The sequence below is a fragment of the Ambystoma mexicanum genome, chromosome 3p (assembly GCF_040938575.1).
Source record: "Ambystoma mexicanum isolate Mex_15411 chromosome 3p, UKY_AmexF1_1, whole genome shotgun sequence".
NCBI classification, from domain to species: Eukaryota; Metazoa; Chordata; class Amphibia; order Caudata; family Ambystomatidae; genus Ambystoma; species Ambystoma mexicanum.
In genome coordinates, this window is record NC_090925.1 from 59,733,490 (window position 1) to 59,877,668 (window position 144,179).

A 144,179-nucleotide genomic window follows, 5' to 3' on the forward strand; every position below is an offset into this window, starting at 1 on the left:
ACTGCACACCCAGGATCACATAGGCCCCCAATCATTTCCCCACATGTGACAAATGCAGTACTGAGACGAAGAAGAGGAGATAATGTACTGCACACCCAGGGTCACAGAGGCCCCCAATCATTTCCCCACATGTGTCATGTGACAGTACTGAGACGAAGAAGAGGAGATAAAGTACTGAACACCCAGGGTCACATAGGCCCCCAATCATTTCCCCATGCATGACACATGACAGTACTGAGACGAAGAAGAGGAGATAAAGTACTGAACACCCAGGGTCACATAGGTCTCCAATCATTTTCCCACATGTGACACTTGACAGTACTGAAACGAAGAAGAGGAGATAAAGTACTGCACACCCAGGGTCACATAGGCCCCCAATCATTTCCCCACATGTGACACGTGACAGTAGTGAGACGAAGAAGAGGAGATAAAGTACTGCACACCCAGGGTCACATAGGCCCCCAATCATTTCCCCACATATGACACTTGACAGTACTGAGATGAAGAAGAGGAGATAAAGTACTGCACACCCAGGGTCACATAGGCCCCCAATCATTTCCCCACATGTGACACGTGACAGTAGTGAGACGAAGAAGAGGAGATAAAGTACTGCACACCCAGGGTCACATAGGCCCCCAATCATTTTCCCACATGTGACAGTACTGAGACAAAGAAGAGGAGATAAAATACTGCATATCCAGGGTCACATAGGCCCCCAATCATTTCCCCACATGTGACACGTGACAGTACTGAGATGAAGAAGAGGAGATAAAGTACTGCACACCCAGGGTCACATAGGCCCCAATCATTTCCCCACATGTGACACGTGACAGTACTAAGACAAAGAAGAGGAGATAAAGTACTGCACACCCAGAGTCACAGAGGCACCCAATCATTTCCCCACATGTGACATGTGACAGTACTGAGACGAAGAAGAGGAGATAAAGTACTGCACACCCAGGGTCACAGAGGCACCCAATCATTTCCCCACATGTGACATGTGACAGTACTGAGACGAAGAAGAGGAGATAAAGCTCTGCACACCCAGGGTCACATAGGCCCCCAATCATATCCCCACATGTGACACGTGACAGTACTGAGACGAAGAAGAGGAGATAAAGTACTGAACAACCAGGGTCACATAGTCCCACAATCATTTCCACACATGTGACACTTGACAGTACTGAGACGAAGACGAGGAGATAAAGTACTGCACACCCAGGTTCACATGGTACCCATCATTTCCCCACATGTGACACTTGACAGTACTGAGACGAAGAAGAGGAGATAAAGTACTGCACACCCAGGGTCACATAGCCCCCCAATCATTTCCACACATGTGACACTTGACAGTACTGAGACGAAGAGGAGATAAAGTACTGCACACCTAGGGTCATAGAGGCCCCCAATCATTTCCCCACATGTGACAGTACTGAGATGAAGAAGAGGAGATAAAGTACTGCACACCCAGGGTCACATAGGCCCCCCAATCATTTCCCCACATGTGATACTTGACAGTACTGAGACGAAGAAGAGGAGATAAAGTACTGCACACCCAGGGTCACAGACAACCCCAATCATTTCACCACATGTGACACGTGACAGTACTGAGACGAAGAAGAGGAGATAAAGTACTGCACACCCAGGGTTAGATTGGCTCATCTGCCACTTGGCCCGTGGCCGGTCTGAAATTATGTGTAGTCCCTGGAGGCCGGTTTCTGCCCCCACCTGGGCCTGTTAAAATATTTTTTTATAAACGAATATATGAGCAAAAAAATAATTTTCTTTAGACAAACAAAAAGCACCCGCAACGGCATAGTTCATCAATGCAAGGCAACACTTGTTACCTTACTTTGATGACTGATTTGCATGCATGATGTGCATCATTCACATGCTGCTGCAGCATGCATCATTCACATGCTGCTGCAGCATGCATCATTCACATGCTGCTGCAGCATGCATCATTCACATGCTGCTGCAGCATGCGGCCAACTTTGCACCAGAGCTGCAGATGAACTTAACTGGTCTGCTGTTAAATCCCAGTTACCAGTTTAATGGTATCCACTACAGAATAATTGCTCATTTAACTATAGCCGATATGATAGCTCAGTGGGTTGAGCGCTCGCTGCTGTGATGTGTTTGTGAACTGCAGGTTGCAGGTTCGAATCCTAACAAGGCCATCTCGGCCTTTCATCCTTTTGAGGTTGATAAATGAGTACCAACACAGGTTGGGTGATATTGTGTGTCTGTGTGTACTATAAAAAAAGAGCTTAAGCTTAAGTGCTATACAATAACAAATTACCATTTGGCCTTGGACGTCTGCTCGCATTCACAGTAATTTGACAATATGGATCTCTACACCCAGATATTAATGATACATATGGTGATCCGTTCTTGCATGAAACGTATATCAAATTAGTGAAACCATAACCATATTGTTCGTAGTGTACTTAGGTACAATGCTATTTGATGCCACTTTCTGTTTTGTCAAGGGGTGAAAGGTTGTCTTTCATCGCTTCCCTTGATGTCACTTTCAGGTGGGGTCAAATGACATCACTTCCGGTGATGTCATCAGAGGTCAAGGGTCTTGAGGCGAGTGGTGGGCATGTTTTCTTGGGTGTCCGGGCCTTTTTCTTGTCCCAGTCCGACCCTGTATCACACAACGCCATTTCACCACTTTAGTACTGGGATGAGGAAGATCCCTATGAAGTGTAGTGAAGGTCAGGCATGTCTTCTTTATTGTGGTCAGGCAAATCCAAATGGAAGTACACACCTGCAACCTGTTACAGGGTTACAGGTGTATAAAAGCAGACAGAATGTGAGACCAAGAGCGAGACAGGGAGACTTGTGGGATGGAGACCCACAGGAGACCCGTGTTTGGAGGAAGAAGCTGTGGTGGAATCTGTGGGGCAAATATGGAGAGGAGAGGGTGGGCAACACTTATGTTTTAAAGGCGTTCTCTTCATTGTTTATGAATCATTTTGTAGTTATGTTTCGGAGCGTACCACGAAGGCCTAGGCACCTAGGTGTATAATATCTCAGACAGAGAACTAGTAAAGCATGCCAGTTCAGAGTGCGCTCACATAATGCTCTTAAAATAAGTTGCAAATGTTTGTTCTTGCTGTTTATATTCTGTTCATGTATATTTCCCAAATAAATGCTGCATCACTGGTCAGATCAGAATTATTTCCAGATTTCTTATATTCTGTTAGGCAGTTTGCATCCACAGATGTATTTCTTAACAGTGCATGCCAATGCATTTTGGAATGTGTTCCATCTTCATGGCTAGACACCATGCATGTTAAAAAAGTATGACATTCATAAATACAGAAATATATGTAGTACATACCCCAAGGTATGCCAGGACACCGGCCCAAAGTGCAGTGTGCAGGAGCAGGAGGACCTGTGACGAGAAATGCGCAGCTGGAGCAATGGGATTGTTGGAGGGAGCGGGACGCTGGCCACGCCCTTTCTAAGGCAGTGGCACACTCAGCGGGGCAGAGAAAAGCCCCCTCAGCGGGGCTCGTACCAGTGTGCCCGCTGACCTGCAAAGCTGGAACAGAGGGCAGGAGCCACCAGGGAGCATCACCGCAGACTGGTGAGTGTCAGGAGAGGCACTCGGCAGCCGGGGGCATTCCTAGCGGGTGACGAAGCAGCAATACATTACCAAACGAAAGGAAAACTTGCAATTAAAGCTGCTGGATGCATATTGAATACCGAACCATGTGACAAATTGAAATTAAGCATACTGAACATGTATTACCTAACAAACTAAATGAAACTTAACCATTTAGCATATTGTATATCTGAGCAATACCTAGCAGAGTGAAATCTCGCAATTAAGCTTGTAGAATATCAAACTGAAGGAAGCATTATGGGCAAAACAAATGATAAAATACTACAAAAGGGAGAGTGCCCAAGTAACAACATTTAAGAAACTACATCAGTATGAAAGAGTGCCATAAATGGTGGGACAGAAGTAAGACCTCCACTATGTGAGATGTATGAACAATTGCAGTGTGGTAACATCAAATACTGGCAAAAGGTGGGTGATATACGCTGGCAGAGCATGGGGGATACCAAGGAGAAGCCAAAGAAGTGTGAATATTATACACAGAGCACAGAGGGCACAATGAAAGGAATCCTGGTTGCGTGACCTGTGGTGGGTGGACCGTGTAGTGCGACAACTGCACCTAGACCAGTGAGCCCTGAACTGCGAGAACCATAAGACATTGTGGACCAATAATAAAAAGGTGAACTGCCAATGAATGGATGAGACAGTCCAAGAACATGATCTCACTAACCTTAGGTTGTGTTAAACTTTTTGTTTGAAAGATTGAATTAACTATAACTGGCGGAGTTGAAGTCTTGGGGAAGGGAGCCTGAGATATAATACCTGTTGTCTTGGGGCAACGCTTCAAATCCATTTTCCTTTGAACTATATTGCCGGAACTTGGGGAAGTGACCCCTTAGTATTGTTTGAAACTGTATTACCTTGAGTGGAAGAAGGGTAATTCTCAGACTTTCGGTGGAACTTGCTTGAACTTGAGGAAGGGAGCTGAAGAAGCTCAGAGCTGGAAGCAGCTCAAAACATTGTGTTGGACATAGTTTCTTTGACTTTGACATCCCTAGACACAGTTTATCTGTAATTGTGAGGACAAGCATATGTTTTGGATACAAACAGACCTTTAAATTGAACTCTTTGACTCAGACTTTCCTTGGTTTCGTTCAGGTGGGGAAATCCCACCTTCGCATAGGGCAAGTTCGGCCATCCACAATGTTGACATTTAACTTAACAAATATCTTTTATTTGAATTTTAAGTCTTTTGTCTGTGTCTTACTTCATGGGGGCTTCACACCTTGTAAGTCACCTGTTTCTAGTATTGTTTTTGTTTTGTTTTGTTTCATACCTGGGCGATGTCCCACTTAGTTCACACGCTCACAAACTGGCTCACCACATGTTCTCATCTTTGTGCTATCGTACAGGCACACTTTCATGGAACTTCTATCTGTAAATGTATTCTTGTCACTTCTGATCATAATTGGCATTGCATTTCTTCAAATACATGCAGATAAAAACAGCCGATTGACCCCAGAGGACCACCTGCATACATTTCTTTTTGTGCCCAAAACTATTGTGTCAAAGTGAAAGAAATAGCACTGTCTGAGACAGACATGCACTTAGAGATTGTGCTGGATTCTGCAGAGTCCTGTCCACGCACATCCTGCCCACATTTGCCACCATGTCTAAGGTTACCTGCACTTTGGTCACAACTAAACACTCAGGGAAAATGGTGATGCTTTTATTATATTTTTCGGAGCCCTAATTCCAGATAAACAAAGAGGATGTTGTTGCTCATTTACACTGCCAACGTATTGGGTGTACAGAACATCGGACCGAACGTTTAAACTCTGACAGCAGATTTACCAATTCTGTATCCCAGCGAACCCTGGCGATCATCAACAAGCTAGAACAACAAAAGGGTGACTGTCCCACTACCTTATTCATCACAGAGATTTGAATACTGCTGACATTGATGAGCCGGGATAGCCACATGCCAAAGGTGATAAGAGAGCAGAGGAAACTGAGAACAAATCAAGGTTCAGACAGCTCCCATTGGAGGAAGAGCGAATGCTCAGAGCATTGTCTCATGAGTTGCTGGAGGAATCCATGGTGCTCAGATCCCAAGAAGGACAAAAGACAGTATTCTACCTTGGCTGATAGTGAGAGTTTGCTGAAAATATCAGCCTGTGAACCCCGATGAGATAATCTGGTGCACCCACCAGTGGGAGTCTGACAAATTGAAATTGTGATTTGACAACAGCAAACCCGGCTTTTCTGTGCTGTGCAGTGGTTCTTTTCAGTTCAAGATGCAGCAGTCATGGTAGTGCAGCGGCAAGCAGATGTTGAGGCAGTGTTGAACTGAAGAAGACTGCTGTTGGAAGTAATGCTCGAGCGAATGGATGTGGATGCCACCAGGTTCGGTTCGACCATCGAGGTTCGCTGGTGGATGGGCTGATGACGAGATGTGCATATGAGGTTTTATGCTGGACTCAAAGGATGCGGTTCAGAGAGAACACTAGGGCTAGTTTGATCATTGACTAGACTGGTGATGAAGAGGCTGTTGGTTTGCCTGGCTGTTTGAGCGTTGCATGTGCAGTGATGCGTCTTTGTTTGAGCCAAGGCAAAGACGTGCTTCAGCTGGCACAGAGTGGCAGTAAACTTGTCTGAACGTGCAGTACTGCAGTTCAAAGGCCAGTGAGTGCCAAATGCAGCTCTGGATGGTTCTGTTTGTTCAAACTGGGTCGAAGGTATTGGGATCACAGTTTGCCTCAGTTTGACAGTGAAAGTACAGAAGCTGTGAGTCCCACTCTAGGGTCTCAGGGACTTGATGAGTCTTTTTCACAGGCTCCTAAACACTGGGGAGGTTGGCTCACACATGCAGGGCTTATTAAGCATGATGATGTCCTGGGTACCAGTGGGCTGACAGAGAGGTGGGTCTTGCTGTAGCAGAAAGTCACCCCCATTCGTTCCCTGGGGATGCTTATAAGACAGAGCTTGCCTCTGCCTTGAACTACCTGGTTTCTCCTCACAACTGGAGGACATTGGAAAGGACTGCTCTCCCAACAGGGGCTAATAGAATCTTATTCAAAGGTTGAAGTCCAGCGATGATTCAAAGAATGAGTGGAAGACCCCTCCTTTTAAAGGAAAAATTGTTTTTTTCCTTCTGACATCACATCCAAAGTGCTCTGTGTTAAAAGAAGTGGAGGGGCAGGAAGGAAGAGAGGTAGAAAGAGAAAGCAAGATGGTGGAATCTTCCTCTAACTGGTCAGAGCAACCTCTGTCTACACTAACCCCGCCCGCTTCACTTTTCAATAGCATCAAAGTCCCTTTGGTGTGCAGCACCCTATTGTGAAGCAAGTCCTTTTGTGAAGGTTGTCCTATTTGATTCCTGTTCCGAGGACAGCTTCCTGTGGAGTGGTGTTACGCCCACCTGGTCTCTGCGGGGGCATTGGGGCATGGTTGGAGCCCTCCCTGGAGTTGGCTCCCTCAGGTCACCATTTTCTACCAAAGGCTGTTTTTTCGTGGGCCTGGAAGGCTGGACCTGTTCCGGCGAGAGGATGAGAGACAATGAGGCTAGCATGGTGAAATCGCAATTCCCGCCCGCCCATTCGTGCCAAAACATGGTGCGCAGAAGTTTTCCGGGCTCACCTGTTTTCCGGGCTCACCTGATAATATGTCTAGCTCTTCGTCCTGCTTTTCTTCAGCAGGGGAGCTGTGGATGGACCTAGTTACATCACCGGTCCTGATTGGGGAGGTCCAGACCAGCTGCGACCAATCCACCTTGAAGTTAAGTGTTTATAACTTTCTTATTGTCTGTGTTCTTGTAATGGTACTGATATGATATGATATGATATGATATGATATGATATGATATGATATGGCATTTGTAACGCGCCTATACACAAGTGTTTCAAGGCGCGACGAGGCAGGGAGGGGGGAACAAGGGGAAGACAGACAACGATCCTACTAGGCCAGGTGTCATTCAGACCGCGCAAGTGCAGGGATAGCGGGAAGGGAAAAGTGCAAGGGGAAGGGGAGGGGGGAAGTGCAATACAAGTAAGTAGAGTAAGTAAATAAATAGGGCCAGCTGGTGGCAAGTGCAAGGTAAGTGCAGACAAGTGCTGGGAAAGGGGAGGCTGTAGGGATACAGAGACAGTCCCTCAGTGCAGGGGTTGCCAGGGAGGCAGTGCAAGAGGAGAGTGGCTAGGCCCAGGACCGAGGTCGGTGAGAGTGGCCCAGTTGCAGATTCGGTGCAGATTCAGTCGAGAATTTAGCAGGGGAGAGGGAGAGAGAAAGCAGAAGCAAGGAGGAAGGTTTTGAGGTGCTTCCGGAACCGGAGATGGTTCTTCTCAAGTTTCAGGGAGGCAGGAAGGCTGTTCCAGAGGGAGGCCCCTGCCACGGCGAGAGATCGACCCCCAACTCGTTGCTTCTAGAAGCGGCTGACCCTGAGGGAGTTGGAGATGGATGAGCGAAGGGCTCGGGAAGGAAGATATTTAGGAAGAGAGAGTTGAAGGTATTTAGGCCCCAGGCCCCAGAAGGCCTTGTGGCCAATGCAGAGGGTTTTGAACTTAATCCTCGCAGCCACTGGGAGCCAGTGTAGAGATTTCAGTCCTGGAGAGATACGGTCCCTGGGCTTGAGGCCAAGGACAAGTCTCGCAGTTCTGTTCTGGATGAGTTGCAGGGGGCGGAGAGTGGAGGCAGGCAGATTAAGATAGAGGCTGTTACAGTAGTCCAGCTTCGAGAGAACCAGGGCTCGGGAGACAGTGAGCTTCTGGGGGAAGGAGAGGAAGGGAAGAATTCCTCTGAGGAGGTGCAGCTGCTAGTGTGACTTCTTAGAGACGTCAGATATATGAAGAGAGAAGGAGAGTGTGGAGTCGAAGATGACCCCGAGGTTTTTTGCCTTGCAGGTAGGAGCCGGAGGAGGGCCAAGCGAGGCTGGCCAGAGAGCTACAGGGAAGGAGGGAGTGGGTGTGCCGATGAGTAGAATCTCAGTCTTACTGGCATTAAGGCAGAGGTCATTGGCAGCACACCATTCCTGGATGGCAGACAGACAGTCAGAGATGAGGGAAGGAAAGGAGGAGGCCGAGGGTAGCCTGAAAATGAGCTTGGTGTCGTCCGCATAGCACTGAAAGTAAGGGCAGAGAGAGGCGATGCGGTGGGCAAGGAGTGCCAAATACTGGTTGAACAGCCAGGGAGAGAGATTAGATCCCTGGGGAACACCACAGGTGGAGAAAAAGATGTCAGAGAGGAAGGACCCAAGTTGGACCTGGGAGGGTCGATTGGAAAGGAAAGAGGTCAGCCACGCCAGAGCCTGACCAGTGATACCCAGGTCATCACGGAGACGGTTGAGCAGGATGGCATGGTTGACAGTGTCAAAGGCAGAGGAGAGATCGAGCAGAATGAGAACACACGGAGTGTTGGAGTCGAGGTTCAAGAGCAGGTCCTCACGGATGTTCAGGAGAGCAGTTTCCGTGCTTCTGGCCGCTCTGAAGCCAGATTGATGGTCATGGAGACTACCAACAGTTTCAGCATGGAGGTTTAGCTGGGAGATGGCCAGTTTCTCCAGGAGCCTGCCCAGGAAGGGAGTGATGGAGATTGGGCAATAGTTAGCCGGGCAGTAGGGGTCGGAGGAGGGTTTCATAAGAAGAGGGTGCACAAGGGAGTGCTTGAGGGGGGATGGGAAGACTCCAGAGGTGAAGGAGTGGTTGCAAAAGTCAGCCAGGGCAGGAGCCAGGGAGTCGATGTGGTCCTTGATAGTTTTGGAGGAACAGGGGTGAACCTCTTTAGACGAGACTTTCATAGATCAGACTTGTCTGGAAACCTCGTCAGCAGAAAAAAGTGGAAAGGCAGAGAAGGAGGGAGGAGGTTTGGCTGCAGAAGGGCCAGAGGAAGAGCCGGGAAGAGAGGGAGGGAGGTGATAGGAGGAGAGTGAGGACAGGATGTCCTGAGCTTTTGAAATGAAGTGAGAGGCCAGTGCAGTGCAGAGGGCCTGGGAGGGGACAGGAGAGGTAGAGACTGCAGCAGGGTTGGCAAGCTCCTTGCAGATTTTAAAGAGTTCAGCCGAGTTGTTGGATGCCGCACAGATACGGGCTTGGATAAGGGCTCTCTTTTTGGTGAGAACGGAGAGACGGTTTTGCCTTTGGAGCAGGCGGCAGGCCAGTTTATCAGAGGATGAACATGAAACACGCCATTTCCTCTCAGCCACCCTGCACTTGTGTTTTAGGGTGACGAGATCCGAGTCATACCAGGAGTTACATTTGGCTTTGGGCTTCAGGCGGATTCTCATGACAGGGGCAAGGATATCAAGAGTATCAGATATAGCAGAGTGGAGCATGGAGAGGGCTTTGTCAGGGTGGGAGTCAGCCGAAGGGGTAGGGGGGGCGAGAAAGTGGCAGCGAAAGCCTCAACTGACACGCGCTTCATGGGTCGGATGACCGAGAAGGTGGGTGGCAATGATGAGGGTGGCTTTGCCTGTGGGGTAGGGAGGGTGAGGTGGGAGGTTAGGAGAACGTGATCACTCCAGGAGAGAGGAGTGGAGAGAGGGACAGAGAGGGGAAGGTCAGAAGAGATCAGAGCATCAAGAGTCTGCCCTGCAGAATGAGTAGGCCCAGACGGGAGAATAGAGAGTGAGAGAGAGTCGCAGAGGTCACGAAAGAGTCCAGTGGGGGGACAGGAGGCATCAAGGTGGATGTTGAAGTCACCAAGAAAGAGGAGTTGAGTGGTTGAGGACAGGAGTGAGGAGGAGAAGTCCGCCCACTCAGAGTGGAAGGAGGAAATTTGACCAGGTGGCCGATAGATAGTAGCCACAGTAAGGGAATGGCTAGGAGAGAGAGAGAGTCGGCAGACAAGACATTCAAAAGAGGAGTAGGTCTGCGTAGGAGTGACAGTGGCAGGAATCCACTCAGGGAAGATAAGGGCAACACTTCCCTGACCCAAGGGATATTGTTTGTAATGATATACTGTTCTTCCTCCCCTGCAGCAACAAAGATGATGACCCAGAAGCGCGTGATGGCCAAAAGAAGCAGCTCCCGAGTTTCCACCACAGGTAGGTAAGCAGAGTTTCTGCAACTGCACCAAGTTCGTAAGTAAAGCCGCTTTAGCGAGTTAGCGCCTGTGCGGTCGCTCACCTTGTGTCTCTAACTCTCTTTGCAGGTGCGGCAGGTCGGCAATGGCTGGAGATGAAGACCTGTGTAGGGGCAGTGCCCAAAGAAGATCCCGAGTCAATAGACTGCCGAACAGGTAAGGTTGCTGGCCTGTCGTGGACTCTGGGAGGTGAGTATGACGGCAGTCGAGTCGAGAGCAGATGACGATCCTTCCGGTGACGAGGCGATCACAGGTAAGGCTTGCATGGCGACTGTAGAATGAAAGCAGATGATTGTACTACGAAGATGGTGGGATCTCAGGTAAGGCGTGCACTGTGACTGCTGAGATGGAAGCGAGTGACAAGGCTTCCGCCAATGATGCATTCCAGGTAAGATGGTCCAGGTGGCTGGAGTTGCGCAGGCTGAACCACGTAAGTTCTAAGGGTTCCGGGGACTGGAACCGCACTTGCTAAATCAGGTAAGAGTCCTCCGGTCGGCGGTAAGCGTTACGTTGTTGTCAGCAAACTAATGCGAAGCGCCAGTCTTCGGGTGGGGCCGGCTTATATAGCCTGGCCCCAGCCACTCCCTGCAGGCTCCACCTTGTGGCCCCACCTAGCTCCTCCTTCTGCCTTCTGCACGTGCCTTTCCTGTAATATTCGGGCCCGGCCCGGCCTGGCTGCACGTGCTCCTGGCATTCTGTGTGCTGGGCACACTTTGAAATGAGCTTTGTGCCATAGGCGCCAAGTCTGGGTCCATTGGGGCACTGTATGTAGTGGAGGGCTAGGCACCCGCCTAGTGACCATGACAAGTGGCTTTCTCATTGAAGAGGGTGTACCTGCCCTCACAAAGTATCTAAGTATCTAAGAGAGACAACCCCTTCTCTGCACCTCAGGGAAAATCGCAGCTCTACAGTCAGCCCCTTATCAGGCCATCACCAAGAGATCTTGGATAAAGTGGCCAAATTGTATTTGAATCAAGACCAGCTAGAATATTCAGCAGAAGATCAAGATGGTGAGGCACTCATGACTTCAAGAAAATGTGCTGCTGGTGATATGTCCTCGACAGCATTCAGAAAGGCATGTGCTCCAAATCCACAGCCAGGCTGCCCTAGGCACCAGTTCCTCTGAGTGAAGATGGGGCACCAGTTTACCTGGGACATGTCTATGAAGCCGATGTTAGATGTACATGTCTCTTTTAATGATAAGAATTCGACAGAGACCAAGCTATTGCTAACAGAGGAAATAGACTTGGAGAAACTGAAAATGAGAAATAGACCAGCTGTACCATCCTCCACAGAAGCCTCACAGTGTTTGTAGATGCGCCTCACTATCTATTCAAGTTAATAGATGAAGCCTCAGAAGTGCCACATGGACACACTTCTAACTGTATGAAAGAAGGCACCTATTGTAACTGACACTGAACTCCCAGCCAAATGTATCTATATTATGAACCCAAGCAGACAGAGTAAGTACCCTCTTCTGATAAAGGGGTTTCAATGGCCAATATCAGCACTAAGGTCATCAAAGTCTCTTCCACAAAGACCTTGTATCTCCATGTCACATGGGATCCCAGCCCTATTACATCAATCACTGTGTTCATGAAAATGACTAGGTTTACCAAAGCCTCTGAATAAGAGTGAAATGCCAACACACCATGCAGAAGACCTGACCCCCAAACGAAACATGTGTACAGTGTTGGGGAAATATTAAGCACCCCAAAATACCGACAAGGCAAACAAATGACATTACATTTATGGTATCAAATTCAGGTTGGAAACTTTCAGTAGAAACATTTTCCAAAGCAACATTATCAAATGATGTTCTTCCTCATCAAGTGCATGCCCCACATCTACTCTCAAAGTCATTCCTTTTGGGCAGATGATCAGGTGTCACAGACATTGTTCAGAAGTCTGGTCATTTATGCGAATGACAAGTAACATGTCCGGGAATTATAACGCTAGACTTGGCATCTCCTGTCGAATGGTCCAGATCTGGCATGTAATACACCCTCTTTATTACATTTCACAGATTGCCTAATTTGAAAGGTTATTATATCCTTCCCATCGTTCTAGAATTCGAGTTTATACTTTCGACCTGGAAGATGCAATGGGTGTGATTTTGCTGCCCTGATCAAGCAACAGGACAGGGCTGGGAGTAGACAATATATCTAAAGTGTGTTTGGTGGATAGAACCAAATGGCTGCCTGCCCCTGTAATAATCAATACTTTGGATTCACTGTACACCCCCTAAAACATACTCAAGAGCGTGGTAGGACAGTTAGAAACTGCAATACTGCAATACTACTTGCACGTATCCACTTTTTGGAGTGCCACAGACGGTTTCATGGGATTGGCCTTGTCACATAGTCAGACAGAGGTGGGGAAGTAGAACATCACCTCAGAAGACAAGGATGACGCTGGTGTCTGAGCTTAGTTACAAAACATGCAAAAGGCTTTAATTCAGAGGAAGAGATGACCTCTCTTGGCTAAATACAAGTTTAGGTGCAACATATGTGCAACTATGTTTTCTGGTTTTTGGGATTCATAACAACAATTGTAATTGTTAAGTATCTTAATTATTTCATTGTATTGGTTTGCTAAATTATTCAAGAAGTGTTATAGCTCACCCCAGTATGGTATTATAACAATCATGTAAATGTTTTCTGATATACGGTTCTGGTTGATTTTTTTGTTTGTACGAGCACTGTCACTTTAACAAATGTAATTTTACACAGCTGTTCCTGCCATACCGACAAAGGGTGGTGTCAATCCACACAAAATGCAGAAGGAGAGTGTTGGAGTTTCAGACATGCTTCCTGCAGGTCTCCACAGATCTTGGGTTGTAGTGTGTGTCATCCCTCCAGTGTTGGATGCACGGCTCCCTGGGTTCATCTAGGGGCTTGTTTGTGGAGTTCACCTAAACTATAATTCAGGTCCATGCAAGATACATCATTATGTCCAGACGTGCCAATTAGCAATCTTCAAACGAGCCCAGGCTGTTGAGTCTTTCAACCCAGCACAAAAAGCAATCAGATGGGTTCCAGGTCTACAGTTTACCTGTTTGACCCCGGAAGCCCAGCTGCCCTACCGTAGATCCCTGTGAAGCCCAGCTGCCCTACCGTAGATCCCTGTGAAGCCCAGCTGCCCTACCGTAGATCCCTGTGAAGCCATTCCTATGAAACTGTTTGTGCCCAAAACTGATGGGTTTCACAGAAGGAGGGAGCCCTGTACGAGACAGACCTGCTGTAAAGACTGGAGGGGGGTATCTGTACTTCTGCCCTCTATATGGTAGGGTAAAGGCACAGAACACTCCAGCCAGGCTTTCAATTTGGCAGCAACGGACGAGTAGCCAGGCTTACGCTTTCTGGAGGTGATGCAGGCTGGCTCTTAAGTACAGTGTTTCCCAAAATGCCCCACAAAAGAATGTCCACACACTCTGTTACGTGATAACACAGCTTCTGTATATGCAAAACGGTTCAGTAATATATGTACATTTAAATAATAAAACTTTGTACTTGGAAATACTTATTCAAAGAATGGCACATATATACATTCCATGTGGTACCACACAATACTTACATTCAGTAATAAATGCACTAACTGTAGACAGCTTTAAATAGGAATGTAAATTCTTAAGTGAGGTTTATCGGCATATAATAGCTAAATTGTGAACAGTGGCAGAATGCTTTCTTTATAGGGAGTAACTTATCTGGACTTTTACAGCCCAGTCCAATAATGTTCAATAACTTGTACTTTCCTTTAAAAGATTCTACAACTCCAAAGTACCTGAGAGGACAGAGGAGAACAGGATACAAGACGAATCTGGTACCCTGAGGCTAGAAGATGCTCTTCCTTGTCGCAGTACTTTTGGTGCAGTGGCAGGGGAAGATGGAATCCCCTTGGAAGAAGGAGCCACTGGGATGCTGAGTCCAGGAGAAAAATTGAACCAAAGTCTTTCTGAAGTGCAGCAGTTTTGCTCTTTGTGGTGCTCTCCTTTGGTCGACAATTTCTCAACTGTAGAAGTCCTGTGAAGATGAAACTTGCTGGTGGCTCCTTAAACTCTTGACAGATGAGAGTAAGACCCCTGGCACCCTTCGATGACTTTGGGCGGTGATGGGTGCATAGGTCACGTTTGGTGTCGGGTTTCAGATTTACAAGGCTGTCCGACTTCCGGTTCTTCAGTACTGCAGCCGTGACGTGGACCTCTGGATGTCTTCTGGCGACCTAGACTTAACCACTGGAGTGGACCTCAGACTCTCACCAAGTCTGGACCCTCGGGACATTTTCATTAGCTTCTGATGGCAGGAAACCCACCTGCAGACCATCCTTTAGACTCTTTGTTGAGGGAGAAAGTGGTCAGTGATGATGGCAAGGAACCCCATTGAAATGTTCTTATGCATTTTGGAACTTTCACAGCTCTGAGTGTCCAGCAGCTCTATACCAGTGTACCTCGTCTTCTGGGCATTAGACTGCAATGGTTTCAGCAGTCACGAAAAGCGCCCCAGGGCCTTGGGTGACACCAATGGACTTCTTCAACTTGATATGTCTAGGAACTTCTCTTCTGGACTCACTAAGACCCCTTCTCTGGAATGAAAGGCACACAGGATTGGCTTTGTACACTTCAGATGAAGAGTAGTAGGTTTCATGATGGTCCCTCGCAGCTCGGGGAGAGGCCGCCTTCGCAGGTCCTCTCTGGATCAGTCCTTGGGAGACATGACAGCCTTCGGATTACATTGAAGAAAACGCAGCAGCAGACCTCTCCTCCAGCAGGGCTTCAAGGAACAGCTTCTTCTTGCTTCAGCTTCGACTTCAGCTTCTGAACAAATTGGTCAGTGAGAGGTCCCCAGATATACACATATGTTCCCCATTCACTCTGGCTGAGCCAGGCTCCGTCAGCCAATCACACAGAAGGGCATTCATGCAGGCAGCCAATCAGGCTCACAGGTATTCATGCCATTCACTCCACCCAGACACCCATTACAAAGAATGTGGATTTGGGTAAGTATGCAGCCTTTCAGCACACTAGACTGCATTCATGTCAGTTTCAGTCAGGGCTGCCTCATTCATTGTGTCACACACACATAAACCAAACCCCCACAACACAGAATGTGAGTCCACTTCAGACTGCATTCATACAGGTCCTACCTCTAGGGTGTACCCACAATACACAGCACCTGGGAAGGCTCCAGTCAGTCTGACAGGAGGCATCTCCAGAGCCATATATGGTATTTCCACCCAACAGCCAGTATGGAGGGAAAGGGAACATAGGCATATATGGTGTTTTGTAAGGATATTTGGCGTGTTACAGCACAGAGTACAGCACTACTGCACAGGTAGCAATTTTATTTTGATGCAGCACTACCACATGGGTGTGGTGCATTGCTATATGTGTTGCCAGAGTAACATGGACATATACGTAAAGACAGGCTATTCAGTCAAAAACGATTTTTACATATAAGATGCAAATCTATTTTTACAGTTAAAAGCACACATGTGCACATTCAAAAATGCACACTATTTTTCACCTGAAATGCCTATGTTGCAAGAGACACATTTGAAAATTAATAACTAACCTTATTAATAGCTAACCTGACTAATACAACTTCATTTAACATAACCCACTAATAAAAATGTGTCTCCACTGCAGAATTAGCCCTACTCTGAAAGTGAACTTTTAAACGCACATTCATTTTTTTTCTCTGCTGCTCTGTCCACATAACTACAGGAAGCAAAGAGCTCGAAGGAACAGGAAATCAGTTTGTTACAATTTTTACTGTAGAAATGAGCCATTGTGTAGTGAGGGAGGAGATGACATGATTGATTCTGATTGGAGCAGCGTCATAGCAAGTATCATGCTAGAGGCTGTGATTCAAGTTTTGCTGGGGAAGCTTGAGGAGAGGGGGAGAACAATCGAGATCTTGCAGAGCTGGGAGAAGGACCTGTTTCCTGGCTGAAGCATTACTGCTGCAAAAGCTGAGAATTCCAGGCAATAACCCCGGTTTGAGAACGGCAGACGCTTGTTTTCACTGGGGTTAATCTTCAAGGGAGCCAAATTCAGAAAGAGAATAGCCGGAGAAAACTCATGCTGAACAGATAAGGTAATTACAGAAGTGTGGGAGCTGTGTGAAAGTGTGCGAAACTGTTCAGTCAGTGTATTCGAGGGAGTCCCAGTGCCTTATCACCATATTTAATGTTACCAATTGAATATATTCTCGCAGTTCTCTGTTCGTTTTATCACAAATAATGTTGTACCATTTCATTTATATCTGTAAAAAAAAGTTAAACTGTGTTTAAAGGAAATTTCTATAATACAAAAATATCTGAAAACAGATAGCTAGTGTGTATTATTTCTCTCTTTCATTTTGCATGGGAAAAGGTTTAAACGTGGGTAGATTTTTAAACAGTGCAATTGTCATTTTAAAGCAGATGTGTGCATGATTCTATTCAGTATGGACAGTTGTGAGTGACTGTTTGTAGCATAGCCTGTTGGTGGTACATGAGTCAACGGGAAGAGAGACTCTCTGGACATAGTTCCCTACCGTATATAAGATAGTGGAAATTACCACAAAAATACCACAATAGCCCATGGTGGCACACAACACTAACACTGAAAATGTGGTTTCCCTGAAATGTAGGCCTGAGGTCTCTCTAGTGATCAAGAACAATCTAGATAAAAAACAAGGGATGTTGGATATTGGGGCCACAAATAAACCAACCACGTAAATTATCGCGCACATTATCTAAATAGGTCTGAATTCTAAAATAATGCAATGTATTATTGTTATGTGTGATCCAATATGAATACAGAGAGTGATTATTGCTAAAGGTATTTTGGCGGTAAGAAAATACCGCACTGCCCCAAATATCCACAAAATACCCAACAGTTTCCAACCAACAGCCACTCAGGAGGAAGGGAACAGGTACGGGGATTCCCAGGACTTTGGGAAACAAGGTAAAAGGCAGTAGAAACCAAGAGGCCACAGTGGCCATCTTGCCTTTGTGTATGAATCCATTGATTCCGATGGCAGGGCCTGGGTATCCCAAAAAAGGAGAACACTCAGAGCCACTGCCAAGTCAACATGTCGCTGCCAGCAGTCCATACCCTGCTCTTTGGGTAACGCACAGGTGTTGTGCTCAAAAACACACATAAGGGGCACAAGGGTGTATTCCCACCCATGGGAGCCATAAGGGTATCCCATGGGTGTTGTACACCAAAAGATAAAATGTAGAGTTGCACTGCCAGAGTTCCAGGCTGGACCCCAGTGGCAGAAAGCATAAGGAAAACACACACAGAGAAGTGGTAAGACAAGGAGAGGCCCTGTCCCTCCATTTGGCATTTCCAGCATCACACCTGCACATGAAGATTCTTTATAGATTCATAGGCATCCTGTTCACAAAGCTCCTGCCCAAATGTGGGACCATGACCAATGTTACCTGAGCATTGGTCCAAACAAAACACACAGGGAACCTGGTAGTGCTATTATTAGATGCTTAGAATAACTCCTCCAGAATAACATTTCCTATGAGAAACTGTTGGGCGTATGGAACATAGAAATGAACCTTTAAACTCTGACAGCAGATTTACCAATTCCGCAGACCGGCAAATCCTGGAGATCTCCAGGATCTGCTGATCTGCAGTAATGGTAAGAACAAGAAGAGGCTGACTCCCGTCTAGCAGACCTAGATGCTATCTCTGTACCTTACACACAACAGAGTACCAAGTCCCGGGTCAACTCTAATGCTGGCATTGATCTATCAGATATCCACAAGCCAGAGGTGGTAAGAGCACAAAGGAAACTGAGAAAAAATTTAGGTTGAGACAATTCCAACTGGATAAAGAGTATATGCTGGGAGCACTGAGTCATGTAGCTCCCGCGGAAACACTGATGCCCAGCTCCCAATGGGGCCAAACACAGAATTCAACCTTGGCTGACAACTAGAGTTTGCTGGAAACATCAGCTTAGAATCTCCCAGGGGAGGTACCTGGAGTACTTTGCTTTGGGAGAACGTGTTTTTCAGTTGGCTATGAGACTGAAGATATTTTGGATTTGATGCAATCAAGACGTGGACCCATAATGGATATTATTCCAAAATAGATCCTCCTTGGCAGGAGATGGCTCTCGAGGAGCTGGAAAAAGACATATGAATAGCCTTGGAGAAAGCTTCTTCAGCCAAATAGTTGTCTTTAGACCCAATGGTCAGACTAATCTAGTCTAATGTTTAGCTGTTTGAAATCATACATGCTGTTTGTGGGTAGCAGGATACATACCGGACAAATCTGTACCTACAAGAAAACTCCAGATCTGAAGTTAGCCTCTCATCAGACCATTGTTACAGATGTCCTGGATAAAGTGACCAAAGTTTATTTGGGTCTTAACGGGTGGAATCATCAGTAGAAGTTCAGGCTTGGGAGCCGCTCCTGACTTCAGGGAATTGCACCACTGACAAAAGTGACCTTGACAAACCTTCTAAAGAGCATGCGCTCAGAATCCTCGTCCAGGGCATCCTAGACACGCTTTCCTCTGGAAAGTAGAAATGCTGTGCCAGCTCATCGGGCACATGTCTATGGACCTGATGAAGAATAGAAATGTCCTCCCGAAACCTAATTATTTGACAGAGGCCCAAATATCCTTAATAAATGGAATAGACTTGGAGCAACTGTAGCTGAAAAACAGTCCGGCTAGACCCTACATACAAACACCAATATGGATGATCTTCACTACTGCCTCATTGGAGGAACCCACCAAGAGCGGGCACAAATAATAAGTTTAGCCGCATTGGAAAAAATGCTGAACAAGAAAAAAATGATTTTACCCCGGAAAGTGCTATCACCAACACTTGTGTAGGTACTAACACTCAGAAGACACACAGAGAACGTACCATGGTCAGATGGAGGTGTTTTAGAGGGATACACCAGCCATAATGCCTAGCAGGTGTCAGATCTTGTGTTCGCCCATCCATGCTAAACCAAGGGTGAGATGATCAATCACCACATGGATGAAATTGCTTACCCAGCCCTGTCAAAATGGACCCAGCACAATGCGCTCTTGATTTTGTCCTCATCCATTCACAACCAAAGAGGTTGATCATTGCTAACCGTTTCATCGATTTTGACTAGTGGCTCGTTGAAGCCTAATAAATCCATCGGCAGAGACTTTGTCTTGTGTGCCTGTAAGAGTTGCAATTTCTGAGGGAATGTTGGAAGAGGTGGTAGAAGGAAAATAAAAGCCAGAAGAAATTGTCAGCCTCTCACTTTCCAGGGAACGGGTCAAGAGGGACCTACGTGGAATGGGGAGGGGTGTGTGTGACCTTGCAGTTATTGACACAGGGACCTGGGAATGGTATCCCCAGGTCCCTGAAACCAACTGCAACCCATTAAACTATCACCCACATCCAAGTCAACTACCTCTGCATTCATTCCCCCCATTAAACTCAAGCCCAGACTTAATCCAGGAAACTGAACCATGTATTAAGGAGAAGACAAGTGAAAAACCTAAACGGGTCTCAAAGCCAGGGAGGATGCTAGAGAACACATACAAAGGACAGGTTTCCCAGACCCTGATGCCAAACCAAATAGAGAAATACTGCATCTCCCAAAATGTCCCTCTCAGGGAGGGGCACAACAGAGCAGATTGGAATATGCAATTACAGATTCCATGGCAGGAAGATTTTGGGGAGGGTGCGAGAAACCCATAGAAGAGCTTCCCTCTCTTCCAAGAAGGAGGAAGTTATGGGGAAATCGCACACCCGCACATTTAATGTCTGGACTGACAGCAAAAAGCACAGCTCTCTGTGGCACAGCAATGAACTTCCTAACGCGCTCTCTGCTACGTCCTCACACTGAGGACAGAACTCAAAGGTGGAAAGCGCATATCCCCCTCACAGTTGTAAGCTCAATGTAGAGAGAGCTCTGTGCTTCCACCTTCTTAACATAAATCAATGGGAAAAATACCGACAACAAACCACATGCAAGAGAAATGATTTGTCTTCCAAACCCTAGAAAGGACTGCATAGCACACACACTGACCTGCTGGCTACAGAGGATAGGCAAATTGAACCCCTGTGGAAAGGAGCTACACAGCAGCAATCAAGGAGAGGGCAGCAGATGCAGCCAATCCACAAGGATAAATGCACAGAAGAGATACAAGATGGTGTCTGGCCACTTTACAGACTTCCCGCAATGATTCAGGGTTCCAAGGCATACCTTTGATTGAGCATTCTCAGATAGGTCACATGGCCCCTCCAGTCAGTCAGAAAGAAGCTATTGAATGCAAGCTCTGTATTTGGGCTAGGTTCTGGGATAACAGTGAAAGGGAGTACACCAGTGCAGAGTAGGCAGGTTGCAGTGTGAAAGTGCAGGAGGACTGGTGAAGACGAGTGTCTACATAACCTTGTGAGCACAGGCCTGTTTGTAAGATCTGGAGAGTAGAGGCAGATTGTAAGACCTGCAGAGAAGAGAACAAATAGAGGAGAGGAGAGACAGAGTGGAGGAGAAGAAATGACACAGAAGCAGCTTCAGTGATGTAGTGGAGGAGCAGAGAGGAGGGGACACAGGAGGAGTTGAGGAGAAAAAAGTCAGAGTGAGGAGATGGCAGAAGATTGAGGAACAGAGGTGACACAGGATGAGTGGAGCAGAGAACAGGTGGAGCCAAGGACAGGAGAGATTGTAATATGGCAGTTGGGGGGTAGAGGAGGAATGGGGGGATGGCAAGGAGATTAGACAGTAAAAGCAGTGAGGCGGAAAGGAGGACATTTCCCATGACGAGATTAAGATGACCAGCTGGAATGTAAAGCAAAAGAATTAAAGGCAGAGGCCAAGGAGAGGGCTGAGAGAGGAAAGGCAGAAGCCCTGACCAAGGAAGCGGAGGGGAGAGAAAGTATAGATGTGCATGCCACAGAAGGAGTGAAATTCCAAAACTCTGGTCAAGAAAAGGCAGAGAAGGTTAAGGCCCTGAACAAGGGAAAGGAGAAGAAAGAGGGAGACGGTTTGGATACACGCCTCACTATCCCTACCCTGACGAGGATTTCACTGCCTAAAACAAACGAAAAGAAACACTCTAACAAAAGGACTCTGTCCCTCACACTTCAACAAGCACAACTTCACAAGGAAATATAAGGCATTTTAACAGTAACAAATATAACATTCACATTCACATCACAACAACAGTTTCTCCTTCTAAACTGGGTGGATTCCCCCTTCCCAGATTCAAACAGGATTTTGTTTAACAGTTCAAAAAGAGTAAGTATTGTAAAAAAAGTTCCACTGCAGATCTCTTTTGAATCCAACTTTGATAATGCAAAGTTCCAACTTGGAAATACAAAAGTTCCAACTTGCTTCAAACAATAATTCACAAGCGTAAAACAAAGTAGTCCTCTTGTTATTTGCAACAAAATTCTTAAAAAACCTTCTGTTCAACAACTTACACACAACTCTTGCTTCAAGGATATTAATTTGTCAGGATGATTCTGCATTAATCCACAAAACACTTTAGTCGTTCTTCAACTTCTTCTGTAAGACTTTTAACCATACCACAGTACTTAAACGGCTTCCACCTGGTCTACTCATCTGCCAGACTTGTTAAGACAAAGTTCTCTGTTCTGATGTACTCTCCTGCCGAACAGGTCAAATACTACAACATTCTCTAACCTGGTGGAATCTCCTGGCAGGCCAGAGTAAAATACTACTTTTAAGTACTTCTGGGCGAGAGTAATGAGTAGAGAGAGGTAGGATTCTGCTAGAGACATGAACTAGCTATCATGCATAAATTAGATTCACAGTTAATGATTGATTTAACTGACACAATGGGCCTCATTACGACCCAGGCGTTGGACCATGGTGCTAATAGCACCATGGCCCATGCCGGTAACTTACCGACTCCGCCATGGCGGAATGGGGAATTACCACCCCATTCCGAGGTTGGCGGGGCGGTAATTCCCCATACTGCCATGGCCCTTCCCCATTCCCATTTTTGCCCCATAGGGCTCAATGGGAAAGGGGAAGGCGCTAAGTACGGTACCGCTAATTGCGGTACCGTACTTAGCACCAAGGTCCCTTTGCGGCACCCAAATTGACAAGGGGGGTCCTGGGAGTCCCTCTGCCAAACATCAGTTCAGGTTACGAGGGACTTACCCAGAGTCTTTAGCTCACTATCTTTCACAGAGAAAAAATATCCCAAACATATCAGTCTTTGTCTTGCCCTGGGGCAGTCCAACACTGAAATGCTAGGCAGTTCTTCTCTGAACAAGAGTACCAACAGCATCCCCAGACACGTGTTTCGGTCTGGTTGGACATCATCAGTAGGGAGGAGCTGTGCCTCTCTAAGAATAGTGAGCAAGGGGTCCACGTCTGAATTCCCCTAGTAACTATGGGTGAGACCCAAAGTTACTTAAACATGCAAATTGACAAGGGGGGGTCCTGGAAGTCCCTCTGCCAGACATTAGTCCTGGTTACGAGGGACTTACCCAGAGTCTTTAGCTCACTATCTTTCACAGAGAAGAAATATCCCAAACATATCAGTCTTTGTCCTGCCCTGGGGCAGTCCAGCACCGAAATGCTAGGCAATTCTCCTCTGAACAAGAGTACAAACAGCACCCCCAGACACGTGTTTCGGTCTGGTTGGACCTCATCAGTAGGGAGGAGCTGTGCCTCTCTAAGAATAGTGAGCAAGGGGTCCACGTCTGGATTCCCCTAGTAACTAAGAGTGAGACCCAAAGTTACTTAAACATGCAAATTGACAAGGGGGGTCCTGGGAGTTCCTCTGCCAGACATTAGTCCTGGTTACGAGGGACTTACCCAGAATCTTTAGCTCACTATCTTTCACAGAGAAGAAATATCCCAAACATATCAGTCTTTTTCCTGCCCTGGGGCAGTCCAGCACCGAAATGCTAGGCAATTCTCCTCTGAACAAGAGTACCAACAGCATCCCCAGACACGTGTTTCGGTCTGGTTGGACCTCATCAGTAGGGAGGAGCTGTGCCTCTCTAGGAATAGTGAGCAAGGGGTCCACGTCTGGATTCCCCTAGTAACTAAGGGTGAGTACTAGCCGTTAAGGTCGGGTCCCGCAAAGGGACCTCGTAATCTGGTGCTAAGTGTTTAACGGCGCCGTAGCCTTTTACGGCGCCGTTAAACACTTAGCGCCAGGGTCATAATGACCCACAATCTCTCCTTTTTTCCAACCTTTCATTGTTGATGACATCTATTTTTGAACGTTATTGGTATGCATGGGTATGTTACCTTTCCGTTATTTTCATGTTTATTCATGAATATTTGAACTACATTTTGAATCACATTTGGAATGACGTCTGCTTTCCTGTTTATTTATACACAAATATTGGAACAATATTTGGAATGATGAATTTTGATATAAATATAAATGTAGCTGATAGAACAGCCTTGAAGATGGTGTATAGTTACACCGAAATGCATTGGCATATGTACAAATAATAGACTTTTTGTATTATATTGTTGCCTCACTACTCACCACGTGGAAAAGATTTCTTTATACAGGAATGTGCATTAAACAGTTTGTGGATTTTTCATAAGTTTCTTAGTGAATTTATCATCATCACGTTCACTATTTATCTTATACATATTTCCCAAAGTACTATAAGGAGTCCATGAATTATTTAACTTTACAGAAGAGTATGGTTTCCCAGGATTTAAATTGACAACTTTTACCACTTACAGTGGGGCTTTCAGGTTTATAAATGTCAGTGAGTTTAGGATGGTTTTTCTGGCTCTCAAAACCTAACTGCTTGTAGTTATCTTCATCTGTATTCCAACAGTCAAAGCCCTCTCTGACAGCAAGCCATTACATATCCAGGTGTTAAGGATATTCCCTTCCTTGAGGAAGACAAATACTGTGTCTCATCCCGCAAAGTCCTCTCATTTTCCTGGGGCGTGTCTCTTCCCAGGTGATCCTCCTGGCTAACACCGCTCTCATGGTTCGGATCAGGAAATGTCTGCCTACCCCTGGCCACCTGGGAGTAGAGTTTAGGTAGTGTTTTCACGAGGACTCGGTAGGATTCCTCACAGATCCTGACCAAGGAGAGGACACAGAGAGAAAAGATTGAGGAATATGGGGAAACAAGCCAAAAGAGTCAATGGGGACTAACCCAGAGAGAACATCAGCACCACCTGTAGAAGGCCTGTACAGTATTGAGGACATCTGAACATCCTTGCCATCATGACAAAGCAAATATAACACTTTAAAATATGTCACGGTTTCTGTAGTCCTTCTTATAGGATGTAGTGTAGGTTGCAGACAAGAGAAGGCTGGGATGCAAGTTTTGGCTCAGCAGTCCTACTGGTGCAGAGTTTCCATTTTGAAAAAAAGTACTCATGCTCCAAAAATGAGCGTGCAGGTTTCCCAGAGCAGCAAAACGGCTGCCATCAGAAAAGGAAAGGGAGATCATACACAATAAAGAAGGAGCACCCTTTCTGTTTCCAGTGTGGAGGAGGAACCAAAGTCCTGAGAAAATTAAGGAGTAGAAGGGCTTGAATGCCCAGCAAAACTGAGAAAAGAATACATTATAAAAAACAAATAGCTGGAAAAATGAGGTCCGGGACGCGCGGCCGACAGAATGCTTAGATTTAATCCATCTCAATGAATCACGTTGGGGGTTAATCTACAGAACTCTACTCATAAACCAATGTGTTTTGAAAGTTGTGCTAAATACATACTGATAAGTGGCAAGAACATTATAGTCAAGCTTTCTAAATCTTTCTAATTACCACCGGTTATAGACAACATGGCAAATTTTGAATATATAATACTGTAATAATATTTGACATTTGATTCAGTGCCCTCCGAGCTAATCAGCCTTTACATATCGGTTACCAGATGCCAACAGAAAGCAGCAGAACACAAGGATGACGACCGGTCCTATGCAGGAGTATGGTAGGATGTCTGTAATCTGAGGGGAAATAAAAACACCAAACATCGTCAAAGCCAACAGTTTGCGCTTTTGTGTAATGGGATAGGCAACAGTTGCAAAATGATGTGATTACCTGGAAAATGCATAATTAATACCTATACACAAGCCAAAACTGTTGTCTTTATCAATGCTTGCATTTAACTGGACTTCAGTGCAAAAAGCAAATATAAATCAAGTGGCTGAAGACACACTAGGTTAAGGCATTCATAGTACACACGTAGCACATTTCAGCTGCAATTTGGCCATTAACACTGAACATACTACTTGGAAATAACACTGGCAGGCCAACGTTTAGTAGATCTATCCCAAAGAGTTCATAGGAGGATGTATTTTGGGCAAGGTGGGGTGGATAGTGGGCGAAATTACTATAATGTTGGTTAGTGGGTGAAATGATCATAATGATGAGCATGGCAAGGGGCAGTCAATGAGTGGATAAAAAACCAAAAACAACAAAAAGCGGTGTGCCCGTCTTCACATGTAATCTCCCTCATAGTGGTACCCCAATGCAATAGGTTTGTGTTGCTTAGGCTCTACCAAATACCCACAAATTCAAAAGGAACAAGTGATTGAAAGATGTAGGCTTTGGCCAGATTAAACATTTGTAGCTCATACGTCCTTACAAGTGTTTCCTTTGCCAAACTCATTGTGATTGAACAGCAAGGGAGGTACTTTAAAACAAAAAAGCTTCGACAAATGTTGACCCATTGAACAAAGTATATCAGTTTCTATTTAGAGATTACAGTCAAGTAGTTTTTTTAGTAAACACACAATCTAGGGTTATTAAGATGCAAGTACTTTACAATTAACATTGACAGTGTCTTTACAAGTCCTAAACATAATTTTAGAACTTTTAAACAAATATTATGAAAACGTTTAGAAATTCTATATAACCTTTAGAACATTTTGCAACTACTGCAACTCTTCAACACTCTCTAATTAGATTTAAAACCTTTAATCACAAACTCCATCATTCAAACACACCTTAGAATCATGTTAGCTAATTCCAAGTTTAAGAAAAGGAATCCTGCAACTTTAACATTTTGAAATGGGTATGGTGATACGGAGCTGACACCGGCACACAGGAGGTAAGGTTAAAGGATGTATTTACCTTGCAGCGGAGAGCAAAGGCTCCCAGCCCAAGCCCTCACATCAACTGCCTTCTGTTCCAGAACCAAGACAAAGTAAAACACAACACATCTCCCCTTGAACAGTAACACAACATACCCACCAAATAAACTCAATGAACAAAACACAGAACCCGCAAAACACAGCATGAAATACAGCTCCAAAGGAGCACAGATAAGTGCAAAGGAAATCCTTAAACTTGGCGGGAAATCTCCTGATTCTTACACCATCCGGCAGCGATGGATTGGCCCCTCAGCCAATCGGCCCGTGGCCGATACGAAATGGGCATGTTCCTGCCTGGGGGCCGGTTTCTGCCCACGCTGGGCCGGTGTGAGAAGAAAAAAAAAGCAAAAAGCACTTGCAGCACCACAGTGACTGCAGCAGGAGCCTGGAGGCTGCCTGCCGGGCTAGGCTCGGCCTGGCTGGGACCACGGCACAGTGGCGCCAGCACACACATTAACTACCTTTCAACTTTGCAGGAAGCAACACATTTGTTGCACTTCTTTGCAAAGTTCAAAGCAACTTGTTGTTGTGCCTGGGGGCCGCAAGCGCCTCCGGGCCAATAAAAATGCTGCTGCAGAGGTTGAAAGAGCAACGAAAACATGGAGAGAAGGTGACAGCAATGGGGGAGGCAGTGATTTATGTTAAGAGAGTTTCACAAAGGTGTGGGCAGATATCTCACTAGAAAGGAAGAGGGCAGGCATTAGCGAGCAGAGGCTCCCAGGAGCTTTCGCCAGTTCTCTGGTCAATGGGCCATGGCACACGCAGTAGGAGATGGAAGAACTGCTGGCCTTTGTCGGAATGGCGATGGTGATCTTTGTCGGAATGCCCCCCTCGTCCCGTTGCTTGGCATCCGGTTGGCATCAGGACCATCTGTGGCTGGAAGAAAGCAGCTCGCCAGGGTGGTGACATTGGTAGCCTGGCGCTGCTTTTTATTTTGGAGTAGACACAGCTTTCACCTGAAGAACACTGCAGCAAGTGCGGCTTTAGCAGGGAATGGCTGGGCAGCCTGGCAGCGGAGACGGAAAGATTCTAGGAGCCTGGCCGAGAGCTGAGGTAAGCATCCATTTTGGTCTATGGGCCTCATTATAAGTCAAGTGTGGCGCCGTCAACCCCATACCGCCTTATTACGAGGTCCTCTTGCAGGGCCCGCTCTGCACGTCTGGTTTTACCAGATGTGCAGAGCGGGTCCCGCGAGAGGAAGAGGGAGCAAACAACGGGCGCTCGTAATCGGCCCGTTGTTTGCTCCCACTCCCATTCCCATTCAGCCCTATTGGGGCTGAAAGGGAATGGGGAAGGTCCGGGCCCGAGTTCCTGAAGGGAGGAATTAGCGGGCCCTCCGAACTCGAATGGCCTGGTAATTCCCCATTCTGGGAACCCGGACACAATTTTGGTGGCAGCCATGCCGCCAATAGCGGTATGGCTACCGCCAAAGTCGTAATGACGGGCAATGTATTTTGCTTTTTGCAAGTTGGAGTTATAGCATGTTTTTTTTACTGCCGTTGTCTCTGTTACGATCATCACAAGACATTGCATCTCAGTGTGTCCTCAGTGACTTGACAAAATCCTTGTTCCTAAATGCACGAAAAGGCTTGTGCTCTTTACTTTATCTGCTATGCCCAGAGCACTTAATGATCAGTGTTTGAAGTCTACACATGTGTCTCTGTGTGCGCTTGCATGCTCAGGGTTCTGAACTTTGTCATACAAGCTGCAGTACAGTCGAATCCTTTGAGAGGGAAGTAGTTCAGTGGGTTAAGTGCCTGCTGCATGCATAAAGTTGGTAAATTGCAGGTTCAAATCCAAATGTGTTCACAAAGCATAACCCGAGCCTCAGACCCAGGTCAATAGCCCGAGTATCACGGAGCTGGATGCAGGAAGGATATCTGACATTTAAAGTGCTTGGAAGCTGAAAGCAGCCTGTTTCTGAATATCACTGAGGCTCATGCCTGATATCCCACTAAATGAGTCTCATGCCTGTCTGCTTTTCCTAAGCAGCGGCCTGCAATCCACACCAGTGACCTTTTGGAGCCTGGAGGCATATGCCCACTTCCCAGAGACGCCAGTGCTCCACAGCTCTTGCAAGTTTGACATTTTGTCATCGCAGCACAGAGAGAGTTAACTTTTCCTCTCTGCAGACACAGATTGGACCATTTCAGACTATGGGGGTCATTATTACCCTGGCGCTAAGGGGTTAACGGTGCTGTAAAAGGCTGCGGTGCCGTTAACCCCTTAGCGCCTTACTACGAGGTCCCTTTGCGGGACCTGACCTTAACGGCTGGTCTGGACCAGCCGTTAAAGTAGGGACCCGCAAAGGGACCTCGTGGGTAATTACGGTGGGAATGGGGAAGGGCCATGGGGAAATGGGGAAATACCGCCCCGCCAACCTTGGAATGGGGTGTATTTCCCCATTTCACCATGGCGGACACGTTACGATACCGGCACCAACCATGGTGCTAATAGCGCCATGGCTTAGCGCCGGTATAGTAATGGGGCCCTATGTATTTTGCTTTTCACAAGTTGCAGTTATAGCATGTTTTTTCTTTTTTTTCTGCCGTTGTCTCTGTCACGATCATCACAAGACATTCCATCTCAGTGTCCTCGGTCACTTGACAAAATCCTTGTGCCTAAAAGCTTGTGTACCGTGTAGAAATATTTGACCATAGCACATCAAGTGGCCATGCCACTTGATGTGCTATGGTCAAACACTGACTTCATTGTGCCACAATGAATGCTTTGTTGTAATGTGTCTATCTTTCCCATCTACCTGCCTGACATGCTATTCAGGATGTTTATTTCATGTATGAGGTAATAAGTGCTCAGATTATGGGATGTCCTGTGAGAGCGCTGCTTTCCCTATTTTGCCAACCTCTGATTCTGAAGCCTGAAAGTAGATGCATGCAGGCTCGACATGCAGCCACATATTCACCAGACCTGCAGATGAACTTAACTGGTCTGCTGTTAAATCTCAGTTACCAGTTTAATGATATCCACTACAGAATAATTGCTCATTTTACCTTAACCGATATGATAGCTCAGTCGGTTGAGTGCTTGCTGCTGCGATGTGTGTGAGATCTACAGGTGGCATGTTCGAATCCCACCAAGGCTTTCTCAGCCTACCCTCCTTCTGAGGTCAATAAACGAGTACCAACAAAGGTTGGGTGATATTGTATGCATATTTGTTCTATAAAAAGAGCTTAATCGTGCTATACAATAACATAGCATTTGGCCTTGGACGTCTGCTTGCATTCACAGTAATTTAATAATTTGGATCTATCCACACAGATATTAATTTTACATATGGTGGTCCATTCTTGTATGAAATGTATATCACACTAGTGAAATCATAACCATATTTTTCGTAGTGTACTTAGGAACAATGCTATAACCTCTCCCTAAACCTCATTCTGGTTTTCCTACTTCCCCCCTTTCCTATCTAACCATCATCACCCTAACCCTCCTTCCCTGCTGGGGTTCGGAACCCTGTATAAGCATCAACTTGCAGCAGGTCCCAAAACCGCAGTTGGGGTGGTAGGTTCATGTCACTCCTGTGCCTCAGAGCTGTGGACCTTGTCACAGAACTATATGCAAAGTTATGTTCTTTTATGAGTTGTGTTGTAATGTAACAGACACATTAACCCTCCATAATTAGCATTTTCTGTAAAGACGTGAATTGACGCAATTCATGGATGATGGTTTTGTTACGACCTTGACCCCAGACTATGGGACTCGGGCGCCATGGCCCCCGCCTCAGTACTTTAACAAGGCTAGAAAGGCCCACGTCAGCCCGTTGCGGGTGCCTTGGATGCAATCCTGGCACCGTTGGCATCAGGCTCACGTGGCAAGTATGGGTTCCAATGGACAATGGGTGAACATGGCTGCCCCCACAAGGATTGTCAGGGAACTGCAACAAGCAGTCTAGCACCAGGGCATGGTCCGCCCCAAAGGCACCTGGGATACCTACTGGGTATTTAAACCACGCCCGACCCGAGTCACGCGCTTCGCGTTGTTCTGCTTTTGCTGCGTGACGTTCACCGGGTCCTGCTCAGCATCCTGGCCTACACGGGTGAGAAACTTTAAAGAACATTGCTATCCTTACCTGTTCAGCTCCTCCATCCAGTCAGAGCCTTCGGGAACTTTTCCATCGTTCTCCTGCTACATCTCTAGGACAATAGAGGCAAGAATCAGAAGCTACTTACCAGCTCTCCTGGAAGGCCTCTGCCATTCTGAACATCACCCGCGCCGTTTGGTCCCAATACATCGCAGCTTCCAGGAATTCTCAGCGACCTGTGAAGAACAACAGCACAGGTCAGTCGACTTGAAAGGACGCTTTCAGCGCCGCATCTAGCGCATCCTTACCTTCTCGAACTCAGCCGTAAACCTCGGCTCTCTCCATCAGCCTCTGCAAGACAAGAGAAGAAGGTTATTACAACATTCATCAATATATACACTACTCAAAAAACACTAAAATACTTACCTGAAAGGTGGAGTCGCAGCTGGTCTGGACGCCAGGTTATCGCCAGTGAAGTAACTCGGCAGATCAAGCCAATAACGACGCAGCCCTGCCCAGCACAGCAGGACGGAGAGCGCAACATTCCGAGAATCAAGAACTGATTCCTGGCAGAACGAAACCCGGGGAAGGTGCAGTGAACCCAAAAGTGTCCCAGACCAGTCGAGAGGCACCCCTGTGGATAGAAGGTGAGCGTTTGAGGGCCACTTTTTTGAGGCTCAGGGTGGACTTTTTTTGGGTGTCCGGGCCTATTTCTTGTCCCAGTCCGACCCTGCCAACGGTTCTTCATCTATCACCACACTACTTCCACTAACACACTCAGAACTTCCAACTCCACCACTTCCAGCTCCACCATCTTTCACCGTACCACTTTCAACACCACTTCCACCTTCTTGACCTTGTTCTCTGCTCAACGCCAACCCTCCTTTCGACCACACTTCCCCACCATCCACAATCGCCACACTATCTCTCACTACTGCAACTCTTTTTGGACCCATAAATGTACTTTCCAAACACTTGAGACGATATCTGGGATTTCTTATAAAAACCCACTCTCCAACCACCGAATCCCATTCTTTTACTTTGGAAGTCTCATCAAATGTTCTCTTGTATTTACTCTGAGCTTCCTCCACCAATCTCATCACTACCTTGCGATCTACATTCACACTGTAAGCCAAACCCACCCAACCTGGGCATAATTTGGTCCCAGGTTGCCTTCCCTTTAACGAGATAAATGGAGACACACCCGTAACTGAATGGGGTGTAACACAATAATTTCACACCATCTCTCTCAAAGCATTACCCCATAGCAGCCCTGAAAGCAAAGCCAGTTGAATACCACCATTCAGGAACCTATTTAACAGCTCTACCAGACCATTGGCCCTGGATGATACAACGCAGTGCAAGTGTGCCTAAGCCATAACAAAAATGTCCTCATCATGTCAAAAAATGTCACTAACGCTGCCGTCAGGGCCTCTCTTAATCCTTTCCACTCCACCCACTTCGAATGATAGTCCACCAAAACCACAACAAATCTAACAACATCCCCCAAACCATGGATAGGACCCATCAAATCCACAGCCACTTTTTGCCACTGCTCTTCTGAAACTTGCACCGGACAAAGTGGTGTCTCCCTTACCACCTTAAATTTGTCACTTGCTAAACAAACATGACATTCCCTCACTTTCTTATCTGAATTGCTATCCATAGCCGGCCACCAGTAACTTTGACTTAACATCCTTTTAGTACTATTCATACCACAATGCTCTTGATGAGCAATCTCAATCAGCTTGCCCCGGATGCCCTCAGTGGGAATCACCTTGTGCCCCCTCTTGAGCCTCCCCCATTCCTCGACAAGCACAACTCATGCCTTACCTCATATAATCGATCACATTTCTTCTCTATTTCATCCTTGCAAGGCCAACCTTCCACAGTCCACTCCTTCACCTTACCCAGTACCAAGTCCCCTCTCTCAGCTACCAGCCAAGGCTCTTCACTTAAAGCCCCTTGTTCAATATTGGCCACAACCATCTCCTCTTCCTGCACCTTCTCCTCGATACCACTGCCCGCTTCCACTGCTAGTAGCGAGAGACAGTCCGCCACCACTTTTTCCTTGCCCGGGAAATAACACATTTGGAAATCATAGTTCTGCAACCCTAACATTCACTTCAAAATTCTAGGCAACCCTCTGGCCCAATTCCCTCCAGCTAACAATTGAAAGTGCATAACAGCCCAAAACATTGCTAATGCTTCTCTTTCCACCACAAAATATTTTTTTCTCCACACCCCTTAATGGTCTGGAAACAAATGCGATCACATGCTCTTCCTTTCAGAAAACCAACTGTGACAAAGACTCCCCCAGTCCCAGCAAACTAGCATCCACCATCAACTCTGTCCTCCTAACACTGAAAAATCCCACCAATGACGGTGCCTTAGTGATTCCCTCAATAATCTTCTGGAAACCTCCTCACACATCACCATCCACAAGAAGGTAGCTAGCTCCCTTCTTTAACAATTCCCTTAACAGCGTTGAAATAACCGCAAAATTATCAACAATTTATGATAGAACTCATAATGATCTTAATTGATCCTTATCGCATGGGGATGGAGCTATTTGAATACTCTCCCTAAACTCTGTTTGGGGAAAATCCCCTGAGCCGAGACCGTGTGCCCCAAATACTCAATTTCCCCAACACACATCTTAAAACTCTATCATGTTGTTCCATGTTATCGGCAAAAATTAAAATGTCATCTTGAACCCCTCCAGAGCTTTCTCTATCACCTGCTGGAAAACCGTCACAGCCGACGCCAGACCAAACGGTAATGAATGCTGTGAGGCCTTGACACCCCCTTGACGATGGCACTTGGTGATATGCTGCTGACAAATCTATGACCATGAACCAACAGAGATAGAGCTTCCGATGTGACTGGTAATGGATGCCTCTCCACCAAAATGTTCTTGTTAAGCTCCCTCAGGTCCACACACAAACAAATCTTCTAATTGCCCTTTTCCACTAGAACGACTGGGGATAACCATTCAGTGCCATGCACTCGTTCTATCACAGTCCTTTGTAGAAGACCATTTTACTCCTCGTGTATTTGCTGCTTCATATTATGGGGAACTAATCGCACCTTGTGCACCACTGGCCGAGAACTGCACTTTACTTTGATGCAATGTTCCAAGTCCTCTAACTTTCCCAGATCTTCCGAAAAACACCCTAGGGAACTCTGCGACCCATAGGTCGTCCACTTCTGCTATAGATACAGGAGTGGGTGCATTTGCTGGAATCCGAACTCCCAAATTTATCTGTTCCTCCCATCCCAATAAAGATTAACCTTTCTTTGCAACTATATTTGCCATAAACTTCCTGCCTTTATAAGCCACAAGTCCTTGACATTTTCCCAGCAATTCTATTTCACTATTCCCATACCCACAAGGCTGTACTTGAGGAGGTGACAGTTCATGAACATCCCTTGATAGAATACTCATGAAAGTGTCCTTTGACACTACGGTCCATGGAGAGGCAGAGTCCACCTTCATTGATAGCTCCGAGCCATCAATTCGAAACACATCCACCAGCCTTCTGCCCCCACAGATATTGTTGATATTTTAAAAATAAGTCGAGGTTTGGTTTCTCCAATTTGGCTCTCCTGTTCACCATGACTTGGTTTGTGCTCCACAGCACTGATGGTAGACTCCTTGCACATATGTGAAAAATGCCCCTTGTTTCATTAAAATGTTTCCTTTTTCTTTTTCGTGCACACAGTTTGTCCGCTGCCTGGCCCTCGCTTGGGAGCAGGTCTCTCTGCTCTGCACCTCTCACCTTTCAATGGCAGATATTCACCTCCTCCTCGCACCGCCGATTCCGCTGCAGTGCCTGGTGCTACTGGGTCCCTCCTTCTTGTCTGCTCGCTTGTGCGAGCAGTATCCCATCCTTGTCGCCACTGATACAGAACTGACACCGACACACAGGAGGTAAGGTTAAAGGATTTATTTAACTCGCTGCAGCCAAGCCCTCACATCAACTGCCTTGTGTTCCAGAACCAGGGTGGTTCTGGAACACAGACATAGTAAAACACAACATATGGCTTTTTCCAACTTTTCAGAAACCGTACTAAAAATGTTTCAACATATTTTTTACTTTCTCTATAATTATAAACATGCTGTGATATTATTTGACTATCTAATTACATTTGCTCTAATTGTAACTTAAATTTGATAACATAAGCACAGTAATTCATATTTAATACTGTGAACAAATATTACAAAATAACAAGAGTAGATTAATGACCGGAAGTCTGACATTGTTCATGTGACGATATATCCTGTCAGTAATTAAACACAGGGCCACATTGTATCATTGCACTATACAGTAAACTATACGCGCTGATATTGTATTTGATTTTAAGGTATTTCTTTCGCGCTTCAGCACATTGCCCTTTGTTTACATCCAGAGAGTAGGTAGCTCAGCCAAACAATGTTAATTTGAGGCATTTGATGCAGTGCTAATGATTAATTATAAAATGGATGAAAACATGCTTTTCCTATTACTTTCTTCAGTGCATCTTTCAGCTCTTTGTTCCTCAAACTATAAATGATTGGGTTTAGCAGGGGCATTAGAGTGACATACAGCACAGTAAGCAGTTTGTTGATATCTGTTGAAAATCCAGATCTTGGCCGCATGTACAAAAAAAGTGCGGTCCCATAGAAGAGGGTCACAACTATCAGGTGGGAGGAGCAAGTTGAGAAGGCCTTGCGTCGCCCTTCCGTAGATCTGATTTTCAGTATAGTCCAAATAATGAACACATAGGAGGTCAGGGTTATTGAGAAAGGAACAAACCCAAAGATGAGACTTTGAACAAACATGGCAATCTCAATGATGTACGTCGATGTGCAGGAGAGCTTGACTAACGGACCTGGATCACAAAAGAAATGATCAATGCGGTTTGATTGGCAGAAAGAGGACAGGAACACAAATGCTGGTTCAGGCAAGGTGTCCGTAAACCCAGCTGCCCAGCAGACGGCTACAAGCACCATACAGATTTTCTTGTTCATTATCACCACATAGCGCAAAGGAAAGCAAATAGCAACAAAGCGATCATAGGACATGGTGGTCAACAGATAGAACTCTACACTCACCAGGGAGAGAAAGAAATACACTTGAAGAGCGCATCCAGTTACTGATATAGTGTAGCTCTGAGTGTGAAGGATTGCCAGCATCTTAGGGATTGTGACCGACGTATAAGACATATCGATGACAGATAAATTGAGTAGAAAGAAATACATGGGTTTATGCAGTCGCTGGTCAGTGCACACCAAGATGGTGATGAGGAGATTTGCCAGCAGAGACATGAGGTATAAAACCAAGAACACAGAAAAAAGCAAACCCTGGAATTTTGGAAGGTTGTCAAAGGTCAGTATCAGGAAATATGCGGCAGAGGTTTGGTTCTCTGTTTCAAGTCCTTCTTCATTTTCCATGACCTGGAAAGGAAAGAACATTTAAAATGAACATGACATCCATGGCTGCCTCTAAAATAAGGCGCATTAGATTGGGGGAAGTTTTCTATAGGGGTTCAAATGCTTGTAGGTTATACATTAAAAAATGTGAGAAGCTGAAACATCTAACTCCGTATCAATCTCTGGTTCTCACACTGGAGGTTTGGGGACTTTTGACAAAGAATTTGAACAGGAAAGGTTCGACAAAGCGGTATGCCACCATGCAAGTTTAGGTGTTCTTGATCGAAATTATTTGACCTTTTCCAATTTGGGGGAATTGGTTTTGGGTTTGTTTGCTCAAAAATGCGGGGGGAGACCCCCCGCACATCCCCCGACTTCCCCCCTCCTTAACCTATTGCACTACCCCACCCCATATATATATTTAATTAAATTTTACCGAAGTTCCTCAGAAAAACGACCCCAAAAATGTGGTCAAATTTAAAAGGTCCTTTTTATTTCGATCACATATGCTAATACCAACACACATGCATGTGGTAATCCGTAACTAAACATGGTGAACCAGTTTTAATTTAATGTTTATAGCGTGAACCTGGCCCGTAGGCAGCGGAGCACTTTACAGAGTTCAAGAGAAGCCAGAGGCTGACGTTGAGCTTGTTTTTTTTGACAGTAACGCAGTACTGTGGGGGATTGTCAGAGTTTCAGGTCCTGGAGGAGAAAGCGATGGAAGAGCCATGTCTTTCATGATTTTATGTAAATGCGTGATGGAAGGGGCAGTATGGACCTCCAGGGCAGTTTGAGAAAACATCCAACCCCCCATACTTTGAGAGGTTCGTGATTCTTCAAAATTGTGAACTTTCAGTCATTCACACAAAAAGGTGTGAGGGCTCAACACAATAAGGACCCAGGGAGTGAGGGCAGGCTGCCTTCGGCTGGTGGGCCATAAAGCATGTCCATGTGCCCTGCCAGTGAGGCATGATAAAAAGAAATGAAAAATAACAGAAATAGAAAACATACTTTAGATGCTTGGGGGAGATGGTTTGTGTTGTGTGCTCACATTCCCAGTGACCTACCACTATTAAAATGTCACTGAATGTTTGAAGGGGTGACTCATGAATTTTCATGGGTCATTGCTTGAGCAAATTCGAAGAAACTATCCTTAACAGAAAGTTCTTACAGGGTTTTCCATTGACGGAGGCCTTATTTTTGTTCTTGGCTAGAGTGCCACAAAGAGTTAACAAGCAAGGAATGTGGTACGCAAAGGACAGTGCATGCAATTTTGTATGTTCCTGTCAAGTGTGCATGCCTTCACATCCCCTTTCAAGTTACTGTTGCTAGAATCCCTCAAATAATCAATCGCAGGCAGAATCCAAAGGTGAGTGAAGTCACCTGCGCAGCCGAACAGGGCAGGGACACAGTCTGCGCACACAGAAGAATGTTGGAGGCGAGCCCACATTGGCTGGGCCTAGAAGTCAGCAGAGAGGCCAGGGATCATGCAGGCTGAGAGTCTACGGGCAGGCAAGCAGCAGCAGGTCATGAGCAGGAGCACAGGTAGCCAGGCAGAGGCACACATGGAAGCTGAAATCATGCTCCCTTTCTAAGCTTCCATGACACAGAGCATTCGCATACTTGCTTTTCAGAGGTGGTGGCAAGAAGGCTGTCAGCCCATAGCTGCCTTCTCGCCACTATTGGCCTGGATTCGGCATCATTTCTCGAATATTCTCTGTGTCTCTGGAAAGAGCACAATCTCTGGGATTCAAGGGTGGAATTTTGGTACACTGCAGCCTTTGCTTGCCATGCAACAAGCATGGTTATAAGAGGGTTCCTCTGATATACAATTACCAGACAATTCTTCATCAGCAAACCCTTGCAAAGACATTTTAAAATGCCTCCTTATAAGACAGCACAAAATTATTATCGGAGCAGTTGTGCAATGAAGACAGAAATCAACAATCATTAACAGAATATAAAAAAATCACAATAACAACAGTGTTTGAACTGTACACTGTTCATGTGAAGTCGACGACACAACAGTGTTTCGGCCTAAAACAGCTGTAAAGTGCAGCTAGGTGAGCAGGCCTTCATCAGGACGTGTGGTGAAATGATAGTCCCGGGGTCTCTATCTATGAAGAAACAAATGGAGTACAGTGAGTGGGAGAGGACCTCAAAGTAAAATGATGATTCAGAAAGCTCCATATGCTATAAGATATACAAACAAGCTCTCCCCAGGGGAAAACTTGTATCTTACCAAGGGTTAATCCATAGCCAAGGTAAGACCGGTCCATACTGAATACAGGAACCGAACAGCCATTTTGCTGTGCTGTAGAAAACCAATGAGTGCCTGTGGACTCTGGAAGGACACATAGGACACTGTCAGAGTGCCATCCGGGTTGTAAAGTGTTGAAAAATGTCTGTTTACATAAGGTGCAACGCTTACCTCGAGTGTCATTTGCGTGATGCTGGAGAAATGGAATCAATCAGCATAGGTTTAATTACTTAATCCCGGTTCAGTCTGGGAGTTTATTTCAGAAGCAGCAAATAATAATAATAATAATAATAATAATAATAATAATAATAATAATAATAATAATAATAATAACCTCTGCTGTCTCACCTGAATTTCTATAACTCAAACAGGGATATAAATGCTTCCACCTATTTGTAGGATTTCACACAGTTGGGTGCTGGGAGCCTCTCATACACTGGTGTCAGTAGCGTGCCCCCGACCCTAATGTATGAAAGGGTGCTGCCAGCACATAATTATAATTCTAATTGGTTATTTGTAAAACGCTTAATACCTAGAGGTTTCTAAGCGTGGACCCAGGTATCGAACCTGTGTTTCTCTGCATCGTCTTGCTTCCAAGGGGAGCGCGTTGCCCCTGGCAACATGGTAACATGTTTCACCCAGACAAGCAGCACTGAATTTCAATTACCCTGAGGTATGTTACACTGCCTCTGGGCTATCTTTTCAGGGGTGTGTGCTGAATTTGCGACTCAGCACACACTCCTGAAAATGTACAGGGCACTTTTGAGGATGAGGTGATCTCTATATTCTCAAAAATGGGGCATGTAACAATAGCGCCATTAAAGAGTTCCAATTTGTAAAAATGTTCTCCAATGGATAATTTCCTTTGGGATCCATCTCTTTATCCCACGCCATTTCCAGCACCACACTGAAGACATGGATACTTGCTGCGCCATTCCCTTGCCATCCTTCTTGGTCTAGGGCTCTTGTGCTTCCCGGTTGCCTGAACTCGAAGGGAAGAAGATCCCCACATGTCCACCTTCCCCTTTTTTTAAGGGGATCCCTCCTTCACAACTTACTCTCTGCCCATTGTCCTTCCATTGAACGTCGCTCCTCCCTGCCCCTTCCAGCCCGCGGTGAGAAACCTGAGGGTGTTTCCCAAGTTGACCTCGGAAAACCCTTATTCAGGCGGCCAGGGGAGGGCTGGCACTCTCATTTTCCAACCTGGGGGTGGACAAGCGAGGGAGTATTACCTGGATAAGGGGTACCCGGGGTTATGCTCAGGGGAATGCTCCAGGTGAGACGCGGTATGTTACCTGGGGAGAATATGAGGAGAGTGAGATCCCTGAGACCACATCTGCCCGCCTTCTTCCCATTGAATCTCACTTACCCAAATCCACCGACCCCTCTGTATATAACCTGTTCCCTAGGAGATCAAACCCCGTCACATTCAGAAACCGGCTCTCCCAAAACTGTTCTAGTGCTGTGCCGTACCCACATACACCTGGTCATTCTTTCCCACTCCCCTTTGGTCATATTTCCTGCACTCCCCTTCTGTTCAGACAAAACACTACAATTCCCACAATTCCCCCTGTTCACTTAATACTAATAATCCCAGTCATTTCTGTTTTTCCCACATACCCTACCAATTCTGTCCCCCTGATTGTCATCTTCCGAACACCCACTCTGCCATGACAGAACACTACCATCACCACAAGCCCCTATGTTCTGTAATTCATCCAGGTCATTCTCGTCCATTTCACAAACCTTCTCCATCATATCCCTTAGGATATTCAAATTCTATAACTTTCCCTCTTTTCCAACATAAACTCCTTTCCACAACAGACTTGTGATGTTAAACCTGTGTGCCTGACATGTCCTAAACCTGGCGTCAGGCAAAGTCAGGCAATTAACCTAAACCACACGCACCTGATGGCCCTTCCTTGTCCCCACAGGTATAAAAGGTGGAGCAAGAGAACGCAGTACGAACAAGGTGAGCATGGCAGACAGCACGGCGAGATGGCTACCACGCGGCAGTTCAAGAGATGGAAAAAGGTGGCAGGAATCGAGAGGGTGGCGAGGAGAGGAGTGACCTTGCCCTTTTACTCCCAGATCCGCAGAACCTTCAATGAAGAGAGCCTAAAACCGCGAACAATAGCACAAGTGTCCTGCAGCAGATGTCAAAAGTACACGGGGCAAGCCTATGGCGAAAGGCAGCAGCAAGGGAAGCTCCCATGCCCGTGGTACAGGCTTTGACTCCAAAGAAGCCAACAGCCAAGTGGTTCATCATAACCGGTAAGTAGAGGGGAGAACCAATAAGAACCGGGCTGTGATGAGTGAGAATTGCAAAGTGTCAAGTTTAAAACCAGAGCTAATGAACTTTGAATGAACCGTTAAAATTGTGAAGGGGAGACCAATTGAAGAGGGAAAGCAGCACCACGTGGTTGGCAACTCGAGAGACTCTGGTCGAGCCCCATATGAGAGAAACTACAAGTACCAGAAGGCCATGGAAGGGCTGGCAAATTAGGTCGAATTGGTCAGACAGAGGGTCAAGCAAAATACCTGTACAATCGAAAGACTTTGATCTACAAGCAGTGTGAGGAAAAGGGAAGCAAATCCCACAGTGAAAGTGAACATTGAGAAACCAAGGGAAAAGAAATCCTGCAAAAGAGAAGAGGAGTCCGAGCCCGACCGAGGGAGACCCAGGGGTGAAGCAGTCACCTGAAGTTGATTGATTAAGGAACTGTGATACATCATGAAATACGATACATAAAGGGTCAGCACCCAGAAGAGGGAGACCAAGGGGTGAAACCATCACCCAATCAGCCCCAGAAGAGGGGGTCCCGGGGTGACCCTGTCACCCAGTGAATATTTGGAACAAACATTCATTTGGGTAAAGGAACTTTTGTTTTTTTAATACAACAGGCCCGGAACGCAAAAGACTTTCACAGGAAACGAGACTTGGCCATCAGTGGTCCTAAGAACTAACATTGGAACTGTCGTCTCGTGCGAAAGAAACCCGAGACTGTACTGTGCTAAAAGCTCCCATCTTGCCCTGTGTCCAAAATGTGGGGAAGGGAGACCCAGGCTACCACATCCTGACATATTATTAGAAACCACTTCTTTCATTTCTTGAGAACTATCCCACACCCCTTTTTGTATTAGTTGTAAGGTTTGACAATAGGTTTCTTAGTATAGGCCATTTTGTTTTGATAGAACACTACTAGGACTGCCTTATTTTCATTTGATGGTCGACGCTTGCTCCCATCTTAGATTTAGGTTTAGATTAGGCATTTTTCCAACCTGCATAGAGGATTTCATTGTTCATTAAACACCCTTGAACTGTGATCACTTGTGTCTGTCTTACTTCTTGGCAACATGAGTTTCTCACACCGCTCCCTGTCCACTTCCTTCACCTTGCTATTCCATCCCTGCACCTTCCCCACCCCAAGCTCATGCTGCGGTATGCACTGCCATCAGCGGCATGATAATGACCCTCGCGGCACAGCTGGTGAGGTCAATATAATGGCAAAGTGGTTAAGACAGTAAACACTCCTTTTAAATATTCAGTGAACTGTGCACCTCACCACACCGAAGACGTTTCCGACTTTTGCCAGGGCTCACACTTGCTGTCTGTGCTGGCTTTCTCAATGCAGCAGTAAAAACAGATAACACCGGCACACACATAAATTACACTCTATCAATTGTATGGTAACATGTTTTTACTTTTGCTATTTCACCCAGACAAGCAGCATGGAATTTCAATTTCCCTGAGGTATGTTACACATTGTATTTGTTTTTTAATTGTGTCACTAAGTTGTTGCTACCTTAACATTTAAAAATCATTCCAAATTTTTTATATGAACTTCTTTTCTTTCATCCAAGAAGCACACTATGTGCCACTGGCATTATTGTTGTAATTTGCAGTATTATTTCATTTTTTTCGTTTTGTTTTTATATGTGCACCATGCCATCAAAGACTGTGTTGGGGTACCTTCAATTTTAGTTTATAAAGTAAGGTGATAGGGTCCATTAAGTCTAGAGGAGCTGGCATACAGAGGGCCAAAAGGGTAATTCCCCCATTCCGAGCTTCTCCATCAGGACCCCTTAAATTTGAGAGGAGAAGGGAAATAGCAGAGTTCTCCAGACACAGGCAGCACGCGACCGCAGATCACAATAGTGGTCATGGTACACCACCAGTCAACAAAGCTCTAAGATGTGATTGTGTATCACTTGATATCTTAAAGTCAAGAGATATAACATCTCTCTTAAAGAGGAGCATTATAAGTCATATGTTTGATATCGAGAGTGGCCAAAGGAAAAGCCAGTTGAAAAAAAAAAGACTTTTGTAAATATGCAACGTCCTCAACGTGTGCGCAAGTACATGTTCAGCTTTTTCAGGAAAGCCTGGAAAAAAAACCTATTCAACTACATTCCAATGTACTGTGCTCCACTGTAACCAAGGACCACACCATTATGATTATATGATGTTCCATCTCTGGTGCTCCAATATAACCAAGGAACACATCAGTATGTCAATATACTTAACCAAGTAATGATTTTCCTTACCATGTACAAGTAAATCTTCTGTAAGAGCGCCATGATGCCTCAGGGCCGCTGTGCGCTTTATACATTTAAATAAATAAATGAATGCTCTTTTTGCAAACTATTATACCCATGATAGTGACACAGTGATCACATGCTTTTAGGCCGTGATAGCAACACTTTGATCTCATTCTTTTTGTGGTCTGAAATTGTATTTAGGGTAGACATAGTTTTGCCACATTTTTAGGGAGTTATCAGGCTGTCTGTTGCATAGTAAAAATGCATATTAAAACACATGTGTAGCAAGGTATTTCTTTTTATTCTTTTCATCACACCTCATTTTGAATATGTACATTGAGCTTTGAATATGTAGGCTGAGCTTTATGAAGAATAGTTGTTAGATGTAGTAATGAGCAAGAGTGCTGCCATGCTAGAGTAGGCCGTTGTCACAGGCTACAGATATTGCCATTTTTAGTGTGCTAGCTAGGCTGTATTTCTGAGCTATGGTTATTTAATTGGAGTTTATCTCTGCTGATTGGCAGAAAGCACCAAGCAGCCACAGTCACGGTGGAAAGAGATTCAGCTAATTGTTACGAGGGAGAAAGTCCTCAGCGGTCTGAAATGAGATTCAAGAGAGAAGGTGCTTTCCCAGACGAGAGACGAATGAATACATACTGGTTGTGAATGACTCTGTGAAATATGCAAGAAGGCCCAGACAGCAGCATTGTCAAAATGGAGAACTAGGATGTGAACAAAACGGGTTAGGATGAAATTACCGAAGTAGAAAAGTCCTACCACCAAAAGTCTGACCCCCATTTATACGCATATGTATATGTGGGGGGGTAAAGTTAATAAAAATGTAGTGGTGTAAGGTGGGGGGGATGTGGGGGTTGTCCCCCCACATATATATATATATATATATATGTGGAAAAAATGGTGAAAAATAAATAAATAAACAGACTTTTGGTTGTCAGACTTTTCAACTCAGTAATTTCACACAGATCCAGCAAAACACCCCCATTGAAAGTCAAGGCACACGTTCCAGTGGTAAAACAAAATTAATTTCCAGGAGCAGGGCCTCAGTTACTTTTTGTTTCTAGGATTGGCAACATGTATCGAGATGTGAGTTGCCGAGTGAGCAGGTGCGAGGGGTGGAAAGCTAAGAGGGCCAATTGTGGGGAAGGGATTGTGGTGTTCCATGGGATGCAACAAAGTTTTGGCCTCGCTCATTTCCACTCATTGTATGATTAATCTGTCTCGGTGGGATGCTACAGCCTGAGCCTGAGCCCGAGCCTGAGTTGTCTCAGGTGTCGCTGTCCAATTAGGGTTTAGCTTTGTTATCAATTGCACCATGAAGAGTGTGAACCAATTAAAATGTTAAATTTTGTGCTGACTATGAAATTATGTGATTTCTGAAGGGTGGTATTTTGATGAGAAAGAAAACTTACAATTACATTGTTTAATGTATACTGTTCTGTAGGGGCTCAATGACGAGGGGCCAATGGAAATGTTAGAATTAAAGCTAATGTTACTTTTGTAGAACATGTTAATTTTGCGTTTTGTTGCTTTAAATATTGTAGCCCCGAGAGGGCGTATCGAGATGGTCCTCAGTTCAATTCCACAGAGCTGTCTGATACACCTGGCTGCATTTTACAAATAAAAACCTGTTTTTCTTGCAATTTGAGCACTCTATTTTCGATTCCTTTTGCAGTCCTTTTGGATTACTTTGGGGTACTTTTGCAACCTTTACACTTTGTATGACACTCAGAGTTTATTCCAAATCTGTATGCACATGATGAAAAGATGAAAAATCTACTATGTTGGAATTAAAATCTGTCAATGAAAGCATACAACAAACCTGTTGTTACCATGGTTGATGTTTAGTATATGTGTTATTCCAGGTCAACATTGATGAAAATGTATGTTTTACTCTGTGTAAATGTATGCTATGTGTACGTAAATGCATGGATATTAGTTGAGTTAGTCTTGTAATTTTAAGTTTTTATTATCTTGACTTGGTAGACAATATGGTTTATAATAATTGAATCGATTAGTACAATAATATGATACCCGCTCTATAGTTAAGGTGAAAACATTGTAAATAGTCTTTTCTAACAATTCTATTCCTAGTAAAATGTTTGGCACACCCTCTCATCGCCCCAAACCTCACTAACCTCCTACAACTGGACATTTTGGGTAAATATTTGTTAAACTATGAAAAGTTATTAAGAAAACAAAAAAAAAAGTTTTAGGACTACTCTCATTCATTCTCCAATGGAGAAAAAGTGCAATTTGTGGGAAGCTGTAGTGCAAAAGCTGCTGAATGGATTTGGACCAAATAAGAAACAACTTGACCACAGTGTTGGCTTAATTTCCTACACTGGTTTGGGGTAAATCTGTCTAGTAGATTTAAAAGTATTCAATGTTGAAGGGGGTGCCTTCTTCCAAAAACATTTCTATATCGCCTGTGGTGCAAGGCTTTTCAGAAATGAAAATGCCATTTCTTTTTTGCTCGATGTGACCGTTTGCCGCGATAATACAAGGGAAGCCAATAACAAAAAGTGCAATGACATCAAGCTAGAGGTGGGGTGGGGGAAAGAGAAGACCGATGTTGGGGAGTTGAGGATGGTGTGGGAAGTCAATTATGGGTAGAACATTTTCGGCTTATCAGGGTAATACCGGGGGAATCTCACAAGATGACCATGGCAATGCCACCAGTCGCGTTCGGAAACAAAATTGCGTGTCATGAAACATAGAGTGATAGGGTGGTAATTGGGGAGTAGGGCACATGGAGAACACCTGTAAGGATGGGGAAGGTTTTTTTCATTTTTGAGCAAACGGCCCAGGCTAGTGGCGCCCAAAGAAACGCATTGGTTTAACATGTACAGTGGTCATGTACGAAGCTATTAGTGCAACATGTACAGTGGCTGGGGCCAAAGACCATGGCCAATGGGCCCTGAAGAAACTATAGGATAACTACACTTTTGGACATCACTGAAAAAACCTTGTTTAATGAGACATTAAAGTGAATATTTAAATAAAAAAACATGTGAAATCCCTCATTCCCTTCGAAAGAAAGTACACCTTAACTATGTGCCCCCTGTTGTGCAGCATATGACAACAGGGATGACAATACAGATGACATGACATTACTGTGACATCATGGGTGACATCAATAATTACATCATACATTACATCCCAGGTGACATCAATAATCACACATGACTTCACTGATGACATCACTGTAATAATGTGCAAACATTATTATAATGAACAATACTATGTAAGCATTTATGTACATGGAAAGATCATTATTTTTAAATGCAAATGCATATTTTTAAAACTATTTATACTATTTAAAAAAATATGTCAAACATAGGAACGAAATCAACAAGTAATGCTGTAACAATCAAAGCAATAACCATGAAAAAATAACTAAAACAGGAAAAAGAAACAACCTTACAACAGTATGACATCAGTAAATGCCTATTTACAATCAACCCTATGTAAGATAAGCAACACAATAATGAAAACTCATACAGATACAAAAAGACAGTAAGACAAACCTCCAGCACACACAGACACCCACCACTCTGACATACGTAGCCCAACTAATACATAATTTAAAAAATAAATAATTAAAAATAGTAGAAATACAATTGCATATGTACTTCTAAATGTACTGAAGTGGTAAAACTAACTGAATTATTTTGTACACTAAGCAACCTTTCAATATTTACAATGCATACTTTGAGAAAAAAGACATTAACATGTATTCTCTTTCTTTTGTGATCATTGAAAATATGAATGTGTACAGTTACTGGTTGCAGAATACTTCATGTTTATCACGTGTTTACTTCTATATATTCTTATTTGTATTTGGACTAGATTTACTGACTAAATTATATTGGAAATACCCGAAATGCATTTCTTTTAATCAGGTACTTTCTCTGCATTGAAAGATTGTAATTGCTTACTAATATATTACTTTCAAATCATTTGTATGATATTACATATTTTTTTATTTTAAATGCTATAACTTATGTATTGTTAAGAATGGGCAAACGTTCAACCTTAATGGTGACTGGGGCATGGAAGGGCATAAAGAAAGAATTAAGAACTTGTAGATTATGTAAGAGTCCAACAGAGCTGGAAACCAATAGACATATATTAAATTTGTGCCATGTACTTATCCTGTGGTATATTAATAGCATGGGGACGTTTTTACACAAATTAGAAAGCATTACAATATACGCGTTTTGGCAATGGAGTTTAGCTGGAACTAACACATCTTTGACTCTGGCTATTATTAACTTGTAGTACAGAATCAAGAAGATTCTGGTAGAAAAAGAATGAGAGGTACTTAGAACTCGTTTTTTGTACAGGGGAAACTCGATTGATAAGCCCATTGATATAATTAGGCGATAAATAGGTTCATGCTTGACGTGTGATTAGCTGAACTGTGGATGATGTTAATGATTCATTTACAATCTAAATGACTGATATTAGTATTAGGATTGTATTCACATGCTAATTGCTAGTCCTTAGGTATGTCTGTGAATACTAGATGATAATTTCTTACTTGGATGCTATTGGACTACTATGATTGACATTTTATAATTTTGAAAGCTGGATTACGCATTATCTAGTCTGATGTAGCTGTGAATTTTGTACTCCATCTTTTTAAATTACATGTGATTTGTTGTAAGGTGTGAAACGATTGTATAAGCTAAAACACTCTAAATAAAAATACATTTAAAACAGTGATAAATACTACAAATGGATGCGCCACACATAATCATATGATTAATTTTATTTTGGTGCGTTGCTCCATCTCATAGTGTTATTATTGTTAAGTGTAATAAAATAAAATACGCATGGAAAAAGGTGAAGAAAATCTTAAACCTTTTTCAGGTATGTTACTGTTTTGTTTTTTTTAATTTTATTATTTAAAGCACAGACATCGCTTGGGAGCAGCAGAGCACTGTACAGAGTGTGGGTAGCCTGCATTTGGGCTGGCATCTTTTAACAGTAGCGAAGTACTGTGAGGTCTGTGCGGCGGTATGTGCATCCATTGGGATTAGTACCTGGTCAGATGTTGTTGAAAGAGCCATGTTTTGAGAGATTTGCGAAATTGGAGAATTGTGGGGGAATTCCGAGCCGACACTGGGATAGAGTTGCAGATAGTGGGTGCACGACAAGAGAAGGATTCTTTGCAGTTCCTTTCTTTGCGGATGAGTTGTGATTTAAGCCAGTTGGCTGCACAAGGAGTGAGGGCCACCAGATATGTGGAGTTTAGCAGCCAGTTATGCTAGTGTGCGATGCTTTGTAGATGATACATGCAGTCTTGAATAGTACCCTGGCTTGGAAAGGAAGCCAGTGTAGTTCTCGTAGAATGGGTGTAATTCAGCCAAATGTCCATGATCCTGTAATAAGACATGCTGCAGTGTGGTGCACTTTTTAGGGGAGCCAAGTGAGCAGCTGGGAGCCCTGTCAGGAGTGCATTTCCCCCATTGATGTGCGAGACCACAGAGTTGTGGATCAAATCCTTCTAGGTGCATATCATTGAGACATTGTGGACAAGTAATTTTTTAGCGGGCAACCAATGAAGACAAATTCAGTCGTGGATGGGTTAGTTTTAGGTAGGCAGGACTGGATGATGGCTAGGTAATCGCTGAGACAAATGATGTCCTGTGTGCAATTTACTCTCATGTACAACTGAGTATCATCTGCATATTGGTGGATGGCTATATTGGCATCATTGGGGAGAGTGTCCAGAGGCTCCAAGTAGGGTTTAAAAAGGATTGATGAGAGGATTGAGCCTTGGTGGACTCCACAAGAGACCTAGAGTCAGTTAGAAAGCAACAAGTTCATCTGGACAGCCTAATGTGTGTCTGAGAGGTAATAGGTAAACCAATTCAGGACAGTGCCAGAGCATCCCATCTTGTCAGCAAGGAGGGGGAGAAGAATGTGGTGGTCGACGGTGTTGAATGCAGCCGAGAGGTCAAGGAGGACGAGGAGACATGAGTCACCCGTATCCATGATTTGGAGAGCATCATCCACCACATAGATGGTGGTTGCCTCAATGCTACACTTTGGGCGGTACCCTGACTGATAGTCATTTAGTAGGTGGAGTTGTTCGTTTCTGATGAGCAGATGTGCAGCAACTACTTTTTAAAAAAAACAGGAAGTTTGTAAAGGGCCTGTACTTGGCCAGGTCGTTTGGCTCTAGGGTTCGTTTTTTCAAAAGAAGTCATATGAGACCAGCTTTGTGGGTGTCCGGGAATGATCCTTCTGTGAGGGAGGCATTGATGAAGCACTGATGATGCTGAGGAGTGCATTGAGCGCTGGGCCCATTAATTAGTTAATGATGGAGGCCCAAATTATATTGTCAGAGTAAGAAGTAGCAAAATTAACAAGGGGGTCTGGGAGTCCCTCTGCCAGACATTAGTCCTGGTTACGAGAGACTTACCTAGAGTCTTTAGCTCACTATCTTTCACAGAGAAGAAATATCCCAAACATTCTCGTAACCAGGACTAATGTCTGGCAGAGGGACTCCAAGGACCCCCCCTTTTTAATTTGCATATTTGGGTAACCTTGGGTCTCACCCTAAATTACTTGGGGAATCCAGATGTGGACTCCTTGCTCACTATTCTTAGAGAGGCACAGATCCACCCTACTGATGAGGTCCAACCAGACCGAAACACGTGTCTGGGGTTTCTCTTGGTGCTCTTGTTCAGAGGAGAATTGCCTAGCATTTCGGTGCTGGACTGCCCCAGGGCAGGACAAAGACTGATATGTTTGGGATATTTCTTCTCTGTGAAATATAGTGAGCTAAAGACTATGGGTAAGTCTCTCGTAACCAGGACTAATGTCTGGCAGAGGGACTCCCAGGACCCCCCTTTTTTTTTTGCAGAGTAAGAAGTAGGTCATTTTTAGTAGATCCGGGGAAAGAGAGGAGAGAATTTGGTCAGAGGGGCAGTCTGCATGCCAGGGTGCAGGGGATGCCAATGCTGTGAAAGGATGATTCGATGGTCTCTCAGGTTTTGGCTATGTTTTCAATAAAAAAAGTGTTGATTCTGTCGCATTTTTCCTGAGTTGCTGGTACCTCGGTGTCTGGTGAGTGTTTGGTACAAAGCTTTACTACTTCAAAGAGGGCTTTGTTCCTGTTAGAGGCTGCCGCAATGGTGGTGGAGTAGTAAGCAGCTTTGGCCTCTGCAATCAGAATCCTGCAGATTGCGCACTGAGTTTTGAGGTTGGTGAGGTCTCCCGAGTTATGTTTTTTGCACCACTTTCTCTAGGGCTCAGATTAAGCTTTTGTTGAAGGCTAGCTCGGGGGTGTTCCATGGGGCAGATAGTGTCGTTTTAGCCCAGCTGGATTTTAGGGGGGCATGAGTGTCTACCAGTTTTATGGTAGAGTTGGTGAATAATTCCGGGAGTCCTGAGGCATTCCCTGTGGTGGGGAAGTCTGCAAAGTTTGCTTCTAGCTCATTGACCGGGAAGATTTTGAATGATTGACGTTAAGAGAGCAGGCGTTTAGCCCGAATTTTGTGAGCCGTAGTTGAGTGGGTGAATGATAATAGGATGGCAGCATGGTTAGACCAGTCAAGTGGGATCAGGTCTACACACACAATGCAGTAGGATGATGTTGATCTGATCACTCATGTCATGTGTGATGAAATTATTGATGTCACCGGTGATGGGCAGCAGGGGGCACATAGTTAAGATGGTCTTGCTTTCATTGTGAATGTTAAGGGGTTTTGTTGCATTACACTTTCAACGTAATGTCGACTTAAACAAGGTTAAATAAAAGATAAATGTGAATGTATGTGCACGTCGTGATATTGTTTTTTAATATACTTATAAACTGTATTTTGAAATTGTGGCAGATTTTATCATTTAAAATAAATAAAAAATATATTTTTATGCATGTTGAGGATTTTTGTGTACTAAGCACATAGCTTGCTACAATTACATAATATGTCAGACATACTGTTTTAGAGAATCTTATTTGAAATATCACTCCAACCTGAGATGGTTAGAAATGTTGGGGTTGCTCTCATCCTTTTGCAATGGCCCAAAGGATGAGGCAGAAGCAAAAGAAACTTACATGAGCGAGCTTGCGGCTTATTTGAGCTGTCCACAAGACTTGGAAGCAGAGGCGCAGTAGGAGAGGGAAGGGGTTGCAGGCAGTTTTTTTTTTTTTTATTTATTTATTTGTATTTGACTCTCCTAACAAGTAGGAGAATCTTTACAAAAGGAAGAAGAATACAATCACATTACATAAAGTACCTACAAACATGGAACATTACAATATATAATCATAAAAAAGAAATAGAAAGTGACCATCCTTCAAGTAAAATTACAGACCAAGAATTCCTATGACATATTGCTAAAGGAAAAGAGAGAAAAGGAAAAAAAAGGAAATAAACGATAAAAATATCTACTCATTAAAATATCTACTCATTAAAATGGGCGTGCATCATCAATCTTATACAGATTTGCAAAGGATAGAGGAAAGGGAAAGAATAATTCATGACGTATTCATGTAACAGTCTTTTTCCAATTCTCTTGCAATTACATTACATAGTTTGGTTAGAGCAAATATGAGCGGTTTATGGTTGCCTTGCATCATTCTAGCCCAAAGGAAAGGAAGGCAATCAGTAAAGTTAATATTTACAAATTCAGTTAGTAAAATCGTTCTTTGATTCTTAAAATGGGGACAATATAAAACCAGGTGTTTTAATGTTTCAATGGTTGCGGTGCACATAGGAAATCTACAGTGAGGACTCGATGCATACAACTTATGACCAACCCATTTTACTACTCTTTTTTTGGTATGGAACAAATTAAATTTAAACCAAAGGAACAGCTTCCGAGTAGAGTTACAGGGAAAAAGCACAATGTAATCGTATCTAGGGATACGTTTGCGTGTAAATAAGTGATATTCTTTGTAAAGTTTGTATGATCTCATTCTATCGAGGGTGGTACACCAATCGAGTTCGAACAGTTTTTTTTTGGCATATCCTGGTCTGTAGTGAACATCATCCACAGTGATGTTGGCCATCTTAAGTATAGCAGCCATTTTTGTCACATAGAGAGCCATAGAGGACGTGGGCAACAAGTTAATGGTACGATTCAGCTCAACATGTAGGGAGTTCGCTATAGGATGTCCAATCTTAGCGAAATTGGTTAGAAGTCGCCATTTCCAACGAGTGGATAGAGCGACTAAACCTAATTCATGCCTCAAGATTACGTTAGGTAGGGACATCGGAAGCGACATGGCACGTTTCAGGGCAGTTCCTTGCAATTGATCCAGAATTGGGCCCATCTCACCCATACATATGTCGAGAGAGTACAGAATTACACTCTCAATTTTTAGAGTTAAAAACTCGATGAGGGGAGTTAGTGAAAACTTACAGTATTTCACATAAATTACCTTGGATTGTGAAATCAGGGGTCTGATCTTTTTATTGAGTAGGTCAGTCCACATTAAGATAGAATTTTTCTCTGTTAGATGATAACCCAAATAAATTGTTTCTGTAATGAGAGGGATGGGAGTCTGCATGATGTGCCATTGCGACTTGCCAGTTCGCTTCCGAACACCAAATTGCATTACTGCTGTTTTGGCAGGGTTAGGCGTCAAATTGTGTGCTAATGCAAATTCCTCAAATAGCCGTAGTTTGAGTTGGAGGCCTGACGTGGTGGGATCGAATAGAATAATATCATCTGCAAAGGCGAGCCATTTGAGACGGATCAAGCCAATTTTAACAGAGAAGAGATTTTTTGCATCCCAACCTTTATCGAGATCGGACAGGTATAGATTGAAAAGGGTGGCTGCGAGGTTACAGCCTTGCTTTAGGCCTACCTCTGTGCTGATAGCTTTAGTAATACGTCCCTCTGAGGTGAGCTTAATTCTATAAGAGGTGTTAGTATGTAAGGCTTTGAGCCAGTAAATAAGGACAGATGGAATTCCCATATTGGTAAGTTTGGCCCATAATAAGTTACGAATCACTGTGTCGAAGGCTGAGGACATGTCGATGAGGGCAATGTAAACAGGATTAGATGTTAATTTCTTAGCTTCTGCGATGGTAAAGGCCATAATCATGGCATTAAGCGAGGTGGACATACCTTTCCTAAAGCCAGTTTGGTATTTGCGGCAGTTAACGGTGGGGACCATGGCGGAATCAGCCTGCTAGCACGACAGGGCCACCTGGTTTCAAAATGGCAGACCTCCTTTTTATCGATTTGACCGGATGAGCCATGAGATAGTCACTGAGAAAAAAAAAACAAGTTACAGCACATAGGTTAGGCACAGAACCAAACAGGGTAAAGCAATCTCCAATACAGACATATCACTCCACTGAGATGCACCTGCTCGACCCATTATCATTACGCTCGCCCAATGACTCAAAGAATAAAAGGGGGCCAGAGTTTGGGGTGGGTGTGGGAAGTTGGCAAAGGTTGAAGGGTTTGAAGCAGGATAGCGCTTAGCAGGGGAAAGGAGTGAAGAGAAAAGAATATAAGACTTGAGAGAAAGCTCCGAAATAAGTAGGGCGAAGGAGAAGCAAGAAGGAAGGCAGTAAGACGTCTTCTGATGGAAAGATGGAGGGAAGATTAAGGAAACGATGAGTGGGAGAAGATAAAAACCAGGAGAAGGAAGGGGGAGGCAACCAGCAGGAAGAATAGGAATTGGAGGAGGAGTGTGAGAGAGTACCATCCGAGCAAGAACGAGTTAGAGTCTAAAAGCAGGTGGTGGGCAGTGAACTCCAATAATAAGGCTCAGAATTGGTCTAGCCAATATGCCCAGAGACCAGAAGGAAGGCCAAAGGATGAAGGATTTAGCCAGTGGGTCACATGTTCGGGACAAGCCTGGGTACCGTTGCTGGGATAACTAGGTCTTGGGCCAAAGACTGGCAGTTCCAAAAGCTGAGAATTAAAGAAGCAAGATGAGAGACAGACTACCTTGGAGCCAAACTCCTGATCGGATAGGATTGGCTATTCCACCAAATCCCACTAAAACACCCAATCTCACATTAGAGAATAGTAATGGTTCGTGCCACAACGCCTTTGATATGAGGCCAAAATGACAACAGCCTAAAAATCTACCTGAGAACAATGGTGAATACCTCAATGTTCATCAGTGACAAAGACACTGTCATTAAGGCGATTCCAGGAGCAGTGAACTATAAGCATCTGTTACTGACTGTGTTGCAAACTCTACTGGATCCCACCATCATGACCATAAACCTTTATTTAATTTTAGCTAAAAGTGATGATCCTGAGAGAGACTGGCACTAAGCATTAAAAAATGTAATTGCCCTTGCTAAGTGTCCTTTGCCCTCATTTTATAAAGATGTATCACATATTGATTTTCCCAATGCTTCTTCCCTCATGTGTGCATCACAATAAACCTGTTTGTAAAACCCCAAACGGCATCTCACATTCTTTGTAGATGCCTCTCACTGTGACTGTACCCATAGGGTAGACATAACATGAATCACCTTGCCAGGTGGAAATCCCAGGTGAACATATATAGGGCCCAACTCATGGAATATTTCGCGGGGGACAATCAGAACTTTGCGGGCCATTCTGCGAGCTAATCCCCTTTTGCTGTTTCATGGAATCGACTTTGCAGGACTTTTCCGGACTTGTGGACTTTGTGCAGGCCCTGCACATCTCTGTGAGTGGTCGAGTGCCATGTGCGAGACTCCTCGCAGAGTGTGAGTTGGGCCTACGCACAGACCTAAATAGGCGGCAGAACATGCAGAATGAGGACAAAAAGGGGAAAACGTGGGAGATTCTAGGAACGTCCCATGCAAAGAAATCACACGCCCACAACTGAGCACAACCATGCGTATTCATGGGTCCGATTTTGCAACGTCACGTTGGAGAAATCAGTGCGCAAAGCTCACAATCTCACCACCACCTCAAGGCATGCGTAAAGTCCTGAGCTCATTGGAATCACTGTGCACAGCTAAACCCTGATTGGGAACTTAGGGGTGCAAGCATGCAGTTGGGGTGCCGATTGGACTCAGGGGTGCATGTATGTAGAATAGCAGGGTGAAGCAAAGGTTTACAAGGATTTGCACATAGATTTACTGGGGAATTTCTTGAGTTATGAAACATTCTACGCATGTTGTCGGGCTGCTGTTTAAGTTGCGGGGGACCACACGTAGTGTCAGCAGGGCGTACCAGGGGCATTCAGGCCACTACGTGTGTATAACGTTACTTTGTAGGAAAAATACTAGGCCCTCATTACGATACTGGTGCTAAACCATGGCGCTATTAGCACCATGGTTGGTGCCGGTATCGTAACGAGTCCGCCAATGTTCAATGGGGAATTACCACCCCATTCCACGGTTGGCGGGGTGGTAATTCCCCATTGAACATTGGCCCTTCCCCATTCCCATTTTTGCCCCATAGGGCTCAATGGGACTGGGGAAGGTGCAAATTGCGGTACCATACTTAGCACCAAGGTCCCTTTGCGGGTCCCTACTTTAACGGCTGGTCTAGACCAGCCGTTCAGGTCGGATCCCGCAAAGGGACCTCGTAGTAAGGCGCTAAGTGTTTAACGGCTCCGCAGCCTTTTACGGCACCATTAAACACTTAGCGCCAGGGTCCTAATGAGGGCCTATGACTATGCAGAGCACACACAAAATCTTATGTGCGCAGGGACGCGCAAAGTAGTTCTCGGTACGCAGACTTTGCGGGATCGATGCACACTTTTCCAAGAATCGGGCCCATAGTGTTTATTACATATTTCAAATGCAGAAGATATTTTTTCAGGTTCCACCTGAAGCTTGTGCAGTGAGGCTCTAGGCAGAGATCTGAGATTTGATGGAGTCTTGTTCCCAACTAATGGCACATGATGCTGCAGGTACCTGCACCCAAATCACTTGTATCAGCACCAAAGAGTCATCAGCAAGTTTTGGACAACTGTCATTAGGCCTTTGGCTGGCTGGCAATGTGGCAAGATATTCACTTGGGCTGATCATTTTGAAATGTACATTTAAGAATATAGCTATGACGCCCCGTCCCCAGGGGTTAACACAAAATTATGCACAAAATAAATGAAGACATTAAAGGTGAGCGTTATATCACATTGTGAATGCTACTTGAAAAATTTCACTCAAATAGAGTTAACAAAATGTTACAACAATGTTTCAGCATAACGCGATACGGGGACACTCATTTATTTTCTGTTTACTATTGAAAGCAATGACGTCACACGTGACCTACGTATGACATCACTTCATTATATTGAAATTAAATTAAAATGGCAGCCTTGAAAGTCTAACATGCAGGACGCTGATTTTCGGCAGGGTGATTCCGAACAGGACACCCAAATTATTGGTGAGTTACTTCAACTTAATAGTAATTCACGATAATCAAAGCAGCCTAATTCCCTAGAGAATATTTCTATCACAAATTAGATTGTGAACCAAGGTAACAATAGTATAAACACCTAAACACTTTCCGATTTACAGTATGAAAGAATACTTTGTGACCATACTTCCCACTGCTGCCATACTATGGCTACATATGTAATTGCTATAATCCCACCCCTACTTGCTTCTCACCTACCTCACCTACCTACAGGGATTGCAATCATCCCACGATGGCCTATACACCGCTGATTTACAATTTCACAATAATCCTAAGCAGCACAGCCCCACCAACCTAAACATCATGACCACCCTCTGCTTGCACCCATGGTCATATCCATGCCCCACACCATTCCTACCGACACCGCTTAACCATCAGGCCCACCCTAGGATGCTACCTCATGCTGTACTGCCCAATGCTAGTAAGTTGCCCTCCTGGCTACCATACCACTTTGCCACCCTAATACCTCCCTGGTTTCAAGCAAGATCATCCACTTAACCCCAACCTTGAAACCCACAATGAGCCACATGACAGCTCATTGCATGTGCACTACTTCGCAGCTGCCCTAACTATGCCGGAACACCAACATATTGACATCTTTGTGCCAGCTCTCGCCCACGTCCAAGACTGTGATGGGCTCAGCTTCCCCTATAAATGTGCACCGCCCACCCAAGACACGTACCCATCAAGGCTGCCCTCCCACTAAATGCAAAATTGCCAAAGGGATTAGGTTTAAACACCTCAGATCCCACAACTACCATCGCAGCCACCAACCCACAGTGTACATAGTACACATTGCCACATCCACCCCTTCCCTCATCTCAAGTTCCCCAGAAACCACCTCTGAAGGTTCGCCACCCTCATGGACCGCCATCCCCCCTCTTACATCTCGACAACGTCTGTCCTACAAAGGAGCAACCCAGCCATGTCTGGGTGATACACGATTTGCCAGACTCAGAGCCAGAAAAGCCTGCCAGTTGCCCCTCCACCCACGAGTTATCGCCACCTACATCTGGGACCGGGACCACCAGCCTCTCAAGACCCAACTCGCGCACAAGCCTACCTCAACTGCTTCCAACTTGTGTAGCACATCAGTCATCCCTTCATCCCCTTGCCAAGCAACCCACTAACCTAAAATGTGCACTCATTGGTGTACGCTCCCTGGGAGCACATGCAATCGATGTCCATGATCTTCTACTAGAACGCCAGCTTGATATCCTAGCTACGACAGAATCATGGTTACACAACGCCTCAGGCTCACTTCTGTCCCTGGCAATCCCTCCTAACTATACTATCCTTAGGGCTGACAGCCTTAACACCATAAGAGGGGGTGTAGCCCCTATAGAAAAATCTTCCCTGCAGATTAGAGCCTCTCCCATTCCTAGCAGCCCTGGGTTAAAAATGATACTACTCAAGATCACTACTGACCCAGAAACTACTTAGAACATCCTCCTGATCTATCACCAACCCAATGGCCCTAATCACTCTGAGCTTGACATCCCTCTCCTGATCACACCACCCATGAAACCAATTACTAAATTCATCATACTAGGTGACATCAATCTCAGCTATAAGGACACCTCTGATCCTAAAGAAGCTGCCCTCGAAGATATGAATCTCACCCAACATATATATTCCCCTACACACATCAAAGATCGAATCCTAGATTGAATTCTCACAGCCAATGCTACTGTAGACATCACCTCCAATAATGAAATACCATGGTCTGATCAGTTCTTGATCCATTTCAACCTAGTCACTGCTACCCCTATCAAAGCCCAGGTGTCTGCATTGAGTCCAGTATCTGTCAGAAATACCCGTAAATTGATTCATGAGGGTCTGAGTCCAACAGTCCTGCATGCAATGAGGTCTTGCTCTTTACCCTCTAACATGAATCCTCAGGACATAGCCAACCACTACCATGCTTGTCTAAGGAGCACCTTAGACAAGCACGCCCGATCATGGTAAAAAAGCCCACACCCAATATGCTATATAACACCTGGTTCACTGATGACCTGGTGCCACTTTGCCGGAAAACATTAGACCTCAAGCACTTATGTAAAAGGCTTCGATCTCCCAGCAACTGCAATTCCCTAGCCATTGCTTCTCACATCTACAAAACCACATTTATCTCCACTCAAGCTAATTCCTACAATGTGTGTATCTCCAGCGCAGGCTCCAATATAAGTATCACAGCGGAGTTACAGACAGCTTAGAATAATATTTACAGGCATTATTCAATATAAGTACAAGCATGGAGGTATACAGGAATAAGATCAATGCAGTTACAAATAAGTATATTTGTAATTTTAGGACAAGTATGAACCAGAGGGCTGTTATCAGGCCCTACTGGGTTAGACTAAGTTGAATAGCCATGTTTTTAGTAGCTTTGTCTTCATTTTTCATATTGATAGGGAGGGTGTTCCAATGTGTGGGTGCCAGGACTGGAAAACACTTGCCCCCTGCTCTGCTACTCTTGTAGCGTGGGATGTTCAGGAGTGAATTCACGTTGGATCTCAGTATTATGTCTGCTTCTTTTTTTGTGACAGATTTGTTAAGGTAGCTGGGTGCTTTATTGTTGATACATTTTCGGGTGAGACATGACGTTTTGAATAAAATTTTAGATTTGATTGGCAGCCAGTGGACCTCTCTTCTGATCTGACAGATATGGTCCAATATTCTTAGACCAAGGGATGCGTGTAGGGCTTTATTTGGAGTTTGGCTATGTTAGCCTTGAAAGTGCCTAGTAGGAGTACATTGCAGTAGTCTACTTTGGAAAGTGTTAATGCTCGGGCTAATGTCGTGCAGTTGGCTGGAGTGAGGAATTGGCAGCTAAGGGCGATATGTTCAGCTGTGTAAGAGTGGAAGAAGCTAAGGCATTTGTGTGTTTAGTCATGGTTAGGTTGGCATCGAGGTAAACCCAGAGTGTTTTAACTTGTTTAAGGACTGGTAAGGGGGTGCCATCAATTTTAATGGAATTTTAGTCTGTGTGGAGGGCATTGATTTTGGATGGGGAGCCCACAATGAGGATCTCTTTTTTCTCATCGTTAAGACAAAGGCTATTTAGGGCAATACAGTTTTGTATGATTACGTAAGTAGTATTAATTACGATAGTGTCTTACTCGTGGTTCCCTGAAATTGGTATGAGTATTTGGGTGTCATCCGCGAAGTTGGTATAGATGACACCCATCTCATCCAATGCTCCAAATATGAGTTTGGTATAGTTGTTATAAAGAGTGGGGGAGAGGCATGACCCTTGGGGGACGCCTACTGGGACTGGAATAGGATCAGCTGCTTCTTTACCTATGCAGATTCTAGACGTGCGGTCAGCAAGGAAGGATTTGACCCAGACGGTTGCTTCTTTAGAGAAACTAAAATCATTGGCTAAGGTGGCACTAAGTTTATCATGATCGACAAGGTCAAATGCTGCCGATAGGTCTAATAGTAGCAGAATACATAATTTCCCTGCGTCTCTGATGGCATCCATCTGGATTTTGAGATCGAGAAGGGCTGTTTCAGTGCTGTGGCTGATCTGAAATCCTGATTGTCTGGCCCTAGGATCTGGTTTTGTTCTAAGTAGTCCTGAATTTTTGAATAAATTCCAGTCTGAAACAACTGTGGTGAGTTTCCTGTTCTGATAGAGATTTGATCAGATGATATAGTATGCAACACCTGTCTCTGTTCCACTGCGACTGACCAGTGTGAGAGTTAAGTACATGAAAAAATAACAAAGACAGTGGTGCGCTCCAATATGTTAATTTTGTATTTTATTTGATTATTTTGAGTTATTTTTTGAGACGTAAGTTTCAAAGACCATCTGTATTATATTCATACAGGAATAATGGTTTCCACACAATTTCTTCAATTTCAAATAAAAGTTTCAACATGTCATTTTTGAGTTAGTCATTCAAATCATAGACGCTGTCGCAAAAACAAAGAAGTCCCCTCAACAAGTGTTTCTCCATCCAATTTGGATGATTCATCAGGAGGGTTTAGAGATTTACAATTGTTGTTAGCACAAGACCTTATTTTTCAATTTTGAATTTAAGCCTATAAAAGAAAAGAAAAACGGAACAAGAAGCAATATATTAATATTCTGGAGGTCTCAATAGCCTTTTTGAATGTAAAGAATTAATGTAAAGGATTGACTCACTTGTGTTAGTAAGCTGAATATAAAAATTCTGATTTGTATATGTCCCTTCGGTCCATTAGTGTAAACCGTTAGGTTTGTCTCCCATTTCCTGTGTCTAAACCTGGTAGAGAATGTCCCACTGTTTAAAAAGAAAATATGAAGAGAAAAAAGAGAGAAAAGGTTTGTAGACACGGGTGGAAGGATTCACTGAATTACATTATAGATTGTTTAAGCCCATATGGGGTTTAAACATGACCTAGTGTTGGCCCATTATGTCTGTTTACCTGGATATTCCGCTTTCGCCTGCTTTTGCTTGTGTTCTTTGGGCCACATGGGAGATCCGATCGACGTCCTCGATTCGGATCTCTCAAAATGGCCGCTATTTATATACGTCATCACGTAATAGCGTGATGACGTCATCGCATGCTCAATCGTGCGCGCGGGTTTTTGCGTAATTAGATCACAACTTGCTGCTCACTGTCTGCATTCTAATTGGCTGATATGGGCCATGGGACGATCAAACAGACTGCTAGACAGGGTTGTATTTTTATTACGGTATGATTGTGTACTCAGAGAGTCTCTTCATGATATATGCTGATGTATGCTGAAAAGGCATAGATAGTTGGCAGTTGCAGAAAAAGGCATGCTAACCTGTACTTATTATCAATTTGTGTTACATGTGATTTCACCTCGTTTTACTCATAGTTTCATTTTCTCCTTGTTTGTTGACATACAAGATGCAGGTAAGATTACTAATTCTTATGCATTATATGTTAATGTACAAGTATTGCAAATTGCAGGTTCTTATACGTTAGGTCCCAATATTTTATAGGAAATGTCCAAGTTCAGAGTCAAAATTCAAACCACTATAACAACAGTCCAGATTGCAGATCCAATACGCTTCTCTCTGGCGCAGTCTTTTCTCTCTATTTCCACCCCTGGGTGGTGATTTAACAATTTCCAATCCAAAAAACGATATGCCTTCCAAATTGTCCTGATTGTGTTCCATGACGATATGTTTGCCTAGTCCTGAATTTGGGTGTAGGCTATTTATCTATAATTTTTAACAGAAACGGGACTGTGGTAACGGGACAGTAATTAGTGGGGTCAGATGTGTCAAAGGATTTTTTTTAATAGTGGGGCTACCCAAGCTTCTTTAATGCTTGCTGGGACTATGTTGGTGCTGAATGATGCCTTGACACATTGTGGGTGGGTGCGCAGAGTTTGACTAGGTGGGCTGGGAATTTATCACCTTTGCAGTTGGAGACTTTTAGTTGGGCTATGATGTTTGATACTTGTTCCAGGGTGACTGGCGTGAAGTGAAAGAGCAGGTTGGCACTATCAGGGGACACTTTGGTGATAGTGGTAGGACCATTTTTTCAGCTAGCAGTTTCCTTTTTTTGTTGATCTTAATTTGTAATAGGTCAATCTTAGAGGCTAGGGCACTTTGAATGGTGGTGCACCAGGCTTTACTTGAGTTGATTGGGGTGGTGTTAGGAATAGGCAATTTTTTTGTATGGCAATATTTTTGAGGGTACATTATTACATGGGATGCCCCAAATGCCTGATGACCATTGAAACTAACTCCCCATGCCCTTGGACTGACCACCACATCATCACCTTCACCATCTCTCACCACAACAAAAAAAATAACTGCGCTTATTCTACCACATCCATAACCCATAGCTCGCGTAAGCTCACTAAAGACCATATTCTACCACTGTTGCCTACACTTACATTGGAACCGACTCACATAAAGGACCCAAATCTCTTGACATAACCCTACACACCATCCTAACATCGGCAGTAGACACTGTTGCCCCCTAACCCAACAAAAGGGCAAACCTGTGAGACAACTAAACTCATGGTATACCCTTGCCCTACAAGATCCTGAGACAAAAAGTGAACAGCAGAATCATGCTGGAAAAAAAAAAACTCAGACACCGCCAACCGAGGGTTCGTCAAAGCCTCCAAAGCCTACAAACAAGCCATCATCTCTGCTAAATCCATCACTTTCACCTCCAGAATAGCCAATGTAAAATCAGACTCAAAGGAAAACTTCATCATCCTCTGAGAGCTCGAAACACCATCAACCACTCCCCCCTCATCAAGGACAGAACCTGGTGCTTAAATTTCCAAACTGCACGATCAATAAACTGGACAGAACACAAAAATAAGCCACTCTTCCACCCCAGGCAGTTTCACTTCCAGCCAGTTTCAGAACCAGAAGTTCTTGCCATCCTAAAAAGCCTTAAACTATCCAAGGGCAAAGGTGATGCATGCCCAGCCACCATCATCACAGTCTGCAACAAAGCCCTGGTACCCCTCCTCAACATCTTCATCAATGCCTCCTTTGCCACAGGTATAGTGCCCACTAGTCTCAAAGAAGCCTGGGTTCTCCCACTCCTGTAAAAAACATCACTGAACCCTACAGCCCCCAATAACTACCGGCCCAACTCCACCATACCATTCCTTCTCAAAATTGTAGCTAGAGCAGCATATCTTCAGATCCAAAACAACCTGGAAACCAACACATTCTAAGAATTAAACAATCCGGCTTCAGTCCAGGCCATGGCACAGAATCCACGCTTCTTGGCCTGAGTAATTAGATAGATGAACCCAGAGAAATGGGGAAGGCAGTCGTCCTGATCTGTCATCAGAGTTTGTCCTGGTAGATCATAAAATCATCTGACACCATCTCACCACCTCGTCCAACTTCTCCAAAGAAGCCACAGCATGGATCACCTCCTTCTTAGAGGCAAAGGTCATGAAAGTGGTTGCCGACAATGTCAATGCCCCACCAGCATGTATCCCCTGCTGGGTCCCACAAGGATCCTGCATATTACCACTCTATACAAGAACTTTACCAGAATTGATGGCACCATTATCCCCATCTGTACCTCAGTTAAAACACTAGAGGTCTACCTAGACGCCACCCCCTCTATGACCCGCCAAGTGAATGCAATGGCTTCCTCCACTGCCTACACATCTAAACTGTTTAATACTTCCCGACCCTTCGACACCCCTGGCAGCTGCCTGACCATAGCACAAGCTATCATTGGTGCATGGCTGGATTACTGCAATGTCCTATTTGCAGGAACCTCATCCCAAAACATTCTAAAGATTCTAATCATTCAAAACAATGCACTCCGAGCAGCCCTCAACATTCCCAAACAAACTCACTTTTCTGCAGCCAGAAAAGCAACCCACTGGCTGTCCATCCACTAACGGATCATCTTCAAGACCGTGGCCATCACTCATAAATGCCGGTCCAACATGGCACCCCTACCTCTCTCAGAAAATCATAAAAGCACAGTCTTCTGGACCCACAAGGTCTATGTATGCAAATTACCTCCTAGAGCCGAAAGTAAGATGTGCAAAAGCGGAAGGCTCCAGCTTCCCATCCATCACAGCCAGACAATGGAATCCCTAAAACCCACCACCCCAACACCATGAGAGGGTAACCCTCCTACTGGGCATTCCGGAAATCCTACAAAAGCTGGTTGTTTGACTATCAACCCTATCACACATTACGTCGCTGTGCACGGCCTCACCTGACCAACTGTATGTTTTATATTTATGCTGTATCACCTGCAAGTAACGGGTTCACTGTTGCAGCACCTTGATGCCTACGGGCTGCTGCGCACTATACAAATAAAATAAATAAACAACAAATATTGTCGGACATTATAAATCCAGGACAAAAAACCCATAACAGGTAGAATACAAGGTTCTGGCCACCACAAGTACTCACTCACCTCGACAATGTCCCCACTCCTTCCACACCAACAGAGTTTGGTAACCTACTGAAAAGCAAGCCATCTTGCATCCTTGGTTAAGGAACGCAGGAATCCTGATGGCTCCAAGTGGATGAGGTAGGTGTTGGTGCTAAAATACCGGCAACATGCTCGGGAACAAGTAATGGTTATTATTTTGACTTGTTATTTGAGCTTATTATTTTCAGTGTTTTTTTAATATGTGGAGGAAGGCCGAGTCTTTCCAATGCAGGCTGTACTAGAATACAGAATGCCTTCCAAGAAAAGATACTCAAGGCTAGGGATGAAATCCAAGCTCAGATCAATAGTCAACTAAATATATCAAGCAAATCACCTCTGAGACCACTTGCTTCCCCGCCTCGATTCCCGCTACCTTCTGATGATGGCCCCTCATTTAGTTTCTTGGAAGTAACTCGTTCAGACTTGTTGTCCACCTAAGGTGATATGCGCTCGACAACCGGACTTGACAACGTAATCCCCCAAAATTGATCCTGGACAATAAGGATATTTTCGCCCCCTTCCTGGCCCAATTTGTTAATGCTTCTTTTCATACCCACTTAGTGCCTGATGACATCAAAAAAATTACAATCACTCCCTGTATGAAAAAAACAGGACTACACGCCAGTGACGCAGCGAACATAAGACCCATTACAAACTGCAACTTCTTCTTTAAAATTTTAGATAAAGTAGCCACTCATCAGCGTCACACCTCTATTTAAACCATGAATATTCTACATCCGAGGCAGTCAGGTTTTCATCCCGCCCATAGTACTGAGACAGCCCTTATTGAGCTTCACGCCACATGCTGAGCATCATGGACCAGGGCAAGTCCGACCTCCTGGTTTTATTAGATCTATCGTCCGCTTTCAATTTACTGGACCACGAGCTGCTCATACACATCTTAAGGGATACCTGCCACTGCCCTGCTCTTGATTGCAAATGGATACTCTCCTTTCTGTATGGAAGTAAGTCCAGAGTCTATTGGGGGAGGCTACTCTGGCTCCCTCCCTTTCCACCTGTGGGGTACCACAAGGAGCCTGCATGTTCCCCTTATTGTTCAACCTATACATCCCATCCCTACAAATGATTGAAAAAGAGCCATGGTGTGAATGCAAAGCGTTAAACAACAAACGGATCCTTAGATATCCCGGTTACCTAGTGATTTCTGAACCCCAAGGCGCTAGTGGTAGAACGATATCCGGGACCGGTAACAGGTAGAGCAAGGCAGGCTTGAGCGTCCTAATACCCCTAGCAGCAGACTATAACCAGGACAGGACGGATCCTTAGATATCAATGTAACCCAGGGATTTCTGAACCCCAAGGTGCTAGTGGTAGAGTGATATCCGGTACCAGTAACAGGTAGAGCAAGGCAGGCTTGAGCGTCCCTATACCCCTAGCAGCAGACTATAACCAGGACAGGACGGATCCTTAGATATCCCAGTTACCTAGGGATTTCTGAACCCCAAGAGCCATGGTGTGAATGCATAGCGTTAAACAACAAACGGATCCTTAGATATCCCGGTTACCTAGTGATTTCTGAACCCCAAGGCGCAAGTGGTAGAGCGATATCCGGGACCAGTAACTGGTAGAACAAGGCAGGCTTGAGTGTCCCAATACCCCTAGCAGCTGACTATATCCAGGACAGGATGGATCCTTAGATATCACGGTTACCCAGAGATTTCTGAACCCCAAGGCGCTAGTGGTAGAGTGCTATCCGGGACCAGTAACAGGTAGAGCAAGGCAGGCTTGAGCTTCCCAATACCCCTAGAATCTGACTATATTCAGGACAGGATGGATCCTTAGATATCCCGGTTACCTAGGGATTTCTGAACCCCAAGCCGCTAGTGGTAGAGTGATATTCGGAAGCAGTAACAGGTAGAGCAAGGCAACCTTGAGCGTCCTAATACCTCTAGCAGCAGACTATATCCAGGACAGGACAGATGCATAGATATCCCGGTTACCTAGGGAGTTCTGAACGCCAAGGCGCTAGTGGTAGTGTGATATCCAGGACCAGTCACAGGTAGAGCAAGGCAGGCTTGAGCGTCCTAATACCCCTACCAGCTGACTATATCCAGGACAGTATGGATCCTTAGATATCCCGGTTACCTAGGAATTTCTGAACCCCAAGTCGCTAGTGGTAGAGCGATATACGGGACCAGTAACAGGTAGAGCAAGGCAGGCTTGAGCGTCCTAATACTTCTAGAAGCTGACTATATCCAGGACAGGACGGATCCTCAGATATCATTGTTACCCAGGGATTTCCGAACCCCAAGATCCTAGTGGTAGAGCGATATCCAGGACCGGTAACAGGTAGAACAAGGCAGTCTTGAGCATCCTAATACCCCTAGCAGAGGACTACATCCAGGACAGGATGGATCCTTAGATATCCTGATTACCTAGGGATTTCTGAACCCCAAGGTGCTAGTGGTAGAGCGATATCCCGGACCAGTAACAGGTAGAGCATGGCTGGCTTGAGCGTCCTAACATCCCTAGCAGAGGACTACATCCAGGACAGGACGAATCCTTAGATTTCAATTTTACCCAGGGATTTCTGAACCCCAAGGCGCTAGTGGTAGAGCGATATCCGGGACCAGGAACAGGTAGAACAAGGCAGGCGTGAGCGTCCTAATACCCCTAGCAGCAGACTATATCCAGGACAGGACGGATCCTTAGATATCCCAGTTACCTAGGGATTTCTGAACCCCAAGGCGCTAGTGGTAGAGCGATATCCGGGACCAGTAACAGGTAGAGCAAGGCAGTCTTGAGCCTCCTAATACCCCTAGCAGAGGACTACATCCAGGACAGGACGGATCCTCAGATATCCTGGTTACCTAGGGATTTCTGAACCCCAAGGCGCAGGTGGTAGAGCGAAATTCCGGGACCGGTGACAAGTAGAGCAAGGCAGGCTTGAGCGTCCTAATACGCCTAGCAGCGGACTATATCTCGGACAGGACGGATCCTTAGATATCAATGTTACCCAGGGATTTCTGAACCCCAAGGTGCTAGTGGTAGAGCGATATCCGGGACCAGTAACATGTAGAGCAAGGCCGGCTTGAGCATCCTAATACCCCTAGCAGCGGACTACATCCAGGCCAGGACAGATCCTTAGATATCTGGGTTACCTCAGGAGTTCTGAACCCCAGGGCACTAGTGGTAGAGCGATATCTCGGACCAGTAACAGGTAGAGCAAGGCAGGCTTGAGCGTCCCAATACCCTTAGCGGCAGACTATATCCAGGACAGGACGGATAATGATGATCATTTAAAATCAGATTGTATTTTTTTCTAGTTGTTCTGGTGAATTTGGAAATGTATAATTAGTTGCTTAAAATTGCAAATCTGAAAGGTTTTATATGAAACTGTATCACAATACATAACACCTAAAACAATTGAAAAAATCCTTAAGAAATACAAATGGTGGCAAGAAATCAGCGACAATGCCCAATGAACCACTTGATATTTTTGAGGGTCTTTATTTTATGGACATATGTACTTGTATGTGATGTGAAAGAGGCAATTGGAAGTTGGAAACATGTGCCTGGCAAAGAGGCTACAAAGCACACATTGAATGAATGGAAAGTGGGATATCTTTGTCATAAAGCCGCACGCCTCTAATCATGCCTGCTTGCAGTTTGGGGCTTGGTGGGGGGGTGGAAGGGTGGTAATGTCACTGTGGACTCCTTTTAGGGGTCGTAGATGCGCGTGAGCTTGGGGGCGCCCTCTGATTGAGTGGGGTCTTTCGAATGTTCCCTGGACCGGATTAAAGGGCAGACACAGCCTCAAGACATTGAGTGAAATCCACACCCCACACATTCACCACTAGACTTCAACACTGCTCCTTTGGGGGGGGAAAGGATGTGTTTACATCTTAAACATTCTTCTGACCCTTTTAACTCCGGTCATGACCGGATCTCTCATCTCTCCAAATTATGCAAAGCTAGTTATCAAAAACAGTTGCGAATGGGCAATTTTTTAAAGCAAATCCCCTACCAACCTGTAGGTGAAATCGATGTCCATACCTCAAAGATAGCGCTTGTATGATCTTCAGAAGTCTGTGGGAGCAGCATTGAGACCACACTGTATTTAAGCCATTATTGGCCCTCGAGCACCACACCTCCTCATACAAAAAAGTTACAAACTCACGTGGGAGTTTCCTCCTAAGGGATTATCCCTGCCTGAACTAGTCAACTTTTACTCATTAACCGGACACTAAGTTGTGCTTGTAACTTGAACAAATCCCTTTGTTGCACTCTGCCTTAAACTTTTCACGAAATATGCACTTAGTTTTCTAACACCACAAATGGTTCAGTTGATTTGCACTGGTGGCTGCCTTTCGGTCCTCGGAAACAGATGACCTCGGTTTTAATCTCAGCTTCTGGTATGTTATCAACAAATCGTGTGATCCTGGGCAAATAATGTTATTGTCATGTGACCCAAAATATAAGTATGGTTCATGTAAATGTGTTGAAAACATTTATTTTACAAATTGCATGCTCCCATCCCATGCCCTATTGCATTCTGGTTTCTTTAGTGCAATCCCAACTTTAGGGTGGCAAACATGTGACCCTTCAGAGTTTTAGGACTGTAACACGCATGACCCCTCACCCTTACCATTCTGGTTGGGGCTTACATGATTCGTACTTGAAAGCATGTGGATGGCCACAGCAATCAAAATGCTCTTGTTCCAGTAATTGCTCTCTGTGAGGTGATCTCCTGCTCTGCAAAGGGCTGCATTCTATTAAGCAGCAATGAGACACATTCAATGCAATCAATTGGCAAGGTATCACGTACAGGAAATGCCTGTCAGGGTAGCCTCCTTTACACTGTTACATTGTAATCTAAGGGCCTGATTCATATAACTGTTGGACCCATATGCAGGCAAACTTACTTTTTGTTGTGTCTGGCTGTGAGTGTGGAAAAGTAAGCCCCTTCCTTCCCCATGAACGGTTACGCCACAACATTTGTTCAAGTGTTGGAAATAAAAGGCCATAGGTTTTTATTATCACAGATATCGTTATGGAGATAAACAATAAGCATATCATAATCATATAATACTTTTGGGCACCGAGTCCTGGGGTTAACCCCCAGGCCTGTGCTGCTTCTTTGTCCCACGACTTGTTGTGGCCACTGTACAGTGTCCTGTTTCTTCTTAAGTTGTTTTTCCTCCATTCTTTTTCTAGGGTGGGAGGGTTTGGAAAAGAAAAAGAGAGAGGAGGACGCGGAGTCTACAGTGAACCTCCTGGTTGTTTGGGTCTCCGTTCAGGGTCCACAAACAGTTTGTACCTACTGAGCTGCAAGCAGCTCCTTATATAAGACCCAGGGGTAGCCCCAGAGTCTTTGTTGTTCCTTTGTGGGGGCTGTGGGCCAGCCCCTGGCCAGCTTGTAGCCGACCATCTGAGAATTCCTTGAGAGGGAGAGAATTCCTTGTGATGTCCCTCCCTGGCAAACGTGCTTCCCTCACCCTTCCTGCACTTTGTAGCGCCGCGACTACATGTCTCTGTGTGTGTAGCTGGGGAGAGGGGCAAAGGCCTCCTCCTGGGGGAGGGCTGTGCTCCCCTCTGGCCTGAAAACATGGTGCACAAGTTACTCTGCCTCGCTTGGGTAGGCCCTGGCAGCGTTGCCCAGAATTGTCTGAGTGCTGAATAGTGACTTTCCGCAACATTCAGAGTGCAAAACCGCCTTTTGTCGATTCGTGGAATTGACTTTGCAGGATTTTTCCAGACTGTGCAGGTCCGTCATGTCTCTGCGTGCAGTCGAGTGCTTTACACGAGCCTCCACGCAGAGTGTGGGTAGGGCCTGGGCAAAGATTGAAATATGGGCAGAAGATGCATATTCCTCATTCTCCACGCAGAATGAGGAAGAACAAGGAATAAAGTGGCGTGTCGAGGGATGGGCTGCGCGAGGAAATCGCACACACAAAACACTGCGCAAAACCAAGCATACTCATGGATCTGACTCCGCAACATCAAGTCAGGGAAAACAGCATGCAAAGCTCCCGATCACACTGTGACATGAAAGCATGAGCAAAGTCCCAATCGCATAGGAATCACTGTGCAAAGGTAAAGACCGATCAGGAATCTCTGGGTGCGTGCACACAGTTGGGGTGCTGATCACAATTAGGGGTGCGTAATGCAGATTAGCGGGGTGCAGCCACAGTTTACGGGGGTTTCTACACAGATTTACCAGGGAATTACTTGAGTTATGGAAATTAGTACACATATTGTCGGGCTGCTGTTAATAGCTACGGGGAACCACATGCAGTGTCAATGGGATGCTGGCTTGGTTGAGGGGCACTCCATGCAGTATTACTGGGGTGCATGACTTTGTGGACGAGGAGCGTGCAAAGGTAGGTATTTGTGGCTAGATTTGCTTAGTGTGGGGGTGTGCTAGGGGGCATTCCACAGGCAACTCGATTTTCTTTGCGCAATGGGTTAGTTTGTGACTCAAAATCCATGAATACATGGAGCACGCAGAGAAAACTTTGCCCGCTCGCTTGTACAAGTCATTATGTGCGCGAGGGACTTTGCAGGATCTTTACGCAGTTTCTATACACCGGGCCCAGGCCTTTACAATGTTGGTTCATGTTGTCTATAGTGAACTTCCTGCTACACCTGTTTGGGAGGTGATTTACTTTATTGAAGGTGAGAAAAGGAAGGAAGTGGGTTTTGGGAGGAAGGAGGTGGTCGGGGGAGGAAGAAGGCGGGTTGGGGGAGGGGAGAGGCGGGTCAGGGAGGAAGGTGGTGGGTCGGGGTAGGAGGCGGGTCTTATGGAAGAGTGCCATTGCAGTGTTGCATTGCTTAACCAGCAGGAGTTAAAGTTCCCCAGATTTTGAGAGTGCTTCTGTTTTTGGTTTTATTTCCATTTCCATGACAAGCATCAAGTAGCATGGCCATAAAATGAAGCGACTTTTGAAGTTGCTGCCTTGGACGAGGTTGAGTTCTTAAATGTGTTCCAGTACTAGAAGCTCAATGGATTAAAATGGAACAGGATCCTCGTGTCTTCAAAACAGTTGCAATCCTTTGAAAACATTTCTCCTCTGCTGCTATCACGAGTGCATAGTCCACACAGGGTGAACACATTTTCACAACCAAACACCTGATGGAAAAACACTGAACATGCTTTTTTCAGTCTCCTTCGATTTAAAGGCACTCTGCACGACCTTCACTGAAGTGCTGTTAAAACAAGCATTGGCAAAGCCAACAGTTTTGGCTTGTGTACACGTATTAGACATTTGCTAGCCACTGCTATTAGATGCCCAGGTATTTGCGCCATTTTACACCTGCTACAATTAATGGCCATTTAATACTACTACGGCTGTTCCTGGCAAGTGCCTTTGCCATGCCTACACAAAAGTCCAAACGGTTGGCTGTGCCATTGCTTGTTTTATCTCACCCCCATACCTCTGCACTCCTAGCTGTAGCCCACTTGTCTTTTGCCCAGCTGCTCGTACCCTTGCCACCTGCCCCAACCTCCTGTCATGGCCGCCACCCACATAGAAAAGGAGTGTACACTTGCTTATACTTTGTGTGGTGGCCAGCTTGGTTTTTAAGGAAATCGGGATTGCACTTTGAGCACACCCCCGAAATATTAGCACCATGAAAGGAGCCCCGGCTGCTAATAGTGTTGAGCACCAGGTTGGGGGTGAGCTTGCCCGGTAAGCTGTGCCCGGTAAGGGCCCTAAACCCACACTGGGGTCCTCGCTTTGCTCGGGTCCATCAAGGCTCATCCTTGTGGGCTGTGACCAGCCAAGTCCGCCTGCCAACCCAGTGCTTAGTGCTACAATATAGAACCAAACCATGTATTAAATGTTAAGGGTATATATTGACAAGACATAATGAATTGGGTGACAAATTGAGATCTTGTCTGATTCTTGGGATGAAAGCTGGAGGACTAAGAAAAAAAGGACGTGTATTACTATACGCCAACCACCAGTGCACTCCAAGGGGAGATTGATCCCAATTCTGTCAATAAAGCACGTTAGCAGAGTCTGAAATGTACGATGCTGCCTGCAATTTTTCTATGTATCATATTTAATGCTGTTCTCTTTTCAAAGGATAGGTATGTTTAGTCCCGGGGGGTGTCAATGGGCCTCATTACGAGGTGGGCGGTAAGGGATTACCGGTACCGGTAAAGGCACTGGTACCGGTAATCCCTTACTGCCCTATTACGAGTTCCCTTTGCGGGTCCACCCTAAACGCCTGGTTTTACCAGGCGTTAAGGACGGGACCCGCAAAGGGACTTTGGTGCTAATAATGGTACCGCAATTGGCGGTACCGTTATTAGCACCTTCCCCATTCCCATTGAGCCCTATGGGGGCTCAAATGGGAATGGGGAAGGGCCCTGGTGAATGGGGAATTACTGCCCCTACAAACCTTGGAATGGGGCTGTAATAGCTCCATTCACCAGGGCGAAGTCGGTAAGGATTTGGAAGCAGCCATGGCGCTAATAGCGCCATGGTTACCTCCAAACTCCTAATGAGGCCCAATGCGTTCTCCCAGACCTGGTAATTAAGTCACTAGATGTTATTAAACATTTTGCATTTTGCAAATTCTCAATTTCAAACGTTTTCATTCACCATAATTTTTAGCCAGTGTTATCAAAGAAACAATTTAATGACATATACTTTTTTTTGGAAAGAATACCCACTGGGTTTTTACTTCAAACTCCAGACGTTTTGTATTTTCAGAAAAGAAAGAGAAGGTAACATCACACATTTTCAATTGAACCATTTGAAACAATTTACATGACAAAGGTTCGAAAGAACAGTTTCTCCACAAAAACGTATTTCACATTTCTATATGTATAACCTAAGAGTCGCCTTCACCTGGCGAACCGACAGTATAGAACACTGTTATTAATAAAGCCTTATCATCAAATAAGCTTTTTTGTAGGCTCAAAGAAATTTCCCTTGGCCTACGTTCGCACTATCCACTGTTAATTACAAAGAAAAGGAATCTTTAGGTTGAAAGTCACCAATCCCTAATAGCACCATTCATTCACTGGATTGCCGACGCGTTTCGGACTATGCAAAGGTCCATCGTCAGGGCAAAGAATGCTACTGGTTCCAAAACATAGGTGTGTCCACACCTTTAATTCCTATAGGAAAACGTAAAAAAGGGCCAGCTATTATTGCTGTTTGCCAACTAAATTCAATTGCTTCAAACAAGATAATAAATTGTGACCCACCTCGTAGTAAAACTGATGGGATCTATAACTCCATTCTTTAACCACACGCTTGTGTTGGTATGTGGCTGCGCACATTCACACTTGTGTGTGGTCCTTTCCACCTCAAACGGGCGAGCTCAAAAACCAGACTCTAAAATAGAGGCAAAAAAAGAGTGTAAAGTGATTCCAACTTCAAAGAGTTCCAAGTACTAAAGTATGTATATGCGTGGTTTCTTTGCTAACCTTGTTGTGTTAAAAAAGTATCCAAAGTGATCCACCTAACCGTCCTGGGTAAATAACCCGTGTTCAGTATTTAGAGAGATTAACCAAGTTCTATACTCTCTCAAAAGAAGGAGTGTCCTTTGAGTTAGTATCAGGAACTATAAAAGCTAGCTGCTTTAGTCGAGTGACTTCGAAGCAGTCATGCATTAGTTTCGTATCCTAATGCAAGTGTGACAATTTAGGATTACTAACTTTACGGGCTACCAGTACCAGTATAGGCGATGGAATATTGTCGCTTACCTCTTAAGGGGAGACAAAGTTAGGCTTCTGGCGCCGAGCGTGATTGTAACGGTCTGTAGTCCTGGTGTTGTTTTTACATACTGCTTAGTCAAAACGCATGCGCAAAGAGAACGACACAGTCGGTGTAATGAGACCATTGTTCCTCTGCCCATGGGTATACTGTGTTTGTAGTGTCTGCAGGATAGTCCTATTCCTAGGACGGAGACGTGTCTCCTGCGCGCATGCGTACGCACTCTATTATACTTCAATGCAGACTGTTTGTGGAACAGCTGCAGTGCTTCAATGATCTACGGGTAGTCCCTGTAGGGGTCCATAGGAAACAAAAGGTAGAAAAAAAGAGACCTTTTTCTCAGAAGTGTGCAACAGATCTGCGTGAATGAGGACACTATGCGGACTATGGTCGCACGTGTCGAAGAAGGTAGCGTATTGCCGGTAGCGTTTCACAAGCGTGATCTCTAAGTCTAATGCAGGATTTAAATAGATTTCTTACTCTTACGAGGAGGCAATAATAGTAAGTTGGGTCTCATCCCTACACGCACTATACATTGTCTACAGAGTCAACTTGTACCACTATTCATGAGGGGGATTATGTTCCATGGAGTATTGTCCGGGTGAGTGGGGATGACAATGTCTGCTGGAGTCCCCAGGTCCCCCAGATCATATTCTCCATGAAGCAAAACAAAAAATCACACTGTATATGTGATAGGATGTAAATGAACACTTTTGTCCTCTTTAGACTCAGAGGGTCATGCTACTACACCAGCCTCTCTCATATTGCCATTTTCACTTTATCGGTACCAGATACATAGTCCTGCCGTCATTAGGTTTTCAATTAACTCAGGATATGAACGACGTTCTCAGTCTAGGCCTCTATTGGCTCAATGTGCAGCCCTAGCATAGGACTCAGACATAACATATCAAATCAAGGTCCACATTAAATCAAATCAAATAAGACCCATCAGACCTGGCACATCAAATCAAAGTCCACATCCCAGATGTAAGTACCAATTAGGTCGCACTCATCATTCTATACATAGTCCTGCCGTCGTTAGGTTCCAATTACCTCAGGACATGAACGACGTTCACAGTCCCGGACATAACACATCAACTCAAGGTCTACATTAAGTCAAATGAAATATAACTCATCAGACATAACACATCAAATCAAAGTCGACATTCATGCCTCTACGGCTAAGGCAGTCAAGTAGATTGATCCACATATTCTCCCTCTGATGTAATTTTCTAACTATATCACCACCTCTAGGGCACAGTTTAACTTCTTCCAGTATAACATATTTAAGTTGTGCTACTGAGTGTCTAGCTTCTGAAAGCTGGAGGAGCCAGAACTGATGGCGGCCACCACCTGCTAAGCGATTCTAGTCTCGGGGCGATGCAGGAACTTACCCCTCCACATGTCAATTACATGGCAGGACTTGTCACTAGAAGCCAACATAGCATCCTGTCACTTTAAGGGACACTCATGACATGAAGAAGTCAACTGACCATTATCGATACCGTAGATTTCACTGAATCCAATTTCACCTATTCAGAAATCTTCAATTTCTTTTTCATCGAAATTGGTTAGGTAAATAGGTACATTTTAAAACATAGATGGGGTGGGGTAAGGGGCAAAGATAAGTTAGGGGTGAGTGGGGGAAGCAGAGGTCTCCCCCGGCATAGTAAAAAAAAACTATTCGAAGAAAAAAGAAGATTTCTCCTTTAGATGAAGGTGATTTGGTGACATCACAGCATCTGACCATGATACCCTCTGTTGGGGTAATAATCCCCAAGCCATGCATTATCCCAAAATAGTAAAAACCCTACTCACGCCAAAAGACCTTGGCACACCTACTGCAGGTTTGCAGGAGACACTAGGAAGAAGAGCATCAACCATCCCAGTAGTGGAAGGGATTTCACTCAGTAAACGGGGATAACAGGTAACCCCAGAAACATTGAAAGAGGTGTAAAACTGGCATATGTGATATGCCTAAATCCCCAACCCACTAAAGCGGGGTGAGACATTGCAAAGAGGTGGACATTTAGAGATAGCATTGGCGTGGAGCAAGTGTGAGGTAGAGGCCGATGTAGCAGAAGTTGGAAATAGAGAAGCCCACAGAGGGAGGAGGAGAAGAGAAGGTGGATCAGGAGAAGACTGATGTAGGTTGAACAGAGGAGGCCAGAAAGGGGGAGATTGAGCAGGAGATGCAAGATGGAGAGTGTAGAAAGGAGGTCAGAGAGTTTACCAGAAAATGAAAGTGAAGCTTGAGAACATCACAGGAGGCTGAAGGGAGAATGTAACCAAGGGGCCAGAAAGGGGATGCTGGAGAGAGAGAGGAACAGAAGAGGTGGAGAGGGGAAGTTAGATCAGAGAAGGAGAAGTGGAAGGGGAGGGAAAGGGTTATATCTAAGTATGAGGAGGCAACAGCATCCACATGAAAACAGGAGGCGGAGAAGAACCAGAAGCTGGGGGGAAGCATAAAGAAGAAGAAGTGGAGGGTCCTTGCCCTCGAGGGGTAGGAACAGAAAAACAGGCAAAACAAGCAGTGTACCAGCTTGAGAGAATGGAATTGAACTGGTAAGGTGGAGCACGCATGTGCTGAGGTGTCACAGTGGTGGCAAAGAAGATGACAGGCGAGTGCATGAGAGACCAGAGGCAAGGTGAGGACAGAGATACCCATTAAGAACAAGTTCATCCTGGCTCATCGAGGAGACACAAGAATTCGGGGACATGGGGTGTATTAGTTCCCGCAGACAACACACACAGTTACAATGTCAAACAGAGTCTTAATGGCCAAGCCCCTGGTGGAAGCTCTGGGGCTTGGCTGGTGACACCATGCATACCCCTTGTTGCTGCCTAAACCTAGCATGCAAGCACAGACAGGCCCTGAAACCCCAGTCAAAAGATGTTTTGAGCACCAAAGAAACCGGTATTAGAAGATTATTTAACACAAAGAAACCAGAAGATGGAGAAGAAGTGTAGGGACACTGAAGTCCCTACACTGTGAGTGGACACATATATATCTGGGCTGGAACCGTATTGAGAAACTTTGCATTTCTTCACAACGTCTCTTATGTGCCCTCACAAACCTTTCTCTTGGTATAAGGAGTGTTAACTTAAGAGACAAGAATCAAAGCACATCTAAAGGACTCTGTAGGAATTAGTTTGTTCCATGCCTTCATGAAAATGTTATGCAGGCGTGAAAAGAAACACACTGACAAGACGGAGGAAGATGCATGGAGTTCCACCGCCATGCCGTACCACAGCCCTGCCATGCTACTGCATCAAAATGGGGCACAGAAGTACATCAATGTTTAAAAGCATTACAACGTGCATATATGCCTTGATTTAACACTCCACCCCATATAATATGAGGGTGTATGTGATCACATATCCATTTGGAAAAAATAGACTTTGTCAATTATGTTGGCAAAAACAGGTTTGATCAATTTTGTTGTTCACACAGTTCTTCATTAAAAGACAATGGCACCATTATTGAGAGACTACACATTGCACCACAAGATCTCTCATTTGCCCTCAGAAACCCTCCTGCAATTTATGATTTCTACAAAATGAGACTCATAGTGTGCTAATAGATAAGAGGGATAGTGCAGTTGAAAGCCTGTTTTAATTCACCTACAGGATTCGTCCGGTTCCCAAGTGCAAGCCCAAAGCTCTGGGTGTCAGCCCGGCAAGCTCATTAAGCAATATTACCCTAGGCGGGGAGGAGGGGGGGCGTGGCATACCGAAAAACAGTGCGGATCGCTCACTGAAACCCTGCCGAAAGATTCTTATCAGGTGGCCAGAGGAAGGCAGACACTTCCTTATCCCAACACAGGGGTGGTGTACTGTGGGAGGATCACCTGGGAGGAGACAGGACCAGGGTAGTGAGGAGATTCTGTGGGACGAGACACAGCATTTTTCCTCTCACAGGAAGACTCTTCCCAATGTACCTTGAGAGGTAACGGACTATTTTTATTTGAATGTACCTAAACCTCACATTAGATCTAGGGTTTTGAACCCTACAGTTATAAAAATCTGAACAAACTCTAATTAAGGAAATATCTTTTTGGTAGCCCAAACTAAACCCCTTCCTCAATCTCAGTGGTACAACGTAAAGGAGTATGGAAATGCTGTCTTTAATAAACCATCTTCCTCTGTGACAGCTAATTCTCACAGCCCCTTTCTATCAGTCCCAGAATTACAAAAGGACTCAGTCCTGAGCAGATGGACTGGAAGTTCCTCCACAATCGCACATAGCACTTTGTTTGGAGGCAGAACTCAGTCCCGGCAGAACCAGCGGCGCGCCTCCATGTGACGGCACTGCAGGGTGCACCAGGATGTAACGGGCCTGCGACAGCACAAAGAGCTGCCGCAAAGCCTGTTTAGGCCTTTTTATGGCCTGAGTCGGCGGTTGGCGAGGGAGGCTGCCGTTACCATTTATTTTTCCCCTGTGTGTGGCGTACTGGGAGATAAGAGAAGTGCAGTACTGCCGCTGGAAATAGAGCAGACCTTCTCTTATTGGATTTATAATCAAAGACATTAGCAGGAAAAAAATGAGTTGAATAATATTAGATTTGATATTGAGGTATTGCACCATTTGAGAAATGGGAAAGGCTCGCTATCGCTACATGTTCTAAAAGAAATTTGCGCTCTGGGTATTGAAATCAGGAGAGCCAGCAGGATACAAGAAGAACCTATAAAGAAGTTGTGCCTCAAAGCTCGACGGGTGAATGTTAGATCAGCGGTGCACCATGCGGCTGATATAGATGATCTTATTGAGGAGCATAAATTGGATTTACTGTTTCTAACAGAAACATGGTTTAGGGATACATCACATGCCATGTGACCTACCCTGATACATACCAGAATGGTTCTCAATTCAGGCATTGACCGCACAAGGAAAATAGGGAGAGGAATTGCCATCATCTATAGATCACATACAAAAGTCTCACATTTTGAAACCTTGCAGTGGGATGTATCGGCAGAAATTGTACATGGTGTGATATCGATATCACCAAATAGTTTGCTTAAAACGAATCTATGTGATTACTGCGCCACCTGTAACTGCCACGACAAAAATGTTGATGCCAATTATGGCACAGAAAAGTGATCAAATAGATCACTTTACCCATGTCCCCCAACCAGCATTCCCCTACCCAAGCCCCTCACCCCACTTACCTTTGCGGCTGCACACTTCTGTGTATGCCGCTGACTCCCCGCTATCCCTGCAACGTCGGTTCCTCCCTCTTACGTGGGTCAGAGCTGATGCTGCTTTTTTTAAAACTTAAGTTTCCTCTGCTTACAACAATGGTAAGCCGGGGACACCCCCGCAACCCCTGAATCCTGTTACTGCCCCCAGGGAGAGGCCCCCAGGGAGAGGCTTGGGCGCAGTAACAGGAGTTGATAAATGTAAATGCACCAAAGGCGCCGTAACATTTACGAGGTTGACATTTTGGTGCATTTCCATTAAAACATTACTAGTTTATAGGCCCCCAGGCACTGCCAGTACATTCCGAGACGGACTGGATCAATACCTCACTAATATAGGGAGTAAATACAATGGTCCTCATTACGACCTTGGCGGAGGACCATGGTGCTATTAGCACCATGGTCCATGGCGCTAAGGTTGCAATTCCGCCATGGTGGTTGGCGGACTTACCGCCCCATTCCGACCTTGGCGGGGCGGTAAGTCCCCAATCCCCATTTACCCTTCCCCATTCCCATTTTTGCCCCATAGGGCATAATGGGAGTGGGCAAGGCGTTAATTACGCCACCGTAAATTACGGTGGCGTAATTAACTCCATGGTCCCTTAGCGCCATGGATTTTAACACCTGCTAAAAGCAGGTGTTAAATCCGCCATGGCGCTAAGGGACCTCGTACTCAGGCGGTAAGGGTCGGCGCTGTTAACGCTGGCGTAAACCCCTTACCGCCTGAGTCGTAATGAGGGCCAATGACTTATTATGTCTAGGTGATTTTAACATCTGGCAAGAGGAGAAATCAGGATCAGATGTCAAGCAACTATGGGAAATCATGCATTGGCATGATCTAACACCCCTTACTGTTTCAGCATCTCATAGCCTTGGCCACTGTTTGGACATACTTTTGGCAAGAGGGAACAGAATTATACTGAAGGAACCAGTGCCCATTTTATGGTCGGACCAACATTTGAGGTTGTTCTCCGTGGAGGGCAACAGACCCCCACAAAACCTCTTAGTGCAAATGGCCTGACATTAAGTCGCAAGCCTAAAGATCTGGAGAGAGTCCAGGGCACAGAGCTGTGGAAAGAATTGGCCTCTGGTGAGTCTGTAGGGGAATGCGAATCTCTGTTCAAACAAGGGACCCTCGTGAAGGATGCACCACTTAGAGTCAAAGTACATAAACCACGGTTTACCTCTAGGGTACTCAAATCGAAAAGAGCATGCAGGGGAATGGAACGAACGAACCGTGGAAAGTCTCAATACAGCAGATATAAAATAGCAATCTGTCAAGCTAAAGCAGACTTTCTTAGTGGCAAGAAAGATGCTGCAGCCAATCATCCACAAAAAGTTTTCCGGGTCATCTCAAATCCTATTGGGGAAAAGAGTACATATTGTGGGAAGGAGCCTTCAGTAGAACATTGAATGCATTTAACGATTTCTTCCTGAATAAGATCAGGACTATACAAGGAAATCTTGCACAGTGAAGGGAAGTAGAAGGAATGGAGACATGCAAGGATTTATATGTCGGTCCCAAGGAAGAGGGCGATGGTATCCTTTTTGCCTTTGACTCAGTCTCAGAGGAAGCCATACGCCACCACCTAGTGGCTCTAAAACCAACAAATGACCTGCTTTTTCCCCTTCCAGCAAGTGTGGTTAAAAGATTAGCATCAGATATGACACCATTCATGACACAGTTTGTAAATATGTCTTTGAGGCAGGGACTTGTCCCTGATGAACTCAAAATGTCTATCATCACGACATTGCTGAAAGAATCCAATCTAAACCCTGACAACCGTCAAAATGAAAGCCCAGTGGCAGGCCTCCCATGGCCAGGAAAAATCCTAGAAAAGGAAGTCACAGTACAAATCCAGAAATTCGTGGAGAGAGAAGGCAACCTGGACCCTTTACAATCAGTGTTCCGTCCGACATATGGCACGGAAACTGACCTGGTAGCTACAGGCAGGGGACCAAGGACAATTATCTCTCCTTGTAATGCTGGATTTATCCACAGCCTTCGATACTGTGGATCCCAACATTCTCACCGAACGACTGAGGACAGTAGGAAAGGTGTCAGGAAATGCACTAAAATGGTTTAGGTCTTTTTTGTCAACAACAAAGGGTGAAACTGGGGGTTATCTCTCTGACCCCCGCTGGCAACGCTGCAGAGTCCTGCAGGTATCATCCCTGTAACTGTTGCTTTTTAATCTTTATCTACGCCCTCTTATGGATATATTGAGACGGCATAACATCAGATTTCAGTCAAACGCAGACGACACGCAGGTGTTCATCAGATTAAATAACATTGAGGAATCCCTCTCACGTGAATAACTGCTTGAATGAAGTTGAAGACTGGATGTCTGCTAACTGGCTCCAATTTAATCCAAATAAGACGGAAGTAATCTTGTTTGGCCCAAAACAGCTAACTGATGAAACAAGGTGCTCTGAGGGGCCGGTGTTCTTGCGATCGGAATTGAAATATGCATCCAAGATCAAGAATCTGCAACCAGTGCATTCGATGCCTCGAGGCAATGCAAGGATATAGTATATCACAAGCTTAATAAACAAGTGCAAGTTCCCAAAACTAAACCAGAGAAATAGAAGGGTTTGATCAGGGGTGGGCTGGGAAGGGGACGATTTCCCCCCAGGCTGGCCAGGGATGGGGCTGGAATATGTCAAATAAAAGTGAAGAATGACAATCCTTCAAATCCAGGCAGCCGGGAAGGGACATAGTGATGGAATTCTGTGCAGATGGGACGCGGAACCCGTGTTGGTAAATGCGCCTATGCGGCCTCCACACACAGTGAGTGAGTGAGAGGGAGAAGAGTCCAGATGGTAGACAATATTCATGTACTGCACAGGCAGCACGTGGCTGCTGATGGTAAGGATGTGAATGGGATTTGCCAACCCATATGCTACCTTCCACACCTCCCAGGATTCCTTATTCCTTAGGAAGTGTCCTTATCTTGTTTCACATTGTAAGAGGATATCCACTATGTTATGGTAAATGTCTTGATCAGTGGCAAATAGTGTATTGCCATCCTGTACAGCATCCATGCATATCAGTATATAGTGGCTATAGTGATGGCTGTTTGATTGCTTGCACTGATCATTTTCTGGCTCACATGGGAAATGATCAAAGTAAGATGCTATGTTCAGGTCATGATTGTCAGTAGAATACAAAGTCATTCTGTGACAGGTTTTTTGCCAGTTTGTTAAGAACTTTTTGAATGATTTGAACAGTGAAAGCCATACACACAGAAATATATACACACATACACACCAACATACAACAGCACATAGACATATATAAGCAGCCACACCCTTACGCATATTCTTCACACAACCACAAATGCACTTCAACACATGATCACAGACAGATAGAATGAAATATAATCACTCTCTGCCCCAGTGAATTGAAGCATACAGCCACCTTCGAAAGCACATTGAAAGCCAAGTCACTCAGTGTTCTTGCATTGTGGCTGTCCACTGTCCAATACCAGCCCCAGAGCCTCAACTGCCTGCAGTCCAGCCACAGCTCCTTCCTGTGCCTTAATTTTGGGAGATGGGGGCATCTCCCTCTGCGTCAAATATTTTAACAGCTACTGCACGGAATAACCCCAGGCCCCTACCAGAAATCAAGTTTATGCTTCATGCCTAAGTAGTTTTGTACCTGGTCCAATCCTGTTTAGCAGTTTTTGCTGTGCGCTGTACAGAAATTCTGACTTTTCCTCTGAGGGGAAATGAATGGGAGTAGGCCGCAAATAGTTTTTTTTTGGTTTCTTGATAACTTTTTCATTTTGTAACAAATCCTTCCTGAAATGCCCAGTCTGGGGGTCCCTTGACATACTTTTTGTTTGCAAAATGTCAGCCAAATCCATCAGTCAAAAAGTTATTAGCAATTCAATTTTCAGTTTTCCTATGAAACTGGCTACACACCTTAACTATAGCGTGGCGACTGCTGCACTATAACACACATGCATATTTTATAAACAAGCTGCCAGCATTCCTTTTTTTTTTTTTTTTTTTTTATTACGAGTATATAATCACCAAAGTGATTTTTACAAGAAGATGAACAGGACATATAGTTGTGAATAATGAAAAAAAAAAAGAAGAAGGTAACGTAGGGTTTCAAAAGTAAAAGCGAAGGTAAAAGCAAAAATAGTAGTAGAAAAAGTAAAGATAGAAGATAAAACTGAAGAACTGGTAAACAATGAAAGCCAGGGTGGAAACACAGATGGTAAAAGTGAGGACGAAGGCAAAAAGAACAGGACAGAAGAGGATCACTCCCCACAATCTGTTTGTGTTAACCCATTCTGGGGAGGCTGTAGTGCTGCTTGTACAAAGATCTGATCCAAAATTTTTGTGACTGCTATGGTCCAGGAAGGTCTCAAGCCTCCTATTAAGCACTCCCACCAAAGATCTTCTTCCCTCAGGTAGGCATTCTTTAGATGGTGCAATATATATGGGGATCTAAATGTGTCTGTACCTGGACACAATAGCAAAAGATGACGTAATGTTTCTGGTTGGTCGGGGTCGTTACAAAAGCGGCAGGTGTTAGATGGTGAAAGACCTCTTGAATGTAGAATTTCGTTTGTAGGTAATAAATTTAACCTTGCACGAAGAAGTGTATTCCGAGTTTTTCTGTTTGGGTGTTTTATCAGAAAAGGTTGAATTACGTTCAGTTTTCTACATGTTGGAGGTAAATGGGTAGCACATTTGTACTCAGATGCCTTGTCCAATGTATTTATCCAATCCATTTCTTCAATTCGTGCTTTAGTTTTTGTTGGATTACCCATCAGTTCTTCCATCGAGCTGCCGCAATTTTCAAGTTGATGTAGGCACATAAGCTCCCATTTAGAGAGTAACGTTGAGTTGTGTAGGTTCATCTCAGCCTGAACCATCAAAAAAATTGCCGCGGAAGTAGGATCTTTGATCTTCCTGTACAGCATGACTGACGCCCTTTTGACTATTGAGTCTAGAGAGGAGAGGGAGAGTTCGCGTCTTATCAAGGCCATCGGAGTCGAGGATGGTAAGTTCAGGACTGAGCGCCAAAAAAGACTCTCCAATCTAGCCCATAGGGAATGGGGTAAATATGGCATTGCGTTGGCTCCATAAGTGATAGCTGGAATAACTTTGCCCCGGTAGAATTTAAGTAGGGGCATCAATGAGAAGCGACCATATTTTTTGTCGAGTAGTTTCGCTTGAGAAACTAGTATTTTCATTTTTTCCACAAGATGGTGTTGCATCGCTGTATTTTTCGCTGTGGAGTCAATGAGGACTCCCAGGTATTTAAATTCTGTCACTTGTTCAATTTTGTTTCCTGTCAGAAACCACAAGTTCTTCTTTTTCCTTTGGAGATTTTTTCCCAACACCATGATCTTTGTTTTCTATTTGTTTATCTCTAAGTCATTATTTACTGTGTAAGTGTTCAATGCAGACAGCTGGCGTTGTAAGCCAATTGGGGTCTGATCCAATTGGATAAGATCATCCGCGTACAAAAGTCTTGGGATCTTCTCTTTGCCTAATTCTGAAGGAAATGCTCGTAAACCAATTATGGTTTCTTTGTAGTCTCCGAAATATGAGAGGAAGAGGGCTGGTGCTAAAGGGCAGCCCTGTTTAACTCCTCTGTCAGCATTCCTTTTTTTAATTTCTCCATAAAATGAAACAATTATGAAAAAGTAAATACAGTCCATAGACATATGTCATCACATAGCAGGAAGTGTCACCCATTTCCATGGCACCCACATGCCATGTAGTTTGTTACATACCCCAATGTTTACGTGTCTTTGACAGAGTGGCGCCACTGCCTCAATTTGTCTTCCCTTCCCACAGAGCAGAGCCATTATGTCAGTTCTTCCCGGCTCTCCCTCAGAGATGAGCCTCTCCTCCAATTTGAATAGTACTCCCATAGAGAAGACCAGCTCTCAGGGCCCAGTTTGGCCCACATGCCTCCTGTTTCCTTTCTCGTTTCCAAATAGGGAAAGATGGGTCTGGGGCATGCACCACCATGCGTAATCCTAAATTGCCATATGCTCCAGCCCCACCAACTAACCTGCATCACGCAAAATGGGCAGAATATTCCTACATCCTGTGTCAGCCAGTCTCGCAGAGTTTGCCCAGATGGCACTGCAGCCAAACTGTTACCACCACCTGATATTGCTGTAACAAGAGGGTCTTGAGGTGGTTGGTGCTACTGACACTGGCTGTGGTTGGGTGGGTTGGAGGGCATTTTATGGAAGCATGTCCAGCAACATACATGATAGGCATGCCGGCCACTCTGCAGGGAACTGACAGACACTTCATCGCCAGTGCAAGAGGGTGCTGTAGTGGCACAGTCAGTAGCTGGTGACACAGTTGAATGTGGCCATTTTGAAACACTTAAAACCTTTTGACTGCATTTTGGCAAGGCCTTCCCTTATCTGTGCACAGCCTCCATCCCTGAGCATTCTTCCCCTCGGATAGGCTGGAATACTGTTACATGCATGGATTTGTGGTCACTTATATTGGTGGGGACATCTAGGTGTCCCACCTGAAAAATCTCTAGGTACCCCTGATCTACCTTTGCATCCTCTCCAATGTGCAAGGTCCATCTCCTTTTCATAAACCAACTGTTCAGGAGCACCTCTGGCCAAGTCCCATGGCTCTTTTCCTCCTCTTCCAGGACATTGCCCTGCTGTGTCTCCACCACTAGCTCACCAACATATCTAATCCACCCAACAGCATCCCACTGAAGGTTGATGGACATCTTTGGGCGAATCACCCATTTCATGGGTGAATCGTTAAAAAATGGGCAAGTGTGCATCAATATCACAGGTGAATTTACCACAAAATCATGAATATTTCAAATACTAAACAGTAATTATTTCGGTTTGATGCAATACACTTTGACTGCATGTACATCCTTTTTTTCTGCAGAGCAGCAAAAATTAAATAAGAGGTGAAATGTACTAATTTTGCATCATCAGGACACCCTCAAGTATCGCCACCTTACCTTCAAAGAGTTCCTCCTCTATGTCAGCCCCTATACTGGACCTGACCTTTCATCTTCCTGTCAGAAAGTGATGTTCATCAAACCATAGAGTGAAAGGGCATCTTTGTGATATTTGCCAGAGCAGCACATCTGTATTACCCTTAACAGATGTGTGCCAAGAGACCTTTAGGTATCGCCCAGGATTCCTGCGTCACTCAGGTGCTCTGTCTAGTGAGAGGTGGCTGCTCTTGTCACATAATGTTTTGCAAATGGCTTTCTCCACACCTGAACCCTCTTTGTTACCCTCATGTCTTCTCCCCATATACACACAAAGATAAAAGTTGCTCAAACTTGTAGGAGCTTGTGCTTCCCTGGAAGACCCTAACTATCATGGAAAATGCAAATAATCCTTTCTTTTGGAAGTCTTATTGACCTACAGAAGTGGCGAGTGAGGATCAATGTTGGTCATATACTTTGCCCATGTTTATTGCACGGGGTGGGGCCTCCTCCATTTGCACTGTAGTGCAACAGGTCTCCTCTGTGAAATTGTCCTCATATCCACTACATGGTGGAAAAGTTAGGAGAAAAAGATAAATGAAATCTATATCATGGTTCCTTTTTTCACCACATTGGTAGAAAAGAGTAATCTACACGTTTATTCCAGGTGGTCATTAGAGGCAGAATCCATAATAATGTTCATTTGTGTGGCGGAGCGGGAAGGAGGCGGACAAGTTTTGTCCTCTGCGCTCCCTATCTCCACCATAAGAATTTAGATAAATGGGATGGATCAGAAAACATAGCAGTGAACACATTTACTGCCATTTTTTCACGTCCGCTTCACCTAGAAAAAAGGCCCCCCATTATTTGGAACATAGTGCAGAAAGTTTGCTGGTCATGTCAGAGCATATGTTTTGGGGGTAATCTGTGTTCCCTTAAATATCTCAATTGTGGAAGCTGCTGGCAGGGTGGGGTGCAAATTCAGCCCCAGGATGACATGAACTGAAAGGCTAAGCGAGGCCTCCACTGCAAGATTTTAGCTGGCCAACAGAAAAGACAGATTTATTTATTTATTTGGGCATGTATAAAGCGCGCCAAACCCAGGGGCATCTGGGTGCTGGGAACCCTTGAGCCAACTCTAACCTTGACACAGCACTGAATCCTAGTGAATGCGAAAACGTTGCCCACACGAACATTACCAAAACGGAAAGGAACACAGGTGAAGGAAAGTGTGCCTTAAAACGTTAATATAGCTGCATGTGCTTGACAGGTTTGAAGACATGTGTTTCTGCAAATGACACTGATTTCATGTAAAAGGGAAAAGGCACAGTCTGACTGAGGAACCAAAGAGCATCATTTTACATTGAATCCTATGCAATACCAGGGTATGCATCTGGAGAAGGAAGGTGAAACTATGCCTTATATGAAATAGCAGAGCCAAGTCGACACATTTCATTTGAAATAAATAAACACTTTCAGACAAATTAAGTGGCAATATGTAAAATAAAAGGGTCTGACTTTTCCATGTGGACACTGGTCATGTTAAATGGAACTGCCTGCTGCGAATCACTCAGAATGAACAGCTCTGCATTTCATCATGGTTGTGGAAAAATAAATAATAGGCCTAAGAAATAGAATTACACCTGGACTAAAGGCTAAGATGCAATGCAGTGACATACATTTTTTTATTTTATTATTATTATTATTATTATTATTATTATTATTATTATTATTATTATTATTATTATTATTATTATTATTATGTTTTTTTTATTTGTATATGGTTTCAAAGAAACCATTACAAAATGTATACAAAAAAATTCAGAACAATTCATAAAAACAATACATTAACATAGCATTAAAAACCATAATCTAAATACTTAATTGCTGAATAACTTTCCAATAAGACCACATTGGCTGCCTTACCACAAATTACATGCATATATTTTGATACAACAAAGAGTTACATTTATAAACTATCAAATATGCACGTAATTTTGAGGACTGCTCCACATTTGTCACCTCAATTAAACCAAAGCACATTCAAATTTTAAAAATCGAACAACCGCCAATTGTAAATGAATTTTGTTGTCAAAAAGCATATGTTTCCACAATACATCTAAGTCTACATTTGAGGCATCTGGCACACATCGCTTAAAACATCGAAACCTCCCTTGAGACAGGGCAGGGCAATCAATTAAAAGATGTCTCAACATCTCTATAACATCTGTGCTGCTACAATGTCTACACACAATTACTGACTCAAGAGACTTAGCTCTAACTGACATGATTTCTCCAGTAGGTAGCACATTAAAACGAAATCTCATAAATTAGTTCCTCCAACCTTTCTGCGGGAATGAGTTTAAATACGGTTCTGGTGAACCCATACACTTGTAAAAGGATACCATGCGGCCATACAGCTTATATTGGGTTAATTTCTGCATTGTATAAGCTCAGTCACTATTTTGTAATAATAGCTTGACTCTTTTCGGATTAAATAGGAGAGTACTCACCAAAGCCCCCACGCTATTCAATAGGTTTTTACACATTTCTACCAATTTTTTCATGATTACTGATTTAGTGGTGCCTTGGATAAGCATACTGGACAAATCACCATACAGATTAATTCCATTGTTACTTAAAATGTTCTGAAATAACATCAGACATTTCCATTCGACAATGCTTTTTAATGATTGTAAACACAGTTCATAGCGTATGGCCACTAAAGGTATAGAGTTTGGTAGACAAAAAAACATTTTCTGCAGGATATGAGCTTCCAATTTGTTCGGCTCAATTTTACCATTTATAAATGGAAATTCCATACCGTATGTAATTTTAGGAATGGTTTTTAATTTATAATATCTTAAGAGCGGAAGACAAGAGAAGGCCCCAAATTTGCGATCATCAACTATACGCATTTGGATGATGCAGGCTTTAATTTTCATCATGTAATGATTTATGGTTAAAGTGCTATGAGGAGTATCACTTACAAGGCCAAGATAAATCATACTGTGCTTAATTTCAAGCTTCGTCTTGTCTATGAACCAGTTTCTCTGAGAATGCTTTTGAGCAAAGCACAGAACATTTGACTTAAGAGCATGAACCACTAAACAATTTTCGGTCATGTAGGCAACAAAAGCAGTTAATAAGCGCTGGAGCCCCAAAGGAGTTCTATCAAATAGAAGGTAGTCATCAGCGTAGGAGCACCAACACATTTTTTTGCCTTCGAGAGAAGGCTGAACAAATGCAGCATTCTGCAGTAATGGACCTATGTCTGCAGTATACAAATTATACAAGGTCGTAGCAAAGATACATCCCTGCCTTAATCCGTTAAAAGTTTTTATTGGGGTTGAAAGAAGGCCATCATTATTTAATCGAATCTGAACACTCGAGCCTTCAGGAAGATGTACCAATACAGCCAAAATCTCTGAAGGCATACCAAATCTAGCCAATTTGCTCCAAAGGTTTTCACGGTCCACTAGATCGAACACTAGGGACAGGTCCATACTCGCTAGATATACAGGAGAGGTGCCCTTTTTCCAACCCATCTCTTGAAGGAGTGTTATAAGAAGACCTCCCGCCATTGTGCCTATCTTTTTCCTAAAGCCAAACTGCGCTGAAGACAGAATCGAATTTTCAGATGACCATTTTTCAATTTGCTGTAGGATGAGGCTTGCAAAGATTTTAGAATCTGAATCTAAATGTGCGATAGGCCTATAATTTGAAGGAATAAATCTATCTCCCTTCTTGTATATGGGCACAATAAAAGACAAGTTCCAAGATTGTGGTATAGATTTTGTACGGCCTATGTCTTTAAATAGGATTGCCAGCGCTTTGGCCCATGTGTTTCGGGTCCCCTTTCAATAAAATATTTGATAAGCCGTTTGGTCCAGCCGCCCTAGAAGGGCTAGACAATGCAATTCTCTCCCAAATTTCAGCAATTGAGAAATCGCATTTCCATTGGACACTAGACAACGATTTTAAAGTTTGAGAACCTAATCCTCTTTTTGCATAAAGAGTAGAAATAGGTTTTACCCAGTCCCGTTCATTAATTGGATTGAGAGAACACTCTAGACTTAACACCGAAGTTCTATTAACCAAGCGCCAAAATTGACGTGCTGAATTATGTGTAAGAGCAGAGAACATTTCTTCATTATCAGCTTGGTACATCATACATTTGTGACCCCTCAACCAGTGTTTATAAAGTTGTTTCAAATGTCTCGACCCCTCTCTCTTAGCAAATGCAGAAATTTGTAAAGAGTTTAGCTTTTTTAATAATCTGCGTAGAATAATTTTAGCTTGCCGGACATTTGTATCATATTTGTGAATATGCGGTTTGGTAGCATTTGTTTTATGTGGCAATTTCACAGATTTATCTATAAGCTTTTCTAAATACCGACCAAATTGATCTTGTGAAAATCTCACCCATTTTTCTTCATATGTTGTCGTGATATAATCATTGAGGAAAAAGCATGTTACATGCTTCAACATTTCCCGAATGCCAAATTATCCTGTTCTTATCTTGATTCAGAGCAAGATCCTTCGGCATAAGGGCTGGGACACCAATTCCTCTGACAACAAACAGTCCAACTCAAGCATTCCATGGTTACTCATCAACGTCATACATATTTCAAAATTTTCCACTAAATTAAATATAGCTTCAGAAGCAAAATGTAATCAATAGCAGAAACCTTATCTCCCGATGACCACGTTATATATTTTACTTCCTTCCTTAACTGCTGGTGCATTGATCTCAGACCCCAAAATTTTAAGAACATATTCCACACTTTTGAATCAAATTTCTTGTCAGATAATCGAAAGTAGGAAGCATTCCTACACGGCCTGTCTATAATTATATTTGAGGGCACTAAAAACGGACCTTCTATATCATCAATCAGAGATTTCATATTGGTGTTTAAATCTCCCATAACAAGTAGTTTCACTCCTAGATAATGCGATAAACAATTCTCGATAATTAGTTCCATTTCTTAAAAGGAGAGCATAAAGATCATACCCCGGAGTCCAATATACATTCCATAATAAAACGTGAGACAGCTGTGCATTATCTTCAATCCCCAGCAGAGTGCCCAAAGCAAATGGAGGTTCTCTATAGATTTCAATCACATGTATACCACAATTCAGCTTAATGGCTGTAAGGATGCCACCAGAAGGCCGACCCAATGAACCCTTGGTGGCTAATAGATGTACACACTCAAATCCATCAAATTGTGCTGTACTAGTCATCCAGGATTCCTGGATACAAATTATATGTTTAGACTTTAACTTGCAGCACAGCTCGAAGGAAGAAGTAAAATACGAGTTCCCTCTTGAGTTCCAGCATATTAATGAGAGAATATTCTCTGAACCTAAAACTGCTATTTGAGTGATTGGCGCTTTGAAATCGAGTCTCGTAGACTCAGCGCCAACCATCTCCAGCTTGTTTCCTGTTCCGACACATTCTCTATTGCTTTTATTTGATATGACCCCCCTGGACAGAGAGGCCTGGAAAGATCATCTATATCACAATCAACTTGTTGTTGCAGCCCATCACTAAATATTAATACATCAAAACCTCTTCTGTTGAATTTATCCAATTCGGCTAGGACTTTATGAAACACCAACTGCGAGTGAAAGACTACCCTCACATGGTCAAAGCAATGGGGTGAATAAAGTCCACCATCTTGATGTCCGCAGAGGCCAACTCGGCCAAATAGGGAATGTCATTAATGAGTGTCAGAGTTCTTTTCCTATTCAATGCCAGTTGCCTGCCACGTCAAACAGGGGGTAAAGAAGAATGCTCGGGAAATCCAGATGACAGGGTTTCCTCCATACTATATCCTTCAGATCGGTTTCCATATAATATTTCGGAGGCCTTGGATCAGCCACCCCCAACATTGCTTTAGGTAAGACAGCTGGTTCCATAGAAAGTTGGGGAGACCATGTATCAGCCACCCCCATCGTTGCGCTAGGTAAGGCAGCAGGGAGAATAGGAGGTTGGAGCTCTTCACAAGATTTAACTGTCTCAACTACTTTCCCAAATGAGAGAGAAATAGTGGAAGATTTTACAACAACATCCTCCATTACCTTCGAAATCTGCTGCTCCTTAAATGCCTCCAACTCTTCCTTATCTGTGGGCAAACTCCCAGTATCTTTTACTCTAGGAATATTGTCAAATGAGATTCGGCCCCTTAGCACTTCTTCCACCGCATTACAGATCATTTGTGCCAAATCAATATTTGACCTGTCTATGTTGCCCCCGTCCCTATCTGTAATACCTCTGAGACAGATTTCAGAGATAGGCCAGCCTCCCTTATTGGTGGGCCTAATGAACACTTCACTTGCAGAGAAGGTAAAACCACCACACTGTTCTTTCCCACTGTGTAGGTGCCCACACTATTCTGTTTTTGCTGGGCATCCCAGACTCTCTTCCATCCCTTTCCAAGTCTATTACTTCCATAGACGGAGTAGGGTTAGAAATTTCTGAGTTTAATTTAGGCTTAGGGAAAAGACCATAAATTTCTCTCTGGGGCATGATTGAATGGGGGTTTTCCACAGATTTCGTCAAGCCCTCTCGTAGAGGGATGGTAGTTATCTTCGAATTGAAGGCGATCCCATATTAATCAAAATCCGTTTATGGGTCATTACATCTGACAGAAGATTATTCGGAATAGAGTAGGCACCATTTTCGCTACTCGGGGGTGTAATCCCTTCCAAATTTACTATCTGTACTTGATCTGCTTCTTCCCTGATAAAGCTTTTCCAGGTATGCTTAGAAAATTTGTTACGTTGATTATATGCGCAAGAGGGGAAGCTTCTTTTATTATTTTTCGGTGCATTTTTCTTATTTTGAGCCAGAGTGTCCTTCTTTCCACCAAGAAAGTACTTTGTTGTTGAGGCTCAGGCTCTGACGGATTAGGAACAGGAGATGGAGAAATGAATGGGGGGACCAGAATATTAATTTCAGGAACTATGGGCTCTAGTTTATTATCAGAATTCTTATATAATAACAGGCCCAAAGCCAACAGCCACGTAGTCAGCTTTGTTGGAAGAGATTCCATAATATCAGAGCTTATTTTAGACTGACTTATTTGACGTTCGGTCAGGATCCTTAATTCTGTAAAGCCCAAAGAATGGATTTTTAATTCTTGTAATATTTGTGACAAAATCTCAGCAATATCCGTATTCTGTTCCAAATTCTGTCCCCTATTTTCCAGTTCATGTGATCTGGAGTTCTCATGATTGTGTTGAAAGAGATCCTGAAATTCAACGTCCGCCAAAAAAAAAATCAGGCGGTGTGTCTACAAAGGAAGTGGTAGGAACATTGCCTGCATTTTTCTCACGGATATTACCAAACAGGCACAAACTGGAGGCTTCATCCTGCCGACATGAAACAATACCTCCGGTAGAGAGCATAGAAGAATGCGCCATTGCCACCACATCCAAAATCATGGAATCACTTGGTTCAGGAGGTGGCATATTCATTGCCATTCATAATGTATTATTTACCGGAGTAAAGATTAAAGGTGCCGACAAAATGTCATCATATAATCTAACCCCTGGGCCTTTTGAGCTCCTCATAGCAGGACCAGTAAGGGTGGGACGGTTATAAACATATTCAAAGCTATTCCGCCACCGAGACATTATAGTGTAGATTTAAATTCAGAGCTTTTTGCCTAGTACAAATTTTTCAATGGGGACAATACTATATTTGGGTTGACTCAAGACTAGGAAGTGTATCTGGTTGTGCATTTTGGCGCAAAATAAGATCGATGTTCTTATATCCCATCGATGTTGCGCCAAAAAGATGGTCACTGGCACGCCTACGAAATAACTTGCATATACCAAAAGACCAAACCCAAAAGCAGATACCTTCGTCGCAAGCAACAATTGTTCATTTGCAAACCGAATAAGTCAAAATATTCAATAAACAGTTACTCACACCATAACACAAACCTCCTAATAATCCTGTACTAACACAGAGATAAAAAGATGAAAATAGAGGTAGGAGTAACGCCACCACCAGCCGCCTGCCCGCCAGCCCAACAGGTGTAACAAGCAGGCACTTCTGGCGGGCACTTCTGCTCGGGCGATGGCGCAAGGGTGCGTCTGCCGGATGTTTTATCGCAGAAGAGGCTCGCAGCAGGGAGGTGGCTCACAAAATTACAGAGTCCAAAAGTCCAAATCCACGGCAAATGCTCCTCAATCCGCAGTCCTCCCCAGGCATAACAGGCAAGCACTTCTGGCGGGCACTTCCACCATGTGACATACATAACAGACTTTACATGAGGAATCCATGTTACCAATTTAAAAGGTTGTTTCATTCAGAATGTACATGTGGCTTGTTTGCAGAATCCCTCGTTGGACTGCGGGACTGTGTTATCTACCCCTGACCTCAGAGACCTTTGTCAAATGCATAACAGGAACGTGGCCTGGCTGGAGGGTCACAAAGCTGGCCTGGGACTGCAAAATATAAAGAAAAATAGACTTTAATATCAAGTGTGTCTGTGTGTGGTCACTGCAGGAAGAAGAGGCAGGCCTTGTCTTTGAAGGCTGTGCTTTATTCGACTAGGTATTTATGACCCCAAGAAACTGAGCCTTAGCTTCACAAAGAGAGCACCTAATGGACTTAAATTACTGTCACATAAACATGAGTAAAACAAAAAGGTGATGGCTGGAAGGCTTTGAATTAATCATAACCACGGGCACTGCTCTGGGCAAATCTCCAGACCAAAGTTTTTCAGCCTGCTAAAGCATTACAGAAGGGGAAAGACCATATGCAAATTGGACTTGATCCCACCCCAAAAGGGGCAGTGCAGCCGAACTGCTAGGTCACATCCCTTCTGCAGGAGACCACAAGCATCCCCAGACATGTCTCAGCCTTATTTATTTATTTATTCGGATTTATTTAAAGCGCACGTCAGCCCGGGGGCATTGTGGCGCTGTTACATGAATACATACATAGTCTGGTTACAATGGAAGGAGGATGGTTGCAAAGCAATTTTCATTACAGGAAGCATTTCGTGTCGAACACTTTTCGTATCAGATGTGTGCGAGCTGAAGTGGGTGAAGGGAAGGTGGAGTTAGCTGAATAGCGTGGTTTTGAGGGATTTGCAAAAGAGATACAGAGATGGTTCTGCTCTGAGCGAGTTGGGGAGGGCATTCCAGAGCTTAGGTGCTATGTGAGGGAAGCCAATGCCGCCGGCTTTGGCTCTTTTTACAGTGGGTACTTGGAGTTGGTTGGCGTGATGACTTCTTCTGGGGCGGACGGAGGAGTTCTTGGTTATAGTTTCAGATAGGTAGGGGGGTGCTGTGTGGTTGATGCATTTGTGTGTGAGGGTGAGGGTTTTAAAGTTGATCCTTTCCTTGACTGGGAGCCAGTGGACGCGTCTTCTGGCCTGTGAGATATGGTCAGTTTTGGGAATGTGTAGTGCAGCACGGAGGGCATTGTTTTGCACTATTTGGAGCCTGTTTAGGTTTTTTGACATCAGTGAGGAGTAGCTTGGGTCCTTTTTTTCCTTCTTTAATATCCCTTTCGTGCTGCCCTGATGCTGCCAACCTTATAAACACGAGGAGGGACTGACACTCATTTTGTGGCTATTCTCCAAACTGCCGACTCTCTGTGTCTTTTTGCTTCACTAGCTGGTAAAGCAACACCCGCAGAACTGGATTCACCTCTGTAGGTCACTGTTGCATCAGGACACAATACCCCCAGTGGGGTTTTATCAGTCACACGTGCACTGGACGGTATAACATGATGACCATGAACAATGTGTGATCAGAATTCTCGGTGGGCCGAGGACTGGTGGGTAGACGAGTCTATGGCATTTTGCAGCTAAAGAACTATCTTTATGAAGACGCGTTATTCGTGCTGTTGGGCTCGAATCTTAACTGCGCAGTGTGTGTCATTAAAGTGTCTGTGTGGACACTTTTTTGCGGTAGCTGATGTCTATGAACGTCATTTAACAGCCAACGAACATCCTTACACACATGAAGACTTAATGGGTTTTGGCACCTAAATGCTGCATTTGTTTGTGCATAAATGCTCCATCCTCAACTTATTTTGAATGCCGTTGCCACTCCATCACAGAGTGATTTCCTAAATAGGGGTCTCCCCGCCCCTAGAGGGCTGTGGCACTCCAGGGTTCTGCCTCCCCGATTGGCCAGAGATTCTGAAAGCCACATAAGTGCTGCCACTGAAACATGCCTAAAGAAAGGCGGACTATAAAGCCCCCAGGGGCATCAAGCGAGTGTCTGGTGACCCACACTGGAGCCCCACAGGGACACAACGCAAGTCCTCCTCCCTCTTCTCCCCTTTGGGGTGTTCAGGCTCGCACCAGGAGTACATGCTGGAGAATACACCGCATTCGTGCAGGTAGACTTTGGGGGTGAGCAGCAGATGGCTGGCAGGGGCTGCTACTGTCCCGCTACATGGTGAACCTTTATCGGGACTTGTAGAAAGGGGGGGCAAGGCACAGGAGCCCCAAAGCCCAGACGCAGACATCCTCAGGAGCACAGAAGCTAAAAGTAAGCGCCTACTTTTAATATTGAGTGTTAATCTATTTTTAAGCATCTTTTCTTTTTTTAAGACAAGCGAAACATTGGAAGAACACACTTTGTGAACCCATTCACAAGGTTTGTCTAGGTGTAGAAGTAAAGATTGTGATGCCGGTCTACCTCACCTCCTTTGTCAGAGAGGATGACATGTGCATGACTTTGTCCCAACCCAACCAGCCCTGACATTGAACCACCCTGAAGCCAATTCCCTGCTTCTAGCTAGTAGTACACTTTGTGTCTGAACTTGCTTGCATGGCACTGGGAACCATATTGCCCATCTGAGAAAAGACAGGGTCGCACACTTCTTTAAAAGGAGAAACTGCCATCAGAATCCAGCGTTCTCTGTCAAAAAGATTGCAAATGATTGAACCAGACCATGCCCTCCTCCACAGAAAGGAGGGTGGTCATCGGCCATTTCCCTTCTACTTGGTGGTGTTAATGGAAGTTGTCTGCTTGATGTGTTGCCTCCTATGCTATGCTGACGAGTGTGATTATCGCCCCCTTCAGAGACCATCATAACCCGAAGAGAATTAAGTTGGCTCTGCTGGTACATGGTACTCTGAACAACAGGCTGTATGGCTTAGAGCAGCAAGAACATTAACCCTATGAGCTTTGCTCGGTCGCCACTGGTGATCTGTTGACCAGGGGCGTTGCTAGGGGGGGCTAAAGGGGCTATAGCCCCTGATCTTTTGGTTGTAGCCCTGGATAGAATCTCAGGAGCTACAGCCAAAAGACTAGCTAGCCCCCAGTCCCAACAGTTCAGACATCAGCTTAGCCCCAGGTCTTTTCCAGACCTAGCACCTCCCCTGCTGTTGACTATACGTACTTTCTTGCATAATGGACATTGAAGAAGTCTCCCCCACCCACGGACTGCCACAGAGGTGCGTGAGTACATAAAGCACCACATGCATACAAAGTACTCCAGCATTATGTACTCCAACATAAGAAATGCGTGCCTTGTCTCCCATAACCCTCCCCCACCTGACTCTCACCCAGGCCTAACCACGGGAGTCCATTGACTGTGCCAGCTCACATTGAAAAAAGAAATATTGCAAGAGCTGTGACAAATGAACCAGTGAACACATTGACGGCGTGTAGGGATGTGATCTCGCGAGATCCCGGCATGCGCTGTGACCTCGTGAGACGGCAATGGGCATGCACGCATCTTCCGGCGAGGAGCGTCGAGAGCAGAGAGCGACCACGGGAGGAATAGGGTGCTCCTCAGCGCTCCTGCTATATACAGGAGTGGGCCTTTCACCACATGGCTCATAAGACTTGAGACTTCAGTTGGATTGGCGAATCTATCCCCAGTAGTGAAGTCATTACTGGGCATTTGCAATTGGACTCTTACCATAGTGATCTGATGTCATTCTCCCTACTTTATTTTTGAAGCAACAATAGAGCCCTTCCATCAACACACCGAGTCGTGTCAAAAGTGCAGCCACTACACTGTGTTCATCATTTTAGAAATGCAGACATTTACACACACAGATGTGCAGGGTCACAATGACACACTGAGCCTTCAGTAAACATACCCCTGTGCGGAAACATATTGTGGATATGGAAATAATGCAGATTGTCTGGCACCACGCCTGCTCCCATTTTAGAATTCCCCTGGATCATTTCTCTCCACTCTCTCATCCTTCCCCTCCTCCTACGTCTTTCCTCATGCTGCATTTTTGTATGCATACTTTTCCAAATAGACAGCAGCACCCTGCCAGATCAGGACTGTCGGTGCTGTAAATATAACTGTCAGGGGCAGTATTTGATTTGATTTTGACAGGAGAGCAAAAATAACTGAATATAAATCACGTGTCAAAGGTTACAAGAAATGGGGTTTCTTTGTTCCCTCCTGCGCTGTGGTCATTTCTGGTTACTTTCTGGGTCTGGCTGCTGTACTTTAAAGACATTGGGACTCATCACGAGCATGGCTGTAGCAGTGCCTGTATGGCAGACATGGCTACGGCCATGCTCGCTACCGGCACTGCCTCCTGCGATTGGGCAATAACCGGCCATTACGAGATAAGTGGTTCAGTAATTGCCCATTTGCGAGAGGCAGTAATGGCGGGCTCCTCATCCCCATTCTGCCTCATAGGGCAGAATGGGGGTGGGGAGCATGGCTGCGGTGCCGGTGCAATCACGAGTTCTGCTCGCGGGTGCTGAACCGCTCGCCAGGTAAGACCTGGCGGGCTGTCAGGAACCTGCAAGCAGAACTCGTAATGTGGCGTTACCGGCACTGTTCATACCGTGGCCGCCACTGTTATAATGAGGCCCATTGTATATTCCAGACCCTGTGAACATACTACTCAATATATTTCCTTGAAATGACAGGACCGTCAGTGCGAGTCTGGCCTCTCAGATGTCTGGATACCACTGTAGCTATGGAAACATGTGTTAAGGTGCTCTGCATTTCTAGTTGAAGTGATCCTCCCTGCATCACGTGCCCTTCTGATGGCATGTTATGTTACATGCTGACCAGTGCAGCAGCATCAAAGTCGCTGATTTACAGAAGACCTTCGCAAGCACCCTCTGCACTCATAAACAGACATGGTGGCCATTCCTGCCTCTGCCCCCCAAAACACATCCTCATGGGAACTCTTTGAGCTCGCTTTAATCAAGCCTTACCATCAGGCTTTCGTTTAGAGTGCCTGCCAGTGTTTGTTTAAAGCAGCCTTCTGAGAGTTAATGACTTAATTGGAGTCATAAACACACTATTGGTACAATAAAAATGGCTTACCATCCAGCCTTCAGCCACTCCATTTATAAGCATTCTGTGCGTCCTTCACTGAAATCCTGTTTAAAAGAATCACTGGCAAAGCCAACAACATTTTGCACTTCCTACCAACAATGGGTAGTTAATACCACTACGGCTTTGCCTTAGTAGTGGCATTCCCAGGTCTGCACAACAGCCCAAAATGTTGGCATTTCTATTGAGATGGTCAAGAAGGGTCCCCATCATTACGAGGTATTCATGTTGGGCGCACCGTATTGATGACTGGGGGATGGTAGCGAACTGGGCACAATGTTGCAAATCCATATGTATCGAGTGGAGTTAATTATGGACGGGATAAGTTACTTTTAAGTGTTACAGTTGTTAAGAATGTATAAGATCTTCAAGCTCGTAGATTCTTAAAACTGCAAATTCAAACAGTAACACAATCTACACAATGGGGAGGTTTGTTAAAAAATATGGTATTTGGGACTCTTGCAAAAAGCATGTCAACTTTTAAACTGACTTCTCGGGTTTTCAGACAGCAACAACTTTAACCTTTGCGGTTAGCTGCTGCACGTGAATTTTAAGTAGCAGGGACATTCGTTCACAGAATGAAGAATGACTCTCTAAGTTAAACAGCCTTGAAATATCCAATACCAAACACAAGTAGAAAGCAGCAGAAGACAGGTATGAATGCAGGGGCTATGAAGGAGCATGGTACGATGTTGGAAATCTGTGAGCGAAACAAACATAACAAGCATTGGCAAAGCCAACAGTTTTGGCTTTAGTGTAAACATGGTATACGCATTACTGACATAACCGGCTTACCTGGCCATACAATGGCAACAGGAGGCACATGGTGTGATTATCTGGTCATATGACATCAGTGCCTGGAAAAAGCGTAATACCTATATACAAGCCACAACTGCTAGGTTTTACCAATGCTTGCTTTTAAAAGGATATCAGTGAAAAAAAAGCAAATGTTTCAAGACACACTAGGCTAAAGCAGGTTTATTACACGAGTAGCACATTTACATCTGCAATTAGGTCATTAACCCTCAACTGACTACTTAGAAATTAAACTGGCTAGCCAAGGTTTGATAGAGCTAGCTCAACAGATTTAGTGGGGCAGGGGTACTGGGTAAGGGGGGAACTTTCCATAGGAAAGGGCATACTTATGGGCTGTAAATTGGTGGGTAAAGTGTCGTAATGCATACTTAAATAACATCATAAAGTCAAAGCTGTGCGCGGGCCTCTTCACATGTGATCTTGCTCCTTATTGTACCCGTATGCAATAGTTTTGGTTTATAGGTGTGCTTAAACTCCACCTAATAAACAAAAATAAAAAAATAGAACAATTGATTGAAAAATGTAGGTTTTCATAGTTTTAAAAAAAATGTCATTTTGATTGAGCAGCTTGGGAGGTTCTCTTTAAAAAAAATAAGTTGGGCAAAGTGTTGACTCATTGAACAAAGTATGCCAATTCTTGTTTAAGGATTTCAATCGAGTAGTTTATTAGGCAAGTACAAAATCTAGTGTTATTTAGAAGATTTACGCACTTTAGCATTAACACTCCATATGTGATTGAATCCCAAGCACACTTTTAGAACTTTTAAACAAAGATCACTGACGTGTTTTTACATTCTATATCATGTTTTGACAGCAAGCTACTGCAACTTTTCAACTCTCCCTGATAACAATTGAAGCTTTAAAACAACAATTAACATTTGTATTGCTTTTTGCAACTAATTGTAACTTCTAATTCAAAGCATAAGAACAGTAATATATGTATTTATTTATTTATTTATTTATTTATTTATTTATTTATTTATTTATTTATAAGGCGTTGAAGCCTGCAGGCATCAGGGCAAACCAACATAGACACAAATGAGACGGACACAAAGCAGACAAGACACCAAGAGCTCCAGCAGGATTAAGAGCAGGAAATTCATTTATTCAAAGAGGAATGTATTCAGTTTACCACGAAAGTTGAGATGGTTTTCCTCAAGTCTCAGATTAGAAGGAAGGGAGTTCCATATTTTAGCTGCCACAACTGGAAAGGATTTTCCCAGGCCATTGGTCTGATTGGAACATAACGATCTTACTAACCCGATCTCAGAGGAGCGCTCAGATCTAATCGGGACATAGAGAAGAATCATGGATTTTAGGTAAGCAGGGGAGGTGCATAAAAACAGTTGTGTACCGATATCACTGCTTTGCAGGATATATGTGTGTGATGGGAAGCCAGTGGAGTTCCATATATCATTTGGAACAAATGTTACAATGTAACAAGAATAGATTAATCGCTCGAAGTCTGACATTGTTCAGCTCAGGATACACTATGTCAGAAAGGAAACACAAGACCACGTTGTATCACCATGTCACTGTACATTAGATGATATATGCTGATACAATGTGTCCCTTTGTTTACTTTCAGACACTATGTAGCACCACCCAAAACGTTTTACTTTGCAACATTTGCTGCTTTGTCAGAGAGTAATTCTAAAGTGGATACCCACTAAAGTCACCAAAGGAGTCCATCTGAAGACTCACAGTTGCAGTTATCTAAGGTGCCACTGATTATTTCTTCAACTTTTATTTTAATACAAAGTATTATTTTGTATTTTAATTATTTTTAGTTAATTGCAAACTTTTTTGCAAAATAAACAATTTATTCCATCATCAATTCATGATAATCCTAAAACCAATTTGATTAAGTTAAAATCAAACAAGTGAGGTCTGTATATTTTGTAATGAATTGTAGGGTCATAAAATCAGCGTCCTTTGGTTAAGGTCCAGCTACTGTCAACCATAAGGACCCACTGATGTCTTTACCGAGTACAGCTTCTAAAAAATGCACTACAGCCAATACCGGGGGGGGGGGGTCAGTTCCCAGACAACAGCAAGATACACATGTCTTATGTCTTCTATTGAAGCAAAACAAAAGATGGGTAAACCTCTACTTCGCTGACAAAGAGGAAGTAACAAATGTAGTGAACAGAGAGTGTGTCAGCGGAAACAAAATTCAAGTTAAAGTGGTGACCGGCAATGGGTTGGGGAGAGAGGGGGCCCCCGAAATTCGGAATCACAGATCAGACCATATAAACCAAACAATAATTGAAAAACATGAATATTTTATTTAAATTCCATTTGTTAAAACATACATATTAAATTTTAAATTTTGTTACGAGCTCATCTCTAAATAGCAGCAGATTGTTGTAGAATAAAGTGCATAGTGAAACAAAGTGCCAATATAAAACCAGACTGAAAATTCAGTCAGTATTAACTTCATGTTGCCAAGCTGTCTGAACCTCAAGTCGGCTGAAGGGGGTCACCCGGCTGGTGGTCAGAGGCTATGGCCGCATTTAACAATATAGAGAAAACCCCAAAAATATGTGGACAAGGCAATGGTAGTTCCTAATTAGAAAAAGGGGTGCCATACGTCGACTACTGTACTGTCATGACCTACTATATACACTAGGTCTGACATATACACAGGAAGTAGTTTCGATGGTGCGGAGCATCTAGGCTGTTTCACGGTTGATGCCCATCTTCTTCAGGACGGCGCACTCCCGTTGGAATATTTGCCACTTGAAGGTTTTAATGTAGCAATAAGGCAATAATACACACAGGAATACAGAATTATGCAAAATGAATCCATAATTTTACCTAAAAGAACCAAATAAAAAAGAGGGAAAAACAAATAAAAGAACAGTAAATACATAAACAAAACAACACCGAGGATACATTGTGTATCGACCTGCAAAACTAAATCAAATCAAGAAAACAGAGGGCATAATGATTAAAACATACTGATCTGTGATTGACGAACAGGATTACCCCCTCCCCGCCCCCATAGAACACTGTCCGGAAAAACACCTCCTTACTAAATAATGAGAGATAACATGGTTAAATAATTAAATTATCAAATTTACCAATATCTCAATTTTGAAACTGGCCACTTGTTCCCGAATGTACATCCTGGGAAATGTGTATGGACCTGTAGGGCAAGTTCTCAGTCAAGTAGAACTGCAGAAAAACAAAAAGGAGAGACAGGAACATATTATAATACAGGAGGGATCATCAGTAACTGATATCCACTCCAAAAAACCAACAACCAAGGGTGCACGCCATACGGCAGTCCTTCCTAATGTGACAATAGAAAAAAGGGTAAACGCAAAGCCAAACATTAGAGCTCACCTAAATTGGGAACGGATCACAAGCATAGGAGTTCAATCGCACAATTATGTCACAGTCGACCAGTCACAATAAGGCATCTGAAAAGATCTGTCCTACTGGAGTCTAGTGTTGTTCACTGCGTTATGGTTCGTGCGCAGATAGCTGTGGTAACATAAATAATTAGATAAATAAATAAAGAGGCTGTGTGAGCAGTCAAAATAGAGGGTTACGAGACAAATAGTCCTCCAACATGGAATACATCGCTCGCCCCATGATGTTAAACAGATTGCTTCAATGCTAAGGAAACTAATAAAAGCAGTGCTAAAATTAATAATAAAGACAGTGTAGCCGCTACAGTAGCAGATGCTAAAGAGTTGCGACCAATATAATGCATATTTGGCAGCTAGAGTGAACATGCAGGAAATTAGCATCATTCTCAGCATATAGCCGAGATCGGTGTGTACCCTGCTGATTAATGGCAGACATAGCTGCCAGCAGAACGTCAGTGCTACTAGCTGCTGCAGCCGCACTGGAAGCCTAATATATTAATTGGGCGTCTAAATTAGCACTCCAAAAAGGCCCCCCAATTGAGTCCTGGTTCGCAGCAAATGACTGCTCAAGGGCAATTTCTAAATGTTCAAATAGCTGGCCCAGCATCCCAACTCACCGTCAGTCTGTGCGCGAACCATCCCGCCTTCATTGAATCCTCAATAGCTCTCCCACAGAACATGGATGGAACGGCTTTAAATAGCCAAATGAAGGGAGGGGAGGGGGAGGAGGGGTCACAAGGCACACCAGTGCCAGGCTCAAACAGTTTCCAGCTGGCTTTAATGAGCAAGCCGTGTCTGGTGTTGCAGAGTCTTAAATCACAGCCCAAGTTGCAAAATGAACAAAATGGGCCGAGGCAACTGCGCTGCTCGCTCGAAGCTCACAAACTAGGTTGCAAAAGTTAAATAAAATAAATGAATGCAATGGAATAAAATGTGAACCCAATAGGCAATGCGACAGTAATCTCAAATAATGAAAACGCCAAATAATAAAAGAAGGCATTAGAATTCTAAAAATAAAAAGAAAAAACTGAAAAGCACCCACAGGCTGAAAGAGAAAGCTATGAAATGTGTACGAAAACGTAACACAATACATTTATAATGCAAACAAAATTAAAAGCTTAATGCTTTAGGCTGAAACGACAAATCTTCTAAATAAATAAACGCAGGTAATCTGAACTACCAAAACAGTTCTTCTAGGTTTGTACAAATGTATGGGTGGTGGCAGTCCACTTTTCCTGTGAATTCAAGAAGGGACTATGAAATGTATATGAAAACATAGCACAGTAGGTTTATAATGCAACCAAAATTAGAAGCTCAGTGCTATAGGCAGGAACAGCAATTCTTCTGAACGAAAGTCAAATAATCTAGGCTGCCAAAGTGAGTCTTCTAAGTTTGTACAGATATGTGGGTGATGGCAGCCCACTCTTCCTGTGAATTCAGGCCCACTATATGACTTTGGGTGTTATAAATCCACCAGTTTTCTCGAGTGGATAGTCTATTAGCAGAGGTATTAGAGTCAAAACCTCTTATTTGTTCTAGCGCCCACCAACGTAGATCATTGCAATCATGGTGGTGTTCTAAAAAATGCACTACAGCCAATACCGGGGGGGGGGGGGGTCAGTTCCCAGACAACAGCAAGATACACATGTCTTATGTCTTCTATTGAACATCTCTGGTTCCAGAACCACCCCTTACAGAAATAACCTCTTGGGTAGGGAATAAGTTTAACCTTACCCTCATAAATTGTGTTCTGAAGTGGCTATTCACACATTTTTCCAGGTAATTTGGAATCGAGCCGTAGGCCCTAACTTTCTGCTTCATGTGGCGATATAACTTGTACTTGTTTGATTAATCTGTAGTCGTTATCCAGTGCACTCCCCACAAACTTGTCTTGACCTTACTTGGGTTTGTACGAAGTTCTTCCTTGGGTACCGAAAGCCTGTCAAGCAATAGTTTACATTTAAGTTCCCATTTCATAAACGTTTGATCATGCCCCTCGTTCAATTCCTCTTTCAGCAGAGCAAGAAGTGGAGGTGGAGTCCCCTGGCGAAGTTCCCCATAGAAGGCCAATGGTTTCCATTCTACAATGACTTTCAAGGATATCAGCACCCGTTCACGCCGACCAATTGCATTGGTATGGACTTTGGTAATACCAAAACTTTTTTATAGAATACTCCCTCATACCAGGGCCATAGTCAATGACGAAACAATAGCATTGCCTCCATTCCATAAGAAAAGGCACTTGTAACTTTCATCTTATAGAAGTCCAGCAATGGAACCAAGGAGAAGCGACAATATTTTTTTTGAAGCCTTGCTCGATTTGCCAGTGTTGTCGCTCTGTTTTCAATGGCTGCTTCAGTCTTTACTTTGATCTTGCTCATGTTACTCAAGACTCCCAGATATTTAAACGAGTTGGGTAGTTCGATCTGTGTGCAGCCCAAGTAGCATCTGGGCTGAGGGCATTGCTTTTGGTTAGGGCCAAAACCCATGATTTTTGTTTTGATGTGTTTTCAGCTAATTTGTTTTCCTCCACATATTCCTTGAACTTCTTAAGCTAACGTTGAAGGCCTATCATAGTTTGCTCCATTAGGACAAGGTCGTCAGCGTATAGTAGGTGGCCTATTGGAGTTCCACCAATCTTCAGGGGGAAGTATCTTGCTTGTACTAAGGTCTCTGATATATTCAACATGTACACGTTAAAGAGATCTGGGGCTAGGGACAGCCTTGTTTGAGCCTCTTTGAAGCATGTATTTCATCTGAGATTAAGCCCACACCGTTCAGCCTTACCCGCAAGCGTGTCCCGGTATGTAGCTCCTTTAGCTGTTCTAATAGGTCCTTTGCACAGCCCCCACCTTTACAGCTTTTCCCACAGCCTAGATCGGCTTACACTGTCAAATGCCTGGGCCAAGGCGACCAATGCCACAAATGTTTTAGATTTTCCATCCAATGCTCTACTCTTCAACAGGCTAAGTAATGCAATGTTTGGGCCAGTTCCCAGCCCTTCAGCAAAACCAGACTGCACAGGTTGCACATGGCCCTCTATGTCGGCCCAAGTGTTCAACCGTTTCGTTATACATGATCGAAATTTTTTCCCCATGACATCCAGGAGGGCAATATAGTGGTAGTTTTTCAGGTCATACCTGTTGCCCTTCTTAAATATCTGAACGATGATAGCCCGTCTCCAAGATGCGGGTAAGCTTCGCGCTGAGTCAATCTTTTAAAACATCATGGAGATATTGCCTGCCCACATTTCCAGTTCCTATTTCAGGATGGCATTAGTCAACCCATCTGGGCCGGGGGCACACAAAATGCTGGCTTTCTTAAAAAAGCCAAGATGACCTCCACAATCTTTTCCACCAGCCATTTGCCTCCCCATCCTCTGTTTTGTTTGTCACCCTCCATTTCACCATCCAAGGAATACAGTGATTTGAAGTGGGTCACCAAAGTTAATTCAGGGACCCCATTTAGTCAGTATGCCGTTTGAAACTTGTCCATACTTTTAATCAGGGCCCAGACCTTCCCCAGGCTCATCTAATAGATGGCGCGCAGCATGTCTTCTGTGTCCTGCTTGAGCATTGCAGCCTTTAATCCTCTCAGCCAATATTTGAAATCTTTCTTGAGTGCCTTGCTGGCTAGGGTCAAAGCTTCAGCATCCAAAACTTGTTAGACCACATAAGCCTTTCCTCAAGATCCTTCTTTTAGCTACCAAAGCACTGTTGTATGTGTGACAATGTTTCTCAGTGCCACACTTTAGGCCTGTCTTGAAAACCATAAAAGACTGCAAAATTGGGGTGTAGTCCAACGAGCTGTCTAGCTTGTTTGGCTCTTTTAGGTTTATGTTTTTGGGAGTATCGGTCTGCCAAACTCTTTATGTTTTTTCGGGCCATCTTTAATCTACAACCTCCATTGATGGCTTCTACGTCCGTGTTCATACCAACTTTCTCCTTCTTATTCGGGCATCTCAGTCTCACTCTTAGCAAGTTGTGGTCACTCGCCGTAGTCCTTACAACCCCAAATTATTTTAGGTTCTGGACTAAGTCCCTAAAGAGAAAGATGTAGTCAAGTATTGATGCTTGAGTGCTTCTTGACCAAGTAGAGTTGCAAGGGATGTCATTCTCAAAGCAACCAATCAAAATATGGAGGTCCATTTGATCCAATGTTGCTGTCCAGGCCAGTCCTCTCTTTTCGGGTGATATCTAGTTTGTACTTACAGTTCGGTTTATGGATCCAGCTTTTGCGAAGCAGGTGATGTTTAAATCCCCACAGATTATTAAAGAGGATGGGGTTTTGTTCACAAAGATGTCATCAATAAGGTCACAGTCCTTTCTTATGAAGTCTGCCTCGCCCATCTCCACCAGATTCCAGTAGAGGTTTATTACTGTTAATTCACTGTTTTCCTTACAGGTTCTATCCCCACTACCCGGGTGCCAGTGTAAGGAGAGACTCTGCATGAACAGGTTGAGTTTTTCTGCTTTCATCAATTCCAAACCCATCCCGTTCCGTAGTGTGAACAAGAGGCCTGACGATGGTCTGCCCTTAGCAGCCTGTTTAGCTTGTGTGATATGAATTGAATATCCATTGAGGCTGGTTTTATCTCTCATCCAGGTTTCTTGTAAGCAGATGAGATCAAAGTCGCCCATCTCAGTTCTCCACTTTTAAGCAAATGGGAGAATCCCCTGGTGTTCCGTGATGTCAGGTTTAGTAACCTGGGTTTGCTCCCTTCCTGATGCTACTTCATGTACGATTTTGTTAGTGCCCCCAGCAACCAGGACCACAAAACCTTTGTTAGGGTACAGGGAATTGCTTTCCACTTTCCTTTCTGAGTCTGTGGCTTTATAGGTTGTAATCGCCATCTTCAGTGACGCCTTTTCGGGCTATGAGGGCTCCCTCTCCGATCTGATCGGGCCAGTGGGCTTCCTTAATTGCGTGGCGTCTTCACCCTTGTCCTTTTCCGAGGGTTCCACTATTCAATCTTTGCTACTTCTGGAGTATTTGGTTTCAGCGCAGTAGTGCTCACTTGATATGGGGTTTAGTTTAATCGTCTCAGTCTCTGGTTCCATCACAGATGTTAAATCAAAACCCAGTATTCGCAAGCTCGCCACTTTTTTGCTATTAGCGAGCGGATATGGAGGAATGCAGCATCCATGCACCTCTCATCTAGGAATTCAATCACCTACAAGTCCTCTGTGGATATCTGTCTGAGGTTTGGACACAGTGGAACAGGGCTAGGACATTTTGTCTATTTAGAATGAAAGACTTGTCTCTATCTAGCATCCTTTCCAGGCGCAAACTGTGTTATTGAACTCAATTATTTTCAGTTTCTTGGCCTACGAACTTCAAGTTTATTTGCTAAATTGCCTGACTTGGAGTCTCATTTAGCCTTTGACTGTGTTAAGTTTGTGGTGTTTATCAAGGGCTGTTCTTTTTCGCTCCAAACTAAGGAACAGGTCATTAGTGAGACCCTCTCTGGGTGTCGAAATGTTCTGTCTCGAGTGTGTCTCTGCCCAATGAGATTGACACTTGGGTAGACACATTGCAAGGTTCCACCCAGGAGTCCCATGACCCCTGAAGAGTAGGATCTTCAGGGGCTTATTTCTGACTTTGTCTGTGTATGACTTATGCCACCATATGTTTTTCGGCAAGACTTAAGAAAGGAATACTCAATTGCATATTTGCTGGTTGAGTTCCGTTCTTTTCTCCATTAGTGGTAGAGGGGTATGCGGTCACTACCTCGATTTCCAAAGAGTGCACCGGCCAATCTCTCACAGAGGGGGATGCCATCAGGTCTGTTCTGATTCACCCCTAATGCGTCACCCTGGGGGAAGGTAAATGTGACCTCTTTGTTTTTGTTATCCACGTTTACTTCTATTCCATCTTCTCCTCCTGGACAGTCTCTATTTGTAGGGATTTAGCTGTTTTTCTCTTAACCTTTGTTGTAGCATGCTGAAGTTTTTGGATCTTCAGTCTCAAGACCTAGTTGCAAAGCTTTTTCTTCCTCTGTTTCTCAAATATCGGGAAGAGACTAGAGGTGTCCCTACTCAAGGCTTCCCCTTCTTTTTAAGTCTCAATAATTTCAATGATGTCACTGAGTGAAGAGACATGTACATCGAGCAATCTGAGAGGGAGGCATTCTGAAGAGACGTTAACCAGAGGTTTGTTGGCCATCACATTGTTTTTGTTACTCGATGAGTGACTCACTTCAACTGCTGGGTCCTTGTTTGTTAGGGGTCCCTGCCGATACTGCACTTCAGAGACCACATACCGATAGTCGTTATAATGGGTTGTAGGTCAAAGGATCGACAGTTAAAGGGTCAAAGGATCAACAACAAAGGGTCGACAAGTCAAAGGATCGATTTTTTTTTTCACATTTTTTTTTTTAGGGGGATCCGCCAAACCCCCCTTTTTTTGCTAAAAAACACTTTTTTTCCCTAAACGAAAACCTAAAAAAATATATATAATTAAAAAACAAAAAAATTGATCCTTTGACCTGTCGACCCTTTGGTGTCGATCCTTTGACCAGACACTGTTATAATGATGTATTATAGCACATCTTTATACAGTAGGAGATAAAGTTTGTAGTGATGAAAAAAGGTTTTGGCCAGGAAAGATATTAATAGGAACATAATTTATGTAGTGCACCCTGAAGCTCCTTGTTCCGCAAACTATAAATAGTTGGGTTTAGCAGGGGCATTAGAGTGACATACAGCACAGTAAGCAGTTTGTTGATTTCTTCAGAGAATCCTGATTTTGGCCGCATATACAAAAAAAGTGCGGTCCCATAGAAGAGGATCACAACTATCAGGTGGGAGGAGCAAGTAGAGAAGGCCTTGCGTCGCCCTTCCGTAGATCGGATTTTCAGTATAGTGCAAATAATGAACACATAAGACGTTAGAGTTATTGAGAAAGGAACAAACCCAAAGACGACTCCTTGAACAAATATTGCAATCTCAATGAGGTATGTCGATGTGCAGGAGAGTTTAACTAACAGGGCCAAATCACAGAAGAAATGATCAATGTGGTTTGATCGACAGAAAGAGGACAGGAAGACAAATACTGGCTCAGGCAATGCGTCCACAAACCCAGCTGCCCAGCAAACGGCTACAAGCGCCAAGCAGGTTTTCTTGTTCATAATCACCACATAGCGCAAAGGATAGCAAATAGCAGCAAAGCGGTCATAGGACATGGCGGTCAACAGATAGAACTCTGCACTCAACAGGGAGAGAAAGAAATACACTTGAAGAGCGCATCCAGTTACTGATATAGTGTGTCTCTGAGTGTGAAGGATGGCAAGCATCTTCGGGGCCGTGACCAAAGTACAAGACATATCGATGACAGATAGATTGAGTAGAAAGAAATACATGGGTTTATGCAGTCGCTGGTCAGTGCACACCAAGATGGCGATGAGGAGATTTGCCAGCAAAGACATGAGGCATAAAATCAAGAACACAGAAAAAAGCAAACCCTGGAATTTTGGAAGGTTGGCAAAGGTCAGTATCAGGAAATATGCGGCAGAGGTTTGGTTCCCTGTTTCACGTCCTTCTTCATTTCCCATCACCTGGAAAGGAAAGAACATTTAACATGAAGATGAAATCCATGGCTGCCTCTGAAATAAGCTCCATTATATCATGGAAAGATTTCTATAGGTTTTCAAATGCTTGTAGGGCATACATTAAAAAATGTGAGAAGCTGAAACATTTAACTCAGTATCAATCTCTGGTTCTTACACTGGATATCTGGGGACTTTTGACATAGAATTTGAATAGGAAAGGTTCAGCAAATCGATTTGCCACCATGCATGGATGTGATAATCCCTAACCAAACATGGTGAACGAGTTTGAGGAAACATCCAAACTCCCACATTTCGGGAAATTCATGATTCTTCGAAATGGTGGGAAAAAAATAGCAGCTATTCAGACAAAAATATGCAAGGCACCAACACAATAAGGGCCTTGGGAATGAGAGCGGGCTGCCTTCTGCCGACGTGCCATAAGAAAATACCCATATAACCTGCCATTGTATGGCAGGCACTCACAGGCCAGTGAAAAATGTTAAACTGGAATGAAGAAACAGATTATTTTGCTCATGATAGAAATAGAAAACATACTTTAGAGGCGTGGGAAGAAGGTTTCTGTAGGTCTATAGGTTTGTCCACATTTCCAGTGACCCATTAATATTCACGTGTTACCAACTGTTTGAAGGGTTTAACCATGTAGTTTCATGGCTCACTGCTTGAGTAGTCTGAGGGGCAATATCCTTTACAAAAAGTTCTAACAGGGTTTCCTCCCCGTTGGAGGATGCACTATTTTGGTTCCAGGTTAGAGTTCAAAAGATGTAACAAAATCACATTGATATCAACACAGGTATGTGGCACGCAAAAGACTGTACATATATTGGCATTCGATGTTCCTGTCACCCGCATATGCCTTCAGATCACCTTAAAATAATACTGTTGCTAGAATCCTTGAAATAATCAATCATGGAGAGTATCCAAAGGTGAATAAAGACACCTGTGAAGCCAAACTAGAGAGCAGTTCAGCCTGCGCCCACTGACGAATGTTGGAGGACAGAATGGCTGGGCCAAGCAGTCAGCGGAGAGGCCAGGGACCATGCAGGCTGAGCGGCCAGGGATCATGCAGGCTGAGTGGCCAGGGATCATGCAGGCTGAGCGGCCACGGATCATGCAGGCTGAGCAGCCACGGATCATGCAGGCTGAGCAGCCACGGATCATGCAGGCTGAGTGGCCAGGGATCATGCAGGCTGAGCGGCCACGGATCATGCAGGCTGAGTGGCCAGGGATCATGCAGGCTGAGCGGCCAGGGATCATGCAGGCTGAGCGGCCAGGGATCATGCAGGCTGAGCGGCCAGGGATCATGCAAACTGAGCGGCCAGGGGCAGGCAAGCAGCAGCATGTCATGAGCAGGAGTGCAGGTAGCCAAGCAGTCAGCAGGGAGGCCAGGGACCATGCAAGCTGAGCGGCCAGGGGCAGGCAAGCAGCAGCATGTCATGAGCGGGAGTGCAGGTAGCCAAGCAGAGGCAAGAATGGAACCTGAAACGATGCTCCTTTTCTAGCCTCTTTATATAAGAAATGCTCAGGGCGAACCCACTAAAGCCACAAGGACGCAAAAAACGTTGATAAAGAATTTGATGAAGATAATACATGACATATTTCATACAAAAGAGTAATTACCACAAGCTAGTGAGTCCAAACACATTTCCAAAATATAACATACAATGTGATTCATAACAATAGTGACATATAATATACGTAGAAAATATCAGATTACCTTTTAGTAGAACCCGTTATGTTTGCGACGGGGGGGGGTGTGTGTAAGTTTTGACAACAAAAACCTGAATGCCTGGCAAGGATAAAAGGGACTGTGCAGTATAAAATGTCGACACAACTGTGTTTTGGCCTAGAGCCTATTCTGTTGGCAGTAAGTTAGATGGCCTTCATCAGGACGAGGAATTACAGTCTGGACAGTGTGGCAGTATTATAAAAGACAAATAAACTGTTCTCAATATCGGTCTGTGTGCAGGATATTGATGTCTGTGCTCAAAATGTAGTGAAAACAGAATCCCCCTCAGGGTGTAGGAAGAATGTAGGCTCTGCATTTCAACATCCAGGCTGCGCATTTCATCATTCACATTTAAACTAAGGTTTGCATTTTAACTGGGGCTAAGGGTGTGAGACTCATAGATGGGCAGAAGAGTATGAGATTCAGGCTGATTCTAAATAGATGCCAATGCACAGAACACATGCTAGAAAATGATCACTTTGCTCAATGATGCTATTCTAATGGGCTGAGATGCATTAAAAAAAAAAGAAACAAACCTAAAACGAATATCCTAATTTATCCTACCCATGTAATATGTAACAGATTCCCATAATACCATTTAGTGCAAATTGGTCCATTGTATAAACTGGATGCAGGTTGATGGAAATGCATGGTGCTTTGGAAATGGAAAAAATAAACTTTAAAAGTGCAGGGGGAAAGATGCCTTGTATTGTAAGATGTGGAATGTGAGATCCGTTCTCCGAAAGACATGGCATTGTATTGGAGCAGGAAGTGCCAGAGGGATGTAACAAGTTCTCTTCAGCAATGCAGTTTGTGTTTCGAGTAAAGGCACAAAAGAAACCACATGCTATTTTAGTGGGATGATTTTTTCAAGGGGAGGTGCTTTTTGAGTGACAGAGGGTGTTTGGAAAAAGGTTTGAGGCAGAGAGGGCTGGACATTCTCTCACTCGCTGGTGAAGGGAGCAACAAGACTGTCAGAGAGCTGATTCCAGGGCTCTTTCCCTCTAGCTGACATTGCAATCAGAAAGGCTGGCTTGTTTGCTCCAGGCAAAAAGGGGAGTGGACTTGATAAGAGTTCTCCTGTCCTGTTCTGTCCAGTAGACAAAAAAGGGGGAGTTTCACCGGCTGAGGCAGTGAAGGGCTATCCTGACCTGTGTGGTCCGAGAATCTACTGACCCCAACAGATCTAGGTAATTATGCAGTAATTCTAGCAGTGTGAATTGTATGAGAGAAATATTTTACCAATTGTTGTGGGATAGAAATATATTGTTTTCTTAAAGTAATTCACAATCTATATTTTACGTGGATTCCTAATTATGAAGCAGTTTTTTTGTCAAGATAAGAAACTCATAGCTGCCAAGAATTGAGAGAGAAACATTCAAGGTTACATCACACCGTGCGTTAGCCAGCCAGCCTACAAATGTGTAATTAAAGTTTATTATTAGAAAAGCAATTCAATGTGTCTGAGCTCTCTATTGAAATGCATTTCTAAGTATATGCCACTGTAAAGGAGTAAAGCATAATGCAACTGTTAGGTCATTTTCTGAACTTCAACATTTTATAAAGTCACAAAAGAAAAAACAAGTTAGATTCAGAGTTCTTATTATGTGTCTGAATTATTGTGTTAGCACATAGACAGGTAGTACGCTCATTTTACTGCAGGCAGTAATTCACATTACCACGTGTGGCAAATTGCTTGTGGGAGTAGAGATTTTCAGAAGTGCTGTGCATGTGTGTGAGTACAACCATTTTGTGATGTGAAATCATCAATGTATTTTGAGACACAGCCAAAAGGGTATAAAAGTGGTATTGTACATAAGATACCGCGAGCAGATAAGAGTGCATTGTTTACTGTCAGTGGTCCTGGTGAAATATTTATTAGGCAGTGTTCTGAAATTAGTCTCACCACTATAAAAATAAAATACCCCAATAAGTTTACTACAATATATTGTCAAGAGCTAAGAAAATACAACCATATCAAAAATGCTGCAAAATATCACAAGATACTAAATATAACCCAAAATATCTCCTACAAGGGGGTATGCTTACCGTGTCTCAATTTTTCTAGCACGTCGGTTTAATAATGAAAGTAACGCCAATGGCAATGGCAATGATGGGCCACCAGCGGTGGGTCCCGATCAGGGACAATCTACAATGAGAAAAAATGACCATCACTATAAGGCCCCCTCTATTGTGGCCATCCCTCTTGCGCAAGGTTACTCAAGGGACATGGTGGAGCACTTAGCCCACTGGTGAGTGATTTTGAGCATGAAAAAATCTTATGCAGGAACGGGTGGAGCAGGTTCCTCTCGTGATAGAAGTCGCTCAAAGGTTGGTATGCCTAAACGTCCTTTTCAAGCCTTCCGTGACACAGAGAAATCATAGACTAGCTTTTCAGAGATGCTGGTAGGAAGGCAGCCAGCCTATGGATGCCTGCTTTCCATCATTGTCCCAGAGTCAGCAGAATTTTCCAATGTCCTCCGGGTCTATAGGAAAGAGCTCAATCGCTAGGATTTCTATTAGTATTATTATTATTATTATTATTATTATTATTATTATTATATTTGGGTATTGAATTTTGGTACGCTGCAAGGAATAGGCATATGCGTGGTGGCACCGCACCACACAACCTTTGCTTGTGACCAATGTTGTAACGAGAGAATTCTTGTGATATATAATCACCGGACAATCCTTCATCAGCAAGGCCTCCAAAAGAAAACTGCAAATACTTAACACTCTCTTTGTCATCGGCAGAGCAATTAAATGGGAAGCTCTTTCATCAGAGCGCTATACAATACAATAACTATACACTATCAAATTCAAACAATATATACTTAAAAACAAGATAAAATCCTGAGCTAATGGCAATACCCCATGTAACTGTCAAAATAAGGACAAAGAACAGGATCAATCAATCTATAACCCGGCCACCAAGATTTGTTTTCAAATTACCATTTCATATAAATAAGAGTGTACTTATGAAACGAACAATGATACATACTAAAAAAGATAAGGACATGTCACACTATCCAGTCCAACCCACAACCAATTTTAGCGTCAACTTTTGCTTATGTAATGATAACTATCATAAAAAATAACAAAATTCCTAAAAGCAGTGTCATGTTGGCACACTAGGGGTTAGCCTCATCATGTAAAGGTGGGGCCAGGAAGGGGGGCATTATAGAGGATGTGACATGCCGGGGGAGCCGGAGGCAAATTTGTTTAATAAAGATCTGGATTTGAAGAATCGTACGTGACATGGAACTGGTTCACATCCTACACCAGCCGATGGCAGACAAATACCTGGGCACAGATGGCGGTGTGGTAAAGACATGCCCCAACCTGTTGAAGCATTTGGGCAAGCTGCGCAACTGCAAAGTACGGCTGCACATCAACCTGTCTATCCAACCAGTTGTTCAACATTCCCGAGGGATCCCATTCAATAGCCAGAAGCAGGTGGAGAAAGAAATTTGGCGGCTACTAGACCTAAACATCATCGAACCTGCAGTCGGGCCCACGCAATGCATTTCACCAATAGTGCCAGTCACCAGATAATCGGCAGAGGGGTCCATAACGCTCTGCGTGAACATGCATTGGCCAAATGAGTGAGAATTTACCGAGAACAACACCAATCACCACGGATTACAGACATGATCCATCAACTTAATAGGGTGACAGTATTCTCTAAACTAAACCTCAACAAGGGCTACCATCAGCTAGAGCTTGCCCAGAGTCACACTATATCACCACATTCGTGACCCACATGGGACTATATTGCTACAAGATGCTAAACTTTGGAACGTTCTCTGCAGCAAAGATATTCCAGGAAGAAATTCATCAGGTCATCAAACATATCCCAAACTGCCTCAATTATAGCAATGACATTTTGGTTTTTGGCAATCCCACACAGGAACATGGCAATACCATATATTATGGCTGCATGGCCTTAGAGGCAGTCGGTGCTAGGCTGAACAAAGACAATTGCGAAGAAGACACTAAAATTCTTTGGTCATATATTCTCATAACAAGGCATGCAGCACGATCCAAACAAAATAGCAGCGCTAAATAACACCCTTCATCCAACGAATTTGACTGACCTGAGGTCTTTCCTTGGGCTGACCTGCTACTGCTTATGGTACGTGGAAAATGATGCCACAATGAGCGCACCATTCAGGGAGCTCACAAAGGAAAATCAGGAATTTTGTGTGGACCCCCAAGTACCAGCACAGTCTTGAAACAGTATTGCCCAGCATCACTTCAGCCACAGACATGTCCTATTTCAGCTTGGTCAAGGAGACGGAGGTAACCATAGACGCCAGTCCACTGGGTCTAGGTGCCATTTTAGCTCAATTTGACAAAACAACCACATTGTGTCATATGCGAGTTGCAGCCTGTCCGGCACCGAACAGAAATACTCCCAGGCAGAGAAGGAGAGTTTGGCGGCGGTCTGGGCCTGCAAGTATTTCTATCTGTTCCTATAAGGCAAAGCCTTCACAATTGTTACAGACCATCAGGCAACCTGAAAGCAAGGATTCCTCCGCACATTGTGAGATTAGGGCTCTGTCTCCATGACTACCAATTCACAATCTGCCACAGGCCAGGGAAAGATAAGAACCCGGGAGATACCTGTCGCGCCATCCCACTGGTATTCCCCGGCTGGCCCACTCGATAGAGACCTATCTACACTACGTCATGTAGCAAATGAAACCATCCCCTGTGGCATAGCAAACACTCTGGCGGGATTCGTTGGCACTCAGCATTGGCCATCATCATATGCTGCCTTGCAACTGGGACGATGAAGCATGCGATGGACATGGCAAGACACCTTGACCCCTCCATCCAGGAGAACGTCAGGAGCCTCACTCTGGTAATGGATGAACTTCTGGCCATGGAGGACACATCCTAATAAAAGGAAACAAGATGGTGCTACACAGTTTTCTGCATCAGCAGGTCGTCGACCTGGCTCAGAAATTTCACCAGGGAATAGTCTCCACCAAGAAGCTCTTGCGACAGAAAGTATGCCTGGAGGAGGACGCAAGAGAACTCATGGACTGGCGGTGACAGAGTGGTGGTGCGCCAGACGCAATGCAGGAAAGAAGACACCCCATTTGCCCCGAATGTTCTTACTGTTAACCAAGTGAAAAGTACTGTGGTCACAGAGGAGGACAGAGGGGGTAAGACAAGCACTAGAAATGCATCTCACTTCAAAGCATATATAAAGGAGCCTGATACGTGAGACACTACCGTGGATAGCACGAGCTCGTGTGACTCGGAGGAGTCCTACCAAGCTGACAGTGAGGTGTTGGAAGAAGAGTGGGAGACACAGGAGACTTTGTCATGGAGGAGCCCCACGCCCTGCAGGCTGGTGGATGGCCCATCAGGGCCAAGATGAAACCTGTAAGACCAATTGAAGAGATGGGTTAAGTTATGCTGACGGGAGGTTTAAGAAAAGGAGAGGCGTCATGTTGGTACACTAGGGGTTAGGGTCATCATGTAAAAGCCAACCTAGGGTGGGGGCCATTATGGAGGAAGTGACGTGTCGGGGGAACCGGAGGCAGTTAGTTTAATAAAGGATTTGGATTTGAAGCATTGTACTTGTGGGCATCCTTATTTGCAGTGGCGTGATGCTGCTGATGTTGACCGGGGGCCGCCAACCAGGCTGACAGCAGAATTCCAAAATCACACTTTTAGTGTTTTTTCCAAACCTTCAAGTAGTCTTTGATCAAATGTACTTCTCTAGGGAGGGCGTTACATAATTTTACTGTAGCTTTGTAAATGACCGATTCAGAATTCAGATACATTTAAATCTAGAAACTTCGAGCCGTACAGAATCTGGGCTTCGCAGTCCTCTGGTACCTCCTGAGACTTTCAATGTATTGAATAGGTACTATGACAAATCAGTTGATGGTGTCACTTCTCCCCCGGAGGTGGACACTTCCCATGGGACCAGGGGGGGTGAGGCTGCTACCCGATAGTCCCCCTCGGGTGGTACTCAGTGGGAGGATCCCATGGGAGGTGAAAACTATAGAGGGAGAACACAGTATATAAACCACCATGCCACCATGCTGCCAGGCATTGCCCACCCAACAACATGGATAGGGCCTAAGCACCCCCACCCTCTCTGTCGCCTCTTTCTTCTGCTAAATACCTCATACATAGCAGCCCTGTCTACCAGGTAGATACAGTAAGGAGGAAGAGTGAGGGAAGAGTGAGTATAGATTACTCCAAAAGTACTGACATGAGGAAGAACAGGGCAATGAAGAGCCCTACATGAAAGCAAGACCAACATGCTAGCCATCCGAAACTCTAGAGTCATTCTGCCATAAAAACTGATGAAGGACTCTCCTCAGTGTCACTCTTGCCCCAGAGGAGCATCAAGCTTGAGAGCGAAGTCGTGCAGAGAGGACATGCTACAGATTTGAACGCCTGGAGAGCGAAGGTGACCATCTGCATGGTCCAGACGGGACCCAAAGTGCGGGGAGAAATCAACATGGCAGAGACGCCGAAAGACAAGAGCAGATGGTGAGAGCCCAGGGAAAGCTGGAGAAGCTTACCAGTGTTGCTGAGGACTGGAACCCTTAATGAAAATAAATTAAAATTAACTAATTTCATGAAATAATGTATCTGGGTAATTAATTGTGTGCATCTAAGATAAAGCCTAATGATTTTTCCGAATTTGCCAATCTGAAGGAACTCCTAAAATATTTTAACTGGAAAACCATTTAACAAAAGATGGATTTGGTTCAGCATGAGAGAATATAAGGAACGCCGTTTTTGAAGGATTTAGTTTTAAAAAGTGCAATGCCATCCATTTCTCAATATCATGTTAGCATTCACCCAACCATCTTATATCCCCAGCAGAAGAGATTTTAATATACAGCTGTGTGTCATCAGCATATTCGTGGATACACACATTGTAACTGTAATAATAATAATACCCGTTGCAGGTTCACCTGCATTTCTATCCTTCAAACCGGGGTAGAAATGCTTCCACCTATTTTTAGGATTTGACGCTGGTAGGCCCTTGAGTGGGTGATGGGAGTCTTTCATACATTGGTGGCACTGGTACACACCCATACACTAATGTATGCAAGGGTGCTGCAAGCACATCATTTGCGATTCTGCACACCACCCTGGAAAGTAGCAGGTCACCTTAGCTGTCGCAGTGACCTCCATAGTTCCAGGAATGGGGCGTGTAAAAATAGCGCGTCCTCTGTGCTACTTTTAATGCCCCTTTTTGAAAGAAACGGACCCTTAACATGTGCTTTATTTAAATCTCATTTCCAAACTCTGTCAAATTCAGTAGCATTGAACATTAATTCCAACTTCCTATGGACAATTTTAAAGCACGCAAACATGATCACATCCGGTATTGCATCCACTAGTAGCAGGACTGGCTCACTAATCCCCACACACATAGTTCCCTATTCCACCACACCAGAGACTACAATTCACGGGATTCCAATTTGTAAAGGCATTCTCCAAGCATTCTGCAGTGTGTAGTGTCCTTTGGGATCCATCTCTTTAGTTTCACGCCATTTGCCGCACAACTCTTAAGGCACATGTATTTGCACCGCCACCCCCTTGCTGTGCTTCTTGCCATGGGGCTCTTTTGCTGTAGCGTCACCTCCTCTCCCCCTGTACGCCCAACCTCTCCTCTTGTTGCACCTCACCTTCCTCTCTGTCCATTGTCCTTCCGTTGTATGTCGTTCCTCCTCACCGCTCCCAGCCCGCTAACTGCCCACTTTCAGCCACTTCCGTCCCATCCCCACACCACAGTCACTCTGTGGTCCGCACTGCCATCAGCGGTGTGGTAATGACCCTCCCTCCACAGCCGGCAAGGTCAATAAGCATGCTGCTAATGGCAGAGCGGTTAAGACAATACATGCTCTGTTCCAATGTTCAGTGCTCATTTCAATTGCTCTGAGACATGTTACCCTTTTCATCTATAGTTTTTTAAAATGTATTTTCTCACTCGGTTGTTGCTATCTTATCATTTAAAAATCATTCCAAATGTTTTTATGTGAACTTCTTTCACCCAAAAATCACGCTTTGCGCTACTAGCACTTATGATGGCATTTGCATTTGTTTTTATTTTGTAGTTTTTTTGTTATGTGCCCCATGCTATCAAAGACTGTGTTACAGCATAAAAGATCTGGGGTGGGTACTATGGGGAGAAGGCCTTTATCGGAGATTGTAAAGTGAGATAAGAGGGATCCTCAGGTCTAGGGGGGTTGGTCTACAGAGGACCCCCCCAAGGTAATTCCGCCATTCCCAACCCCACATCAGGACCCAGATGGTGGCTTTGAGAGGAGAAGAGAGACAGGGGATTTCTGCAGACACAGGTTGCACCCGACTGCAGTTCACACCTGTGGCCAGGGTACCATCTATGCAGGGGTCAACACTTGAGAAAGGTGCCATGTGAGTGCCCCAGTGAAATTCTAGGATTTGGTTGAGAATGTTCAAGCTGATAAATGTATATCTATCAGCGACAGGAGGATCATCGCTCACAGCATGATATCGAGCGCAATGGAAAAGCTAGTGCACAAAGTTACTTGGTATGAGTTTATTCCATAAGTGGATATAACATGAAGCAAAAGATGCAAAATATACAATGCTGGAATTAACATCTACGAATGAATACATACATTCAACCGAAACATTTAGGTTTAGAACCTGAAGAAAGTAAATGAAAATGATGGCCTAAATGCAGAAACTAGTCAGCCTTAACAAATCTGTTTTACTTGTGGCCATGCCCCAGAGAATCTGGCCACTGGCCGCGGCTACAGTAATATGTGTATAGTTATTATAGGTACTGCAGGATTTGTAATATGGTATTTGTAATATGGTGGAATTATATAATTGAAGTGTATATAGTATTTATAATCGTTTTACAATGAGGATACTGCTTATGGAATCTGTAGTATAATACTGGGTATGGATACTTAGTTGTATATGGTAATAAGGCTGGAATCTCTGATTCTTTTTCTGTGAAACAAACAGTATAATTAGTTAAACAAGATAGTTTAAAACCTTTAATTGCATACAAATGTACATATAGATTAACTTTTTTGACCCTCATAAAAAGCACACTGTATATACTATTTTTGGTACAACATTTGTGCGTGGTACAGTGTCAAATGCCCATGTGGGAAATATTATGTTGTACAAACAACAAGGAAAGCCAAACTCCAGTGGAACGTACACTGGTCCAATATCAGGACAGGCAACATGAGATCCCCGGTAAAAAGGCACTTCCTAGAATCCAGGCATCAGGTATCTCAAATGAGATTGCAAATATTAGAACCAATTGATAAAAGAGACGGGAGGACAGCATCCTTAAATTATTTGACCAAAAGGAAACCTTTTGGATAGAAAGATTGAACTCCTTACATCCGGGAGGAATGAATGTGGAATGCAGGCATGTTTTCTTTAATAAACAGATTGAGCTGTAAACAAGTACCATCATGTGGTGCAGCTGAGGTGCCAACGTGTGTGTAAGAGGATTCAATTCAACACTACAGCTAAGTCAATGCCTAGTCTGGGATACTGAATTGAAACCCTTATTGATATATCTTTGCGTCCAGTTCATGCGTTCTGGATGACTACCCCTATATAACACCCCTCTCTTGGAATCCCCCTGACCCCACTGAGCCAAGAAGTAGTTCTGTTTTGCAAGTTTAAAGGGTTTATTTGATAATTTAAACAATAGATATATATATCACACTTTATAATAAATTAATAATTGAATATCACACTTAATCTGAGCAGTAATCAATAATGGATAGTCCGGCACTAGCACACTTCTTTATAATCAATGATGAGTGGTTATAGGATGGATAAGATAGCAACAATACTTTTATGGTTTCAAATGGATGCAATGTGGAATGAAATGCAGTACAGAAAATAACTTGATAGGATTTCAGCAAAACAATGTGATCACTTTTCTCTGGCAATCCACTCCCCCCTTTATGCAATGCAAGGAAATGGAAGGGAAGCACACAGTTCTCAGAAATGCAATCAAATGTAATTCAGTTCACCCCAGCAAGCTTAGACTACAGAAGTTTGAAACACAGGCCCAAAATGCTTTTATATGTGCTGGAAATGAAGTGAAAAATATGCTAAAATGCTTTTATATGTGCTGGCAATGAAGTGAAAAATATGCTAAAATGCTTTTAATTCCCTCTAGAGGTTCAGGGTGAGTGGTATCTAGTTAATATTAGTCCAGGCTCACTCTAGCAATGATTCAGGGATGGTTCTTAAGAGGCAAACGAATTTTTAGCAAGGAAAGCAAGGAAGCTGCTGTTTTCACACGTGGCTGGATTTTTAACCAAATCGCAAATCGCGGTAAAATTCACGAGTGCGAGAATCGTGATTACGGAGAAAGTATAGGGAGTAGGCTTATTGGAAAGGTAAGATTCTAAGCTTTCAGGGGGAAGTTAAACCAAGTTCCTAGCACACACGGTTCCAGAGATACGGACGATTAAATAAAGGTAGTTTTTCGGATTTGAAATTTTAAAAGTTCAAAGCGACAGGTTACAGCTTGCAGATAGAAAATGACAAGTGACAGCTTTGCAAATGACAGGTGACAGTTAGGAGGCAGTTCTGATTAGGTTAAAATAGATTGAATTATATTATTTTAACTGAGAGATTGGTTCTGCACAGTTCTGCTAGGTACTCACAATATATTTTTGAATTAGGCCTCGCCACGGATCTGGTCAGGTTTTGGACTGGACTCCGGTCTGGTCTGGGTCTCTTCACAGTGATCTGGGTCAGCTCTCTGGTTCTGCTAACAGCGGTCTGGGTCAGCTCTGCTCTGCTGGTCTAGCCTCTCTGGATTCTGGATACTGCTCTGCTTTCTAGGTACTGCTACAGGTTCTGGAGATTGATGGATTTGAAGTCTGGATCTCTGGATGTGAAGTCGTCGATCAGCATGCTCCGCAGCAAATGGAATTGAATGTCTCTATCTGTCCTGACTGTCTGCTTTTATGTGTTTTGAAAGTGGGTGTGTGTGCAGCATCACTAGCCAGCCCCTCTTTCAACTTGTCATTGGCCCAATTCTCCCCTCTCCCCTGATTGGGTAAGGAACTGTGAGTCAGAGTGATGCTGTTGGTTTTATGTGTCAGAGGATCCTCCCCTGGTCAGTTTGCCCACAAATCTATATTTGATTCAAAATGCACATTTCTCAAATACATAGGGCCTCATTAGGACCCTGGCGGAGAGGGTATTACGCCAGCGTAGTGCATGGCGTACCTCTCCGCCATACTACGAGTTCCCGTAGCGCCATGGAGGTTTTCTCCGCCTGGTTTTACCAGCCGGAGAAAACCATGGCGCTACGGGACCTCGTTGTTAATTACGCCACCGTATTTTACGGTGGCGTAATTAACTCCTTCCCCACTCCCATTATACCCTATGGGGCAAAAATGGGAATGGGGAAGGGCAGAATGGGGATTGGGGATTTACCGCTCCGCCGAGGTCGGAATGGGGCGGTAAATCCGCCAACCCCCATGGCGCTATCGGCGGCTTTCCGCCATGCTTCGCGGTGCATTTAGCACCGCGAAATCCGCCTGGGTCGTAATGAGGCCCATAGTGGTTTGTCATTGCATGTACATATTACCTATCACATGTGGTAGTCTCTGTCCCAAATCTGCTCTTCCTAGGAGCTTGGGTTCAAAAATGGCAACATATTTCACTTTTTAGTCGGGTTACCAATATTGGATTTTTCCCCGCATTTACACAGATGTGCCCATGGTGTGTGGGCATTAGGTGGTGGAGTGTCAGATTTTTAACATACATACATTTAGAGTAATATCCTCTTTTCCGCTAAAACCCCCTGAACATACCACCGGGTCCTACCACGTCTTCAAATGTGCACAGAAAAATCACAAGAATAATGATATCACAAGTCCGCTCTATGAATGATCCATCTTTTTAGATTTATGTTCTGGCCCCAAAGGGGTGTGGTTTCCCCCAGCACAAGGTTGAATTTCTGGTTTTTCCAGTTCTGCCAAGCCAGCTTGCTCTCACAGGCAGTGCTCCTCCCCTTTCCTTCCAGGAGGAAGCCACTTTTACGACCCCTGCAATAAACCATCTGCCTGGGTGAAGGGGGTTGCATTGTTCAGAGGAAGCCATTTTTACGACACCCCCAATAAAACATTTCCTGAGTCAGGACAGGGCTTTGTTCAGTTTCCTGCAGAGCGCAGGTAATTCAATCAGAGAAGTGTCATATCCCTTTTGGTGGGAACAGCAAAAGGCAGCTAGGCCTGGGAACACAGCTGTTGTGCAAGTCTCAACTGCTGTCGGGGGTAGCTGGTGGGCAGAATTCAGTTTCATTAAGCCAGGTTTCAGATAAAATGTCACTTTTTGTTCCCCAGTTTAAGTCAAGACAATTTTTACATATGCAGCTAGAATGCTGATTCTAAGTTCAAAACTATGACATTTTAACAGTGACAAACTATGTGACACTCAAAAGTAGGTCACTCAGTTAATTTCAACATTTTCGATTTTTGGTAGTTTTAAATCCAGTTTCAGTTAGGCTGCTGCAGACCTGCAGAGCTCAGCCAGTCTTGTTATGAACATTCAAGTCACTTCAGAATATAACTTTACATTGTATCCACCTCTCAGTAAGTCTTTATTTGGCCTGCTTTGGGTACATTTATTCAGCTTTACACAAATGTCTGGTGTTGTTTTAAAACGCCGGCTTTCTGATAGTGGTGAGTACTGGTAATGCAACCATTTTTGGGATTTAAGAAAATGAATTCCCCACAGTTCTAGGTTGCTTTTGGCAATCAGCATTGCCATTCCCGATGGTTTCAGGCTACTGTGTGGGTAGTCCAATGGTGGTTTTAGGCAGTGCCCTTCTGTGCCCATAACATCGGCAAAAATGGGTGGCAGCCTATTCTTCATGCATTTCCCTGGGCATTTTCTGGGAAGCTCTGGCTATCATGATGTTTTCAATGCCAGCACTGCACAGTTTTTGTGGTAGGGCTCGGATGCATGGGTAAAAACATCCCACATATGTATCAGAGTGTGAAATGATTGAGTGCCATCACATATATTAAGAACAGCCTATATGTATTAAGAAAGCCTATATACCATCCACTGTTTGATTACATTGTTAAACTATCTGTGAACCTCATCAGGAGCACTTATTATTTCTGTACAAGCAACCCTGATTGTACTTCAATATGACCATTGCACGTGCCAACATATGCATTAGAGTGGTTAATTGTTGACAAGAACTTTTATATGTACAAAGAAAAATATGGATACCATCTTAGGCTTTACCATCGTGACACATTGTTGAAGTTTCTGCGAGTCCCAACCAAGACACACACCACTACAACTGAAAAGTCACCCTTCATCAATGTAACCATCACACGTAAATATGTATAAAATGAATGACTCACATTGCAAAGAATTTCATACCTGCATATCTTCTGGAGTTTGAATACACTGTGTAAAATGTCTGTAACTGGATACAGTGATCCAAGATACCTACCGTCCGACTGTAGGCAAAGGTATTTTCCCTGCAACAACATACTACATATAGAAAGAAATGCAAGTAGAGCGACCCTCACATAATAATGTATTTATTACATTCCACACCACCACATTTCCTTAATGGTGCTTATCACAGCAGAATACATGAAACACATTGCCCACAATTTAGAAGTAAAAATAGACAAAATAACACGATCATAATCCATAAGTGCGTGTAAATAAACAAAATGGCGGCCGGCATACGATGGCACCATCGCACCTCCAACCACCAACACCATCTTTTTCAATTATCCCTGTATTTAAAGCCAGCCTCTGGACACAGAAGTCCACCCCAGAAAGATACTGTTGTCCAGAGGCAGCTGAAGTGCTCAGAAATTAGGTAAGTGCCGGAAAAATCCATAGACTAAGACGAGGTTCCACCCAGCATAAAATAATCAAGCACAAGGGCCATTTAAATCCCAATACCTACCTTTCCTCCACCTTCTGTTGCCAGATATATCCATAGGACAACAGGACGTGGCAGCTGTCACATGAGTTCACCTTGTCTTCACAAGGTACTAATGTACCATTTCATTTATTGAAAATGTTAGGAAAGCAAAATCACTAGACAAAGCATATGCCTTTAAGCCCAGATCACCCATGAATCCCAGAGGTCTAAGACTTAGATTCAAGAGTAGACCAGCACAGCCAAGAAACAAAAAGATATGAAGCCAATATAGGAACAATAGACAACACAGGCAGGTGAATACAGCGGTTGTATAAACACACCTAAATGTGATATTATTAGACAATTGTCAATCACTTACAAATTGTGTTTGGATATATTTTGTAGAAATTGGTCCCTGAAGATGGTCTATACGACCGAAATGCATTGGACAACACAAAGAATAGCTATGTCTAAATAATAAAAGCTTGTTTCAATTTTTAAGATAACTTGAAAGAAATCTTTTGTAGAAATGAAAAACTTGAATGAATGGTATAAAACGGATAATATATAAGGAATGAAACAGAAATATGTGAGGCACTCACACCGGGTCCTTCCAGACGTCTAGGCAATCTCCAACCTGACACCATTCCCACACTGTTGTTGTATTAACATGAAGTAATCATTGGGTCATTGGGAAATAAAATCCATGGTGGATTTAACTGTATTTACATACGGTTTTTGGCATTTACATGGTTTTAAAGAGTATACTTGTTACAGAATACGTGTGTGTGTTAGCACGGATATATTATGTGCGTTAAGTGTGATAGGACATTTAAAGAGCATGGTTAAAGTAGTTAGATACCCGTTGTCGTATTCTAACTGTGTTGGATTTTAAAAGTACTGTTATAGTATTATGGAATATTTGGTCAGCATGTTTTAAGTGTGTTGGAATTAAGGGTATGTTTAAAGTACTTAGATAACCTGTGGCATATTCTAACTCTATTGGATTTTAAAAGTAGTAGTATTGTAGTAGACTGGATGTATAGTGCAAGAATAACTGTGATGTCATATTTGAATTGTATTATAATGAAGGTTATGTTTAAAGTAGTTAGATACCCATTGGCGTATTCTAACTGTGTATTGTACTATACTTTAGTGAGTACATTTGGGTTGCAAGAATATTAGTTAGGCATTGGTTAGATTTGCTGGTAACCTATTGTTTGGCGTAACAGAAGTGTTGTTACATTCAAATCAACACTTGTTTTTTTGACATAGGCAGTATAGTGGCCTGAAGTGGTTGTGGCACCAGTTTGTTAGATTAGGCCTACTGTTGTAAAGGTTTTCTTGTCCAGAGATGATTGGCCATGTGCAAAAATAGTGAGCTTGTATAAAGATGTACATTTGGTATGCACATACCCTAAGTGCAAGGTATGCCCACAGGCAGTGCAGGGGCTAATGGTCATGTAAAGCCTGGTGTCCATAATGTTCAGAGGGCGGCCAGACAACCAGTTAACGCAGCAGACAAGTATGTCAGCAGGGGAGAGCGAGAGAAAGCAGAAACAAAAAGGAAGGTCTTAAATTGCTTTCGGAACCTGAGGTGGTCCTGCGAAGATTGAGAGAGACAGGGAGGCTGTTCTAGGAGAGAGATCCACCACCCACTCTCTGCCTGGAAAAGTGTCAGACCCTCAGAGAGTTGCAGGTGGAGGAGCGAAGGGCTCGAGATGGAAAGTGTTTAGGAAGAGTGAGATGGATGTAGTGTGGTCCCCAGCCCCAGAAAGCCTTGTGGACAATGCATAGGGTCTTTAACTTCATCCTTGCAGCCACCGGGAGACAGTCAAGAGATTTCAGGGCTGGAGAGATGCGATCCCTGGGCTTGAGGCCAAAGAGAAGTCTTGCAGTCCGGTTCTGGATTAGTTGCAGAGGTTGAAGAGTAGAGGCAGGTAGGTTTAGAAAGAGGCTGTTGCAGTAGTCCAGCCTAGAGATAACCAGGACTCTGGGGACAATCCGCTTCTAGGGGGAAAGTAGGAAAAGGCAGAATACCTCTGAGGAGGTGCAGCTGGTAGTGGGACTTCTTAGAGATGTCTGGGATGTGGGGCGAGAAGGAGAGGGTGGAGTCGAAAATGACACCAAGGTTTTTCTTCCTCACAGGAAGGCACAGTGATGTCATCAATGATGTCATCAGTGAAGTCACAAATTACTTGATGTATAAGCGCCTTACAAATGCACAATAAATAAATCTTGGATGTCTTGGGCGTTAGTCTTAGCAACGCACAGCGGTGTCATGAGTTATGGTGTCCTAGCTTAATATAACTGGCGAATTTCTTTTTTTAATTTTACTTGTAACCATAACATCCCCTTAACAAAGTTTTTTCACTGATTGTCATAGGTTTTTATTAGTGCAACATAACCATAATGTGCCTTTAACAAAGTTTTTTCACTGACTATATAAATATATATTTGAATTTAATTGATTGTTTATTTATATAGTGCCAATACACAGAGTTTTTTTACAAAGCGTTTCAAGGCAGTGAGGGAACAAGGGAGACACTGGCCCTCATTACAAGTTTGCCGTTCTGGAAACAACAGTGCTGGTAAGCCTACCGGCGCCGTTGTTTCTGGACCAGCAAACTGCGAGTTCTGCGGGTGTGTGCCGTTCCGCCCGCCAAGTTAGACGTGGGAGGCGGGACGGCACCCACCCGCAGAGTTTCATGGAAGCACCGGCACTGTTGCACACAGTGCCAGTGCTTCCGTCCTCCCCATTCCCATGGAATCCTATGGAACTCAATGGGAATGGGGATTAACAGAATTGCCGTCGCCGGATTTACCAGACCACCGGGGCTGTAATGCCCTGGTTAATCCGGCAAGTCCATTGCTGGTAAATCACTATGGTCCGACGGCAGCCTGCCTGTTTTACCGGCACGGCTAACACCGGACTCGTAATGAACTCCAATGTGTACTTAATAATGTTGAAGATGACATGCACTAGAGGTGGGCACAAGATGTCCACCTAACAGCAGAGACCCAATCACAACCCAACCCATTTTAGAAAATATACTTAGATGTTCCCCTTGAGCCGATCACAACTTGTCGTAGGTTTCTCGTATTTGCCATGTAGTATGACGTCATATATGATGAATTTTTGTCATATAAATGTGATTTTTTTTAAAGTGTATGAGACAGCTTGTGCGATGTCCGTGGATGTCCATTGTAATTCCCTGTTTTAGACAATTGATGTTAAAACAGATATGCCATCTTCCTGAGTTGGTTTGATTATTTGGTGTCAGAGTTGTTCTGTATCCCATCCAAAGCATGTGTGTTACCCAAAGCTCACGTGGAAGCACTGCGGACGGTTCAAAAAGATCCAAACTAGTTCAGCTCCAGTATTTTGGACGATCAGGCATCCTCTGCCATCTACCAGGAAGATTGCTGGGTTTCTTGTGGAGGGCGGCCATATAAGAAATCTTGCAAGAAGAACTGAGACGGTGGACATGTCCCCATTTGATGAAATCCCTGCCTGATTTCCAATGCACGCTCTGCGGACAGAAGGCGAAGTGGTCGGTTGGAGGAGGAGACAATATCAAAGGCCTCGAGTCGATCAACGAATGAATGGTGAGTAGACTAAGGGGAACAGCAAGTTAAGGGGACATGGTTGTAGTAAATTTTGAGTAACGGGAACAATTGTGTGAAGATAGAGATAGCGCCTACCCTAGAGAGTCCTGGCTCAAGGGATCTTCAGAAGGAAACATTTCAAACTCCAGTCAGAGTAGAGTGAAATATATAGCATGAAAACAGGTTTGCGTGTGGTGATGTTGCAAACCCTGTGCAGGGTATAAGAAAAGGCTAGAAGAAGGAAAAAAGTGTGCTCAAAATGCTTATTTAAATGTGTAAAGTTGACTAGTCTTTGTGTTGTTTGTTGAGTAGAGATATTGAAAAAAGAAAGAAGTTGTGAAGTCATTCAGAAAAGAATTAAGGAGCTATAAGTATCTACCTAGTGAAGAGGTTGGTACCAATCCAGAGTTAGAGATAGTTTAAGAAATTGGAGGCTTGTTGGAGGTTTGAGCGGCGATTGTTGGTGCACGCTCATATTTGTTGTTTTAGAACATTGGAAAAGTGGTGATTTGAGTAAAAAGTATGCAGGTTAATTCATAAATCTGGTAAGTATTGACAGTCAATTGAGGCTTGTCATCATGGGAGAACCTCCTCTTATGCACTGGTGTAAGACACTACCAAAGCACATGCCCAAGCTCAAACAGTATAGTGCAGAGTGGGTAAAAGGCACCGCAGATAATAGGTTCATGCCGTGGCCAAAAGGGGGATCCCTGTCAAAAGCGGTATTGCAACACATGACCACATACTTGCACGCTGCGTACACAGGGAATACATTAGAGAAAAGGTTAGCTATTCTAGAGGTATGGAAGATCTACCAGGAAGAGAGAGAGGATCCCCCACCTGAGTAGTGGATGCTTAGTCAGCGAAAAGAGGATGGTGTTGAGCCTTCAGAGCCCCTTACCTCACCAAAAGTAAAAGACGATAGTATGGAAGAAGCAGGGTTGTATTCTTTAAAAGAATTGAAAGCAGGGACAGGTACAGTAATCCAACATACAAACCTCTCGTTTATAGCAGTGACGATAGCCCAGAGGAGAATAAGAGAAAAGATGAGATCTTTAAAATCCTGCAAGACAAAGAAGAGAAGCATGAGCAGTCGAACATATCGACAGGAAAGGAAAGGGAAACTAAGAGATGGAAAGGGGAGAAGGAAAAAGATGATGAGTTAACGCTTGTTCAGAACAAATGGATGGGTGGACAGATATTACTCAAGCTAGGCGGGCTGCGTTCACAGCTGCAGTAAAGTACCCAAGGTAGCCATTTTTGTCAAAATGGCCCTGGTCTTCTTTTTTCGCCATTTCTTTGTGGAAAGGTCCTTCTTGAGGTAAACTCTGCGGGTTCGGCCTCTTTGATCATTTTGCCTTTGGCGGGATACAGAAGTGAAGCCCACCTATGGCTCCAGGGTGTCTGGGGTGGGCAGGAAGTGAGGGAGGTGCCCGAAACTCCCTGTGCTTAGTCTCCTAGGAGACCCACATGCACTCAGTAGTCATTGGACAGCTGACTGCCCGGCAAGAAGAGCCACCCTGCTGGGTGACTGACAGCTAGGCTGGAATGAATGGGAGAGAACTGAATAAAAGGTGAGGTTATTTTGATTGGAAGGCAGAGTAGACCACTGGACGAAGGAACCAAAGAAGAACTTGAAGAGGACACCTGCTGCAATTCCTGGACCGTTGGTTTGCCCGGTGAAGCCCTACTGATGTGCTGAAACTCCAAATTGGTATCGACAGAGAAGCCCCTGCAAGGACGACTTCTCCCCTTGAGTTGATGGGACCAATCAACTCCAAAGTAAGCCACCTGGACATTCTCTCGGAGCTGGTTGAATTTCCACAGAGTTGCTTCTGGAAACCGAATAGCCAGGGTGAGGAACACACCATTGTGTGCGTTGATTTTAAGTTGGTGAAGAGCTCCAGGAAGATCCTCCGGACTCCCAGGAAGCAGGACTGACCGAGCCTGAGCCCCCTCAACAGAGTGCGGGACCCCAGAAGCAAGGAAAGTCCACCTCGACAGCCATAAACCGCAGTGTTGCTATTTGTGGTAGTTGCGAGGAGCTGAAACACTGAAGTGCCACTTATTGGAAAGATTGCTGCTTGCGAGCAGTGACCGTCCCATTGTAGTGCAGGAGTCCCAGACGTCTTCCCTCTTGTCCCCACAAATGCAGGCAAGGAACAGGGAGATCTGCAGAGCTGCACAGGAACTTGAGTCATCTGCTGCAGTTTTTCTTCAATACAAAGGTATTGTAAAGTCTGAGAGAACTTACCTCTCAGTGTAGAGTTGCTCGCATCTTCTACTACTCACAAGTCTAAACAGCTTGTGACCCTACATTGATTCATTCTTTTCTTCAAAGACTTCTAAAACATTGTGCAAAGACTTTTCTACTTACCTACCAGAAGTGCTTCAGCCCATATAAGACTTTTGCCCATTGACTTTGGCCTAACCATTATAACTGAATGACTCTGCTTAGTGGATCTAAAAGTTTTTGCCTGCTTAAGAATATTTGTGATCTCTTGTTTGTTCTAATAACCTTTTCCTTTAACCAATTTCTAAAAGTATTCTAAATGCAACAGTAAGATATTAATGTCCCCAGCACCCTAGCTATTGATGTCACCTGAAGGTGTAGATTGTGATTGTGGGGCATCCCAAAAGGGTCTTTACTGATTTAAGAATATTAAGAGTGTGTGTTTTGAAGTGTATTTGAGTGTTACTATTATATTGCTCCCTTGTGAAGAAAGCGTACTCTAACTGACTGATAAATAAATTAATAATTGTTTATTCAAGAAACCTTGTGTGTAAGTGTTTATTTGAATACTTGTCACTGTGAATCTCTGTGTAATTCCCCTACAGCTCACATTGACCCCTCTTGAGATGGCTGCTCAGCCACACTACCAACCTGTGTAGGTCGACTTATACCAAAGGTTGGTTTCCTATTGCCAGGAGGTCAGGGTTGTTGTAGTGCACCTAAAGGGTACTGCATACAATCTTGCCTAACACAGAGTAGAAGCAAAGAGCACCCCAGTCACGATTCTCTATAGGGTAGCTATGGTCGAGCAATCAAGGCCTAAGCTCTCAGGAGGTGATGCTTGCTGGTTCTTAAGTATATTGTAGTCCCTGAGCCCCCAAAAGGAATGTCCACGCACTATGTTAGTGAAAACACAGTTCTTTATATAAATAAGGTTCAGAATATATACACAAAATAACGCACTTTGTGCTCAGGCAATACTAAAATGATAAATATGTACAATGTCTACACGATACCACTCTCATCTATCGACTCCTTTGAAATACCTCAACTGCTAACAGTTCAAATTAAATATAAATCAGATAATAAGATGAATCAACACTAGACAAAAGAAAGAAGAGAAGTTAAATCAAGCAATGGCAGAATACTGGGTCCCTACCACTAGACGCATTTCTGTGTGAGGATCCCCCCAACTGGGCAACCTGTAAATAAAGCATATCAACAAGCCCAGTCCATATATGCTCAAGATAGTCCTGGTTCCTTCTAAAAATTCTACTACCCCAATGTACCTGGTTTAGCAGAGTTCTTCGGCGAGTCGTCAACGGGCCCTTCTTGACTGAACTCCCTTTAAGGCAGGAGCCACGGGTCGTCGAGGTTCTTGAAGAAGAAATGGTGAACGCTGTTGTTGAGGGAACAGCTTCGATCCTCGCGGTGCTCGTCGATGAACGATTGTGGATGTCCTGTGAAGATGAGGCATGCAGTGTACCGCAATGGCAAGATTTTGTGGCCGCAAAGCAGATCAATGAAGAATGTAGGCCCAGCAAGGGAGTTGGGTCGTTGTCGCTCTGCATCAGCAATCGGGACTCGACCACGGCTGGCTTTCGGATCTTTGTTGGTGTCTTTGTAGACTTCGGGTAGTGGGAAACCCACTGGTGGATTCTCATTTGCAGTCGGCGACCTTGACTTCTCAAGCTGGACTAAGTGGGTGACAATGAAGCCGAGAGAGTCCTCGTCTCAAATGTCTTAGGCAAAGGTAGAGCATTGCAGCTCCAGTCATTGAGCAGCAAGGCGTCAAGCTGTCCCCGCTTCTGGGCAACATGACTCGACGTGCTTCCAGCAGTTATAGCAGACCTGCGAACCCTGGTCAACGACGATGGACTTGGATGTCTGGGTGCTTCACTTCAGATTCCTCGGCGGCTGCCTTTCGAGGGTCTGACTTACAGTGAGCCTTGGTGAAGATTAGCTGGTGCACAATGGTCCCTCGTAGCTCGGGAAGAGGTCTCCTTGCCAGGTCCTCTCTTGGATCAGTGCTTGGAGACACAGCAGCTTTCAGATTGGTAAAGGAGTGCAGCAGTAATTCTTCTCGTCCAGCTGGGTTCAAGGTTTATGCATCAGTTTCGACTTCAGCTTCTGAACAATTCCAGTCAGTGAGAGGTCCCCAGATATACTGTTCGGTCTCTCATTCTTTCTGCTGGGTCACACTCAGGCAACCAATCATTCAGAAGGCCATTCATGCAGGCAGGCAGCCAATCAGGCTCACAGTATATTCAGGCCATTCTTCTCTATCCAGACACTCACAACACGGAATGTGGTTTGGGACAAGCACCCATCCCTTCAGCACACCACACTGCATTCATGTCAGTTTCGGACAGGGCTGTCTCATTCTTTGTGTCACACACACAGATACCAGACACCCATAATATGAAATGTATATTGGTCACAAATTCCATTCATTCAAGTCTATCCCCATGGGCGTACACACAACATACAGTCACTGGGAAGGCTCCAGCCAGTCTGGCCTGGACTTCCCAATACCATATATGGAACTTCCACCCAACAGCCAGTCAGGGGAAGGGACAGAGTCAGGGATTTCCAGGACTTCGGGAAAACAAAGTAACAGGTAATGGAAAGCAAGAGGCCACAGGAGTCATCTTGTCTCACATCAGGAATCAACTGATTCCAATGGCAGGGCCTGGGTATCCCAAAATGGAGGATACTCAGAACACCTGTCAATTCAGCATGGAGCCGCCACTAGCCCATACCGTGCTCTGTGGGCCACACACCGGTGCACAAAAACATACACTAGGAGTACAGGGTTGTACCCCAACCCATGGGTGGGTAAGGGTATCCCCAGGTTCTGTTCACTACAACCAAAGAGAGGAAGACCAGCACCGCCAGGAGTCCCACATGGACTCTTGTGTGGAAAACAATACAGAACACACATGATAAGGCAGTACTGGACAAGGACATGGAGGCCCTGCACTGCATTTCCAGCATCACAGGAAGGATCTCAGTTCTACAACGCAATGAGGCAGAGATAGTTGGCGGTGCACCAGGACTTGATGGCATAAAGGCAGCCAGGGATGATGGCGGGTGCAAGAGGGACGGCAGGGAGTTTGAAAAAGAGCTGAGTGTCATCTGCGTTACACAGGAAGTTGGAAGAGAAGGATGAGATGAGGCGTGCAAGCAGAACAAGGTAGATGTTAAAGAGCCAGGGTGAGAGGATAGAACCCTGGGGGACACCACAGGTGGAGAGGAAAGTAGAAGAGGAGAAGGTGCTCAGGATGACTTGGGAAGAGCGGGTCAGTAAGGAGGGATGTCATCGAAACCAGTGCTCACCAAGGGTATCGTGGACCATTTGTATGAGGATGGAATGGTTGACTGTGTCAAAAGGCAGAGGAGAGATCAAGAAGGATAAGGACAGCTGGGGAGTTGGAATCCAGGGATGCGAGCAGTTCTTGACGGGAGTTCAGAACAGCAGTTTCCGTGCCTCTGGATGCTCGGAATACAGATTGATAGTTGTGGTTGTGGTCATGCCTATTGACTTCTGTCTGGCCAGGATTCAAAAGCCAAGTGTACCTAGTACTTGAGGCATGTTGCTTTAAATGCTGCCCTCAACCATGTGCTGAATGAAACAATTAAATTCCAGACTGGTGAGCATCAGATGATCCTCTTCCTCCCCACGTTGTAGCCTTCAAAAGAACATTTTCTGTAACAATTACTTTATGCACTGACTCTTGTGAGCTACTCAACTCTGCTGCACGCTCATTATTTTAGTACTGCACAATGACTAAATTGATCAGGCCAAAGGTGAGCGCTAAGATGCAGTAACATATTGGTGATGATTTATCATTAATGAAATCCTGAAAGGGCTCTCAGCCCTCAAAATTGTCATCACATAGTCTGCAACATATTATTAAACTGATGTGGGATGAGCACCCAGAGAAAATGATAGATAGGCATCAACATACATCATTGCTGCCGGGTGTTCTGTTAGGGGTGAGTCTGTACTTTACTATATATGAGGAATTAAATATCTTTGCTGGTTCTGAACACTAGCATGTTCATTCATATTGCTTTAGTGTAATTGTTGACTTGTTTGTAGGTGTGTGTGTGTGTGTAGGTGTGTGTAGGTGTGTATGTGTGTGTGCAGTCATTGATTCTCCTCTTCAAGATGATGAGGAAACAGTTGTGTTGCCAATGAAATATATGTTTACTGTAGTGTGTATGTGCAGTCTTGATGTACAATAGAGTAAAAGTGTAATTTTGCTATCTACTAGGTTGTCATGCAAGATCCATGAAATGAACACAGAGAAGCAGGTCTTACATGCAAAAGACTGAAGTGAAGCAGGCAAGGCCTAACACACATGCTGTTCACTGATGACATGATCAATCACACTTCTCCTTTCCAAAGGGCTGTAGTTGCTGAAGAGATGGCGCCTTCCTAGTGAGCTGGACCATCCAGTGAAAGTGCAGGTATGGGATGCCATCTTCCAGCATGGCGTGAGGCCAATATTAATCTTTGAAGGTATAGTGGGCGCAGCCTTCTTTGGGGCAAACAGTGGCTGGCGGCTTTGTTTGGTCACGACTCTGCCTCAGCCTCTGGATCTAAATCTGATCTCAATTGTCTCAGTGCTGCAAACCCACTTCCTTAGCCCTGACGCACACTGTAACGTAGGCAGGTGTTCTGTTGAGACTGCATTCTCTTAACATGTTTGCTATATAAATAGGATATAAGATTGTGTTGAGTCTTCAGTGATTCCAGGGATCATTGGACATCATCTCCCATCCCTGTATAAGTGGCCACAGGCACCAACTGGACCCAGTAAGAATGAGCCCCATCACTTTACAAGTTACAGTTACAAACATGCCAAGAAGCTCCATTGTATCCTTGAGCATCACATAGTGCAGGTCATTATAAATACAGGACGACAATTCCCAGAAAGGGTAGAATACAAGTTTCTTTCCACCCCAATTACTCACTCACCCCGACATTGTTCCCACTCCTTCCACATGAATAGAGTTTGGTAACCTACTGAAAAGCAAGCCGGCTTGCATCCTTGGATAAGTAACGCTGGAATCCTGATGGCTTCAAGTGGATGATCTTGCAGAGGTGTTGGTGCTAGCACACCAGCAACATGTGTGAATGAAATGGTTTCATGCGATAAAAAAGCAATATGTCCTAATGGTGCCGTCAATTACAGCATACAGTTGTCTCCAGGTGAAATCAATTAGTCCATTTACATGGAATGCTTTTCCCACTGAAAAAGAATAAATACATTAAGTCCATACTGTGGGTTGGAGGTGGCCATGGACAGTGCTGTCCATTAATTACTAGACATGTCTTCAACATAATATCATTACTCATATGTACTTTGAATGCACTGGTCCCAGAAAGTGATGTCCATTAAGCTCTGTTCCAAGAGTGGATGTTGCAAGTAGAATAGTTCAGGTTTTGTGTTTGCTCCAGTAGGAAATATTTACTCAACTTCTTAAGTTGTTGCATAGAGAGTTTTAGCTATCTCCCAGAGCCATCAGAGGCTTTATTGTAGGGGGATCCTAACATCCCCCCTCAACCCATCCAACACTTTTCTCATGTGATTATCAAAGCAGAGAGCTATGCACAGGCACCCCTAGTTACTTGATCCCACCACCATTCCACCTGAGGTTGCATGTTCTAAGTTGCTCTCGAAGCCCTACAGGACATTGCATACCATTTGACTTGGCCCAAGTCACCTTGCAACGCAACGCATGACAGCCGTCCTCCAGAACGTTCACAAAGGAGGTAAGGAATGATTAGGATTTACAATCCTGGTCAATAAATCATCTGCTTTCGGGATTGTCTTAAATTCTTTCCCAGCCACTACTCCCCTTTTGAGCTCCTGAAACTGTCTAACTATCCCAAAAGATGTTTCATTGAAAGATCAAAGAGAAGAGGCAATAGCGGTTTAGCCAGCGCTGTGCAGTGTTGCAGGCTCCATCCCTTCAGAAGCATTGCCTTTGCAGGCATGTGTGCTCCTGTAATGTTGTATAAACACTGACATATTGTCCTAAATCCTCTTCCAAATGTTAATTTCTCTGGAACATGACGAAGATCAGCCCTGTTAACCTAGTCAAAGGCCATTCCGGCATCTATGGCTGTCATCCCAGAGACATCACTACGCTGATTGCAGATGGATAATATATCATGGAGTAACCACCTGCTATTGTCAGTTCCACACCTTCCCTCTCGAAACCTCATTTGAGACCAACACACTCTCTATACAAGTTGCAGAAATCTTCAGAAGTATCTTCGCATCAGCATTTATAAGCATTATCTGTCAATAGTTACTATATGAAGCAGCATCTCTATCTGGTTTGCGGATAAGTGAGATCACTGACATCACTGCGATCACTGCACTCTGCACTGCGACCTGACCTCATTCCGGTATATAATCTACACAGGCAAGGAACCAAAACGTCAGAGATTGCCCAATACAGTTCTAAAGGCAGACCATTTAGAATCTGCATTTATCATCACATCAATCAAGTCAGCACTGGCCTAAGGAATGGAAGAGGCAAGCTCTCAAATACATTTTATTTTATTTACATAGGACCAAACTGGCCCAGAGGCATAAAGGCACTAATCACACAAATGCAACCAGGAATTCTTACACTTTAACAGTTTCAGATCCCAGGCATGCTGCATTTCAACTAAAAGCTTGTATTATCCAGAATAATTCTAACATTAGAGGTGAGAGGGCAAATGTGCAGAGTTTGCAGCGGCTCATGAATGCAGGGAGATTAATCTGCCCACATCCTAGCACCAGGCAGTGAACATTAGTGTCTGTAGCTCAATCCTGGACTTGAGTTCCTCACTGCATTCTAATACCCCCACACCCCCTTCTTCCCTGTAACCAGGGGAAGACCCTGTTTCCTAAGGATCGCCTGGATTCCCGCTGCCCAGGTCTGTTAACACGAGTCAATATAAAATGCCTATGGTCTGTAAAACACTCCCTTAGGTCAGGGTCCTGGATCACAGGCAGCTCGGCTTCTTAATATAAATTGCCTTCTCAGGCGAGGTGGCCTCAAAGCTCCCGGTGCGATACGTGGTATCCCTGTTTATTTCCAGCATGTACTACATTTACTGACAACTTGGTACCCCCAAGGGGGTCATCTGGGCATTGCCTGCCACCCTCTCTAATAGGGTCTTCAAAGTCTGCGCCATTGGTTTGGCAAGCTATGCTCATCATAAGGGGAAGGCTTCGGGCAATAGTCTCATCCGTTTGACACTGATTGTCTATCTTAATAGGAGGGGCTTGTACCACAAAGTTATCAAAAGATTCTACCCAACGGGTGAAGTCTAAGCTGCTTCGACATTGTGTAAGGTCAGCAATAATCCTTCCCTTAACCTTTTGCCGGCTCCCCCTATGGCTTTCCCCTTTGGCAAGCTTAGAATTCAGCTGAGGTGCCTGAGAAAGGACTTCCACAATAACATTAACCATGCTCTTGTTTGGTGATTGCAAGGCTTTGCCCACCGGTACCCATAATGGGGGACAGTGTGCACGGTAACTTTCAGCTAGTAGCTCTTTGTCTGGGTTCACGACATTGGAGAGTGGCCCGAGATTGCTGCGTGTCATAGGAAACAGAAGAACATAACATATGCCCTTCGTGGTGCTTAATATTCACCAGACTCTGATGTCAGTGGCATGATTATCAGGTCACATTGCAAGGCGTCCTTATTTCCTACTTGCGGGCTGATTATTTCCCTGATTTTTCACCTTGTTCTCCAAAGGTCTGCCTGTCCTCTCAGTGTCAAACAGCGAAGCTAACCTCTCCCTGTGACCTCTCAAGTGATGGAGAGCTTCCTCAGATTGGGAGCTTGATCTCTGCATTTATTCATCTTTTCCAGGCGTTCTTATCTATCTTCTTTCCCCTGGCGCTGTAAAGACAATTCTTTTCCCATGCATCACCAGTTCAAAACCATCCCACAGATTGTAGAAATTGGGCACAGAACCCTCATCCCCCTTAACAAAAGACCCTATATCGTTGCTGGGCCAGTCCACACATGTCTCATCCTTTAGCAAAAGAGTATTCATCATCCAATTCTATTCCAGATGCAGTAACAAGTCCCAGTGTTCTGGAATGGCTATTTCTCCTATGGCCATTCCCAACATGCCATCTTCTCCCATATCCCCAGTGCCCCGGAAGTAGAGGATACAGAAGGGTGTATGTGATGGGCAGGGGTGTACAATGTGTAGTCCCGCGCCTTCAAGGAGCCTCCCTCAAAGTTACCTACGTGCATAGTCCACCGGTGCCCATAAATGGCCACAGAGACCGGTGGACAGCTTGCGGGTGGCATGGCATATGTTCTGCAAACACTCCTCCAGTAATCCATTGAGGGAATGTCAGAAAAGCAAACTTTAAGTGAGATTGTTTTCCCCCAGTGGAACCCGAGGGGATTTCATTTACTCCATACTTTAAAGCAGCCTGTAGTACCTCTAAGCTCCTTAAGAGGCCCTGCCAAACAGGTGATGGGTCTACCCATAGAGCAGGTGGCTAAAGAACCTTCAATCCTATACCAAGTGAGTGCAGTAAAAGTAACACAGCAATCAACTAGAGCAAGCAATCGATGGAACAAAACCAGAACACAATATTACATAGTGTCGCCACCTGGCGACCAGCTAACACAAAGGGCAGAGGGCTCACACACAATAGGACCAGGGAAGACTCCACAGGTACACCCATTCTTAATAACAAATAAAAAACGGGAGGTGTAAGCCATCCAGAGTCAATCCACAATCATAGACGTGTCTTGCAGACCATCATCTGGTTGGTACACTCCCATTCACCACCTCCTATAAATGATCGAAATACCACCAAGATCTTCAATCTTCGGCCAAGTACTCTAAACAAGAAATAGTGCCCCCCCCCCACCTCCCAGGCTTCCTGTCATGCACTCACCATCAGTGATGCTGCTCCAGAGGAAGCACCTGAGCCATGGCTTGCCGTCCGGGGTTCCATCCCCACCACATATGTGGTTCCAGCAGAAATCGTAACACGAAGCAGCCGCAAAACATCTCAAATGAAGAGGAGACACGTGACAAGACCTGGATTGAGTCTGGAGCTGTATAAAGGAGTAGGCGGCACCAGCAGGTACCTCCAAGGCCCGCCATGGGACCGTAGACTATCGAGCAAGACATACCTGCATGGTCATATTGGAATTTATTTCGTATTCGCAAAACAAACTTTTCGCTCCCAAAATCAATAGACATTGTACAAACGAGACTACCACCTGCAGTAACCTTTAATGATTCCACTTATGTGACTCCTGTTTGAGGTAGGACTTCTTAACTCTTATCAGAGTGCATGAGCAAAGGTAGAATTTGAGACAAAATAGAGTCAGGAACAGCAATCGCCCCGACCGCGCACCTTCGGTAGCTCTAAGCAGCGGTCACCAGCGGATCAATCATTGAGCGGATTCTGCGGTCTTTTTAAGGAGTGTAATGGAGCCAACGATTAGGCGACAGTATTGACAGCACCGATGAAACAAATCCTTCGGGTTATCCTCCATGATAAGGGTGTATTCGAATTAGCACGAAAAAAACTCAAAATGGCCACTGATAGCGGCCAAACTGCCCGATGCAGCAGGTGATATATTTGAGAATTTTGAGTTCATGAATGAATGTACTTTTCTCTTTTGTTAAAGCAGGCACTTGGAAGTGTGTCCTAGGTCCAGTTGGACGCCTGTGCAGGACCACAAGGCAATAAAGCACACACGTCATTAAATCACAGGGGGATATCTTTGGCCTACAGCCACACTGCTCTTTTCAATGCATGTTTGCAGTTTGGAGCTGGTGTGGCAGACAAGCTCACGGGGGTCGCATTGTAGGGGTCGGACATGCTCGTGCGCATAATGTGGACGCCTTCTCATTGAGTGACCTTGGGAACATGTTCACTGGCTCTGAGTGAAACGTCTAGTAAGGAAAAGGAATCCAGCCCTGACCCAGTCACTGCCAGCCTTCACCCCTGTTCCTCTGGGGAACACAGAGGAATCTACCAGCCCTCAAACTTTGCGTCAGTCCCCCGTCCTCCCCTTGTAAAGTCATGACAAGATCTCTCAATTCTCCAAATCATTCAAAGCTAGTTATCACAACAAGCTGGAACTGGCCATTTCGTGAAACCAAATCCCCTACCAACCTGTAGGTGCAACAGATGCTCCTGCCTCACGGCTAGCGCTTGTGTGATCACGAGAGGTGTGTGGGAGCTGCATTCACAGCACCCTGTATTTAAACCATTACTGGTCCCTGGACACAAATACCTCCTGTCACTCTACAGCAAAGTTTCAAGAGCATGTGGGAGTTCCCAGCAAGGGAGTGTGTCTGGCTGATGTAATGAACTTTTAAACATTAACCAGACAATGTGTGACACTTGTGTTTTGAAACAAATCCCTCTGCTCCACTCTGCCTTAAACTTTTCACAAACTATTCACTTTGGTTTCCAAAACAGCAACTTATTCAGGAAAGGAGCACCAGTGACGTCATTGTTGTCTTTGGAAACAGATGACCCTGTTTTAAATTTCAGCATCATTACCTTACCAACAAATAGTGTGATCTTGGGCAAAGGATTTTATGGGTATATACTCCAAAATATGGATGAGGTTAATGCAAATATGTTAAAAGAGGAGCTTTCTAGATGTATTGAAGGTGACTGGAGCTATCCTGCCCTTTGAATCCCTGGTGCTTTGGAGCAAAGCTGAGACACACAGCTCCAAGGATGTACATATAAGAGCACAGAAGAGGTCACCCATGTTTGTGACAACATTACACATTCCTGGGGAGCATCCCTATACTAACATGTGTACTGCTGCAAACTGTAGATGAGCTAGAGGGTCAATAAAAAACTGTCCAATATCAATTTGGAAAACGCACGAATGCTTGCACCAAATATGAATGATGACAGAACACAAAAAGGTACTATAGACCCAAATCAGGTATTGCATGATAAGGGCATAGACTAACAGTAAAGAGTTTGTGGCAAGGTCCCCTGGCTGGGAGTTGGGGTGAAAGGTGGGGAAGCCATGAGGGCTGGCTGCCAACACCTGCTAAGCCAGGTTGTGCCCTGGGGCGAAGCAAGGATGACCGGCTAGCATATCCCAGTATGTCCCAGTTAAATGACAGGCGCTTGTCACAAGAAGGCAAATATCAGAGTTTGGCCCCTTGAAGGGACCATCATGAAATGAAGGTATCCACTGACCATAATCATATCCCAATATAGTGAACCCCCTACTCCTCCTGTAAGAATTCTGTATGGTGTGGATTTGCAGGAGGTGCGGGGCAAAGAGTGCCACCTGGACTTGTTAGTGTTAAGGATTTCAGTCGGCAAGAGTGGGGATCATGAAAACCCCAGGAAAAAGATAGATATGTCAAACCGGTATGCACAAGAACTGCACCCTAACACAATTCCACTGACAGGGTTCAGAACATGAGCCACAAAAGCAGGTCAATTTTTCGGAATGTGTTGCTCGCT

At 44.3% G+C, this 144,179-nt stretch overlaps 2 protein-coding genes and 1 long non-coding RNA gene across 4 annotated transcripts; all 3 read right to left on the minus strand.

Moving 5' to 3' along the window:
- Positions 1–31,073: 31,073 nt before the first annotated feature.
- On the minus strand, positions 31,074–92,326 carry LOC138579745 (olfactory receptor 10A3-like). The gene is made up of 4 exons (XM_069649979.1): positions 92,192–92,326; positions 35,266–36,195; positions 32,589–32,825; positions 31,074–31,106 (listed from the first exon to the last, which is right to left on the minus strand). Exons 1-4 carry the CDS (start codon positions 92,324–92,326, stop codon positions 31,074–31,076), a joined length of 1,335 nt encoding a protein of 444 aa, XP_069506080.1.
- Positions 92,327–102,488: 10,162 nt separating this feature from the next.
- On the minus strand, positions 102,489–104,262 carry LOC138579485 (uncharacterized). 2 transcript variants are annotated; one of them, XR_011304020.1, is made up of 3 exons: positions 104,221–104,262; positions 103,310–103,403; positions 102,489–103,043 (listed from the first exon to the last, which is right to left on the minus strand). It is a non-coding gene; the product is annotated as an uncharacterized lncRNA (long non-coding RNA). The 2 variants fall into 2 exon arrangements; XR_011304019.1 differs by lacking the exon at positions 104,221–104,262 and adding an exon at positions 103,575–103,702.
- A 5,951-nt stretch (positions 104,263–110,213) lies between these two features.
- Positions 110,214–111,155, minus strand: LOC138579746 (olfactory receptor 5V1-like). The gene has a single exon (XM_069649980.1). It carries the CDS (start codon positions 111,153–111,155, stop codon positions 110,214–110,216), a length of 942 nt encoding a protein of 313 aa, XP_069506081.1.
- Between the last annotated feature and the right edge of the window lie 33,024 nt (positions 111,156–144,179).

Coding starts and splice junctions, on each gene's coding strand:
- LOC138579745 (XM_069649979.1), bottom strand. CDS start 92,326: ATGATCTGTAATGCGGTGGAAGAAGTGCTAAGGGGCCGAATCTCATTT. Junction 36,196..92,191: donor AGGAGCAGCAGATTTCGAAG/GTAATGGAGGAT, acceptor TTTCCTTTCCAG/GTCATGGAAAATGAAGAAGG. Junction 31,107..32,588: donor AATGTGATCGATTATATGAG/GTAAGGCATGAG, acceptor CTTGTCTTGCAG/AGGCTGATGGAGAGAGCCGA.
- LOC138579746 (XM_069649980.1), bottom strand. CDS start 111,155: ATGGGAAATGAAGAAGGACGTGAAACAGGGAACCAAACCTCTGCCGCA.